Source organism: Macrotis lagotis, chromosome 1 (genome assembly GCF_037893015.1).
Source record: "Macrotis lagotis isolate mMagLag1 chromosome 1, bilby.v1.9.chrom.fasta, whole genome shotgun sequence".
In the NCBI taxonomy this organism is placed as follows: domain Eukaryota; kingdom Metazoa; phylum Chordata; class Mammalia; order Peramelemorphia; family Peramelidae; genus Macrotis; species Macrotis lagotis.
Genome location: NC_133658.1, coordinates 848,634,035 through 848,778,213, shown reverse-complemented (window position 1 = coordinate 848,778,213; position 144,179 = coordinate 848,634,035). Strand labels below are relative to the sequence as shown.

General features: G+C 40.1%; 4 protein-coding genes and 2 long non-coding RNA genes across 10 annotated transcripts; 4 read left to right on the top strand and 2 right to left on the bottom strand.

Moving 5' to 3' along the window:
- Positions 1–27,001: 27,001 nt before the first annotated feature.
- On the top strand, positions 27,002–47,845 carry CSF3R (colony stimulating factor 3 receptor). 2 transcript variants are annotated; one of them, XM_074217560.1, is made up of 18 exons: positions 27,002–27,348; positions 30,406–30,543; positions 31,079–31,374; positions 32,599–32,836; positions 37,142–37,444; positions 38,216–38,339; positions 38,811–39,004; positions 39,838–40,010; positions 40,391–40,568; positions 40,674–40,759; positions 42,942–43,155; positions 43,484–43,678; positions 44,326–44,427; positions 44,962–45,108; positions 45,626–45,766; positions 46,168–46,264; positions 46,859–46,940; positions 47,164–47,845. In XM_074217560.1, exons 4-18 carry the CDS (start codon positions 32,779–32,781, stop codon positions 47,662–47,664), a joined length of 2,595 nt encoding a protein of 864 aa, XP_074073661.1. In that variant the 5' UTR covers positions 27,002–27,348; positions 30,406–30,543; positions 31,079–31,374; positions 32,599–32,778; the 3' UTR covers positions 47,665–47,845. The 2 variants fall into 2 exon arrangements, with proteins under 2 accessions (XP_074073661.1, XP_074073660.1); XM_074217559.1 differs by lacking the exon at positions 31,079–31,374.
- Positions 47,846–60,759: 12,914 nt separating this feature from the next.
- On the top strand, positions 60,760–73,755 carry MRPS15 (mitochondrial ribosomal protein S15). Its single transcript, XM_074217555.1, has 8 exons — positions 60,760–60,923; positions 61,212–61,262; positions 61,965–62,040; positions 62,612–62,660; positions 64,446–64,530; positions 69,793–69,851; positions 72,668–72,859; positions 73,364–73,755. The coding sequence occupies exons 1-8, from the start codon at positions 60,806–60,808 to the stop codon at positions 73,463–73,465; spliced, it is 732 nt and encodes a 243-aa protein (XP_074073656.1). The 5' UTR covers positions 60,760–60,805; the 3' UTR covers positions 73,466–73,755.
- On the bottom strand, positions 61,856–77,368 carry LOC141508710 (uncharacterized). The gene is made up of 3 exons (XR_012474480.1): positions 76,266–77,368; positions 73,774–73,905; positions 61,856–62,064 (listed from the first exon to the last, which is right to left on the bottom strand). It is a non-coding gene; the product is annotated as an uncharacterized LOC141508710 (long non-coding RNA).
- A 142-nt stretch (positions 77,369–77,510) lies between these two features.
- On the top strand, positions 77,511–128,210 carry OSCP1 (organic solute carrier partner 1). The gene is made up of 10 exons (XM_074217554.1): positions 77,511–77,862; positions 96,930–97,084; positions 109,443–109,610; positions 110,406–110,486; positions 112,120–112,223; positions 113,135–113,263; positions 114,246–114,315; positions 115,183–115,322; positions 125,061–125,124; positions 125,995–128,210. The coding sequence occupies exons 1-10, from the start codon at positions 77,751–77,753 to the stop codon at positions 126,109–126,111; spliced, it is 1,140 nt and encodes a 379-aa protein (XP_074073655.1). The 5' UTR covers positions 77,511–77,750; the 3' UTR covers positions 126,112–128,210.
- A 930-nt stretch (positions 128,211–129,140) lies between these two features.
- Positions 129,141–141,773, bottom strand: LOC141508709 (uncharacterized). 2 transcript variants are annotated; one of them, XR_012474478.1, is made up of 3 exons: positions 141,429–141,773; positions 133,679–135,069; positions 129,141–131,738 (listed from the first exon to the last, which is right to left on the bottom strand). It is a non-coding gene; the product is annotated as an uncharacterized LOC141508709 (long non-coding RNA). The 2 variants fall into 2 exon arrangements; XR_012474479.1 differs by having other exon boundaries at positions 129,143–131,738; positions 134,799–135,069; positions 141,429–141,770.
- LSM10 (LSM10, U7 small nuclear RNA associated) lies at positions 134,851–139,065 on the top strand. 3 transcript variants are annotated; one of them, XM_074217557.1, is made up of 3 exons: positions 134,978–135,109; positions 135,316–135,667; positions 138,015–139,065. In XM_074217557.1, exon 3 carries the CDS (start codon positions 138,051–138,053, stop codon positions 138,420–138,422), a length of 372 nt encoding a protein of 123 aa, XP_074073658.1. In that variant the 5' UTR covers positions 134,978–135,109; positions 135,316–135,667; positions 138,015–138,050; the 3' UTR covers positions 138,423–139,065. The 3 variants fall into 3 exon arrangements, with proteins under 3 accessions (XP_074073659.1, XP_074073658.1, XP_074073657.1); XM_074217558.1 differs by lacking the exons at positions 134,978–135,109; positions 135,316–135,667 and adding an exon at positions 134,851–134,927; XM_074217556.1 differs by lacking the exon at positions 135,316–135,667.
- Positions 141,774–144,179: the final 2,406 nt, after the last annotated feature.

Genomic DNA, 144,179 nt, shown 5'->3' with positions numbered 1-144,179 from the left:
CTTCATGAGCATTCCCTGAAAAGGACTCAGCAAGCCCTCATATCAGAGATGCTAGTCCTCCCTTAACACCCTAAATATAAGCAAAAAGAAAGACAGTCCCTGCCTTTAAGAAGTTTATAGGACAAGAAGGGATCCAGTCTTAGGAGCTCTCTGATAAAACTCGTAAGCTAAGGACTCTAACTAAACTTTCGAGAGACAGAACCCACAAAGGGACCCAGTGAGGCAGTTCTCCTACTCAAGGTAACCTGGAAAAGAGAAGAAAGGCTCTGCTCCCTGGGGTCGGAGGGGTGGCCCACCAGAGTGAAAGAACTTCAGCCTCCCCGAGGCAGCCCCAGGGCCCTGGGAGCCGGGGCTCACAGCAGTGGGGGAGTCTCCTGAGCTGCACCCCAGGGAGCACCAGGCACAAAGTGGGGGAACAGTAGGGGACCTCTGCCAGAGCGAGCATGTGGAGCCCAGACCTCAGGGCACACAGGGAGCAGCTTGGTCTTTCCCCAGCCCAGATCCAGGAACAGAAGCAGGCAGAGACAGTAAGCAAGAGCCCCCAGGGCATGAGCCCATTGAGCTGAGGGAGGGGAGTGAAGAGAGAGAGACTGCTGAGCTCTGCCCCTGGAACAGGACTCTGGGGCTCTGACCACATTCAGATCCTGATCCCAGTCTAGGCCCCCCCATAGAACAACAGGCCCCCCCCACCTCCGCCCCGTGGCAGAGGGGGGTGCTTATGGTCATTCACAGCCCAGGAGGGAGGACAGAGCCTCACACACTGAAACCCTTGTGGGAGTGTCCAAAAAGCTCAGGAAGCACCCCAAAACCAGGCCCAGGCTGGGAAAATGAGCAAGCAAAGAAACAAGAGGAAGACCATTGAGAAATATTTTACAAATGAGCCCAAGAAGGATCAAAATACTCAGTCTGAAGATAAGGAAGCACAAGCTCCTGCATCTAAAGACTCCAAGAAAAACAGAAATTGGGCTCAGGCTATGACAGAGCTCAAAAAAGACTTTGAAAATCAAATGAGGGAGTTGGAAGAAAAACTAGGAAAAGAAAGGAGAGAGATGCAGGAAAAACATGAAAATGAAGTCAGCAGCTTAGTCAAGGAAATCCAAAAAATGCTGAAGAAAATAGCATGCTAAAAACCAGCTTAGGTCAAATGGATACAACAGTTCAAAAAGTTATTGAGGAAAAGAATGCTTTAAAAAGCAAAATTGGCCAGATGGAAAAAGAGATAAGAAAACTCTCTGAGGAGAACGAATACTTCAGACAAAGAATAGAATTCAGGGAGATTGATGAATTTATCAGAAATCAGGAATCAATACTTCAAAACCAAAAATAATGAAAAATTAGAAGAAAATGTGAAATATCTCATTGAAAAAACAACTGATATGGAAAACAGACTTAGGAAAAATAATTTAAAAATTATTGGAATACCTGAAAGTCATGATCAGGAAAAGAGCCTTGACATCATTTTCAAAGAATGACTATAGGAAAATTGCCCTAATATTCTAGAAGCAGAGGGCAAAATAGAAATGGAGAGAATCCACCAATCCCCCCGAGAAAGAGATCACCAAAAACCAACCCCTAGGAATATTATAGCTAAGTTCCAGAACTCCCAAGTCAAAGAGAAAATATTACAAGCAGCCAGAAGGACACAGTTCAAATATCATGGAGCTGCAGTCAGGATCACACAGGACTTAGCAGCAACTACATTGGAAGCTCGTAGGGCTTGGTATACAATATACTGGAAGGCAAAATAGCTTAGAATGCAGCCAAGAATGAACTACCCAGCAAGGCTGAATGTCCTCTTCCAGGGAAAAAGGTGGACTTTCAATGAACCAGGGGAATTTCAAATGTTCCTTTTGGAATGGCCAGAGCTGAACAGAAGGTTTGATCTTCAGATACAGGACTCAGGTGAAGCATGGAGATTGGAGGAGAGGGGGGAAATATGAGGGACTTAATGAGGATGAACTGCATGTATAGAAAAATGATACTGATAATATTCATATGAACCTTCTCAGTTAATAGAGCAGGTAGAGGGAGCTTTTATAGTTGAAGCACAGGAGAAAGCTGAATTCGAAGATAAAATATGGTGTAAAAATGGAGTCAATAGTAAAAAAGGGAAATGGAATGGGAGAAAGAAAAAGGAGAGGGGGAATACTCCAAGATATTTCACATAATAAGATTTTTTTATTACAATGAGCTATTGCAATGATATGGAAGGGAGGAGGCAAGGGGGAATGAGGGAACCTTTGCTCTCATCAGAGAAGGCTAGGAGAAGAAACAGCAAATATACTCAATGGGGTATAGACATCTGGAGTAAGAAGGGGGGGAGCAGGGGGAAGGGGTGGGGATGTGAATAAAGGAGGAGAGGATGGACCATGGGGTGGGGAGAGTGGTCAGATATAACACATTTTCTTTTTTACTTCTTGCAAGGGGCTGGGATTGGAAGGCCTGCCCAGGACCATAGGGCCAGGTGGAGTCTGGGCCTAGTCTGGGCCTAAGGGGTGGTATGGGGGCTCAAGGCTTCTTGGCCCCAGGACCAGGGATCTGTCTGCTGCACCACTCAGCGACCCTACAGCAGAGTCAGAGTGAAAGGAGAGAGAAAATAAAGTACATGATAGTGGAGAAATATGAAAGGAGGGAGTTGCGATCAGCAATGGCAAGGTTGGAAAAATATGGAAGTAACTTTTGTGATGGACTTATCATAAAGAATGTGATCCACCGGTGACAGAGTTGTTGGTGTTGGAACAAAAACTGAAAGCACATTTTTTGTTATTATTATTTGGGGGAGGGTGCAGGGCAAGTGGAGCTGGGTAGCCTGCCTGGGGCCACATAGCAGGGTGATCTTTGGGTGTCTGGGGCCGGATTTGGACCCAGGTGCTCCTGGCTCAAGGGCCAATGCTCTGTCTGCCACCCAGCCAACCCTACTATTATTACTATTTTATTTTACTTTGGGTCTTTTTTTTTCCTTTCTTTTTTTTGGTTTTTGCAGGGCAGTGGGGATCGGGTGGCTTGTAAGTCACACGGCTGGGTGATTGTTGGGTTTAAGAGGCTGGATATGGACTCGGGTGCTCGTGGCTCCAGGGCTGGTGCTTCGTCCATTGCGCCACCTGGCCATACCTACAATTATTACTATTATTTTTTTTAATTTTAATTTTTTTTCTCTCCCCTTTACTTTTTCACCCAAGCAAGTCTATCTATATTCATGGGGGGAGGGGCATTTTGTTTACTTGTAAACAAGAATATTTTATTAATGTAAAAAAACATTTGTACAAAATGAGAATAAAAAATAAATTTAAAAAATTAAAATTAAAATTAAATAAATAAATAAATTTTTAAAAAAGAAGTTTATAATCTCACAGGGAAAGACAACGCATGAAAGGGATCTGAAAAGCAGTGAGAAAAGGGAGAAAAGATAAAAAATATCTGATATAGGGGCATTGGAGAAAGTCCAGGGGAGTCAAGAATGCAATCTGGAGAGGAATAAAGACTTGGTTGGCTTGGTCTCCTCCTTAAAATAGAGGTTTGGAAGAATTGACCAATAAAAGGCAAAGACCTCTGGGAAAGAGAATTCTTCTAGTGTGTAAAGTTTGGGAAAGTGAGCTTCCAGGATGAAGAGTATTGCAGAGAAAATGCAGGAGAGTTGTGAATGCAATATGAAGATATTTAAACTAAATTGTACATGAATTATTTTGCATTTTAAACCCAACAAAAAATGAGAGGAACTTGAGACAAGATGAGAGGAGAATACTCTGCATCCAAATAGTTGGAAGAAAGCTTCCTACACTTGATGGCATCAGGTATGATCTCTATACCCAAAAGACAAGACCATCCCCTTGAAAAGTCATCCTCTAATGGTTAAATTAATCTAGAAATTTTGTTTTACTTTTCCTTAATCTCTTCTCATTTTTGAATAAGGCATACTCTTCCAGAGCCTTATTTCAGGCACAAGTCTCATTCCACTTAGTCTCTGAGATCCCAATCAAGACAAATTTGTCTTCCCCATTAGAATGCATGATCCTTGAGAGTAGGGACAATTTATTTTTGCCTTTCTATCTCCAATGCTTAGACTTGTGACTAGTAAATAGAAGGCACTTAATAATTACTTGATGAATGATTTATTCATTGATTAAATTTGCATGTAAGTCATTGGAGTATCAGTTTCCCTCAGTAAAAATGGAAAGGGACTCAAGTAGGAATCTGCCCTTAAACCAATGTTCTTGGGCAGAACACCAGTCTCGGGAGTTTGAATTCAATCTCAGATACTTGACACTTACTAGCTATATGACTTTGAACAAGTCACTTAACTCTGCCTTGCATTTAGGGCCACCTCCAGTTGTCCTGATTCATATCCAGCTACTGGATACCAGATGACTCTGGAGGAGAAGGTGAGGCTGGTGACTTAGCATAACTCCTCACTCAAATCCAATTCAGGTACTGGTCATGGCATCATTTCTCCAGATGCCATGGTCCTCTTCAAGAACAAAGTACAAATATCATCATCAATAAAATGAAATAGTACTCACCTTATCTACCTCTCAGGTAAATAATGAATAAAGTTCTTTTCAATTTTGGTTTTGGTTTTTACAAGACAATGCAGTTAAATGACTTGTCCAAGGTCACATAGCTAGGTAATTACTAAGTGTCTGAGGCCAGATTTGAACTCAGGTTCTCCTGACTCCAGAGCCACTGTGCCACCTAACTGCAATCTTTGTAATCTTAATATGCAATTATTGTTATGATGGATTATAGAATATTAAAGCTGGAAGAAACCTTAGAACTCATCTAGTTTAATACTTCCATTTTATAGAAGGGGAAATAGAGACTTAAAGAGGGGAAGTCTCTTGCTCAGGAATCATATAGCTCACCCTTAATTTGAACCCAGGACATTCAACACCAAATTCAGTATTCTTTCCATGCTGCTATACTGTTTTTCTCATTGGTGGTCAAGTCTCAGCTCTAGTGCCAATGCACTATGTGACCCTGGACAAGTTCTTTTCCTCTCTGTGCCTCAGTTGTCCCAGTTGTAAATCAAGAGTCTGAAATCCTGTCTTCCTCATAAGATTCCATTTTTGCCTTTATATCTATAACCCTTGTAATTGTGCTCTGTGAATTCTGAAAAAAAGATCTCACAAATTTTTCCTCCTTGGCTACTATTCTAACGTGGTTCTGGGCCTTAGAAGAAAAGGGAAGCATTGGCCTCTAAAGGGCCCAGAAGGAAGCTGAAGGGCCCTGAGTATGGGAACACACACACACACACACACACACACACACACACACACACACACAGACCTCTTTTTATCATGGCCCCAAACCTTGTCCTAGGGGAAGAAATCCACCAAGTCACCAAGAAACCACTGCCCTTCCGCTGGGCAAAAGATAAGCATCATATCCTAGACACTTATCTCTAACCCTCATGTTCTTGCTCTCCTCTCCCTGCCCCCTCCATGCCAGAGCAACAACCCCACCATCTACACATCTACTCCTTTCCAGACTACTCAAGTCAAGGGTGAGAAACAATCATCTCTGTGTTGCTGGCTCACCTTTTTGCCCAGCAAAGGCCAGATGTCGGTTCACCCTTCCTTGGTGAAACAATCACAAGTAGGGAAAGCGTTCAGAAAACAACCACCCATACTAGTCATTCACATTGCCCCATTGTGCCATTGAATCTAACAGACATTATAGAAACCAGTGTAGCTACAGTAGCCCATAGTTCAATCCTCTCCACAATGTTACTATACCCAACCTAGCCACAACTGGATAGATAAGCTTCCTGATGTGATGGAAAGAACATTGGGTTAAAGGTCAGATTCCTATTTGAGTCACCTTGGACAAGCTGCTTCCCTTCATCTTACTTCTCCATATTATAAGGATGAAAATTGTTTCTGTGCCCAGCCTCATGGGACAATGAAATAATGTCTGAAAAAGTTGATGGGTTTTTTAATTGAACTATTATCATAAAGGGTAACACATCTTAGTCAATAGAGAGCAAGAGACCTGGATTCAAGTCTTGTCTCTAATTACTTGACTCTAAGTAAGTCACTGAACCTCAGCAGTCTAGGCAACTCTCTGAGACTATAGGTTGCAAAAAAGATGTAGATATACATTGGTAATAGGAATTTACTAATACAGGAGTTCCCTATTCCAATGAAATCACAAGACTGGACCATATTCTTAAAGAAAAGGGAGTGAGAAAAGAAAGATCAGACTACTTTTCAGAACCTTATTCTTCCTGTCTTTGTTCACACTGATCTCTCCATCTGGAATTCCCTCCCTTTTCATCTCTACCTTTCTGATTCTTATTTATTCTACAATCAGTCAGTTTAAAAGCATGTATTAAAGACTTATTCAATGCTGAGCAGAAACATAATACTAATGGTGGATACAGCATGCAACTATGTACAAACAAACCATAGTGGGTATAAGTGGAAGTTTATCTATAAGGTCCAAATGAGATGCCACCATCTCTAGGAAGACTTCTTTGATTCTCCAAATTGGAAATTATTGCTATCTCCTCTGAATTTCTAAATCATTGTAGTCCTATTGTCAGGAAAATAAGGGGAGAAGGAATTCTTAAAGGACCCTTTAAGTTTTAATAGTTGCATAGTCTATGTTCTAAAAACCATTCCACCTCCTCCTTTTCAGTTCTGACATTTTGTGTTTTAGGTGCTAAGGTCCCTCCCAGCTCTCATATTTCTTGCTCTATATTCTAATTCTGACATTCTTTGTTTGTCTTAGGTTTTTTTTTTAGATTTTTGCAAGGCAATGGGGTTAAGTGGTTTGCCCAAAGCCACACAGCTAGATAATTATTAAGTGTCTGAGACCAGATTTGAACCCAGGTACTTCTAACTCCAAGGCCAGTGCTTTATCCACTACACCACTTGTCTTAGGTTTGAAAGGCTAATTCAGAGCCTCGAGAGGCAATTGGTTTCTCCTATTCATTCCCCAACAAATACCACCAATACTTTCTAAATGGATAGTTGTGCTATAAACATCAATATTATGTCACTAAAAGGGGAAAGTGTTGCCTAATGTACAATTTACATATTCAAGTGGGATTCCCTGAAGCATCTAATTGAGGATGGCTACCTAAGGCACCAAAGCTATGGAGAAGAATTTGAGAATGTGGCTACCTTTGCCATTCTTTAATAGGCATAATGCCTGTCATACATCCACCACAATGATGAGCTCCTATATCTAGTGAAGTCCAGGCACTGGAATCTGAAACTAGGTCATTCTCTATTCTTTTTTTCTTTTCTTTTTTGGAAGTAATTGGAGTTAATTGACTTGCCCAGAGTTCACACAGCTAGTAAATGTCTGAAGTCACATTTGAACTCAGATTCTACAAATTTCAAAACCAGTATTCTATCCATTGTTCCACCTGGCTGCCTCTGGTGATTCTTCATTCTACAGAGGAAAAAAACCTTGTTTCTAATGTCATTTGTCAGGAATATCTTCCTTTTCATCAAACCTTGAAGTTTTGGGGGTGTTGACTGACCACACTATGAGGAACTAAACTTAAGAACAGTCTTCATGGCAATCTTGAAGATAGCTAGTTGGCTCAGGGGCAGGTGAGGCAGGTGCTGTGGCTGAGCTCTGGGATACAAAGAAAGACCAAAAGAAAACCAGTCTCTGTTCTCAAGGAACCAAGTTTATGGTGGGGGAAACAAGAAAACAATTGTGTTTGCATAGATCTAGACAAGGATAAATTAAGGGTAGGTTCTGAGGGAAGGAACCAAGATTAACGAAGAGTGACAAATGTTTGAGACAGAAGGTGGAAGTTGGCTGAGACTTAGGAAGCCACAGACATCAGGATGTTGAAATGAGAAGGGAAAGAATTCTAGGCATGGAGGAGAGCTAAGGGAAATGGTCAGATTAGGGAAGTGGAGTGTCTGCAGTGGATTACAAGAGTACATGAAAGGAATAGACTATGAGTTTATACGAGATAGACAATAGTAGTGTACAAGGAGCTGGAGCCTAGGTCTGAAAAGGAGGAGAAGAGTATGGATTGTTTTTTCAGGAAATTGCAATATACTTTTACTGACCCCAAACTTCCCATAATAAATTAAACCCGTCTTTTCGAGACAAACATTCACTGGTGATACTGGAGGCAGCAAGACCCGAACCATGACTGTCTTTGAAAAACTAAAGATAAATATCTTTATTCAGAGGAAAATGGAGAAAGTCATGGTGAGTGTAAAGAGGTTGCAACATACAACCAACAAGGAACTGGGAAGAAGAACAGGAGTTAAGCCTGTTATCAGAAGATTTCATGATAGAAAAAGGATGGATGGCCATGTAGTGATAAGTTGGAGTGATAAATGGACAGCTAGTAGCTTCAAAATGTGAATAAAAAGCAAAGCAAACTTGTATTGAACTTGTTAGACAACAAAGATAGGTTGTGATCAGCATTAAAAGAGGGAAGAAAGGACTTATTAAGTACCTACTATATGTCAGACACCAAACAAAGTGCTTTTTTACAAATATTATCTCATTTAATTCTCACAGCCAGCCTTGGAGGTAGTTGCTTTTATTATCATCCCTATTTTACAGTGGAAAAAATTGAGGAACGCAGGGATTAAGTGATAGGATCACAAAACTTGCAAGTGACTGAGGCAAGATTTGAACTCAGATATTCCTGATTACAGGCCCAACATTCTAACTACTATATCAGCTAGTTATCTCAATGGGAAGGAACTTCCAAACTGATGCAATCACAGATCTGTTTGAGTATCTTAAAGATACCTTAAAGAAGTTTCCTAAAATGGAACAGGAAGCTCAAACACTCCCTGAAGAAAATAATCCATTAAACATTAGAAATGAACAAGAGGAAGCTAATGATTCTAAAACATCAATATACACTAAAACAAAATTGAGAAAAGTGAAAAAAAAATGTGAAATTTCTCATTGGAAAGACAACTGACCTAGAAAATAGATCCAGGAAACAATATAAGAATTGTTGGACTATCTAAAATCCATAATAAAAGAAAAAAGTCTGGACAAAAAATTTTTTGGCAAGGCAATGAGGTTAAATGACTTGCCTAAGGTCACACAGCTAGGTAATTAATTATTAAGTGTCTAAGGCCATATTGAACTCACGTACTCCTGACTCCAGTGCTGGTGCTCTATCCACTGGGCCACCTAATTGCCTCCTGGACAACATCTTTCAAGAAATTATCAAAGAAAACTGTCCTGATATATTAGAACCAGAGTGCAAAATAAAAATTGAAATAATTCACCAATCACTGACTGATAGAGATTTCAAAATAAAAACTCCCAGACACATGCTAGACAAATTCCAGAGCTCACAATAGCAAGTAGCTGAAAAGAAACAATTCAAATATCTTGAATATTTGATTACATAGTCATGGATTACATAGGATTTGGTAACTTCCACTTTAAAGAACCCGAGGACTTGTAATATGATAAACTGAAAAGCAAAGGAATTAGGATTACAACCAAGAATCCCTTACTCGGCATAATTGAATATGAACTTTTTGGAGGAAAATTGATATTTAATGAAACAGAGGACTTTCAAACATTTCCAATTAGAAGACCAGAACTGAATAAAAAATTTGTCCTCCAAATATAAGACTCAAGAGGACTATAAGTTTAAAAAGAAGCAATAAAGGGAGAACATAAGAAATTCAAACAGATTAGATGGTTCATATTTCAACATGGCAAAATAATATATATAACTCTTAAGAACTCTATTAGTATAAGAGCAATTAGGATAGAATATAGGCAGAATATAGTGTATATAAGGTATATAAGACAGAATATAGGCAGAAATTGTGTATATGAGGTGATTTTTGATGGGATTATATACCCCAAAATAAAATAAAAGGGTGAGAAAAAATTAACTGGAAGGAGAAAGTGGCGGGGGGGGGGGGGTAAGATATGATTCCGTACAAAAGAGACATGAAAGAGCCAGAGATAATGGAAAGAAAGATGGTGGGAGGTGGGGTGACAGGAAAATCTTAAAACTTAGTCTCATCAAAATTGGTTCAAAGAGGGAATAACAAACACACTTAGCTGGATACAAAAATATAAAAGTAAAAAGGGATAGGGATAATAGAAGGGGGAGAGAAGACTGATAAAAAGGGAGAGTAGACTGAGAAAGGTAGGAACTAGAAGTAAAGCATTTGTGAAGAGGGAAAGGGTTGAGTGGGTAAGAAAGAGGAAGAATAAGCAAGGGGGAAATAACATAGGGAGAAATGTACAGATAATTATTATAACTATAAATGTGAATGGGATGAATCATCATAACTATAAATGTGAATGGGATGAACTACTCATAAAATGGAAACATAGAAAAATGGATTAAAAAAACAAAATCCTACTATATGTTGTTTACAAAAAAAATTTTGAAGTGGAGAGATACACACAGGACAAAGTCAGGGATTGGAGCAGAATTTATTATGCTTTAGCTGAAGCAAAGGAAGCAAAGCAATCATGATCTCAGACAAAGCAAAAGCAAAAATAGATCTGATTAAAAGAGATAAGAAAGGACATTGCTGAAGGGAAATATAAATAATTAAATCATATCAATATTAAACATATATACACCAAATGATACAGCCTCTAAATTTTTGAAAGAGAATTTGAATGAGTTATAGAAGGAAATAGATAATAGAACAATACTGGTGGGGGACCCCACCTCTCAAAACTAGATAAATCTAAAAATAAAAACAACAAAGAAGTTAAGGAGGTGAATAAAATTCTGAAACAGATAGATATGATAGATCTCTGGAAAAAATTGAATGGGAATAGAAAAGAATATACCTTTTTTCTCAACAGTATATGACACCTACACAAAAACTGACCATATATTAGGAGATTAAATCTTCACAACCAAATGCAGAAAAGTAGAAATAGTAAATGCATCCTTTTCAGATCATAATGCAATAAAAATCACATGCAAAAAAGAAAATGAAAAGAAAGATTAAAAATTAATTGAAAGTTCAATAATCTAATCTTAAAAAATATGTGGGTCAAAGAACAAATCATATAAACATTGATAATTTCATTAAGGAAAGTAATAGCAATGAGACAATTTTCCAAAATTTGTGGGGTGTAGTCAAAACAGTACTTAGGGAAAAATTTGTATCTCTAATTATTCACTTCAGTAAAATAAAGAAAAAGCAGATCAATAAATTGGGCATAAAACTAAACTAAAAAACTAGGGGGGAAAAACAAATTAAAAATCCCCAATTAAACACCAAATTGGAAATCCTGACAAATGAAAGATTAATAAAACTGAAAGAAAACCATTGAACTAATAAATAAAAGTAGAAATTAGTTTTATAAAAAAATGATAAAATAGGCTAATGGTTAATTTGATTTGAAAAAAAGAAAACCAAATTACTAGTATCAAAAATGAAAAAGGTGAATTTATCACCTATAAAGGGGAAGTTAAGTCAATTGTTAGGAGCTATTTTGCTTGATAACATATCAATAACTTTGACAATCTAAATGAAATGGATGAATATCTACAAAAATATAAATTACCCAGATTAACAAAAGAAGAAATAATCTCATTTTAGGAAAAAGAAATCGACAAACCATCATGAAATTCCTAAGGAAAAAACCCCAGGGCCAGATGGATAAACATTTAAGGACCAATTAATCCCAGTACTATATAAACTATTTGGGAAAATAGGTGAAGAATGAGTCCTACCAAATTCCTTTTATGACAAATATTTGGTGCTGATACCTAAACCAGGAAGAACCAAAACAGAGAAAGAAAATTATAGACCAATTTCTCTATTGTATATTGATAAAAAAAAAAACTTAAATGAAATACTAGCAAAGAGATTATAGCAATTTATCCCAAATATCATGCACCATGGGAATGCAGGGTTTGTCCAATATCAGGAAAATTATCAGCAGAATTGACCACATCAATAATAAAACCAACAGAAATCATATGATTTTCTCAATAGATGCAGAAAAAAGCCTTTGACAAAGTACAGCATCTTACTATTATGGAAATGTTTTGCATGACTACACATGTATAATCTATATTAAACTGCTCGACTTCTCAATGAAAGGACTTGAAGATGAAAGAATAAAGAGAATCTGGAACTTAACATTTTAAAAATTAATGTTAAAAATTGTTTTTACATGTAACTGGGAGAAAATAAAATATTACATAAATAAATAAAAAGAGTAAAAACAATGCTAGAGAGCATAGAAATAATTGATAAGTAATATTAATTGATATCAATATCAAATTGATAAGTAATATTCATCTAAAACTATTGGCATGTACTATTTGTATTGAGGATAAGCTAGAAGCTTTCTCGATACGATCAGAGATAAAGTAAGGATGCCCATTATTACCTCCATTATTTAATCTTATACTGGAAATGTTAGTCATTACAATAAGAAGAAAAAAGTTAAAGGAATTAGTATAGATGAAACAAAGCTATCTTAGCAGACAATATGATAGAAAATCTAGAAGATCAACTAAAAATACTTTACAATTATTAATAACTCTAGCAAAGTCGCAGCATACAAAATAAACTCACATAAATCATATTACCATCAAAGTCCAATAGCAAGAGATAGAAAAAGAAATTTCATTTAAAAATAAATGTAAATGATATTAAATACTTGGGCATCTACTTGCCAAGAGAAATCCAGGAACTAGATGAATACAACTATAAAAACATTTTCCACACAAATAAAGTCAAATCTAAACAACTGGAAAAATATTAATTGTTCATGGGTAGGCTGAGGCAACATAATGAAAATGTTTATTCTACTTAAGTTAATTAATCTGTTTATTCAATACCTTAACAATCAAACTATCAAAAATTATTTTATAAGTTAGAAAAATAACAGCAAAATTCAACTGAAAGCACAGAAGCTCAAGGATATCAAAGGAATCAATGAAAAATATTGCAAAAAAAAAGTGATCTAACCATTCCAGATCTCAAACTTTTCTATAAAGTGCTAATTAGCAAAATAATCTAGTACTGGTTAAGAAATAGAGTGGTGAATCAATGGAATAGATTAGGTATAAGTTATAACATGTAGGTTCCCAACAGAAGTTTCTCTTTTTTTTGGCAAGACAATACAGTTACATGACTTGCCCAAGGTCACACAACTAGGAAATCAAATGTCTGAGGTCGGATTTGAACTCAGGTTCTCCTGACTCCAGGGTCAATACTCTATCCACTGCATTACCTAACCTCTTCAAAAGTTTTTGTCAGTTAAAGTCGTCATCATCATCATCATCATCAATGACTGTAGTAATCTGGCATTTGATAAACCCAAGTTTTTCAAAAAGAAATTCATTATTTGACAAAAACTGCTGGGAAAACTGGAAAATGATCTGACAGGCACTAGATAAAGACTAATATCCCACAGTGTGTACCAAGATAAAGTCAAAATAGGTTCATGATTTTTACACAAAGGGTGATACCATAAGTAAATTAAAAGATCATGGAATAGTTTAACTGTCAGATTTATGAATAAGGAGGAAATTTAAGATCAAAGAAAAATATAAAGAGTATTTCAAAAAGTAAAATAGGTAATTTTGATTGTATAAAATTAAAAAGGTTTTGCACAAACAAAACCAATGCAACCAAAATTATAAGGAAGGGGCAGCTAGGTGCCACAGTGAATAGATTACCAGCCCTGGAGACAGGAGGAACTGAGTTCAAATCTGACCACAGACATTTAATAATTACCTCACTGTGTGACCTTGAGCAAGTTACTCAACCTCATTGCCTTGCAAAAACCGAAAAAAATTATAAGGAAAACAAATTAGGGAAAAGATTTGCAACAAATATCTCTGATAAAGGCTTCATTTATCAAATACATAAATAATTTAGTCAAATTTATAAAATACAAGTTATTTCTCCAATTGCTAAAGAATCAAGGGATATGAACAGGCAGTTTTCAGACAAAGAAATCAAAGCTATCATTAGTCATGTGAAAAAAAAAAGTTCTAAATCACTATTGGTTAGGATTGTTCCCAGAAATTCCTCATGATAGAATAAGAAAGGTTTTATCATGTATAAAAATTCAGTTTAATAACCATACTTTGAAGAATTGAGCTAGGAGCTCCAGATGGACTATATAAGTAGTTTAATAATAAAAACCAGGATAGTCTAGGGCAGCTTCTAGATAACAATCATGAATGCCAGCAAAGACTAATCCAAAATTCCTTTGGTATTTATAGAAAACAGACAAAGAAAGGAGACACTGCAAAATGTCAGCAAGGATTGACTGATATTTTGGGGTTCCCACGACTTGGTGCTAGCCTCAGGTTCCAGACACTTAGGTGCCACATCAGGGTTGCTTTGGGTAAAATCTTGTGTTTACAAAGTCTTATGCTGGTCATGCTCTGGTCTTAATGCTTTCTTTTGACTTATGTTAATCTTGGTTTACATTATTCATTGATGATGATGATGATGATGATGATGATGATGATGATGATGATGATGTTAATGATGACTTTCACTGATAGAAACATTTGCTGGGAACCCACATCATGAACTTTACTGCTAGAGATGTTTGCTAGGAAATTCATATCATAATTTTCACTGCTTAAAAGGGCAGACACTATTCTGGCTTTTACAGCCTAATGAATTCACGTTCCAGACTTTCAACTTAATCAGGACCCTACAATGAGAGAAATGCAAATTAAAACAACTCTGAGGTACCACTTTACATCTATTAGATTAACTGATATGACAAAAAAATGTTGGATATTGGAGGGAATGTGGGAAAACTGAGACCCTACAGCACTGTTGTTGTTGTGAACTAATCCAACCAACCTGAAGAATAATTTGGAATTATGCCTAAAGAGTTTTAAAACTATGCTGATCCTTTGATCCAGAAATACCACTTCTTGATCTATATTCCAAAAACATCTTTAAAAAAGAGAATAGAACCTATTTGTTCCAAAATTCTTTATAGCTGTTCTTTTTTTGGTGACTAAAAAATTGGAAATCAAGGAAATACCCATCAAGTGGAGAATGGCAAAGCAAACTGTGATTTATGATTGTTAGAGAATATTATTGTGCTATAAGAAATGGCAAGCAGGATAATTTCAGAAAAACCTGGAAAGACTTACATAAACTGATGCATAGTGAAGTGAACAGAACCAGAAATTTGTATACAGTAACAGAAATATTGTTCAATGAACTACTATGAATGTTCTATCTATTCTAAATAGTACAATGATCCAAGACAATTCCAAAGAACTAGTAATTCTATTATCCACCTCCAAAGAAAGAACTTGTATTGTTTGAATATAGACTGAAGTATACTATTTTTCACTTTCTTTCATTTTTTTCTTTTATTCAAGGCTTCTGATACAAAATGACTAACATTGAAATGTTTTACATGATTACACAAGTATAACCTATAACCTTAATAAAAATGTTTTTTAAAAAAGTTATCTAGTCACTTTGGTAGGAGGAAAAGCAGGTCATCTATGATAAGACTTCTTCCCAAAAGTGACAAAACTAGTTGATCTTTAAAGAAACAAGCCAAATTAACCCCAAGGGACACCATTCATTCAATATACAAGAAAAAGGGTACTCTTGATAAGGTTATCTCTTCACATAGGAATTACATAGTGATTTTCATATACAGTAATACAATACCACAAATGGACCTGGTCTGTCACTTGTTCTTATTTCTTACATTCAAACATCAGTGACAACATTTATATGAGGCGACATGAGATACTAGTCAAGAGAAAGAGAAGATCATAAAAATACTTTGTATTCTAGGATCTGTTGCAGTTCTGACATTCCATGTTCTGTGTTATAAAGCCCCCTTCAGCTCTGGAACTCTGTGTTATGTCACAGAAATGTGGAGTTTTTCACCTGAAAGGGAACTCAGCGACATCTAGTCTCATCCATAAATGAAGAAAAATATTAACTATGACATTGCAAACAAGAGATCAATCCAACCTCCATTTGGAGGCCTCCAATAAGAATGACCAGCCCAAAGCAACCCATTTCATTTTGGAAAACTCAAATCATTTTTTAAAAAGTTTTCCAGTCAATAAAATCAAGGTATTTAATGAAAAAATGCAAAATAAGGCAACTTAGTCTTACCAGATCTAAAATTTTATTATAAAGCATCAGTCAGGGGCAGCTAGATGGCACTATGGATAGAGCACCAGCCCTGGAGTCAGGAGGACCTGAGTTCAAATCCAGCCTCAGACACTTAATTACCTAGCTGTGTGACCTTGGGCAAGTCACTTAACTCTATTGCCTTGCAAAAAAAAAGCAATAAAGCATCAGTCATCAAAACTGCATGGGGGCGGCTAGGTGACATAATGGATAAAGCACTGGCCTTGGAGTCAGGAGTACCTGGGTTCAAATCTGGTCTCAGACACTTAATAATTACCTAGCTGTGTGGCCTTGGGCAAGCCACTTAACCCCGTTTGCCTTGCAAAAACCTAAAAAACAAAAACAAAACAAAACAAAACAGCATGGTACTGCCTAAAAAATGGACCAGTGGAATAGATTAGGTGCAATATAGCAGGAAATTATTATAGTAATCTGCTGTTTGCTAAACCCAAAGGGTCCAGTTTCTGGGATAAGAACTCACTCTTTGGGAATCGGGAAAACTGCAAGAAAGTAAGGCAGAAACTTAGATTAGACCAACATCTCACACACTATACCAAGATAAAATCAAAATGGATGTGGTATTTAGACATAAAAGACAATATTATAAGTAAACTAGAAGAACGAAGAATAATTTACCTGTCAGATCTATGGAAAAGGGAGCAATTTATGGCCAAGGAAGAGATAGAGAATATCATCAAAACAAACTGAATAATTTTGATTATATTAAATTCAAAGTTTTTTGCACAAATAAAACCACTGTAGCCAAGATCAAAAGAAAAGTAGTAAATTGGGAAGCAATTTTTACAACTAGTGTTTCTGACAAAGGACTCATTTCTAAAATAAAGAACTGAGTCAAATTTATTTTTTTTAAAAAAAAACCATTCCAATTGACAAATGATCAAAGGATATGCAAAGGCAATTTGCAGATAAGTACATCAAAGCTCTCTATAATCATATGAAAAATTGCTCTAAATCATTACTGATTAGAGAAATGCAAATTAAAAAATCTCTGAGGTACAATCTCATACCTCTCAAATTGGTCGATCTGACCAGAAAGGACAATGATCAATGTTGGAAGGGATGTGGAAAATCTGGGACACTAATGAATTGTTGGTGGAGCTGTGAACTGATCCAACCTTTCTGGAGAGCAACTGGGAATTATGCCCAATGGGCAATAAAACTGTGTATACTTTTTGATCTAACAATACCACTCCTGGGTCTATATCCTGAAGAGATCATGAAAAAGGGTAAAAAAAAAATTACTTGTACAAAATTATTCATAGCAGCTGTGTTTGTAGTGGCAAAGAATTGGAAATTGAGGGGTTTGTCCATCAACTGGGGAATGTATAAACAAATTGTGGGGGGTGTGTGTGTGTGTGTGTGATGGAACACTATTGTTCTATTAGAAATCAGGAGGGAATGGTATTTCAGAGAAGCCTGGAAAAATTTGCATGACTGATGTTGAGCAAGATAAGTAGAACCCGAAGAACAATGAATACCCTAAAAACAAAAAAGGGGTGATGATCAACCTTAATGGACTTCCTCACTCCATCAGTGCAATAATCAGGGACAATTTTAGGATATCTGTGATGCAGAATACCTTCTGTATCCAGAGAAAGAACTGTGGAGTTTAACAAAGACCAAAGATTATCACCATCAATTTTTTTAAAAGTTGTCTTATGTACTACATAATTTTGCTATCTTTAATATTTAATTTCTTCCTCAAGGATATGAATTTTTTCTCTCGACATATTCAATTTTGATCAATGAATGTCATGGAAACAATATAAAGATTATCAGATTGTTTTTGGTGGGGGAGGATAGAGGAATGGGAGTGTAGGGAAAAAATTGTAAAATTCAGAACCTTACAAAAAATGATTGGTAGAAACTACTATTGTATATAATTGAAAAAATAAAATATTTATATAAAATTTTTTTAAATTAAAAAATTTTCCAGAGCAGCTAGGTGGCACAGTGGCTAGAACACTGGCCCTGGAGTCAGGAGGACCTGAGTTCAAATCCAGCCTCAGACACTTAATAATTACCCAGCTATGACCTTGGGGAAGTCACTTAACCCCATTGCCTTGCAAAATTCAAAAAGAAAAAGAAAAAAGTTTTCCTAATATTGCTTAAGCTTTCTGCTCTGAGACTGAATAGAACCAATATAATTTGCTATAACATCTGTTTCAAAAGTGTAGATTTGTTCCAATTCAATTGACATTCTACGTTCTAAGGTCTCTTCCCAGTTTTGATATTCTAGATTCTTTGGTCTAATATTTTGTATCCTAGGAACCCTCCCAGGTCTGACATTCTCTCTCCTAAGAGCTTTCTTAACTGACAAAGAATCTAAAGGCTCTCCCAGCCCTGACATTGTGTCTTCTAAGGACCCTCCCAGCCCTGACATTCTTTGTTCTAAAGGCCCTTCAAGCTATGACATTCTGTGTTCTAAGGGCCCTTCCAGAAGCTTTGACATTCTATAAATGCCTCTCAATATATGTATTATCCTTTGCTTTGCATTTTAGTTGATTGGTATCCCCAAACCACTCCCTAATTATGCGATTATGAGCTCTTGGAAGGCTAAAACTGTGACTTATTCTTCTTTTATATTCTACACTAGGGCTGTCCAACCTTACTTTTATAAGTGTTTATTGAAACAATAAACAAGGAGGCATTTAGGTGGTGCAGGGGATAGAGCACCAGCCCTGAAGTCAAAAGGACCTGAGTTCAAATCAAGCCTCAGACATTTAATAATTACCTTGCTATGTGACTTTGGGCAAGTCACTTAATCCTACTGCCTTGCAAAGATACAAACAAAAAATGTACAATATATTTTGACTTTCCATTTTAGTAAGAGCTCTTCCATAGCCCAGCTTCATTGGCGGTCACATAAAATTGCACCGCAAGCCCCATGTGGTCTACAGACTGCATTTTGGCCAGCCCTATTCTATAGGTATAGAATACCAGGTCTTATATATACAAGGAATTCAGTAAATGCAAAAAGAAGGAATGGATAGATAGATGGATGAATGAATGAATCATAGAAAGAAATAGCCTTTAAAGGTCACCTAATCTAACTTTTTAATTTTCCTAAGATACAGAAATATGTAGAGGCCTACCCAAGGTTTTGAGAGAGACTGGAATCCATGCTGAAAGAACTAAGGATGTTAAGATTCAAGACTCAAGAAGATACATGATAATGATTTACAAATAATCTGAAGAATTGTGGTAGAAAAGAGGAATTTGATTTACTCTGATTGACTCCAGAGGCCAGGATTAAACGTTATAGATATTGCTACCCTCATTTTACAGAATCAGAAATTGTGAGATTTAATGTCATGCCCAGGGTTAAACAGTAAATTTCTGAGGTGGGGTTTGAATCCTGATCTCCTGAACTCTTAAGACTTGCATCCTGTGCTACAGTTATCATCATGACCATTTGCTAGTGGGGGAAGAGAATTCAGACCTGTAATTTCATCACTCTAGGGAGCTCACTGCAAGGAAACTCCCTTTAAGGGGATCAGAAACTGTTCTGCAGGGTCCTAGGGACCCTCCCAGGTCTGATATTCTCTCTCCTAAGAGCTTTCTTAACTGACAAAGATTCTAAAGGCTCTCACAGCCCTCCCATTCTGTGTTCTAAGGACCCTCCCAACCCTGACATTCTTTGTTCTAAAGACAAAGGATGGGTAATTACAAAGAAGGCAAAAAGAAGAGGGACTGTTTCTAACCATTAGAGCAGTCCAACAATAAAATGTGTTGCCTTAGAAAATAATAATAATAATAATAACTCCTATGGCACCTAATGGTTTACAAAGGACTTCATTCACTATAGCCCTGAATAATAGTTGGCACATTTATTTTAGGTATATTTGCATATGAGAAAACTGAGGGTCAGAAAGGTAAAATCATTTGCCAATCACATAGTTGCTGTGTGTCTGTATGTGTCAGAGAGAGAGAGAGAAGACAGATAAGCAAAGAAGAGAAAGGGAAAGAAAGAAAGCACAGTGTAGCAAGCATAATTTATAGAGAGCAGATCTTGGAGCCAGGAAGAGAAGTTCAAATCTAATCTCTGGTGTGACCCTAACCTCTCTGTATGCTAGGCACCTTTTTTAAGTGAGGCAATCAGGGTTAAGAGACTTGCCCAGGGTCATACAGCTAGTAAATGTCAATTTTCTGGAGCACTTTCTAAGAGTATAAATTACAGTGAAGGTGCAATCTCTATTTCCTAGGGAAGGATCTCCTTACACCAGTACATTTCCAGGTCTGATCCTTGTCCCCAACCTAATGATAATGATATGAAGTGTTGTCGAGGCCTCTGAGTCAGGAAGCCCTGAGTTCTAGCCCTGTCTCAGACACATCCTGGTTGTGAGACCTTGGGCAAATCATTGAAATCTCTCAGAGCTCTGAGCAACCCTAAATTGCAGAACAGTTTCTGATCCACTTGAAGGGAGTTTCCTTGCGGTGAGCTCCCTAGAGTGATGAAATCACAGATCTGAATTCTCTTCCCCCACCAGCAAATTGTCATGATGATAACTGTAGCACAGGAGGCAAGTCTTAGAGTGCAAGAGATCAGGATTCAAATCCCACCTCAGAAATTTACTGTTTAACCTTGGGCATGATATTAAATCTCACAATTTCTGATTCTGTAAAATGAGGGTAGCAATATCTATAACAATCTACAGGGGTCTTTGTGAGGATGAAAAGAGATTATTTATACAACACACTGTGCTAATCATAAAGGAAAGTAATAATAATGGTAATAATAACTAGCATTTATGTACTCTAGGTGGTGCAGGGCATCAAGTCAGGAAGATCTCAAACTCTTCCTAGTTTTGTCAAGTCACTTAACTTCTAATTGCCTCAGCTTCCTCACCTATAAGATAGGGACAATAATGGCACCTACCTCCCCAGAGTTATTATGAGGCTCAAATGAGATAACATTTATAAAATGCTTGACACAGTCCCCATCACATAGTAAGTACTTTATAGAACTAGCTATTTTAGTTTTATTTGTGCCTACTATGGGTTTAGTACTCTTGAGTAGTTCAATGGTGCAGTGGCTCAAGTACCAGCCCTAGAGTCATGAGGATCTGAGTTCAAATCTGACCTCAGATACTTAGCACTTACTAGCTGTGTGACCTTGGCCAAGTCACTTAACCCTGTTTGCCTCCCATCCAAGGCTATCCCCAGTCATCCTGATTCATATCTGACTGCTAGACCCCAGTGACTCTGGAGGAGGAAATGAGATGGTGACTTAGCACAGCTCCTCTCACTCAAATCCAATTCATGTGTTTGTAATGGCATCACCTCCCTGAAGACAGGATCTCCTTCAAGAAGTCGCAGTGTTCTTCAAGACCACTATAGACTAGGCACTGATGATATCATGAATGAAACAATCCCAACACAAGAGGAGTACTAACATGTCCAGACACCAGGAGGAGAATGGACAAAGGACAATGTATTTTATCCCTATGTTGAACTTTGAAGTAATTAAGAGACTAGCCCAAAGTCTCCCAGCTACTAAGTATGGGAAATAGAATTAAAAGTCATGTCCAGGAACATCCAAAGTTTTCCCCAATATACCACAGATGTCTCTCTCATAGAGGCAAATATGAAGAAGAAAGACATAAAAAGGGAGAATGTATTATCTGTAGTTTACTGTTGGATGGATTGTTCAATCCATGCTTCGGACTGGCCTGTGTCCTGGCTCTGACTGCAGATGCATGAACAATCTCATGGTTAATCTTTGACTAGAACCTGTGAGACCTTGCCTCCATGGGCCTAGAAAAGCAACCTCTTCTAGCTAGGCTGGTTTGGGGATGAGGCCCATGGTGAGGAACGGGTCAGAAAAGGTCCTGAGACTAAGAGAGAGAGAGAGAGAGAAAGAGAGAGCAAGTCAGAGAGATCCAGACAGAGAGATAGGGAAATATAGAAAGAGACAGAGAAACAAAGAAGAGATACAAAGAGAAAGAGATGCACAGATAGAGACAAAGACAAAGTGATACATATAAAGATAGAGACAAAGACAAAGTGATACATATAAAGACAGAGACAGAAAGAGACCAAGAAACAGAGAAAAAATAATAGATGCAGAGAGAGACAGAGAAACAGAGAGACAAAGACAATCAGAGAGACAGATAGAAAGAGACCAAGACAGAGAGGTTGCTACCCGGAAGAAGCTGTTGCCTAGGCTGTGGGGTTGGAATACAGCTCTCTGTGCTGAGATTGTGCAAACAAGTCATTGCTCAAGGATCCGGGTGACCCCCATTGTGCAAAAAGGTGTTTACTGGAGGCTGTGAGTTGGGCCTGCTCAGAGAGTCTAATTACCAAAAGCCTGAGAGGCTGACTCAAAAAGAAACAGGAATTACTTGTCTTGTTTTTTTCATGTGATTTGTTTATCATTTCCATGGGTTTCTGACCGAGATATATGTGATGGGAAGATGGGTGATGAGTTTCACATCTGGTTCAGTTTCTGCTTTTGCAAGAATACAACATTTAATAAATGTATTAAGTACCTAATTCATGCAAGGTACCATAGTAGATCCTGGCAAAACAAAAAATTTTTTAAATGATAATAATTCTAACCTCAAAAGGTTTACTCTCTATTGTTGATGGGGAGGAGACAGCTTAGGTAGTCTAATAAGGGAAAAGAGAATTAACAAGTGAGTCAAAGAAGATTGCATTGAGGAACTGACATCAGAACTCACCCATGAAGAAAAAGATTACAAAGTCATATGCAGAAAAATAATTTGGGGCTATTTGTCTAGGCATAATATTAAGGGAGTTGAGATGAGAGGAGAGATGTGGTCAAAAGAGGAGTCCAAAATACTCCGGAACCTCTCAAGAGAAATTTTGATGACAGACCAAGTTCAAGCAATCCCATGGCTAGAAACAACCTTGAATTGTCAGGATTTTTTTTCCTCTTCACCTTATTTTAGGGCAAGAAAGTCAGTTCTTTACACTTCTCAGTCAGATTAAAATGCCTTCCTACTTTTAAAGACTCTAGAGTAATATCCATCATCTTCATAATAACAAATATTTATATTGGGCTTTAAGGTTTCACAAAGCACTGTATTAATATCCTTTGACTTTAAAATTAGTCCTCTTGTCAGATTAAGAAACTGAGATTCAGAAAAGTGAACTGATTTACTCGTGATTGCATGGCACCAATCAGTCAATCAAAAAGCATTTTTGATTTACATGGTTTATATTCTGGGTATAGTGCTACAGCTGGATATACAAAGACAAAAATGAAACCATCCCTGCCCGCCAGGAACTTTGAGTCTATCAGGAGATAATATGTACCTTACTAAGAATACACGGAATAAATGCAAGGTAAATTTAGGGGATGGGGGAAGGTGAAGAAATAGTTAGGAAAGGCTTTGCTTAGAAAACAGTTGATCAGAGTGTGAAAGAAAACTCTGGATTCTTAAGGGCAATAGGTGAGGAGAAAGAGTGTTTTCCAGACTTCAAGACATCCCAGGCTGGTGATAAAGAATCATATATAAAGAAGAACAAGAATATGGTTGTGTTCCACTATGGAGTCGAGGAAGAATAGGTGAATAATATATAATAATGTTGGAAAAGTAGGTTGGAGCAAAGGTATTTTAAATGTCATAAGAAACAGGATTTCATCCCAAGTTTCAGCTGACTCAAAGTATATTACTTGTTCTATTATATTATTAGTTGGTTCTTGTCCTTCATTACTGAAGAATACCAAAATGACATCATTGTATTAGAGACAAATTACATTGTGTCTGGCTGTGGCTAATCAGACCAATATGCTACCACAGATTGAGTATTTTATTATTCATGCTTCATGTTCTCCCACCTTCTTCCCCCTTTCCAGGCATACTTCATAGATATGGAAGATTTGATTCCAGATCAGTGCAATAAAGTGAGTAGCAAACTTTTTTTTAATTTCCTGATGCAAATAAAATAATGTTTACACTACTGTGATCTGTTAAGTGTACAATAGTATTATGTTTAAAAAACTAATGTATATTAAAAAGGGGAAAGACCCATGTGCACAAAAATATTCATAGCAGCTCTTTTTTGTGGAAGTGAAGAATTGGAAATAGAGGGCATGCCCTTCAATTGGGGAATAGCTGAGCAAGCTGTGGTATATGAATGTGATGGAGTACTATTGTTCTATGAGAAATGATGGACAGGCAGATTTCAGAAAAACTTGGAAGGACATATGAATTGATACTGAGTAAAGTGAACAGAATCAGGAAAATATTGTACACACTAACAACAATAGATTTAGATCTTCTCATCAATACAATGGTCAAAGACAATTCTAAAAGATTTGTGATGGAAAATGCCATCCACATCCATAGAAAGAACTATGGAGGCTAAATGCAGATCACAGCATACTATTTTCACTTTTTCTTAATTTTTTTATTTTTTCTTTCTCGTGGTTTTTCCCTTTTGTTCTGATTCTTCTTTCACAGCAGGACTAACATAGAAATATGCTAAACATGATATAGGTTGTATATCATATTATTTCCTATCCTAGGGCAGGAGGAGGTAAGTATGACTTAATTTCAACATCTTATATAGATATGGCTCATGACATCCCAAAATAATATGAGTAACATAAAAGATCACTGATCACAGATCTCCATAATAGATATAAAAATAATGAAAACATTTAAAATAATGCGAGAATTACCAAAATGTTTCAGAATCATGATGAGAGCACGTGGTATTGGAAAAATGGTACCAGTAGACTTTGCGTGGAGTAAAATTACCCTGAAAGAAGAAATTCTCAGAGGCTGGGTATGAATAAAAGAAAGTCTTTATTTATGAGAGAGAGAGAGAGAGAGAGAGAGAGAGAGAGAGAGAGAGAGCAAGCAAGTGCCATTGGTGAAAGTACAACAAACTTGGTTTATATAGATTATAACTGCAGTTTTCCCCCCTCTTGTCTTCTTACCCCCTTCAGTCCATTGGCTGGATTTTGGAGGGTGCAATCTATTCAAAGAAATCTCTCCCAGCAATAAATGCAAAGAAAGGAATTTAATATTTTTGAAATAGTCCTATTACTGGATCCTCTTAGTTTAGAGATTCTGATGACCTTCACAATTGTTTTGATTAGCAAAAGAAGGATTTTCATGATCAATGCTTCACTTATCAAAATAGTCTTATTGCAAAAGCAAGATGTCCTGGGTCCCTTGGAATGCAAGGTTTTTCTTGACATAAATACTTCTTTAACCCTGAGAGGACTTCAACAGAAATTATCCACTCAATTTGTTCAATGCAGAGTTGCCACAAACCTTCAAGTTGAAAAAATGCAATGTCTGTGAAGGGCAATAAAATGAAATATGCCTTTCCCATTAATATTAGGCACTTTATATTGATCATTTTCTTTAAATCTCACAGAGATAATCAATATAAGTATTTCATGCCCATTTAACATATGAAGAAACTGAGGCTCAGCTTCATCAGGAAAATATCTTACCAGACTAGCCTCATTTCCTTTATTGACAATATTACTAAACTAGCAGATGAGAGAAATGTTAGTTTTTCTAGATTTTAGCAAAACTATTTTTAAAGTATCTCATGCTATTCTTGCAAAGAAGATTGAAAGATATAGATTAGATCAAAACCCAATCAGATGGACTTACAAAGTAAAAGATAGACAGCCACACTCAGAGAGCAGTTGTTAATGTTCAATACCAACATAGTAAGAACACCCTCAGAATTTGGGGTGCCTCAATTCCTCATGTTTATCAATTATTTGGACAAAGGCATAGAAGACATACTCATCAAATCTGCAGATGACTCAAAAGTGGGAGAGATTGTTAACATGCTAGACAACAGGATCTCTCAAAGTTGGGAAAATGGATTGGAATCTAATAGAATGAAATTCAACAGAGATAAATGTGAAGTCTAACATTTGGGTACGAAAAAAGTCACTTCACAAGCATAAGATTGGAGGAGGCATGGACTCAGGGTTTTAATGGACTGCAAACTCAATGAGAGTCAGTTCTTCAAGAAGAGGTTAAAAGATCTATTATTGTGTCTATTATAGAGGGATTCCTTTCATGTGTGAACTGGACAAGAGTGCTAGCTGCTGATTGTGCCCTTTAACTCTCAAATTCTGTGAAGCTCAAAGGTTAGAACTGAAGGATGTTAGAAGGACATGGGACCATAGAGATGATATAGCCCAACTTTTTCATATCACAGATTAGGAATCTGAGGCTCAGATAAAACATCTAAAATCACATAACTACTTAATCAGAGCTTTAACCCAGGTCCTCTGCCTCCAAAATTAGTTCTCTTTCTATGATATAACCATCATGCTGCCTCAATATAATTGATACTCAAAGATACAAATTTGAAGTAGGTACAACCCCCATCTCTCTACAAAAACAATGACCAACACCGAAAATTCTCTTCCACTTTGTTCTACCCTCCTCCCCACCCCAAATCCTATTTCTTCATCTGTAGGATGGAGAGACCTACTTTAAACTGGTCACAGAAGCAACAGTAATCAATGATAGAGCAAAGGAAGAGTGGAAAACAGATAGTAAAATTTAGCTAAAGAATGGGAATTACTCAATGCCATTCAAGGTCAAGGACTTCAAAGAAAGGTAGACTTCAGGTTACCCAATTGAACAATATTTTGAGGAAAAGGAGGAAGGATTAAGATTGCATTTGACCTGGCCAATTGGCAAATTCCCAAAATACCTATTGGGGGTGGGGGGGAAGAGAGGTAAAAGGGCAGGTCCTGATCTGGAGAACTGGAGGCTGGAGAACCCCTGGACCCTGACCAGGCTAAAAACTTCTAGGTCAGGAAATCCGGGGCGGGGGGAGGGGTGAAGGGGGGAGCGGGCAGGGCGGGGGGGGGGGAGGAGGAGGTCTTCTGAGGTTGCCACATCCCCAAGCCCCTTTAAGGGTCCAGCACAGGAAGGCTGCCCCAGCGTGGCTGCCAAAGCTTCTCAGAGGCTCCTTCCTGGGGGGAAGGGGCTCCCTTCCCAGGGAGGGAGGCTGAAGCAGGTGTTGCAATCCCCCAGCTCAGTGAAGGCTTGTAAGAGAGTCAGAGAGACTAACGACAGCCCTGGGTTGGAAGGGAGGGGTACGGGGGAGGAAGGTGAAAGAACAGTCTGTGCTGAAGTATTTTTCAGGAACTGAGCAAGAAAGGGGACGATGTGAGGGCCCGGGTGAATGCCTAAGGCAGGCCAGCCATCCAGTCCAACAAGATCGATCTCAGAAGCAACTAAAGTGGAGGGAAAACCATTACAGGAAAGAGGTAAGTCCTGACTACGACAGCCCCAACCCTCTACACCTCTGAAAGACCAACCCCCATTCCATCTCAGCCCTGATATCATAACACCCCTTAGTTTAGACCTGGGCCAGGAAACTGAGTCCCTATAAATGTTGCTTAGACTCAGTTCCTTAAAAATAAAAGTGTTGGGATGGTGGGGATCCAGACAGCTAAACTCACCTAAAAATATATGTTATTGGCATCTCCATCTGAGCAGAGGGGAAGGATCTATCTATCTTCCTGTGCACATAGGAGATCCCCTCCCACCATTCTTTACAGGGCATTATGACCTGAAGTGGATGGATGGAGTATATGCCCTTTAAGATGAATCCACTTCTGCTCCTATTATTTATAACAAGACCCCAGCTGATTTAGTCTAAGGAGTATAGATGGAGTCAGAAAGATCTGTGTAGGCATCTTTCCTCAGATATTGTGTGACCCTGACCGAACAAGTCAGTTCACTTCTATCTTTTCAAAACAACCAGTGCAATGAAGATATTAACAGTACCTATCTCACAGGCTTATTGAAAGGATCAAATGAGATGATTAATATATATATATATATATATATATATATATATATATATATATATATATATAAACTGATTTGGGAACCTTAAATTACTATGTAAATATTACTTATTAGAGATCATCTTACCCAAATACTTTGTTGTATAGATGAGAAAACTGAGGTGCAAAGTAGCTGAGCATTCTAATGTACATCCTCTAACATTAAATTAACTGTTTCCTATTAATGCCTTGGCCAGAAGGCTAAGATGAACAGTAAAATGAGTAAGACAAGATGAAAATCGCAAAGGTTGATATGATTAGTGGTTTGGGAACCCTGAGAGGTAACGCAAATAGTTCTGAAACCAAAGTAAGGGAGCCTGGTTTGAACCTTTGGACTAGTATTACTAAAAATAAAAATTAGCATGTAAGATATACAAAGTGCTTTACATACATCAACACAATTTATCCTTACAAAAACCTTGGTAGGTAAATGTTATTCTTATCCTTATATGACAGATGAGAAAACTATAGCAGAGATTAGGTGACTTGCCCAAGGGTCACACAGATAGTATGGGTCTGAGCAGAATTTGAACTCAAATCTTACTAATTCTAGGTTCTATTCTAAAATCTATCCACTGTTATCACCTAGCTGTCTCTAAATCACTCCATTACCTTAAAAAAATCCCCTCTCTTTTTTGGTCCTCCCTTTGCCCATCCATAAAATGGTCAGCAGCAGCTAAAGGGAGAGGGGATGAAAACAAATCAATGGATTACAAACTCCCTGGTCATAAGTTTTTCTGAGCCCAGCTAGGTTGGTCCTTAAACAACAGATATTCAGGCTTTCACTGAATCTAAATTGCCTACACAGAATCACAAGAGAGTTGGGGAGGTGGGGAGTGGTGAGATGTGGGATTGGATGAGTTGGTTTCAGCCCAATTCACCATTGATTAAGCATAAGTCTCTGTCATCTGTGGTGTGAAGTAGGTGCTGGAGAAAGATTAAGGGACAGTTCTCTAAGGTCTTTCCGGTGCTAAAATGAGAGATAGAAAGATAAGAGACAAAGGGAGGGAATGTAAGGGGAAATCAAAGGAAGAATAATGAGCGGAGAAGAAGGAAAAAAATGAAAAAGAAGCAGAGAAATAAAATAGCCAATATTGACTGGAATGTAAATAGACCTACATTCAGAAAACTTGTTGATTATTAGTATTTATATAGCATCTTAAAATCTGCAAGTCACTTTGATCCCCACAATAACTTGGTGCTATTACCAATCTTATTTGACAAATAAGGAAACTGAGATTCCTAGAGGCTAGGATCACACACAGTAAATATTTGAGTCAGGATTTGGATCCAAGTCTACTATGCTACCCTATCTCTAAAGAAACTAAAGGGAGGGGCGGCTAGGTGGCGTAGTGGATAAAGCACCGGCCTTGGAGTCAGGAGTACCTGGGTTCAAATCCGGTCTCAGACACTTAATAATTACCTAGCTGTGTGGCCTTGGGCAAGCTACTTAACCCCATTTACCTTGCAAAAAAAGAAAAGAAAGAAAAGAAAGGGAAAGGATGATACAATACCATGAAGGTAAAAATGGTGCTGATCCATCCAAGTTTCCAGCTTCTTCTCTATATGGACAGAATCAGAGGACAGGAAAATAAGAGGCTTCTCTTCCTGTCCAGTGGTTTTCTGGAAAGAAAGTGATCTCCCATTCCAAAGAGCACAATGAGGGATGGTGAGGACTCCAAGTACATAATGATTGGATAAAAAGGACAGACAGCACTATGATCCTCTATTAAATGATACAATTTTAAAGTTCTTAAAGAACTTAAAAAAAATCATGGTCCAGTTAACCATGGACAAGTTACTTAACATCTCACTCCTTCAGACACCCCACTGAGCCTATAACAGAAGTGCAGTTTATAAGTATCAATAGAGGGAACTTCCCCCTAGGGAATCTTTGTGAAAAAAAATCACAAAATCAGACTAAAAAAAATAGGACCCTTAAAATTGGCAATACAATGTAGTAATTAGAGTGTCAACTTAACTCTTGAAGTCTTGGATTCAGACCTCCCTTCTGTCATTTCCTAACTGGGGGACCTTGAGTAAGTCACCTAATATCTCTGCAGGTCAGTTTCCTCATCTGCCAAAATGGGATTTGTCCTACCTAATTCACAGGATTGTGCTCATTATATTTCCCCAGTTGTCTCCTCCTCTGTCCTCTTCTGGAAGAGTTCAGTTTCTTACTGCCATTCAGTATTCACATATTGGTTGAGGGATATTGTCATTTGGGCTTTGCCTTTTTGGGAATGTGGCCACTCAAGAATCATCTGAAGGAAAGGAAAATGCTTAGTCTAGAGAAGAAAACATTTAGGAGTGACCATTAAGAGGTAGTTTCAAAGGGGAAAATGTAGATTCTTAACAAAGAAATGTGTCCTTAAAATCAGTTATCCAACAAATCCAGCAGCATGATAGAGGATCAGTAATGGGAGGAAAGATGATGAAATTGAAACTCAAAGAGATACTTTCTTTTCCAAGTGATAAAGAGGTGGAGAGAACATTCAAGCATAACAAACAGCCAGAGAAAATGCCCAGAGTTGGAGGATGAAGTGCCCTATTTGAAAATATCAAGATGGTCAATGTTCCTGGATTGAAGATTATATGGTGAAATATAAGGTATAAGAAGACTGAAACTGTGGTGGGGAGTTAGGCTATGAAGGGATTTGAACATCAGAGTATTTTAATTTAATCTTGGAGGTGATAGTAAACCACTAGAATTTATTGAGTAGGTAGGATGAAATAATTGGATCTAAACTTTAGGAAAATCATTTTAGTAACTGAGTGGAAGATGACCCAGAGGAGGGAGAAACTTGGAGCAGGGAAACCTACCAACAAACTATTAGAATAATATAGGCACAAGGAGAGACATAATTTACAAAGGTAATGACAGTATTAGGGGAGATTCAAGGGTATATTCCAAAGATATTTCAAAGTTGAAACTTGAAAATTCTTGGCAACAGATTGGATATGGGTGACTGTGTAGAGTCAAAACAATACTCAAGTTTCAAACCTAGGGGACTGGGAAGATGGTTGTACTCTTCACAGTTACAGAGAAGTTTAGAGAGGGGAACAAAGTAGAAAAGATAAATTCATCTTTGGAAATGTTGTGATTAAAATGTCTATAGGATGACCAATTCAAAATTTCCAACAGGCAGTTGAAAATGCTAGAATGAGAGCAGAGAAGTCAGATAAGAAGATTTGAGAATCATCAACAAAGAGATGATAATTGAATCCGTTATAGCTCAGGAGATCATCAAGCAAAATTGAATAGACGGAAAAGAGAAAAAGGGCTCAGGACATTTACAGTTTGCAGGTGTGACTTGGATGATGAGTCAGAAAAGGAGACTGAGAAGGAGCATTCTGGTGAGTGAGAGGAGAACCAGAGAGAGTAGTGTCCAGAAAACCCAGAAAGAAGAGAATATCAATGAGTATGTCAAGGAGAAAAGGGTGAGTGATTATGTCCAAGCTACAAAGGGGTCAAGATTGAGAAAAGGCTGATAGATTTGGCAAATAAAAGATCATTAGTATCTTTGCAGAGAGTAGTTTCAATTGAATGAAGTCCAAAACCCAATTGCAGAGAGTTAGGAGAAGAGAGAAGAAAAGTAGAAGCTTTCTCTAAGTCATTTGTTAAGCCACAAAAGACAGGTAGCATATAGAACAATATAGTCAGTGGTAATGGATAGGTCAAGTAAAGTATATTTGAGAGTGGGGGAGACAAATTTGTAGGCAGCAAAGAAGTAACCAATAGACAAGGAGAGATTGAAGATGAGTCGAAGAAGAGTGATAGAAAGGGCAATCTACTGGAGGAGACAGGATGGAACTGGATCACTTGTGCAAATAGAGAAATTGGCCTTAGCAAGAAGAAAGACCACCTCATCATGTGGGATGGGGTAGTCACCAAACAGCGGCTAATGACTGATATAGGGCAGCAATCATTGCACTTGTGTAGTGAGCAGGCTTGTCAGCTATTGGCACCTGCCCTAAGGGTGTGACTAAGTGAGAAAATGACCACCCACCAAGCCAATACAGAATAGGTCTTCTACAGGTCAGACACAAATTAGTCCATGTGTTTCATTGGGTTGGATTGTCTGAATTTGAACATCTCTTATTTCTTTTGAACTATTTCAATTCTGCTTTGTTCATAGAACACAGGACCTCCTTTGATGAGGGCACACCATGTTGAACAATCTTGTGCCAGTGTCTCCCAAACAATCAATTATAAAGTTCTTGAGAGACCTTAAGTGTCTTTGTATCATTTTTTTCTGATACCCCCTCTCCCCATGGGCACTTGCTCTGTGTGAATTCTCCACAAAATAGTCTTTTTGAGAAGGGTACATTTGGCATTCAAACAACATGGCCAACCCATCATAGTTACACTCTCTGCAGTAAAATTTGAATGTTTGGCAGTTTAGTTTGAGAAAGTGCCTCAGTGTACAGTACCTTATCCTGCCAGGTGATTTTAAGAATCTTCCTAAGATAATTCAAATGGAAGTGACTCATTTTCCTAGCATAGCAATGATACTCTGTCCAGGTTTCACAAACAAACTGAGGTCAACACAATGCTAGTCCTTCTAATACCTCTTCTCTCCCACACTTTCCTTTGAAGTCTCTCAAGCATTGAACTAGCTCTGGCAATATGTATGTCCACCTCATCCAGGATACTTTTTCCAGGAATGGTTCTATGACACCAGAGATAGAGTGGATCTGGCAAACTCTCTACTGCCAAAGCTCTGTCTCAAGTCACCTCTGAGATGTAGCTGTGGAAGGATCTGAAGACCTGTTTTTCATCCTGGGATCTGGGAACTTACTTCACCAATAATTCAACAATAATTGAACACCAATAATGCAGCCATGTGGCCTGGGGCCTGGAACCTGCTTGGAACTGTTCTGCTCTTCCAATTCTCTAAAGGCAAGTCATTTGGGGATTTAGTGGAGAGAGATCAGTGCCATGATGATCATCCATGAGCTCCTAGCTCTATTATATTATCTATTATATTATTTACTTATACAGAAAGTCAGCAGATTACTCAGATTTTCGAAAAACAGACAAGTCTGTACTGAAAAGAAACCTCCTTTTTCAGAGAATCAATCAATAAAAAGTATTTATTAAACAGTTATGATGTGCCAGGTATAAAGGAAGGTCTCTGATGTCAAGGAACTTACAGTCTAAAGAAGGGAGATAACATGCAAACAATTATAAGAGAAATATCTCTTCTCTGAGTTTGTGTGGTAGGTTACTGCAGCTAAAATGTATTTATTACAACATAGAAATTATAGAGGCAAAAACTTAGGTTTTATTATTATGCTTCAGCATAAGTTCAGACCTCAGAGAAAATCTGGATGATCATTAGTATTCAAGCCCTCAAATCACATCAGAGTGGAAGAGAAGTAGTTCTTTAATACATTGCAATCTTATATATTCCTCTTAGGTTTTATAAGTTAGAGAGAAGGGCAGCTAGATGGCACAGTGGATAGAATACCGGCCCTGGAGTCAGGAGTACCTGAGTTCAAATCCATCCTCAGACACTGAATCCTCACACACCTAGCTGTGTGGCCTTGGGCAAGCCACTTAACCCCATTGCCTTGCAAACCACCCTCCCCCCCAAAAAAAAAGAAGTTTAGAGAGAAGATAGATCCATAATCTCATACTCCTTTCAATGTCCTAAAAGCTGGTTCCCTAAGGAACCAACTTAATCAAACAAATTCTGTAGGTAAACTCACAAATAGGCTAATTGAGAAAGATTTACATATCACCAAGGAGCCAGGGAAAGTTGAGATTCTTCTTTCCTATCTAAGAAATGTTTAAGGCTTTAAGTAAATTTTCACTTACTATGTTTTTGATCAAGCAAGGTTAGTATTAATTGAAGACAGACTTCTAGTTAACTAAACATTGTAGGAGAAAAAAAGGAATTCAAAAACTCCCATTAAACAACTATGTAAAAAATAAGATATGTACAGGATAGATTGAATATTATCTGAAAAGGAAAGTACTAAGATTAAAGAGGATTGGGAAAGGCTTCTTGCAGAAGGTGAGATTTTTTTTTTCCTGAGACTTGAAGATACTTGGGAAAGTTAGGAGGCAGAGATGAGGAGATTCCTTAAAAACTATACTTAAAGTCAAAAGACCTAGGTGCAAATCTTCCTTTTGACACTTACCAGCCATATCACTATGTGCAAGACATTAGCCCCTCTGTGCCTTATTTTCTTTATCTATATAATAGGGACCATCAACCAACAAACATTTATTAAATACTTGTAGAATACTAGGCTCCTTAGTACTTTCCTTACACAGCTATTGTCTATTCTTATTATTAGGGTCTGGGATTTAGCACTGTGAAAGAAACTTTGGGGATCACCTCATCTATCCCTGTCATTTTACCAAAAGGGAGATTGAGATCCAGACTGGTAAACAATTTATCTATTGTCTCAAGAAGTCTTTGCCAATGAGCCAGCACAGAATCTAGATATAGGGAAAAACTGCAGTTTATTCAGAGTGTGGCATATTCTACCAGTAAAGGAAGGACATTTGTGCGTATGATAATTAATGGATGACACTATTACAAAGGAAAAAGCATGTCCTTGTTAGTATAGTCATTCCACTAGTTCACAGAAAATGGTATCTTCTTTATCAAATAGGATATAGGAGAAAACTTCTGGAACTCTGGGAATTCTGTGATTTCTTTTTTCAATTAAAAAAACAATTAGAAGCGGATGATGTTTCTCCTTCATTCTCAAAGATCATGACATCAAGGAGGTCATAACATAACAATTAAGTGAGGGAGTACTGTGCTGAGTCACCAGTTTCTTCTCCAGAGCCATGTGGGTCCAGTGGCCAGATATTAATCAGGATGACTTGAGATGGCACTGGATGTGAGGCAATCAATATAACTTGCCCAAGATCGCACACCTAGTTAAGTGTCAAATGTCTGAGGTCAGATTTGAATTCAGGTCCTCCTGATTCCAGGGTTGGTGCTCTATCCATTGCACAACTAGCTTCCCTATGGTAGATACTGAAGGAGACAACTTGTTTTTGGTTATCTCTGTAAAATGTACTGGAACAACATATAGCAAGAAGTGCCAGAATTAGTTATGGCAACTCAACATATGACTCTCAGCTCCCAAAATTCCTCTTTCAACAATTCCTTCTTTTTCCCCTAGATAAAATTATCCTTGATTCATCTAAATATTCACAGAGCAAATCAGTTATTTGTACAGACAACAATAAATGTGAATAGGAATAGAAAGAAAAAAAAAACACTTGAACAAAACCTCTTCACAAGATTGGAGACTCATGATCATTTCCAAGCCTCAATCCTACTCTATGTATCTTCTAAAGTTATTATTTTAAAAATAGTAGCTATTTGGCAAAATTACCTATACTCAGAAATGAGAAACTAGACCTCAAGATTCTCTGGGTCATAATTAACTGCAGACTGAGACATAATTAACAGCAATTTTAGGACACTTGTAAGAAATAACAGACGATATATATAATTCCATTATCAGGAAGATACATCTTAATGTCCTTTTAAATTACAGACTTCTTGTTTCTTTATCTTAGATTTAGCTGTCTACTTCAGGAAATTATTTGCTTTAGAAAACATTTTCCCTTGGAAATTCTGCATCAAAAGCATCTATCCTAGACCACTGTCCAAAAATTGTCTGACTGGTCCACCCAAACTCAGAGACGTGCTCCTGAATCAACAGTTTTGTGTCTTTAACAGGGTGTTGGGTGTTTACAGTACCTAGAATGGGCCTTCCAATTCTTTTCAATAGATTTGCATTTCCTTCTAGCAGATTGATTTTCCAAGTTCTAAACCACATATAGAGATTTCCTAGACTTCTTAAAACTGCTAGGGGGAAGACTTAGTATAATTTAGTAGGACCCTACAAAATTCTGATCACATTCTAGTAATTATTTCAAAAACCCATGTATTGTATAGCTAGATATCTGTGCATATTTAAATAAAATTGAAGGAGATTCAGAATTTCCCTATTGCCTCCACGATAAAATTTTAATTTATCATTTAGGACCATTATCTTTACTTGGACTTTTCCACTGTTTTTCACTGCTACCTAAGCAGATGTTCTAAGGCTACTAATAAAATTACAAGTTTCACAAGTCCTTATAATAAATTTTTTCATCAAATGGAAAATTGGAATGCCAATCATATATCATCTGGATCAAGAAGAAACAGATTAATCTTGTTGCTTTTCTCAGATAAGCTTTACTAATCCATTAAAATAAATTCTTCTGCATCTTTATCACATCACATCTTTATTATATTCTCCCTTTGAGGATATATGTTATCCTCAGATCATTCCAAAAACATGTGATATTTTATGAGAATAATCTTATACCTGAATATAGATCTATTCAACCATTGAACAAGAAGATTATAAGTCTAAGACCTCATTATAGTCACCAATGTCTCTATTTCCTTAGAGTTAGGAAGTTGAGACAACTCTTTATGGATGATATCATGGTCATAACACTGTTTGGAAGGACCAAAAAATAGTGTTAATTTTATGCTAGTAATGGTTAATATTTTAATAATACCAAAGCATTTTGCTCATAATAATCCTTCAAGATAGATTATTTTCCCTATTTGACAGATAAAGAAACTGAGACTTTGATTGGTTAAGTAACTTATATAGTTAGTAAAGATCTCAACTGGCATTCAGATTCAGGTCTCCAATCTTCTCAGGTCTCTTTCTATTCCATAATGATGCCTCCTTTTTTTTTTACTTTAATTTTTTTTAATATTTTTATTTAAAGGTTTAAGTTCCAAGTTCCGACCCTCCCTCCTTTTTCTCCCCCCTTCCATAGATAGTAAGCAATCAGATACAGGATATCACATGTGCAATTGTGTAAAAGTTTCCATATTAGTCATTTTGTAAAAGACTCAAATAAAAGAAAAATGAAAGAAAGTGGAAAATAGCATGATTCAATCTGTGTTCAAAAAATATTTTTTCTCTGGAGGTAGATAGAATACTTTATCATAAATCCTTTGGGATTATCTTAAATCATTTATTTCTGAGAAAATTTAAGTCTTTCACAGTTCGTCATCAAACAATATAAAGCTATTACTGTGTACAACATTCTCCTAATTCTGTACTTCACTATGCATCAGTTAATGTAACTCTTCACTGACAAAAAGATACAGCACCCTCATTACTCTGTCAATGACCTGTCCTTTTCCCCATCTTATAGTTTTTCAAGACTGTGGGGACATTCATCTATCAGCCTCTGTCATTCCCCTGGGGGCCTCCATCACAGCTTCTTGTACCATCAGCCCTAACTGCAGCAGTAGCTTGGCTGGGACACCTACGAGAATTGTGTGGAAGTTGGACTGGGAGAAGCTTCCTGAGGCTTGGCAACATCAGAGTGAGGATGGAACTCTGCGGTCCAACATTACCCTACCCCACTTCAATCATACTCATGCCATGCTCTCCTGTTGCCTGATTTTTTCAGGGTCACTCCAAATCATAGGACAGGCAAAGCTGCAGGCTGGCTGTAAGTCCCTCCCACTTCATTGAGAACCCTGCCCCTACCACCCCTAAGGGGACTAATGGGGAAGGGGCTAAACACAGGATCAGAGGCTCTCAATATGGAGAAGAGTTGATGGAGAAATGAACTCTCTTCTCCAGGGCTTAGGGAGAAAGTCTTTATTGTTGGATCTCTTTCCCCTTCTAGGTATATGTTCTTCCTATTAAGCATGGGAAAAGAATAAGGATAAATTCCTCATTTAGTAATCTAAATATCGGGCAGAGAGATCAGATTGATAAGACAGGTTTTCAAAAACACCTTGGGTCTAGATCCTGTGATCCTACCTCCAAAACTAATATAGTATCATGAGCAAGACAATGTCTTGAGATCATAAGACCTGAAAAACACCTTGGAAAGCAACTTTCCAACTCAATTTACAGAACAGGAAACTGGAGAAACCAACAAAGAGATTAAGTGAATTCCCAAGGTCACACACTAATAAGTAGTCAAAGTGGGATATAGAGGATGAAGGTCTCCTAACTCTCTACCCAGTCCTCTACATTGTAGGGCCTCAGTTTTCCCCAGCCCTCACCCTCTGATCTTCATGGATCAAGGACAATCCTGAATGGGAAGCAGGAGTCTGAATTGTGTGATATCAGAAAGCCTGAGTTTGAGAGATAAAAAAGAGGAGTCTTTATGAGAGTCAGGATTTGGTTCTCTATGTATTTGTCCTAAGTCCCTTCTCAACATTCCTGCCCTTCTCATACTCTTTTTTTTTTTACCATTGCCTTCTCCCAGTCCCTCCTCAGCCACCCAGGAACTTCTCCTGCATCATGAATCTCACAGCCCAGGTCCTCACCTGTCAATGGAAGCCTGGTCCCAGGACATACCTGCCCACCAACTTCACTCTGAAGAGCTACAAGTAAGTCAACTGTGGGAGGAATATCAGTCATGTGTTCCCAACCCTCAGACTCTGATTGAAGGGACAAGAGATATTGGTGGGTCATATGTTCACCATAGGGGTAAGAAAGACTAGCTTCCAAGGCTTTGTGAAGTCTATAGCAAATCTAGCCACAGTAAAGAACTAGGGAAATGAAAGCACTGTAGCTGGGATCTTGGAAGTACAGGTGAGGAATTTTTTTGCCTAAGACTTCCCTCAGTGGTTCCACTGAAAAGTGTTTCATGACATAAAATAACAGACAAGTTTAGTGGAAGTGGTAGGGATGAGTAAAATGTATGGGAACTCAATGAGGGTACTGGAGTCTCACAGAAGTAAGTAAAGGCTCATTGAGGGGGATGTGAAGGGATAGAGCTGTTTTGGTGTGGTTTGGTTCTTTTTGGAGGCGGGGAATGGTATGAGTAATTAGTTATGAAATAAACTGCTCTTATTAAGCTCTAGGAGCAAGGATAATTGCCAATCTAGGAAAGCATCCATCCAAGACTGTGTCTCCAAAGATGGTGAGAACCAGTGCTCCATCCCCCGAAGCCAATTTCTCCTATACCAGAAGATAGACATCTGGGTGAAGGCAGAAAATGTGCTGGGAGGGGCTGAGTCTCCACACTTATGCATCACCCCCATGGATGTTGGTGAGTAATATAGTCAAGAGTCTCAAGAGGAATGGGCTTCTAACTGGATTCAATAACAGAATCTTGAATATGAAAACATAGAAGCAAAAATAGAGGAACAGAGACACAGTCAGAAATAAAAAGATCACCACAGGTGGTGAAATTTTAAATACTTATTAAGCACCTATTCGTGCCCCACATATTGAGCTGATGCAATGTATTAGTGAGCTCTTGCCCTCAAAGCACTTACATTCTAGTAAAAGAGTAAGACATAAGCATAGATACCATCACATTCCATGCCATTAAAATTCCATAGTTCTCTGTGAAGTTTGAAGAAGAATTGCTTTTGGGATTTGGTGATCTAGAAAAGTTTCCTGGAGCAGGGAGCTCTTTGAAGGCTAAGTGGAAAGTGAACCTGAAAAGTGAGAGAGGGGAGACATTCCAGATGTAGGAAATGGTAATGAGCAAAGACATGGATTCAGGTACATATTGATTGGTTGTTTCTGAAAGAAAAAGAAAAATGAAAAAAAGCAAGCATTTTTCAAATGCCAGGCTCAGTACTTTATAATCATTCTTCCATTTTTCCCCCACAACAATCTTGAGAGGTAGGTGCTATTATTATTTCTACTTTAAAAATGAAGAAATTGAGGCAGAAAGAGATGAACTAACTTGTCCAGGGACTCACAGCTAGTAAGTTTCTGAGACTGAGATCTAAGCCCAGTATTTCCTAGAAGACTTCTGGCAAGAATATAGAAAAAAGTTAAAGAAGTAGGAGACAAAGATAGGGTCACAAGATAAGAGAAACATGGAGAGGTACCCACAGAGTAGGGAAATGACTGACTTCTCTATTACAGCAAAACTAGAACCCCCAATCCTTCAGGATGCTATGGCCAGGTTAGACCCAGGCTCCCCCTTTCCCCAGCCTGGGTGCCTCCAGCTAAAGTGGGAGAAAGACAGAATGAGTAAGCACGTGGAGCAGATGTGTGAACTTCGGTACCAGCGTCCTGGAGAGCTGACCTGGGTCCTGGTAAGGTTCTTGCTTTCACTTCATGGCAAGAGTTCACTGTGCTTGGGGAAGGGAGTCTACATCCCCTTCAATGAACTCTTATTGCTTTCATGAAAAGACAATATTCTTTGTCCTTGCCCCTGAGTTCCCTAACTAAGCCCTCCTCCTTCTAGAACACTCAGCTTCATCTAGAGTCTTCATTCCCCTCACTCAGTATTCATCCCCTCCCTGATCCTTTGACATTCTCCTCCTCCACTGAACCCTCTTCTTTACCATAATGCCTTCTTCTTTTATAACCATATCCATCCTGATTCTCTGAGCACCCAGGATTCTCCTCCTTTTGGGGTCTGGGTCCAGAGTTCAGGGTTTTCTTGACATGGTTTCTGACTATTTTCTGGCAGGTGTCACCATTCTTGAACTCAGGTCCCCAAGATGAGGGAGAGTATGACCTCTGTGGCCTCCTTTCAGCCACCCGTTACATTCTGCAAATGCGGTGTGTCCGTTGGTCCCTGGGTGGTCAACTGGGTGGTCACTGGAGTGAATGGAGCCCCAGCCTGGAACTCACTACCAGGGAAAGGCGTAAGTGACCAAATATACTGATAAAAATAGATAGTAGAATCTACCTCAGGCATTCTTCATTCCTCGCATTCCTCTTGTCAGTCATGACTCTTTACTATTTCTTAGGCCCCATGGTCAGATTGGATGTGTGGTGGAGACGACGAGTAGAGAAGCTGGACACTACCATGATGGACATCCAACTTCTCTGGAAGGTACCTGTCTTCCACTACCTTCAAGTTGCTCCTCTAGGAAATTTAACGCTTTTCCAATCCATAAGAAGGAGCAGCAAAAAGCTGGGAATCTGTGAGAAAGGGACGGGTTGATTCTAGGCTGAATATTTTTGTCCCTCCTCTTAGATAATGGCAGTCATTCAAATTTATTGTGTTGATTGTATGTACATAATATAAAGACTCCTGGAGCTGGAAGACATCTTGGAGATTATACAGTCTAACATTATCACTTTATACAGAAATAAATCCAGAGCCTGGAATAAAGAACCTTTCAAAGGTTACCTACCTGGTTAGGGGCAAAAATAGTACTACAGCCAAGGCTCCTGACTCTATTATTCTTTCTGCTTCTTGTTTTTCATCCCTCTCACCATCAATGTCTTCAATGTTATATCTCAGAAATAAAAGGCAAAGTGGTGGAATAGGAGAGATCCTGGTCTTGAGGACCTTGTCAACTCCCAGCTGGAGCCCTTAGTTTCTATGACTCAGAGAATTCATTCAACTTCCCACAAAGAGAATGCACTTCCTCTAGAGTAATGAACTATCCATTACTAAAAAGAAGGCTGGAAAGTGTCAAGGAAGTTGAGGAGAGGATATATGCTCTGGGGAGAGAGAGATATGTAATTTAAATAGTTGATATTTATAGCATTGTAACACTATAATAGCTAGCATTTTTATAATGTTTTCAGTTTGTAAACCATTTTGAAAATATGATTTAATTTCTGCCTTACAAGAAACCTGGGAAAGGGTTGATTATTATCATCATCATCATCATCATCATCCCCAATTTACAGATGAGGAAACTAAGAGTCAAGCTAGTAAATATCTGAGGCTAGATTTGAATTCATCCACTGTGCACTCCATCCTCACTGCCAAACTTGTTATCTCATATTTATATTTATATCAAAAATTTCCCTTCAAAAGTTCAAAAAGAGAACAACATGATTAGATAACATTTTGTCCAAAAAAGATCTGGGAGTTGTTAATAGACCACAAGCTAAAGATGAGTCAATAGGACAATATGACAGTCAAAAAAGCTAACCTCAACCTTAGGTGCATGAGGGGGAATCGAGACTAAGGCTAGGAGGTGATACTCTGCCCTTGTCAGACTACATCTGTATAACTGTGTTCATTTCTGGGCACCATCTTTTGAGAACAGAGAAAAACAACTGTGTTCAGAAGAAGGTTACCAAGATGATGACCAAAGTTGTGACCTATAAAGATCAGTTGAAGCAACTAAGTCTGCTGATTTTGGGGAAGAGAAGAATTAGGGAGGGTGCTAGCAATCTTCAAATATCTGAAGGGTTACTGTGTGGAAGAAGATACTCTACTTGGGTCCAGAGGCTAGAACCAGGAGCATGAGGTCTAAGTTCAAAGAAACAAGTTTTGGTTTGATATTGGGGGAATGCCCTAAACAAAAGGTGTGGAGCAGCTAGTGATGCAGAGGATGGAGCATCAGCCCTAGAGTCAGGAAGACCTGAGTTCAAGTCCAGCCTCAGACACTTAAATTTTACCTAGCTGTGTGACCTTGGGCAAGTCACTTAACTTCACTGCATGGCAAAAGGCAAAAAAAAAGGTGTTATACACTGTACAAAGCTCATTACAATTATCTCATTTGATTCCCCCCTCAATACCCCTGGCAGGTATGTGCTATTATTTTACAGATGAGAAAATGGAGTCAGACAGAGGTTAAGTGTCATAGTTATTAAATACTGAGGCTAGATTAGAACTTGGGTCTTCTTGACTCCAGGCTCAGGGCTCTATCTACTCCCCACCTAGATGCTTAGAAGTAGTGAGGTCCCCATCCTTGGAAATCCTACAGCCAAGACTAAATGACCACTTGCCTGCTATGTTGATGAGGAGAGTCCTGGTCAACTATAAGTTGGGATCCCTTATAATTCTGAAATGTTGAACTCTTCTGAGTCTCCCAATAACTATCTATGGAAAGTGATTTTTTTACAGGAATTATTCCCATTTTACAAATGAAGAAACTGGGGCTCAGAGATACTTGATGACTTGCTTAGGATCACATAGCTAATGTCTAAAGCAGAATATGAACCCAAGACTCCCCTGACTCCTAGTGACTCTGAGTTTGGACTAAATGCTCTCTGAGATTCCTTCCAATTGTCATAGTCCATGATTCTTTCTCCTGTGTGTATCTATACAGCCAGTGCCCATAGAGAAAAACAGCAATAGCATCCAAGGCTATCTGGTCTTCCCAAGTCCTCCAAGACAAGATGAGGAGCCCAAACCCCTCTGCAATACCACAGAGCTAAGTTGTGCCTTCCAGTTGCCAGAGAAGGCTCAAGAGGTCATCCTCACAGCCTATAACACAGCTGGAGAATCTCCCCCAACCACTGTCATCTTCTGGGAATGTCAAGGTTAGGATGAGACTTTTCCTATACTACCAGTATATACAATGTTTGAGCCTCAGGACCACAGCATCTCCCTCCTCTAGGTCCTCAAAGATGAGGAGGGAGATGAAGAGAATCTGCAAATCTCTCTAAGTAGAGTCTGGGTTTAGAATGGAGCATCACCTTGGGATGTGGTTAGAACCTTATCTGAGTAAGGCTGAAGGTCCAGAATTAAGTATTTGTTATTCCAGACCCCAGTACATTCATTGAGGGTGGAATTTAGGGGGTAAAAAGGAAGTTATATCCTTTCTTTCTCTCCATATAAGGTGGGTACTAAACCATATCCACTCTGCAGGTGCCTCTGTGTCCAACATCCACACCTCTGCACCAGATGCTCACAGCCTCTGGGTAAGATGGGAACATCCCCTAGCCCAGCCCCTCCCCAGGGCCTATGTGATAGAGTGGTGTCCAGCTCCAGCTCACCAAGATGACTGTGATGGCAACTGGAAGATTGAGTCCAATGGGAGCAGCACTGGGACCCTACTGGATGGTGAGGACTCAGAGTCTAAAGGGGAACTGGGGCTTTTTTCCCTGATAGTAGATTCTTCTGACTCTTGAGGTTGGCTGTCCTCCCATTTCATCATCCCTTCCATCTTCTTGCTTGCAGGAAAAACAGATTCTGCCTCAGCCTACATAGATGGGTCTCTTAGAGTAATGGGCATTGTGTTAGGAAGACCTGAGTTCAAATCCAACCCCAGACACTTACTAGTTGCATGACCCTGGGTAGGCCACTTAATCACTCTCAACCTCAGATTCCTCATCTGTAAAGTGGACACAATAATAGCACCTACCTCTCAGGGTTGTTATGAGTATAAAATAATACCTGTGAAGCACTTGTAATCCTTAAAGCACTATATAAATGCTAATTATTATTGTGGATATGTTCTTTTCCTCTGGGGAATAAAAATTGTAGATATTTTCATTCTATCTCTTTCTCTCCCATCCCCCATAGTCAAAGATAGTATGTGTTTCCTGATATGTCTCCTCTACCCCTCCTACTATAGCTATATCCCAACAGTCTTCAGTTACCATTGTTCATGTTATTCTTTTTTTTCAGTGTTAATGGCTAAAGAGAGAAAGTACAGAGGGTGGCTCTCCCCTTTCTAGGACTCAACCCTCATTCTTCTTCCTTTGCAGAGAACATCATACCCTACCAGCTGTACAGGATCACTGTGTCCCCCCTGTACCATGGTACCAGAGGGAGCCCCCAGCACATCTATGCCTACTCCCAAGAAAAGGGTTTGCTATCAACTTCCTCTCATTCCCAAACTCCCAGCCTTCAGCTTCCTCATGTCTTGGTCCCATTCATCATATCTATACCATCCTATCCTTAACCAGTAGCCCAGAGAATACTAGCATGAGTGCCTGAAAGGCAACTTCCCCTTTGATTTCACCATTAGGCTTGTAAAAGTCAGGCAGAGGACTTGGAAGAAATTAAGTAAATGGTCAAAGATCATCAGTTCCATTCTCTCTCTTTGGTGTTTCCTTGTGAAAGGGGAAGGGGAAGGGGAATGACAAGAAGGAAACAGAAAGTTGAAGCAAGGGATAGCAGTACTCAGAGATCACATTGATCTCTGAGATTTTCCCTCTGGATGAAGCTATACCCCACCTTCAACAGACTCCTTGGGAACCAGTTGCAAGGGCCTGGGAACTGAAATCCAGTCCTTGATCAATCCTTTCCCCAGCCCCATCCCAGGAACTAGACCTGCCTGGACCAAGGGAGGTTATCAAAATCCAACTGGTCTCCAAAGAGTCCTCCATCTCAATCCACAGCCCCATCCCAAGCCCCTAAACTAAAGCTGAAGCAGATTGGAAGGACCTGGGCAGAGCTGGAATGGGAGCCTGGGGCCCCAGAGCTGGGGAAGAGCCCCATTACTCAATACACTGTCTTCTGGACCAACATACAAGATAAGGAATTCTGTGAGTGCTACCCTCTGTCCCTCCCTGATCCCTATCCCCAAAGTACTTAGGGCCTATATGCCTAATATTCTTTCAGGGAGATCCCCAACATCTCCATGAGACAACCCCAGTCTCAAGACACTATCCTTTGAATCATTCCCAGAACAAGGTATTTTTGTAAGTGTCATTGCTTGTCCCCTTCTGACTCAATCTTTCAAAATAGCTACTGAACTAGTATGAACTAGGGCTTAGGCCACCATAGCTTCCTTCCCCCAGAATAATATACCTGGTATTCTCAGACTGTCCCCTTCTAGAGCTCTCCTATATCCCTTATCCATGTCCTCCTCAACCCCTTTTAGATCAAGGTCTAAAACCAGGAATTCTGTAAGTACTCTTCCCTATACCCAAGAGGATATAGTTTCTCAGAGACCAGGAGAGACTCAGAACTCAGAAATCAGAAGTGGAGAAACCGGAACCTCCATGGTTCTAACCCAAGCTGACTGCCTCTCTCTTATTCTCCTCCACTGCCATTTCACAGTCATCATCCTAAACGCCTCGCTTCGAAGCTATACACTCCATGACCTAGCACCCACCAGCATGTACCATGTCCATCTCATGGCTTCCAACCAAGCTGGAAGTGTTAACAGCACAGACCTCACCGTGGTGACCACAGCTGTTGGTAAAGGCAGCCCCTATGGGAATGGCCAGATCCCACCAGTCAAGCAATCCACAATTATTTGTCAACTTTCTGCTATGCAACAAGCACCAAGATGCAGGCAATACAAGTTCCAAAGAAGGGAATGATTCTTATGCACAATAGGTTCATATTCCCCTAGACTCCTGTGTCCTGCTAGGGAAAATTCCTTGTCCTAATTACCTGGGGAATATCCAGAGGAAAGATAGCTCCTACCCCAAGGGGAATTTCAATCTGAAAAAGGGAATTATGGTCCCACCTTCAGAAAGACCTAGTCCCAGAGGGGAAAGTCACAGCTCCACATTCAGGAAATAACCATTCTATGGATTTAGAAATGTTTCTGTGTTCATGGATCTTTCTTTCCCCCTTTGATGCCTCCCCCACAGAAGTGAAAGATATCAATGTGTTCTTGATCCTGATCAGCCTCTTCTCTGTGATGTTGTTCTGTGTTATGATGCTTGTCTGCCTCCATAAGAACCACAAGTGAGTGGAAGCCTGGAGCTGGTAGGATGGATATGGGAATGGGATGCTGAGAGGGGAGAACGTAGTTCAATAGCTCAAGGCTCAACTCATCAGCCTCAGGGTCTGTGAACCCAAGCTTTGCCACCTTCCAGATATCCAGGTTCTCCAACTGGCAGTTCCTCCTCACATCTAATTCCTCATAAACCCATCTCCTTCCCTAGGAATAGAATAGTATAGAGGAACCTTAGAGAGAAGACCATGGAGATCACTGATTCTCATCTCCTCATGTTACAGATAAGGCCCAGGGATTTGCCCTGGCTTCAGATCCAAGGCTTTTCTCACATGAGGAGAGACACTGAGGTCAAGTCCCATTTTACACAGTCCAAAAGGGACCTTCAGGGTTTTAGCAAACAAGATTCAACTGCCCTTAGTCTTCTCTTCCCCTAGACCAGGGATTCCCCCTTTACTCTATGTTGAAGCAAAGCTGAGGTTTCAGAGGACAAAAGGAATCTCTTGTCAAAGGGAACTCACAGGAACCCAGGGGAAGGGAATCCTTGTCATCAGTGCAGAGCATCTTCAGTGCCTGCCCCAATCAATTCACTTCAACTTTTCCAGGATGAAGAACCAATTCTGGCCAAATGTTCCAGACCCAGCCCACAGCAGCCTGGGCGAGTGGATCCCCACAATTCTTCCTGGGGTAAGACATAATATGGAGGGAGGGCTTAGGGTGGAACAAGGCCACTTGGAAGCCTAAGAAGGAACATAGGCTGGAGGGAGAGTTAGGCACACTGATGCCCAACTATAGCTTTCTATCCTTCCCAAGTCCCTTTCCCTCTCCTACCTAAGACTTGGCAACCAAAAGCCACCTTTGGTCCCATGGAGGAGCAATCCAATCACTTTGATGTTCCCATCCTTCCCAGGACATCATTCATCTGTCAAGCCTGAGGGACTCTGCCATGCCTCCTGTCTCTAACATCATAGTCTTGAAGGAGGAGGAGAAGAAGCCACAAACAACAGGGATAGAGGAAGAGGCTAAGAACCTCCCCCACGTGGTCCAGACTTACATTCTCCAAGGGGATCCCTTCCTGACTGACTCCCATCCCAAAGACCCCATCCAGTATGGGAAGGTGATGGGAAACCAAGGGTACCAGAGGCAGCACAGATCCCCTCCTGCACTCTATCTTCGCACAGATTCCACACAGCCCCTCCTAGCTGATCTCACCCCAAGTCCCAAACTTTATGAGAACATGTGGTTCCAGAGAAGTCCCTCTGGATCTAGGGTTTCAAGCTCTCAAGGATTCCCAGAAGAGGATAGTGATGACTCTGCCTTCCTTCCTCACTGCCCACAGGGACCACTCCTTGATTTTCCCCTTCTGCAAGGTCTGAGGATTGAAGGGGCTGAAGGATTGAGCAGCATTTAGAATCCTTACACTTCCATGTCAACCTCTTTCCATGCTTTGGGAGGCCCTCACACATCTGAACCTAGGTGCAGGGTCCCTGTTTCCCATATTCTCATTAATAAGCATAAAACAGTCCCATCCCCAAAAACTGCCCTCTCCTCCAACCACCTCCCCTTGTCCAGAGAGGTTCCCTGCCCCTAAATATCATGACTCTGCCTGCCCCACCTACCAATTTCCCCACCTGCATCATGTCTGTTCTATGGGCCCATATCCTGACAAGAAAGAACTGTGCATATTTTCTAAAATCAAAGAATCCTATCCTTGTCCCTTTTTGTATTTACCATATGACTTCCAAATGGACAACATTTTAAACTGATTCTTTCAGACTCTAAGATGTATCTGGGTGCTCTGTCCTTACTTTCAATCACATAACTAAAGGGGGAAGGGAGTTCAGGGGAGAGTAAGCATTATTAGCGAATAAGCCTCATCTGAGATGTTGTTTGACCTGGGCTATGGAAGGAATGGTGAAGACAGAAGATCCCAAATCCATCGTGGCTCTGCCACTGGCTCATCAGGTGACTTTGACCAAGTCATTTCTCTTTTTTTGAGCTTTACAGAAGCCCACATTAGAGCTGAAAGGGACATCAGACTCCCTTAATTAACAGAGAAGATACTGAATGATTTGCCCGCACAGATAGTCACATAGGTAATCAGGAACAATGAGAATTCTAATCCAAAATCCTCTTCCTCTAACTCCAAATCCTGCATTTTTGTCACTACACCATGCTTCCTCTTTGATCTTTTTCACAGGAAAATGAGGGGTGTGGACTAGATTGGGGTTCTTAACCCTTTGTTGTATCATGGACCCCTCTGGCTGTCTGGTAAATTTCTCAGAATAAATTTTAAATAATGAAAGAAACTCAGTTTCAGGTCGAGATTAATAAAAACAAATATGTCATTTTTTTGGCTCATTCAAGTTCTTGGATCCCCTGAAATCCATCCATGGCCACCTTGGGCATCCATGAACACCAGATTAAGAGCCTCTGGACCAATCAACCTTTAAGGTTCCTTCCATCTCAAATACCCCATGAGTGTGTCGGCACTCAACCTAGAGTCAGACAGCCTGGGTTAGAGTTCCAAGTCTTTTATTTACTTTCTGTGTAGCCTTGCGCAAGTCTTTCTCTCAGAGCTTTAGTTTACCCTTTTGTAAAACAGAATAAATGATACTCAAGGCTACTATAAGGTAAGTATTACAAAACTTACTATATTGCAGAAATAAGAATCACTTTTATAATGAAATCTCAGACCTAGAGCTGAAAGGGACCCCAGAGACTATCTAAGTGCAACCCCCCCCCCATTTCACAGATGAAAGACCTAAGGACCAGAAAAGGATTAGGATTAGGATTAGGATTAGGAATCTGTGCCCCAGGTTCCACAGCCAAGGATTCAAATCCCAGTGGTATGACTCCCAAACACTGGCTAATCCTTAGGTACATATAAATTCTGTGCAGAATGACCCCACCTTAGAAGAATATTCTTCAAGTTCTCCAGAACCTATTATTCTGGAGACACATACATGATATGTTCACATGTGAAACAGCAAACAGCCCAAGCCAAAAATGTGAGTGAATGTTACAGTCATTCCATAACACGGGGGACTCTAAGTGATGCAGGAGTTCACACAAGAAAAATTGGGGTGGGGGATACTTTCTGGAAGACATAATAGTCGAGTTATACCTAGAAGATTGAATAGGATTTGGAGAGATTCTGGAAGCAGTATTTTGTGCAAATACTAGCCTACCTTGGAATGCGGAAGGTTTAAAGGCTCATAAGGAATCACAAAAAGTATATGAGGGCCAAGAACAGATTATCCAGATAACAATTACCTCTGGCTTCTGTGTTCAGGAAAAGTATCTGAGGACACTCCTGCCAGAACACCAGAGCAGCCACAATGGACTCAATTATTAATTAATGTCAGAAGGATTAGATTTGGGAATATAGGGCCCAGAAAGTAATCATTTCCCATGGCTTCGGTGATCACCTCTGTCCATCACCAGTTCTAGTCCCAATATCCTCCCTGAATTCTAACCTCAGGATATAAAAGTAGAACAAAGAGCACTGGATTCAAATCCATCAATTAATTAATAAGTATTTATTAAATAAATGTCTTCTATGCACTCGGCATCTTGCTAAGTCCTGAGGACAACAGCACCACTACCACAAAAAGTAAAAGAAAGTCCTGACTCAAGGAGCCTACAATATAATGGAATCTAAGTAACCCAAGGTGAGTCACTCAACTTTACCAAGCTTCAGATTCTTCAACTGGAAAATGAGGCAGTTGTATTAGGGGATTTCTAAGGTCCTCCCAGCACTCAATTTATGATCCCATCATCTCTAGCTGTGAATACAATCAAAGTTGGATCTTTCCATTCATAGCTCCCCACTCCAATTCAACATATTCAGAACTGAAAGTATCCTCTTCCCCAAGTCATCTCTGTCTCTCCTCTAAACTGTTCTATTTCTACAGATGCTGCCAGATCCCCACCCTTAATGATTGAAACCCTGGGGTCTTCTTTGAGTCTTCCCTCTCTTCCACATCCAATTAGCTGCCATCTTTCCTACTAACATCTTTCCCATTTATCCATTCTCCAGATTCCCATTGTCACCATCCTAGCTCAGGCCTCCAGCCCCTCTTAACCTAAATTACAGTCAATGTTTGTCCTTCATTCTCTAAGAGGACCATGATATCAGGGAAATTATGCCATGACAAACAAATGATGATAATATTTGTCCTTCGTTCTCGAAGAAGACCATGATGTAAGAGAGCTGATGACATGAATTTGATATGAGTGATGGAGTGCTGTGGTAAGTCACCAGCCTCACTTTCTCCTCCAGAGCCATCTGAGTCCAGTGGTCAGATATGAATCAGGATGATTGGAGATGGCACTGAATTTGAGACAATCACGGTTAAGTGACAAAACCAGTGAATTGCATTTGAGTGAGGTGGAACTATGCTAAGTCACCAGCTTGACTTTCTCCTCCAGAACCAGCTGGGTTCCAGTGGCCAGATTTGAATCAGAACATCTAGAGATGACCCTGTCTCTCAACAGACCTCTCTACTCTAGTCTAGGGGCAGTGAGGTGGCATCATAGTGTACAGAGCACCAGACTTGGAGTCAGGAAGACTCATTTCCCTGAGTTCAAATCTGACTTCAGATACTTACTAGCTGTTTTACCCCAGGCAATCAAGTCAAAACTCTGTCTCAATTCCTCATCTATAAAATAAGTTGGAGAAAGAAATGGAAAACTTCCATCTTTGCAAGAAAATCCCAAATCAGGCTACAAAGAGTCAGACATGACTGAAATAACTGAATAATAACAACAATCTTCAGACTATACCTTCTGCAATCTATTCTGCTATTTAGTTGATTAAATCATCTTTCTCATGTAACTGATGTGTATCAGTACACTACCACAAAACCTCAATTAGGCTCCCTATTTCCTCTAAAATAAAATGCAAAACTCCTTAACCTGACATTCAAGGTCCTTCATAGTCTGCCATCAATTTGTCTTTCCAGAATTATTTTACTCCACCCTCCAGGTCAACTGGAATATTCTGAAAACATTATGGAGAATGTTTCTGGATCCCAGTCTATCCTCTCCTAATCTATGCATTCAGAGTCCACTCCCTATTCCCAGAACACATTCCTTTCTCATCTCTACCAATCAGTCTTTCTCTTTCTTCAAGACTCAGCTAAGATACCATCTCTTCCTTGAAGGTTTCTCAAATCTTCCCTTCCAGAGTTTCCTAGAGACCGGGGAAAAGCTAAGATGGCAAGGTGATAGAAAGCAAGATAGTGAGTTCTCCATAACTTTTCCACACATATCTAAAAATGCATCAGATTGAATGCTGATGTGAAAATACACTTTAAATCAGAGAGACCTTTGTCCAGTCCAATTTGTCATGGGGAGACAGACAGAGAGGTCTTTGGACACTGGAGATGGATAGAGTCAGGAGCACTCTACTTGGAGTATTCCATGAAAGTATCTGTACACAAGGGAAGGAGAAAGTCTCAGACTGATGCAGAGATCCACCCCCAGACCCATACCAGGGGTATGGGTACAAGAGTCCTGCAATGGGGACATGTGCCAATTTGTAACAATCCAGTCCCAGATCACATATCTAGGGTGACATGAGGAGACCCACAAAAGCAAGTCAATGACTTTCTCCAGCAAGGAGCCCCAGTTGATTTACTGAGAAAGTAACAAGTTCCAAAGCCAGCAGCAACAAACAAAATAGTTCATATGACAGGTGCAAAGCAGAGTCTCACTTCCAACATCTAGCCTAGCCTGCAGAGAAATAACCAGAACAAAACTTGACCAAAGGGGAGTGAACAGTTCTGTCATTCTGACTCAACAGAGCTTCTCTACTTGACTGATCAGGTAGAATTTTAGAGCATTTACTCTTCCTCAGAATCAAACTCATGTCAAGAACTCACAAAGCTCAGATCAATAGGGCAACAATCAGATTTTGTCCTGGATCAGACCCCCTGCCTTGGGAACTCTGATAGCTTTCAGGTCCTGAGCTTGTTCTTGAAATTCTGGAATAACACAATACTCAAAACCCCAAGAAAGCAGCAACAGAACCAGCCCAGACTTACCATTCTGAAGTGCCAGTTCTAAGATCAAGACTGAAAGTTACCTGGAAAAATGAACAAAAAAAAAAAAGAATTCCACCATAATGAAAATGGTGTCAGGGACACACAAGACACAAATATAAGAGAATGATTCCAAAACATTTAAAAGCATTTCCTTAGAGGAAAACACAAGTTGGACATAAACTCAACTAGAATTCCTGGAAGAGATGAAGCAAGAGTCTAAAAAAGTTTTTTTTAATATTTTTTACACATAGAATGAGTACTTGAGGAAAAAATGAGATATATAGAATAAAGAATGGGAAAGGGAATAAAGAGTTTGGCCCAACAGGTACAAAATCTTTCCCAGACAACAAACTCCCTAAAAATTAAACAGACCAAATAGAGACCAATAACCCCATGAGTCAATAGACTGGGAAAAAGAGAAGAAAATGTAAAATACCTTATAGCAAAAACAACTGACCTGTAAAACAGATCAAGGATAGGAAATTAAAAATTACTGGACTAAATGAATGTCATGACTGAAAAAAAAAAGAATCTTGACATCTTATTTCAAGAATCTTAAAAGAAAATTGCCTAGATCTCTTAAAACTAGAGGATGAAATGGAGGAAGAGGGAAAGAATCTACCAGACACTTCCTGAAAGAAACATCTCAGAAACATTATAACCAAAATCCAGAGTTTCTAGATAAAATATATATATATATATATAAATATAAATACATATATATATATATAGTCAAAAAGAATTTAATGCCCAAGAAGCCACAGTCACCATCACATGTGATTTAGCAGTCTTTACAAAAGAGCAAAGAATTTTCAATACAATATTTCATAAGGTAAAGTATTTGGATTTGTAACTAAAAAACTTGCCCAGAAAGTATAATGCTGGAAAGGGATGAAGAGAGAGGAGAAGGTGAAAGGAGAAATGGATATTTAATGAAATAGAGGACCTTAAGTATTCCTGATGAAAAGATCAAAGGGTATATAGAAATTTTGAAGAGTAAAAAAGATGGGCAAAGGAGAATAAATAGATAAAGGATAAACAAGGGTAAACTGATTACATTCTAATATGGGGAGATGATATCCCTCTCATCACAGAGTTCACAGAGGGAGCCCCATAAGTCAAAGCCTGGTAGTAATTTTATTATGTCTTGAGGATCTTAAGAAAAGAATGGAAAGAAAGAAGCAAAAATACACTGGGGTGGGAGAAAGATTAGGGGAAATTATTTCACATGACTAGGGTGCACAAACAGACATTTATACAAACAAGGCGGGGTTAGTGACTGACACTTGAACCTCAATCTCATCTGAATTGGTCAAAAAACCACACACAGAATAGGTACATAAATACATTTCATTCAAAAATGAAATAGGAAGGAAAGAGGAGGAAGAAGTGGGGCATTACAGAGAAGGTAAGTTAAGCAAGAGATTGGTCTTAAAACAAAATTCTAAGGTTGTAACTAATATTTGTAGCTATTTTTGATATGGCAAAGAATAAGAATCTGACAAGGAACCCTTAATTGGAAAATGAGTAAACAAGTTATAGTATATGTTTTGGAATACTATTGTGCTAAACTCATCAGCAATTTTTTTAAACCAGGATTCCAGAAGGCTAATGATAAAATATACTAAGCACCTCCTGAAGAAGTGAAGGAATCAGAAATGCATAATTAACAAATATGCTCTAGGATTCCAATATTTGTCTTGGCTGACCATAAAAAGTAATAGGTATTGTTTTTCTTATGCTCTCAGTGGGGCTAGAGTAAGAGAATGTTGTATTGGGAGGATAAGAAAAGTAAACCTTGAATGATTGAAAGGAAAACAAATCTTAAAAAAAAAATTGAGAATTCTCATCCCAATAACCAATCATAATAATTTCTGAGGACTCAAGATGAAACATGTTGCCCGCTCCAAAATGAGAGGTAACAGACCCCAAGTGTAGTTTGAGAATTTTTTTTTGTTATACTCAGAGAAAATTTTGTTTTCTTCACCTGTATATGCTTATATCAGGAAAAAAAAATTCATAGATTTCTTAGTATGCCTAAAGTACTACACCTTCTGAATGAGATTTATTTGTAGAAAGAAACAGAAAAATAGTATTATATATGAAAAAGAGAAAAGTGATTTGAAAAAACAGAAAAATACTAAAGACCTGAGAGAACATAACACCTCAGATGGATATACATGGAGGATTAAAGCAACTCAGAGTCAAAAATATTAACGGTAAAGATAGATTGCTGCACATTGTCTTTCAGAAGCTAATTTGAAAACCATTGTTTTCAGGATTTTGCCGTTTATTGTTGGGAAATTATATCAATGAACAGTTTGGGAACTATGGGACTATTGTGTAATAACTTTGTGTCAGCTAACATGAGCTAAAAATGGCTTACTTCACACTAGATAGAGCTGGTTTGAAGCAGAACAGTTGATGGAAATCAAGAGACAAGATAAGGCAGGGTATCACTGGACAGTACAGGGCAGGACAGGACAGGACAGGAAGAACAATCTGATGACAGAAGAAAGAAGCATAGAATCATGTTCTTTCCTGACTCATTCAAAGGGTGAAGATCTCAATTCACCCAGAGAATGAACTAAACTGGTGAGATGGGAAGGACTTTCCTTCTCCTGCCTACTCCTTTTTCCCCAGCTCTGAGAAATGAGACTGGGAGTAATCGTTTCTATTCTTTGTTTTTGTCCTTTGATTCAGTCAAGGCGGATGATCCCCACCTGTAGACCAGATGATGTAGTCAACCATCCAGGCCCAACATGGAAACCTTGAAGACCTGGAACCAGAACTGTGCTAGAACTGGTCCTATGAGAACACAGCTAAGCAGGGAACCTAATGCCCTTCACCTTCATAGAGACTGAGGTCAAGGGCAAGGTAGAAGAGGGATTATGCCTCCCGTATGTTAGAGGACTACGTTTCTATTTTAGAAATTATACCTTTAAGGGGTGGCTAGGTGGCATAGTGGATAAAGCACTGGCCCTGGAGTCAGGAGTACTTGGGTTCAAATCCTGTCTCAGACACTTAATAATTACCTAGCTGTGTGGCCTTGGGCAAGCCACTTAACCCAATTTGCCTTGCAAAAACCTTAAAAAAAAATAGAGAAGGAAATTATACCTTTTAAAGTAAATATTTCTGTGTATAAAAACTTAAACACACATACACACACACACACACACACACACAAAAGAACTTGTGGAGTAACTGAAATGAGTGGAAACAACTTAAAGCTTGAATTGATCCTCTCTCAAAGCTGAAAGAGGAAAAAGCTTTGCTTCTGGGAGTAGAAAACTGCTGCTGGGAGCCATTTAGAGAAAACAAAATCCTCTAATGTTTGGAGAACTGGCAGGCCTCAGATGCCTTAAACAGATATAATTTGAGAATTGACAAAGCAGATAGTCTCTGCAGCTGCTCTGGGAGCTGATTTGATTGAATGAGAGCTCTGGTATTGAGAGATGATTGGAGGAAAGCAGAATCCTCTGTGGTTTAAAAAAATTGGCTAGATTTGTCTACAAATGGAAAGAAGAGAAATTTCCTAAGAGTAGGAGAGAATTTAATTGATAACTGAAAGAAATGCTAGATTTCAGTGAGAAGTTACTGAAACCAAAGATGTCATCTTTTTGCCATATAAGTTTAAGATCCCTTTGAAATCTAACCATGAACCCCTCGGGAGTCCCTTAACCCAAGATTAAAAATCCCTGTCTTTTAGGCTTGCCTAAAATTACCCTCAATTACCCTCTCTAGGGCAGGTAGTTAGCTCAGAGAAATAGAGCACCAGGGTCAGGAGTCAGGATTATTTGAGTTCAAATCCAACTTCAGACTCTTCCTAGAAATGTGACTCTGAACAAGTCAATTAACCCTGTTTGCCTTAATTTTGTCATCTGTAAAATGATCTGAAGACCTGTCAGTGTCTTTACCACAAAAAAAAGAGTCCACAAAGAGTCAGACATGACTGAACAAAAACTACCTCTCTTGATGAAGAGAGAGAAATGTTTCATACTGCAAAAAAGCAGATTTGCAGAGCTCTACAGATTTAAAGTTTTAAAGGAACTTCTTGTCATTAAAAGAGTATTTCACTATTTTTTGTTATTTTTTAAGTTTAATACAGTTTTAGTGATAATGAAGAAACAAAGAAGTGCTTTGTCCAGAAAGGAAATGGAAAGCCTAGGGGAAAAAATGATACCACCCAGCCAGTGTCATAGAATATTCCCTAAGAAATATCAATTATGAGTTTCTCCAGACACATAGGTTTCCCTACTGTATGCCTCACTCTTGGGTTCCTGGAAGGTTATTCCTACTTTCATAAACATATAAACATTGTGAGGGAAGCTTGGTGGCATAGTGGAAAGAGCACTGACCTTGGAATGAGGAGGACTGGAGTTTGAATTCTGCCTCTGATGCTTGACACTTATTATCTGTGTGACCTTAGGCAAATCATTTAGCCCTGACTGCTCCACATCCAGGGCCATCTCCAGTTATCCTAATTCATATCTGGTCACTGAACTCAGATGTCTCTGGAGGAGAAAGTGAGGCTGGTGACTTAGCATAGCATCCCCTTACTCAAATCCAGTTTGTATGTCATAGTATCAACTTCCTATGTCATGGTCTTTTAGAAAATAACTCCAGTTATAGGTGTACTGTTATGTTTTGTTTTGATTTGTGATTTGGTTTTATTTATGATTTTATTATTCCTGCTTTTGCTTTCTCTTTAAAAAATTTTATGTTTTGGTTAGTCTCACTTTTTACCTTCTTGTTTATTGGATATCATCCACCTACAAAGTACATAAGGTTCTATCCACTGTCCCTATCACATTCAGCCTTGCATTTGACTTATTTGTGGACATGGCATATTATTCTCTTGGACTATAAACTCCTTAAGGACAAGACCTATATTATTTTTCATATTTGCATGCCTAGGGGCAATGAATAGCACTGAACATTGATCTTAGTAGGTGCTTGGTACATATTGGTTTAATTAACTATATCATGAACTTAGGATGAGTTCATGGAATCATAGACTTAAAGACAGTCCAACCCTCTGAATTTACTAAGAATCAGAAAGCTGAAGTGATTGGTCTAAGATTATCCTAGATTTGAAGACCTGAGTCATCAGATTCTAAGGTTAGAAATAGAGGAATCTTCAAAGATATACTAGTCATAGAATCATCAAGGGCCTACTTCATTTTATAGATAAGAAAACTGAGGACCAGGGACTTTAAATAACTGGCTCAAGGCCACATAGGAGTTAAGTTTCAGAGGTGAGATTTGAACCCTAGTCTTCTGATTCTAGCTCCAAGTCTCTCTGTATCATTATGTTGAATATGCAATTAGCATGACTGACCCACCTTCAAAAACAAAGGCTATGTTGCCTCAACTAACACATTTAGATCTTGCTTCAGGAGATATTCTCTCTCACAGCTTTTGAAACCACACTCCTAAGTATCCTTGTTTTCATGCATAGATACTCTAGTTCATTATAACATCAACAAAATAAGAGGTAATATGGGAATCTACTGTTTTTTAAGAGAGAAGGAGGTAACAGCACTGGAATATAGTTTTCTCAAAAGTTTAAAATATCAGTTAAGATAGGAATTGAGTGACTTTAATTCTAAACTATGATTTGGAAAAGAAAGTGATTTAAGATAGGAGCTGGGAACAGTGGCAAAACTGAAAACCAAAGAAGCAACATGGGAGAAAAGTAATTTAGGGTAGTTGAAAAAAGAAGTCATAAAAGGAAGGCCAGTTCCAAAGGTCAAATCCTTTTGTTTGATTTTGTTGGATTGTTGATTGTTTCAAATATGAGATAACACAGGTAATGCACTTGCAAACCTAAAAGCCCTATAAAAACCCTGCAGCCTAAAGTAGGATCAGGCATATTCCAAACATTTAAAACAGGTTTTTTTCTTCATTTTCTTCATTTCAATTTATAGTTAGGCTAAGAGGGCAACTAAAACAAGCATACCCTTTGATCCTGAGATTTTACTGCTAGACATGTCCATCTCTAAAATAAAGGACATCCATCCCTAAAATATTCTATTCCAAAATATCTATAGCAGCACTTTTGTGTAATAGCAAAGAAATGGAAACAAAGTATATGTCCATCCATTAGGGAAATGAATGGCTAAACAAGGTGTGGAACATGTATGTAGTGGAATATTACTGTGCTTTATGAAACAATGAATGTTGACTACAGAAGCATGAGAAAGATACACATAAACCAATCCACACAAGGTAAAGTCAGCGGAACCAAGTAAACAATATACGAAATATCTACAACCATGTAAATGGAAAGTACAAGAAGGAAACAATAGAAACTGATGCTGTAAAATTAAAATGACTAAATTTGGCTCCAAACTTGAGATATGATAATTCACTTCTATCCCCTTTTTGCAAAGATAGGGGACCTAGGGGAAATTAATAAACAGATTAGTTCATTTGTTGGTTAGTTTTTCTGATCCTTTGTCTTGTTTTATTTTTTGTTATAAGAGATGACTTTTCAGCAGGAAGAACATTCAGGATATATTTGGATGTTAAAAAAAGAAGAAGAAGCTATCCATCTAAAATGTTTTTAAATACTTGTTGAATGAATGGGTGGAGTTAGAAATGCCCCTGGGAATCACAGAATGCCTTTTTCCTTTTTTGCTTATCCCCAATTTATCCTACTCATAGCTTTTTGTACATTGTTGTTCAAAAATTGTCTCCACAGGGGGTGGCTAGGTGGTGCAGTGGATAGAGTACCGGCCCTGGAGTCAGTAGTACCTGAGTTCAAATCTGGCCTCAGACACTTAATAATTACCTAGCTGTGTGGCCTTGGGCAAGCCAATTAACCCCCATTGCCTTGCAAAAAATAAAAATAAAAAAATTGTCTCCCCACTATGCCCAAAGGGCAACAAAAATGTGTATAGTCTTTGATCCAGTCATACCACTACTGGGCCTACACTCTGAAGAGATGATGAAAAGGGTAAAAACATCACTTGTAATAAATAATCATAGCAGCCCTGTTTGTGGTGGCAAAGAATTGGAAATTAAGTGAATGTCCTTCAATTGAGGAATGGCTTAACAAACTGTGGCATATGTATGTCATGGAACACTATTGTTCTATTAGAAACCAGGAGGGATGGGAATTCAGGGAAGCTTGGAGGGATTTGCATGAACTGGGGCTGAGTGAGATGAGCAGAACCAGAAAAACACTGTATACCCTAACAGCAACATGGGGGTGATGATCAACCTTGATGGACTTGCTCTTCCATCAGTGCAACAATCAGGGACAATTTGGAGCTGTCTGCGATGGAGAATACTGTCTGTATACAGAGAAAGAACTGTGAAGGTTGAACAAAGACCAAGAACTATTACCTTTAATTTAGGGAAAAAAAACAGATATCTTATTGTCTGATCTTGCTATCTCTTATACTTTGTTTCTTCCTTAAGGATATGATTTCTCTGTCATCACATTCAATTTGGATCAATGTACAACATGGAAACAAAGTAAAGACTGACAAATTGCCTTCTGTGGGGGGTGGGGGGAGGGAAGTAAGATTAGGGGAAAAATTGTAAAACTCAAAATAAATAAAATCTTTTTTTTTAGGTTTTTGCAAGGCAAATGGGGTTAAGTGGCCTGTGTGACTCAGATCATTTATTCTTCCATTTGTACAGTACAGTACAGTACAAAGGCCACACAAGCTAGGTAATTATTAAGCGGATTTGAATCCAGGTACTCCTGACTCCAGGGCTGGTGCTCTATCCACCTAGCCAACCCTATAAAATAAAATCTTAAAAAAAAAAAAAAGTTGCCTCCCCTATTAGATGGTGAGCTCTTTGAAGGCAGGGGCTGTCTTTTGTCTTCCTTTGTACCCCGGGCGCTTATCACTGTGTCTCCCACAGAGTTAACTCTTAATTGTTCATTCACTGACTTTTACAGATGGGGAAACGGAGACCCAGATTGCGGAATAGAGCTGCCGACAGTCAAGGGGCCTTCCCCCGCACCAAGCATCCGGGATGATAAGGGTGGTGTTGATAATGATTGCTAGAAAAAAAAGAAAATTCAAAAAAAAAAATTTTTTTTAAATAAATAAATAAAGATAAAGGGGTGTCTAGGTGACGCTGATATCCACTGATAGAGCACCGGCCGTGGAGTCAGGAGGACCTGAGTTCAAATTCGATCTCAGACACTTACTAATGACCTAGCTGTGTGGCCTTGGGCAAGCCACGTAACCCATTGCCTTGCAAAAACCTAAAAATAAATTTTAAAAATGAATGAATGAATGAATGAATGAATGAAATAATGATTGCCAGCCCTTCGAGGTTTGCATTTAGTTCTAGAAAAAAGGGAGGGACGCCGGAAGTTCCACCGATGCGCTCGACCATCGACTGCTCCTGCCCCTCGGCCTCGCTGGACTGGCTGCGCCTGCGCCTGCGCCTAGGGCTGCGCCCACGTGACTCGGCGGCGGCGGCGGCGGCGGCGGCGGCGGCCCAGGCCGGGCGGGGGAGCCGGGCAGGACCGAGATGCTGAGGGCGGCGCGCAGGGCGCTCCTGTGGGGCCGGACTCCGGCCCCGGCCCCGGCCCCGGCCCCGGCCCCGGCCAGGGCGGCCCCGGGGGCCCCGTGCGTGCCGAGCCCCTCGGGTGAGGGGGAGGCCGAGGGTCGGGGAAGAGCGCGGGCGGCGGGGCCCGGGGGAGGGGCAGGGGCAGGACCGGGAGGAGACGCGGCCTGGCGGGGCCGGGGGGGCCCGGGGCCCGGGAGGAGACGCGGCCTGGCGGGGCCGGGGGGCCGGGGGGCCCGGGGCCCGGGAGGAGACGCGGCCTGGCGGGCCTGAGGGGCCCGGGGCCCGGGGCCCGGGAGGAGACGCGGCCTGCCGGGCCTGGGGGGCCCGGGGCTGGGGCCGCTTCCGACCACCCCCCTTCACTTTCTAGGGAATGGCCTCCTCCTCCAGGCAGCCCGAGCCTACGCAGACAAGAAAGCAGGTAGCGCCCCCCGCCCCGAGCTGAGGGGTGAACCCCCACCTGGGGGCAGCCTGGGAGGGGCGCGGGCTCCCCTTCTGAGAGATCTCTCTGGCCCCGTCAACTTTAACCTTCCTTCTCCATTCTGGAGCCTTTCCTCCGAGACTGCCCTGCCCGCAGTTGCTTTCCTGTTGCTTCCCCTCTTTGGACCGTGCGCCCCCAAAGGCAGGGGCTGTCTGGCCTTTCTTTGTGTCCCCAACATTCACCCCGAGGCCTGGCGCTGATCAGATATGGAATAATTGGTTTCTGACCGACTGATTTAAAAGGGACATATAGGGGCTGCTAGGTGGCGTAGTGAATAGAGCGCCAGCCCTGGCATCAGGAGTACCAGGGTTTAAATCCGGCCTCAGACACTTAATAATTACTAGCTGTGTGGCCTTGGGCAAGCCACTTAACCCCACGACCTTGCAAAACCCTTTTAAAAAAAGGGACACATAGATAGGATCCCTCAGACTTCAATACTAGGAAAGACCCTTACATCATCAGAGTCCTGCTAGCTCCCAGTTTTGCACCTAAAGAAGCTGAGACTCCAAAAATTTAAATGACTTAACCCAGTCTTTCCAAATACAATGATTTACTTAGCTTCCAGGTGTCCTTGGGGTATGTTGAGGTTTAGTGGGGCAAGGGTGGACGCTGATCTCCCTTGGTTTCCTTCTACCACAACAGCCCGGACCAGCCAGATGGATGATCTGCCTTCCTCCATGCTGCTGAAAGATTATCAAAATGTCCCTGGAATCGACAAGTATGTATGGGTGTACATCAGGACCTCAAGACAAAATGAGGGAGAAAAGAGAACTAAATCACCATTATCACAAACAGATTGTTTTTATTCTTTCTGATGTTCAAGCACAGGAACCTGGCTCCAATTAAGGGAAGTGGTTTAATAGGACTAAATGAGAAGGACCCAAGGTAACCAGAAAGCAAGAAAAGTGACCTGGAGAGTTAGAAGCATTAGAGGCATTGGCCATTCTCTTCAGTCACTCACTTACCATTGTGACAAATGGAAGAATAAATGATCTGAGATGTAAGGTGTGTTTGGATGACCTCACCTTTATTCTGGTTAATATTGAAGTCCTGCCTCCCCTGTGACAGGAAGACAACCTCAATTTCTTACTGTAATTCCATGAGATCATTGTACATGAGCCCCTAAAAGCACAATCTTCTACTTCTTGGGGAGAAGACCTCTCTTCTCCAGAGAGATTATTGATTTTCTTGGGGAAAAAGTTTTAGGTTTATCATGATTTTCTAGTCTGATATGAAAAATGGGACTCTTACTACCATCATATCCTTTCACCATTGTGTTCTCTCTACAGGGTAGATGATGTTGTGAAAAGACTCTTGTCTCTGGAAATGGCCAACCAGGTGAGTGTCTTCTCCCTTTCTCTGGGGACTTTTTTCCTCTACCATCTTCTTTATCATTACCAGTTTTCTCCCTGGCATTTATTTCCATTAGTCCTAAACTTAAGACATAAATATGTTGCACAGCAAGTGTAACATCAATACTACTGAGCAGAATTAATTAGATGAGTCCTCTTGATTCATTTGTTTTGTAAGAGGAGGTTACGGGGCAGCTAGGTGGCACAGTGGATAGAGCACCGGCCCTGGAGTCAGGAGTACCTGAGTTCAAATCTGACTTCAGACATTTAATAATTACCTAGCTGTGTGGCATTGGGCAAGCCACTTAACCCCATTGCCTTGCCAGAAAAAAAAAAAGATTACTGGAGGATCACCTGCCTCGGGAGCCCTGGGATCTAATCCTGGCCCTGCCTACTTACCATGTGAATTTGGACAACTCACAATTATCTGACCTCAGTTTATTGAGAATAGGCTCATGGATCATAGATTTAAAGCTGATAGGGTCTTCTGAGATCAGGTCATCCTACCCCCTACAAAGGAGGAAGTTGAAGTCTGAGAAGTACAATGACTTGTTTAAAGTCATATACTAAGTAAGTGGTTGAGTCAGGGTTCAAACCAAGGTCCTCTGAATCCAGAATCAGTGCTCTCAATACTGAATCATACTGCCTCTGCAGTCATAAACGACTATATTTGGCCCCAGAGTTTTAGAGAAGGTACCCTCAGAAGCTTCTGATCTCTTTCCATCTGTACTCTGGTTTCTTTTTATTAAACTCAGTTGGAGTAGATCCTCTTTAATACCTGGGGCTGTGAAAATAAATGAGACTGCAGTAATAGAATACTTCATATCCTGGCTAGCCTTCTAGAAAATGTCAGTTGATTTATGAGGAAATCACAGGTCCTTCTGTTGATAGAGATGGTACCCATCTCTCTTTGCTTTCTGTCCCCAATGTAATGTCAGACTCGTGTCCATCATCCTTCAATACATTTATTTATTAAGGATCAACTACAAACCCAGTTCTTCTTGGTTCCAAGGCCACCTATTTTACCAACTACACCATACTGCCTCTGACAGATACTGACTGGGTAACCCTCAGCAAGTCAATTTAACCTCCCAATGCCCTAGGTCAGAGGTGGCAGACTCCCAGCAGCCCACAGTAAACTTATGTGAAGCCAAAATTAGATCAAAATGTAATTTGAAAATATTTAACAGAATAAGTACAATATAATGTAAATGATAATGTATTTTAAAACTAATGCATTATGCATTCTACGAGGATCCTTATGTACATTTAGTGGCCCCTGTTTCTGTTGTAGTTTGACTGACTTAGAGATGGGGAAACTAGATGTGGTACATGTATGTAGTGGAATATTACTGTGCTTTATGAGACAATGAATGTTGACTACAGAAGCATGAGAAAGATACATAGAAACCAATTCACACATGGTAAAGTCAGCAGAACCAAGAAAACAATATACAAGATGTCTACAAGTATGTAAATAGAAAGTACATAAAGGAAACAATGGAAACTAAATGCTGTAAAATTAAAACAACTAAATTTGGCCCCAGTTTTAGAGAAGGTACCCTCAGAAGTTTCCAGTCTCTTTCCATCTGTACTCTGGTTTCTTTTTACTAAATTCACTTGGAGTACATCCTCTTTAATGCCTGGGAGCACTGGGACAAGACAGTGTCCCAAGGAGTTTGAGAACATGGGGGAAGAGGTTGGAGTGTGTTTTGAGGATGAAGGGGCTCAGACCATACAAAAGAACCTTTTTGGTTTGTTCCTCCATCAGAAGGAGAAAATGAAGATAAAGACAGAACAGTTGCTAAACAAGATCACAGTAAACCCAGAAGATATCACATCCCTGGAAGCTCGAGGTTGGTCTAAGGGTAAATGGAGAATGTGATCTAGGAGCGGCTAGGTGGTGCAGTGGATAGAGCACCGGCCCTGGAGTCAGGACTACCTGAGTTCAGATCTGGCCTCAGACACTTAATAATTACCTAGCTGTGTGGCCTTGAGCAAGCCACTTAACCCTGTTGCCTTGCAAAAACTAAAAACTAAACAGAGAATGTGATCTGGGAATGACCTGCCTCCTAATACATATTTTAAGGTCCTATTGAGTTCTGATGGTTATGGGGACTGAAATCTGGCTTAGGCAAGGAAGAAAGAGAATGACTAAGAAAAATGAAATTATTTGCTGTACCTAAAACTCTACCCGACCTTTATCAGCCTTGGGTGCTGAGGGTATCACCATTTCTTATCTGGTGAAAGGGTCACAAAGACTGAGGGTTCAACAATCTTTTAGGTTTTTTGCAAGGCAACGGGGTTAAGTAGCTTGCCCAAGGCCACACAGCTAGGTAATTATTAAGTGTCTGAGGTCAGATCTGAACTCAGGTACTCGTGGGACTCCAGGGCTGGTGCTCTATCCACTTCACCACCTAGCCACCCCATCAACAGTCTTTTTGTTCTTATTCCAGTACCCCTGGTAGAAGCTGTTACCTAGGTGGTTTAAAAACAATTAAAATAAATATCCCTTGGCAGAAAGTTAAAAGCATTCACCCAGGAATTTCCCAGGGGTCTCTGAACTCCTTGTCAAAATCTCATAATCTAATTTTTTTTGACTCTTCTTGTTCAGAGGATCCATTGCTAGATCCTAGATCTATCCTCCTAGGATAAGAGTAACCCAAACTGCCCAAGTCTACCTCTTTTTCCTTGGGAATCTCTTCAACTTATCTCAATGCTGATGATTCTTTTATCTGTTTACCCAGTCCTAACCTCTCTCCTGACTTCTGTCTCACTTCCCCCACTGCCTACTGGACATCTAGAAATGGATATCCCATAGAAATATAACATCCAAAACTCTTTATATTTTCCCAAAGCCTTCCCTCTTCAGAACTTCCTTATTATGAGAAGGTGCCACTATCTTCCCAGACACCGAGGCTCATGGCCTTGCTGTCTTCTTTGACTTTTCATTCTTTTCCCCCAACCCCACATCTGTTTTTCTGAGACTGATCAATTTTGCCTTTTTGATATTTCTCTGTTATTGTCACTATCCTAGTGAAGGCCCTCATCATTAACACTTAAGCTATTTCAGAGACCTGCTGGTAGGTCTCAAGTCTTTCCCCACTCTGCTGTAGCCCATCCTTTCCTCAGGTGCCAAAGTGATCTTCCTAAAGTACAGGACATCTCACTGGCCAGGGACTTGGTCAATTCCAGTCACTGTTATCCTCCAGATCCATTATAAAACCCTCATGTTAAACTCTAAATTTCTTCATAACCTGCTTCCCCCTCCCCTTTCTCTCTCTTCTGCTTCTCTCTTCTCTATATAGTGTCTAATCCAGGGACACTGATTTGCTTGGTGTTCCCTTACACCATCCTCCCATCTGCATTACACTAACTGTGCCCCATGTTTGCTCCTCTTCTTTTCAACATCTGGGTGCCTGGCTTCCTTCAGCTTCTGCAGGGAGCCTTTCCCCAGCCCTCTTCTCTGACACCTTCTAAGACCACCTACCATTTGCAGAAAACATAAAAGGGTGAATCATGCCACCATTAACTTTATTGGCATGGTCGTCTTGGAAATTAGCACATTTTTCTGAATTATAAAGTGAGTTTGTAGGTTTTCTTCCCCATTAGAATGTGAGCTCTTTGAACACAGGGATTTTTGTAGCCTTTCTTTGTCTCCCCAGTATCTGGCACACAGTTAATAATGCTTAAAAATTGATTGTTGGTTGATTGTGAGCTGAAGCGGTCTCTATTGCTGTTTTTTGAGTGGGAGAGAGGTAAGCATTAAATCTCGTCTCCCCCAATTACACCACTATCCTTGCCAACAAGAACTCAGTCCTGGACCAGTTATCCCCAAGAGGCATCCAAAGCCTTATCACGGAATTAGAGAATGGAGAGTTGGAAGAGAACCCAAAAGGAATCTGAGTTTTCATACTTGACCCCTACTGACCCAGCCCCTTCTCATGAAGAGAACCCCCACCCACCCACCACCAGCCCCTGATACAGACCAGTCCACTGTTTAGACTTCTCTAGTTGTTAGGAAACTTTGTCTCACATCAAACCTGAATGTAAACTTTACAGCAACTATGGGTAGTTCTGTGTTGTGTTCTCTGGGACCAAAAAGAGCAAAGTCAACCCTTCCTCTACCTGGCAGTTGTTCCTATGTTTAGCCCTCTCCTCCAGACTCCAGACTCCCCAGTCTTTCCTTCTGCAGGCTAAACTCCCTTAACTCCCTTCAACTATTAGTCATGATGCAGGCCCTCAAAATCCTTCCTATCCTAGCCCTCCTACTCCTTCCTACACCTTCCTCCCTAATAGAAACTCTTTCATCCTGGCTGCCAGCTCTCCACCCCCAAGCCCAGCATGTTCTGCCTCTGCTCGGACTTCTGACCACCCCGGCTTCCTCTGTGTCCAACTAAAATCTGACCCTTCAGTAAGCCTCCCCTACCACTTCTTGATTCTAATGCCTTTCTCTCTGTATAGCTTACTTTGTATGTTTGTCTGCCCTTTGACTCTCCCACTAGATTGTAAGGGCAGGGACTGTCTTTTGCCTCTTTTTATACCTCCAAACTTTAGCACCATGTCTGGCACATTCAGTAGGTTCTTATTAAATGTTAGTTGACTGGTTGCCCATTTTGGGGACTCTCTAGCTTATCAGCATTTTTCCTAAACTCTGATGGTGAAACCTTAACTGAACAGTACAACAAGTATGATCTGACTAAAGGACAGTGAAACTTCTCTCCTGTAGTCAGTGCTGCTGTTAGGTCAAGGTTTATAATATTATTGCTGGGAGGATCTGATCATTATGGAATCTAGTTAGTTTTTCAGTAAATGCCACCCAGCTCTCAATCCATTCTGCAATATTGAGGCTAGGAGAGAATTGGTGATGTCTTGTCTAAGTCAAATGAGCTAGGAGCCAAATAACTTTGAGAACGACTACCAATCTCAGCTCTGCTGTTTACTATGTATGTGACCTTAAACCACTTCATATGTAAAAGGAAGGTAATCTCCAAGACCCCTATAAGCTATTATTAGTCTCTGCTCTTTGTTACAGAGTTCTCTCCAGAACTCACATTCTAAGTTCTAAGATTCCTCCCCCTCTGCCTTCTATGTCCTAAGCCTCCTCCCAAGCTTTAACCCTTGTGTTCTAAGGGCTCTCTCAACTGTGTTTTAAAGTTCTTTGTAACTTATATTTCATTTCTGTGATATTTAGGTATCATCCCCTCCTTGGACAGATCCTCCTCTGTAAAATTAAGAGATTGTACTTGAGTGTCTAAGGTCTTTTCCAGCTCAGACATACCACCATTCAGGTTCTCATCCCTTCCCCATCCCTCACTCACCCCCACCTGGGCATCAGCCAATTATTTATTACAGTTTCCTTTTCACTCATGTAGCCCAAACTGTTACTTCCTCTCCCACCCTTTGCTAGTTTACTATATGGTGAGTTTCTAAGTGTCAAAGAGACCACATGAAAGGTTTGGAGGGCCTGCTTCCACCCTCCTACAGCTATTTGGGGAAGGTGGCCCCAGTTTTCCATCCCCACTAGCAATTCCACTTGTCCAGTCTGAGCACCACTCTAATGGCAGTGGAACTGTAGCACCAACTCTCCTGCCTTGGTTGATGAGACAGCAATAAGATAAATAATTCATTCCTGCCAAGAAACAAATACAAGTCTTAATTCAGTCAGGAACACTAACCCATGTACCACCTACAAGATGCTTCTTAACATCTTTTGAGAACCTTGCTTTAAGGGAGTTTGTCCTTTAGCCAGTCTACCCCTAGCCTCTTTTCATTCAAACAGAACTCAGTTCAGCTCTAGTTTTGAGAAAGCAATGTGGCATGAATCACTCTAGAGAGAGAGCCCCATCAGTCAAAGATTTCTGGGCAAGAACCATCACAACTCTCCCAGAACTGCTCTCTTCTGCCAGAGCTGGGTTTTTGTTGTTTTGAGGGTCTCTCCTCAGCACCATGTTCTGCTTTTTCTACCCTGCCTTAGAAATAGTAATATTTCCCAAACCCTCAGAAATGAAGCAAGAACTTGACGGAAGGATGTGCACAGGGTACCAAGGGTAGAGCTAGCAGGAGCCTTAGAGATTTTCAAAAGTCTTAACCCTCCTAGAGAAACAGGCAGAGAGGGTTGGAAGAGGAACCCATCAGTACCTCAAGCCTAGGCCACCCTAACTCAGAGGCCAGGCCTGTTTCTGCTGCACCCACCCCACCTTCCACCCAAAAGGCTTGAAAGGGGTCAAAAGCCACTAGGCTCCCATAGCCATTGGGACTATCAGGCCACTGGAAACTTGTAATATATTACTTACTAGCATTGCAGAGTGGCTAGAGTGACCTTGCTTCACCTCTGACCTCTTCTATATCCTGGCTGCATGACCATGGGCAGTGCCCCAGACAAACCCCTAGAATTCTAAGGGACTGCTAGTCTGAATCCTCCCAACCCAGAAGAAAGGGTAGAAAAGGATGGCAGAGTTCCCAGTCAGATGGCATTTGAGCTTTGGTCTTCAAGATCACTCTCAACCCTGTCAATCAATAAACATTTATTAAGTACCTACTGCATGCCAGCACATTACTGAATGCTGGGGCTACTAAAAGAGTCAAAGTCTGTCCCTGTCTTTAAAGAGTTTGGAGCCTAATGAGGAACATGATATGCAAACAAATGTGTACAAACAAGTTATAATGGATCAACTAGTTGGCATAGTGGATAGAGCATTGGTCCTGGAGTCAGGAGGACCCAAGTTCAAATCCAGCCTCAGACACTTGAGGCCTCACACTAGCTGTGTAACCTTGGGAAAGTCACTTAATCCCATTGCTCAATAAAAACCCAAAAAGTTATGAGTGGAATAATTAGGAAGTAATTGACAGAAGACCCTGGCATTAATAGGTTGGCAAGCCTTCCTGTAGAAAGTAGGCTTTGGTTGGATATTAAGGAAGCTGGGGAGGTTAGTAGTTGGTAGGGAGGAGGAGAGCATGCCAGGCCTGCAGAGAGATGAAGGGTCTCTTGTGGAATAGCCTAGAGACCAATGTCAACTGAATCAAAGAGAAAACATGGAGAGAAGTGTAAGAAGAAGAGCTGTAGCACTAGAATTCTGGCTACTTGCTGTCTTGACCTTGTGGTTTTGGTGTTATAGTTATAAAACTGACCGTCAAGATCCGGAACTATGAAGAACACATGCAGAAGCATCATAAGGTGAGCTGCCCCCCTCCTTCCCCTTCTCATCCTCCCTTCCCTCCCTCCATGGCAGCACCTTCAGTTAAGTAGGCCTGGGTTAAGATCCTATTTGCAAAGGTGAGGGGGAGGTTTTCATAAAACATTTACTGATGGGAGGAAAGTGTGTGCTAATTTACAGATAAAGTAAACAATATAGAAGTTTAGATAGCTTGGATTAATCATATTTCTTGTGCATTAAAATACACACTCTAGGGGGACTAGGTGGTGCAGTAGATAAAGCACCGGCCCTGGAGTCAGGAGTAGCTGGGTTCAATCCAGTCTCAGACACTTAATAATTACCTAGCTGTGTGGCCTTGGGCAAGCCACTTAACCCCATTTGCCTTGCAAAAACCTAAAAAAAAAAATGTACACTCTTGCTTGCAAATGGGGTTTCTCCTTGGCATCCAATAGAATTTTTCCTCAGACTTTAGCCTCTGTTAGATACCCAAAAATTGAGTTTTCCAATAAACCAAACCATGTAATTTCATGGAAAGTGAATGTATGACTAACAAATGTGGCTTATATTAAATGTTCTTGAAATGCCACCCCTCTTTTTCAGTTTGTGCTAATTAAGCTGACACTAGGTGGCACCAGTTGTCAGCACTCTGGTCATTTATTTAACCTCCCTGAGCCTCATTTTCTTACTCCATAATAAAATGGAAAGACTAGCACCTAAAATATGTCCTTTCTGAAGTTATGAGCACACTTTGCAAACCTTAAAGCCCTCTCTCAATACAGCTATTAGTGTTGGAACCTGCCCTAACAAGGGAAGGCTGAGCCCCAGACCTGTACTCCAGAAGCAGCAGGATGAAGTAGAAAGTGGCCTGGATTTGGAGTCTGGAGGTTGAGGAGATGGATTAGAATCTGGGCTCTGCTGCTTAACTAGATTACCTTGGACAAAATATTTAATATCTCTGGACCTCAGTTCCTCATATATAAAATTAGGAAATGATAAGATAACTCTGAGATCCTTTACATCTATGACCCTGAAAATCCCACTAACTACAACTCTTGAGTTTGTAGTATTAAGGCGATGGGTAGGTCCTTGGCTCTTTTTTTAGCTTATGTCTGAGCTTGCAGATGAAAAAACTAGAGTCTACTCATCAGGAATTCATTTGTTCAGCAACCATTTGGGGATAGAAAGACAAAACCATTAGAGTGGTGGATCGATGGAATAGATTAGGACTAAAACTGTAGTTATGACTAAAGTAATTACAGTTTGATAACTCCAAAGACACAAGCTTCAGGAATAAGAACTCACTATATGACAAAAATTGCTGGGAAAACTGGAAAATAGTATGGCAAGAAACATCTCGTATCCTATACCATGATAAGATCAAAATGGGTCCAGAATTTAGACATAAAAGATGAAAACACAAGCCAGTTAGGAAAATAAGGATCAGTTTATCTGTCATATCCATGGAGAGGGGAGGAGCTTATGAGATAGAGATGGGGAAAATTATGCAAAATGGATGATTTTGATTACATTAAAGTAAAAGGATTTTGTGCAAATAAAACCAAAAAAGGCAACCAAGATTAGAAGGAATGCAGAAAACTAGGAAACAATTTTTACAGCTCACCTTTGTTATAAAGGACTCATTATTAAACTATGTAGAGAATGAAATCAAATTTATAAGAATACATGTTATTCCCCAGTTGATAAATGGTCAAAGGAAATTTTCAGGTAAAGAAATTAAATCTATACTCATGAAAAAAATGCTCTTAAGTCATTATTGTTTAGAGAAATGCAAATTAAACCACCATTCACTTATAATACAAAGGAAAATGATAAATGTTGGAGGAATGTAGGAAAACTGGGACTCTTAATACACTGTTTATGGAGTTGTGAACTGATCCAACCATTTGGAACCATGTCCAAAAGGCAGTAAAACTGCATACATAACCCTTTGATCCAGCAATACAGGTCTGTATCCCAAAGAGATCATTTAAAAAAGGAGAAAAGGTCCACATGCATAAAAATTTTCATAGCAGTTCTTTTTGAGGTAACAAAGAATTGGAAATTAAGGTGATGCTCATCAATTGGGGAATGGCTAAACAAATTGTGATATATGAATGTGGTGGAGTACTGTTGTTCTGTAAGAAATCATGAGCAGGTGGATTTCAGAAAAACCTGGACTTACATGAACTGATACTGAGTGAAGTGAGCAGAAACAGCAAAATACTATACACATTAACAGCAACACTGTATAATGGTTAACCATGATGAACTTAGCTCTTAACAATTCAATGAGCAAAGACAATTCTAAAAGACTTGCTGGAGAATGCTGTCCACATTTAGAGAAGAAAAAAGTATGGAATCTGTCAATGCAGTCCAAACCATACTTTTTTTATACATTTGTTTTTTCTTTCTCATGCCTTTTCCTTTTTGTTCTTATTCTTTCACAACATGACTGATGTGGAAATAGATTAAACATGATTGTAAATATGTAACCTATATCAAAATACTATCATGAGGAGGGGAAAAGAAGGGAAGTAGAAAAAAATATGTTGTTGGCATGGTTTTTAAAAAAAAAGACAAAGTCAGAAATAGTCCCTACCCTTAAGAACTTTATAGTCTACTGGAATGAGTAAGCAAACTCATTCAAGAAACCAGTTCCCACCACTCATTTATAAGAAGTAGCACAAGGCTTGATTGTTAAGTTACATGGCAAGAGTCCTTTATAGAGTAATGGCAGCCTGCATCATGAGACCATCAGAAAAGTCCTGATGCTCCTGACCAGTCTGCCCCCATGGCCCTTGACAGTTGACAGTTCACTAATTTGCTGCTTCTTCAGGACAAGGCTCACAAGCGATCCCTGCTTATGACCATTGACCAGAGAAAGAAGCTACTCAAAAAACTTCGACAGACCAACTTTGAGGTGTTTGAGAAGACCTGCAAAGATCTGGGCATTGAGTACACATTTCCTCCTCTGTATTACCGGCCAGCACATCGACGATGGATGGCTAAGAAGGCTTTTTGTATTAGGGTAAGGGTGAGAATATTGGGCTGGTGTGGGATTGCTTGGAGGAATTGTCAGTCTAGTAGCACCATGAAGTAGCTTTCATGGACCTTTTTTTTTCATTTTGGTTATTAAAACAGTGCTTACTGGAGAAGTAGCAGGTAAAGAGGATGGGACTTCAGTTAGGAAAAGACGCCTTGTAGAGAAAAATTTGAATTAGGGGGAATTCAATTTTGAATTCGAATATGAGAAAGGCTGTCATGTCAAGCAGGAGGCAGAAAAGACTGTTAAAACCTCTGAAAAACCAGGGGTTGAGGAGAAAGGAGGTAGAGAGGCAGATTTTGACTTGATCTATCAATACAATGCACTTTCTCAAAAGTTCTCTCGTTGGAGGTGTTCAAGTAGAGACTGAATAATGACTTGGACCAGAAGGGATTTCCCTAATGACCAGGATTCATCTAGATTATGTTTAGACAGCTTTATGGATGAGATTTTATGAATCCAGAACTCAAGGAACATTTCTTCCAATAGGTTTTCCAGGAGGCACAGAAGCTGAAGAACTTGAAGAAGCAAGAAGAAGCACTAAAACGTGAAGCAACAAAGAGACTGGAGAGTCAGGAAACTCCCATTTAATAGCCCAGGCTCCACTAATCATGTGGCACTTTATTAAATACAAAAAAAATTAAGTTAAAATTCAGTCATCCTTATGTCCTGGCAGAATATGAAGAAGGACAGAGTTGAAGACTTGAGAAAAGAGAAAGAGACTTCGCCATGTATGTACCTGAAGACTCTTGTGAGGTCCATACACATGGACACAGGCATGCTGACTCCCAGGAGGCAAGAACACAGCCCAACTAGTTTTGTTTTTGTTTTTTGCAGTGTCCAGAATGGTTGAGTGTTTTAATAAATGATATAAGAAGTCATTTGATTAGAATACTTACTTTCTAAGGGCAGGGCCCCCCTTCAGCACAGAAGTCCCAGAGGTTTCAGAAAGGACTCCAGATTTAGAGTTGGCTCTTAGGTTTCTATCCCAGTTCTTTATCTGCAAGCTGTCTGAACTTCAGTTCCTTCATCTGTAAAATTAAGGAGTTAGAATAGGTGATTTCAGACCCCTTCTAGCATCCTATGAATGTAGTTTCAAGGACTGCAAGCTAGAAGTTCTATTTCAGTTCAACAAATGTAAGGGCTGTGTGTGCCCCAGCCCTGACTAACCATCAATTAACAAAAACATTCAATACCTACTGGTGAATGAGACCCAATGCCAGTAAGCACTGGGAGAACAAGGAGTGGGAGGGATGGAGAGAATCAGGATACAAAGAAAGCATGTCCTCTGTCCTTGAGGGCCCTACAGTCTACTCAGAGACAAGGATAATTAGTGATGGGGCCAGTAAATATAATTATTGTCCATAGCTGAAGAAAGCCACTGGGCTGACATAGTCAGAAAACAACCTTCCCTATGGGGAGAACTAGGCCTGGAAGATAGGGAAAGATGTGACAGCCAAGAAGGGATGACTAGCATGAGCAGCAGCAGAGGGTTCTGATGAAATCATAATGTGAAACAGGGCCAAGAACAAATCAATGGAGGAGTTTGAGTCTTACTCAGCACTCCATACTTGTGTGCATATTTGTGAGAGGGTTTGTACCTTAATGATGGATGGTGTTAGCAGTTGGAGGCCCAGGAACGACCTGGAATAGGTGATACTTGAGCTAAACCTTAAAATAAGCCTCTTCTAAGCCTAAGCTGCTAACTATGCATTCAAGGCATAGGAAAAGAGCCAATTCAAGAACATGAAATAAAACAAAGTAGCCTGAAGATAGAGTCCATAAGGAAGGAGGGAACCAGGTTGCAAGGAGTTTTAAATGACAAAGAATTTTCTTTATTCCTGGAGGTAATTGGGAGCCACTAGAATTTATGAAGCAGAAAGATTGACTTGTCAGCTATGCTTTAGGAAAATTGCTTTGGCAGTTGAGCAGAGAGAATTGGCTAGTGAAAATGTCAAGTTTGAGTGGCCAATCAATGGAACATCAAGTTTGAAATGTTCTCCAGAAATTAGACAATTTGAGATTGGAGCTCAGGAAAGAGACTTGAACCCAGTAAAGATATCTCAAAGTTGTCCACACAGATGCTCATTGAGCCATGGGAACCGATGAGACCACCAAGGGAGAGAATAGAGGAAAAAGAGAAGAGGACCCAGATTTAGTGGCATAGACATAGATGGAGATCTATTACGTGAGTCTGAGGAGTCAGATGAAGAACGGAGAGAGCAGTGAGTGAGGAGACTGCATACAGAAGGGGTTCAATGGCATCCAAGGCTGAGTAGAAGTTGAGGATAAAGCCATTGGATTTAGCAATTAAATCATTGGTAAATAGAAAGAGGTTTCAATTGAATGATGAGATCAGAAGCTAAGACTGCAGAGGAGTTAGAAGGATATGAAATGAGAAGGGGAAGAAAGGGGGGAGCTCTTGGCAAATGGCCATTTAGGCATTGAAGAGGAGTAACAGGACTGAGATTAGCTAACATGGATTTGTATTGGACCCAGTCAACACTTCAGTGTTTCCCTCTAATTCAACTTAACAGCATGTGAGTAGAAAGGAAAGAGGCAAATATGGTGATCCATGGTTGGGGTTTGATTTGGCGTGATCAGAAATAGGACGGGGAGAAATAAATTCAAGAGGAGTGGATTTTGGGAGGGTTGGATTGGTTTACCAAAAGGTCAAGATTGGCAGGAGAATGTACAGATGAGGAAACCAAGGCCCAGAGAGACTGGCCCATGGCCACACAGATAGAGGGGGATTAGCTGAACTGACCTGGAGCAAGGATGATGACTTGAGATTAAAGGACAGAGGGAAGGACTATAAGACGACACAGGGTCGAAGGCAGGTTTAGGAAGGGTGAGACATAGTAAAACTTGAAAAAAAATAAAAGATGAACAGATAAAGTGTGTACAGTTTCTGAATGTCCCTCAGAGAGAGGGACTCTGAAACATTACATTTACTCTCAGTCTCAGTTAATATATTTGTTCACTTATTTTTCCCTTTATTCTGTTATAAGAGATGGCTTGCTATTAAAGATGACATAAACCTGTATAAACACCTGCTTCATACCAGACACTGTGCTAGGTGCCATGAATATGAAGAGACAGAAGATCATTGTGAGCCTTGAAGGAGTCCAGAATCTAATGGATTGTGATGTAAAAACAAAAGTAGTCATAGAAGTTCAAAGGGGCTGTTCTTGATTGTGGAGCATCTCCATAAATGAACAGCATGTTTTCAAAATGGAGTATCACATTGGTAATAGAATTTAAAGATTGACAAAATGGTTTCTTAATGGTTAGGATGAGATGAGGAAATTGGAGGATCTTAGATCTAAAGCAAGGAGCAGCTACGTGGCACAGTGGGTAGAGGGCAAGGCCTAGAGTCCGGAAGACTCACCTTCCTGACTTCGGTCATTTACTAGCGGTGTGACCCTGGGCAAGTCTCTTCACCCTTTTTGTCTGTTTCCTCATCTGTAAAATGAACTGGAAGAGAAAACAGCAAACCGCTCTAGTAACTTTGTCAAGAAAACCCCAAATGGGGTCACAGAGAGTCAGGATCAACTAAACAAAATCTAGAGCTGGAAGGGACCCTGGAGTCAAGTCCAACCTCCACAGTTTTGCAGATCAAAAGACTGAGCCTCAGAAAGAATGAACTAAAGTGAAAGAATCCCAAGGAACACACTTTACTAAGTATATGAGGCAGGATTCAAACTTGGGTCTTCCAGCCAGAATGAGTCCAGGACTTTATCCACTGCCTCAAAAATGACTTGCTTATGGGGTGGCTAGGTGGCACAGTGGATAGAGCACCGGCCCTGGAGTCAGGAGGACCTGAGTTCAAATCCGACCTCAGACACTTAATAATTACCTAGCTGTGTGACCTTGGGCGAGCCACTTAACCCCGTTGCCTTGCAAAAAAAAACTAAATAAAAAAATGACACGCTTAGAGGTCACACACCCTATAAACTGTCCGGAGTGGAATTTGAACCCAGGACTCCAGAAGCTTAACAATCCTGTGAAACCAGATTGAAGCTGTGGTTGAAAAGTCTGGCTCCTTTAGCAGACTGAGGTCAAAGCCTGTACTAACACATCTCCCTTCTAGGGTCATCCCTCACCCCCCCACCTTGGGTCTGGCTCAAGAGCCCCCTCAGGGAGGCCCTGATCCCACAGAGGCGGGTGACGCAGCAGAGCTTGGGCCTCAGTTTCCCTCTCCTGGTCTTTCCAGCATCCCTCCCAGAGCATTCCTAAACAGTAGGTGCTAAATAAATGCTTGTGGAATGGAGTCAGAACCCTGGCGTCCACACCCCTCCTTGCACAGATGAGGGAGCCGAGGCCCAGAGCCGAGGCCCAGAGCCACTGGCCCACGGCCACACGGATAGAGGATTAGCGGGACTGGCCCAGGATCATCCATACGAGGAGGAGCAGGATTCGAACCCAGGTCCCCCGACTCCCGGCCCAGCCCTCTGAAATGAATGAAAGCCCAAAGCCCAGGCCTTGCCCTGGAGGAGCCGCCGGAGAACGGAGTCGGTAGCCCGGCTCGCCCCAGCCCGACCTTTCATGTCGACCAAAAGGGTTCGCCCCGGCGCCTTTAAGACGCGCACCTCCCAACAAGCGCCGCTCTGATTGGCCGCGCCTCCGATCCCGGCGCTGCCCTGGCAACCGAGCGCCTGGGACGCCGGCGGAGGGGCGGCCGCGGCACTGACCGCTCCGCCGCGGCACTGACCGCTCCGCCGCGGCACTGACCGCTCCGCCGCGGCACTGACCGCTCCGCCGCGGCACTGACCGCTCCGCCGCGGCACTGACCGCTCCGCCGCGGCACTGACCGCTCCGCCGCGGCACTGACCGCTCCGCCGCTGCCCGGCTGCCCGCGACTCGCCCCGGCGCCATGTCGGTGCGGACGCTGCCGCTGCTCTTCCTGAACCTGGGCGGGGAGATGCTCTACATCCTGGACCAGCGCCTGAGGGCGCAGAACATCCAGGCCGACAAGGCCCGCAAAGGTGAGGCCGGCGGGCGGGGCCGGGCCGGGGCCAAGGCGGCAGATCCGGGACCCCCCCAAACTCCGGAGGTCCCACGGCCCGGGAGCCCCCTCCCCCAAGGCAGGGGCCCGGCCTCGTGGCTCTCCGGGGGCCCATCCCACGGGCATTGCCCCAAAGGGGCGAGGACACCCCCCGGTGACCACCCCCCACAAGCCTGACGATGCTGCCCGAGCCGCCGCGGGCCCCTCTCAGCCGTTGTTTGGTTTTGTTTTTTTTTAAGGTTTTTGCAAGGTGGCTTGCCCAAGGCCACACAGCTAGGTCATTATTAAGGGTCTGAGGCCGAATTTGAACCCAGGTCCTCCGGACTCCTGAGCCGGTGCTCTCTCCACTAGCCCCCCTCAGCTGTTGTTTCTTAAAGATCCCTCAGTAGCAGAGGACCGTGGCCCCTGATACCCAGTGGATGCTGCTCCGCCGGACCCCTTCTCCCCAAAACGGGAAAGCAGCTCCCTATGACCGTCCTCTGAAAAAAAGGGAGACAGCACCGGCCCTGGAGTCATCGTACCTGAGTTCGAATCCGGCCCCAGACACTTAATAATGACCTAGCTGTGTGGCCTTGGGCAAGCCACTTAACCCCACACTGCCTTGCAAAAACATAAATTTTTTTTTAAAAAAGGGAGACTTGACTTTTGGACTCCTCCTTGAGATTCTGTACACCTTGAAACTCTCCCTCCAAAACCTTCTGTAGCTCCTGTTCCCCCTGAACATTCTCAAGAGTACTGAAAGAAATTGTCCTTAGACCCCTGTCACAGACCCTGATCCCTCCATAGAAACTTCAGGCCCAATCCTCTAATTTCCTTTCTTTGCACTCTACTCCCCTGATCTCATCTCTAAAAACTGGGGGACTTTGCTCCACCAATCTGCTATGCAATACCTTTCAAAGACACTTCTCTTTTTAGCATGTTAGTCATCCCATTCAAACTCTGTTTGTTAGATACTAGAAGGACTCAAAAGTGGAGGTCCCTACTCCCCACCACACAGACCTCCCTTCAAATTCTTCTCCCCATGATCCTATCCTCAGTCCTGGGGGACCCTAATCCTCTCATCAAAACTGAAAACTGTTTCTCTGACACCTCACCCTCACCTCCTCAACACCCTCCTCTCAGGCTGGGACATTATCCTCCATCACCCAACCCTTTAAAACTGGATGATTCTGTTTCCTCAAGATTCCTGATCTTACGCACATAGTCCCTGTGATATCTGAGGATCTCTGAGCTGGCTTGATTCTTCTACTCCAAATGAGAAAAACTCCCCAAACTAGGAAATTGCAATAAAAGTTATTATAATTACATAATAATAGCATAATAATTTCAATTGATTTAAGTTGTGCAAAGGACTTCACATATCTTATTTGCCACCTTGATATTCCCTTCCAATAATTACTATTCTCAGTAAGGGCCCTAGTTTCTTGCTCTTTTTTTTTTTTTTTTTGCAAGGCAAATGGGGTTAAGTGGCTTGCTCAAGGCCACACAGCTAGGTAATTATTAAGCATCTGAGGCCAGATTTGAATTTAGGTACTCCTGACTCCAGGACTGGTGTTCTATCCACTGCACCACCTAGCCACCCCAAGGGCCCTAGTTTCTATAGTTCCCTGGTCAAGGCCCCAGTATATGGCCTTCCTTTGCCCTAAACTCTCTTTACCTTGTTTTCTAGCATGAGACCTCCCAATACATCCACAACACAACTTTTGCAGCCTAGTCACCCTCCCAACAACCTCCCTTCCATGCTAGAACTGGTCCCACAAGTTATCTCTAATTATAGCAGTTATTGTGGAAGGTTGAAATGTTGTGACCAAATAAGACAATTTAAGGAAGTCTTGGATCTTACTAGGGAATTTCTTAACCTCTCTGAGAAGTATGGGATTTAAGGCATGGATTCCTGATATTGGAAAGATGACAGTCCAGTTCCAAGACACCAAATCTGATCCCCAAAAGAGTGACTGGTGGAGCAAAGGTATGGAAGATGTGGTAAAGAGCACCAAGGTGCAGTGGAAGGCCTACTAGATCATGAGTCAGTATATGGCTGCAAATCCTGCCTCTGGCTTTCTGTGAAACCTAAGGCATACTAATTAACTTCTTTGGGCTTCAGTTTCCTCATCTATAACATAAAAGGGTTAGCCTTCTGAGCTCTGTTCTAGATCTAGGATCCTAGAAGAGTCCCAGCTGTCTTTATGCTTGTTTCTCCTTGCCTACACCCCCCATCCCAACAAACCTTTTTCTATAGACACCCCCATTCATGGGACCTTGTATCCAAAATATTTGTACATATATACATAGACATATGGGGGTGGGAGGTCTGGCAAAAGCCTTGTAATATTTTTCTTTCTCAGTCTTGATATATCTCATGGAAGCCATCCCTGGTTCAGCCTAGTGAAGATTCCACAGGTCCCCCTTCTCAGAGTGATTTTTTTGTTTCAGAATTTAACAGAAAGCAAGTTCAGCATCAGTGGAGCATCCTTTGAGGGAATTGCTCACTGGTTGTGAGATGTTTAAAGCAAGAATAGGAATGTTGTACTTTCTTTACTGTCATCTTCTTAAAAATACTCGTTTGGGGTGGCTAGGTAGCACAGTGGATAAAGCACTGGTCTTGGAGTCAGGAGTACCTGGGTTCAAATCCAGTCTCAGACACTTAATAATTACCTAGTTGTGTGGCCTTGGGCAAGCCACTTAACCCCATTTGCCTTGCAAAAAAAACACTCATTAAAAATAAGTTCCTGCCACATTTTTGTGTTAATCATTTTACAAGTAGGAAAACTGATTTTATAGAGATTATATGATTTGACTGTGACTTTAAGAATGCAGATAGTGGAGAGCTGTATAAATTAGGTACTATCTAGGTTAGATTCTGGCTTTATATTATGATTCCAATCATCTCTGGACTCCTTAATTCAAAAAATACTCTTTAAAATGGAACAGTGAGTAAACTCACAGAGAAATAGAACCAGAAAGGATTTAGGAAAGGTATGTGTACCTTTTCCTTCTTTCCGAGGAAATATAAAACCTCCTAAGATCAATCAACTAACTAATATTTATTGAACACTTTTCATGATTACTATGTGTGCTAAGTTATTAAACATCCTACTGGGTGGCTAGGTGGCGTAGTGGATAAAGCACCAGCCCTGGAGTCAGGAGTACCTGGGTTCAAATCCGGTCTCAGACACTTAATAATTATCTAGCTGTGTGGCCTTGGGCAAGCCATTTAACCCGTTTGCCTTGCAAAAACCTAAAAAACACCCAAAAAACCAAAACATACTACTAAGGGATTCCCCAAGTGTGGAAGATATGTTGAAGCCTAAGATTGTATAGTGCAATGGGAAGATTATTGGATTGAAGTTTGTTTCAGTTCTTTTACTCATTTCCCTGATTATTTGGCCTCTCTGAGCCTCAAATTCTTCATCTGTAAAATGAAGGGGTGACTAAGATGACCTTGATGGTCTCTCCCAGTTTTAATTCTGTGATCTCATAAACTAGAGAAAGAGGACAGCTGGATAATTAATAGAGCTATAGTTAAACTCTATAGTTAGACTGGAGCCTGACACTGGCCATTAAAAACAGCACCACAGAGACATCTGCTGGACATGGGCTTTACTTTCAGAGGACTCTCCACCTCCTGCTCACTCACCAACCATTCAGCTACCGGTAAATAGAATGAAATCCTTCATACAGGATGAACTCCTTGCAGCAGCACCTTATTCCCAAGCACGCAATATAACAGGCACCAAGAGGAAATTCCACAGCTTTTCAATATTTTTCCAAGTTCCCAAAAGCCCACCATTCAAATCTGCCTCCTAAGCAAACATAAAAAAAAAAAGAAATAAACTTTGATTGAATGCCCAGGACATCACAATCAGTTTCAGAGAAACCTGGCTCATGTAGCTATTTCATAAATCTTTCACTTCCAGAATACCATATCTCACATGAAAGTGGTGAATTTTACAGTTGCTGATTCTCCAGCTGTAATCACTTTACTACAAAATAAATTATATTACTGGAGAGTATAGTTATAAACTATTTTCTTGCAACATTGTTGGCTAGTATTAGCCCCTTGAATTCCATGTAAATCAAAAAGTTACAAATAACCTTTTGTTGTAACATCAAAAACTCCTTCTGGCTATAATTGTCTCCAATAGATAATTACTGATTCTCAGATGTATTGCTGTGTGTTTACATTTAGTTAACTATATGAGCAAACTAGATTAGAGATAAAAATCGTTTCTCATTCATTTTGGTTAATAATGTCAAGGTGGACTTTAGTAAAAAAGAACAAAATCATTTTTAAAAATACTTCAAATGTAAAACAAGTAGTATTTTCAAGGACTTTTCGAACCCAGTGAATTTTGCCTGATTTGATTCTTCTTTGAATGAGTGAGTGATCTTGTATCTGACTGACCTCGGGAATATTCTATACAGAAATTCATTTGCTAATTTACATGCTTTACTTTGCAAATGAGAAATATCATAAACGTAGATATTGCCCTCTTATTTACTTTGCAAGTTGCCCAACCTGAGAGGTTTGAGCAGAAGGGAAACCTTAACCATAGAAGAAATCAGAATGCAGAGAGTGAGATCATACATTCTTCTGTCAGCCTCTTGTTCTGTTTTTCTCCCCCTACTTTCTATGGCATTCTTCATAATGGAGACAAAATTATTTTCCGTGTTGTATGCCTGTATAGAACTAGAAGAGACATCTTCTCCAGCATTAAAAAGAATTGAACTGTCTAGTAGCTGAAACTGCTGAATCTTTCTGTTCCTTCCCCCAGCTCCTTCTCTGTGGTGCTGTAGTTAAGTACTGACCCTGCCTAAGAGATGTCAATAATGCTTTTTCTTTAAAAGGTGCAAATAACAGACAAAGCTTTCTTGGCAGACATGAAATGCACTTTTTAAAATGGCATTCTATTGTTTGACTAGTTAGAGTTAGTGTCTTTTAAAATCTTCATCTGAAAAAAAATGTCCTTGCCTCATGAACTGGTATCTTTTTTTTTATATGCTTCGTGTAGATGAATGGACAGAGGTGGACAGGAAAAGAGGTATGGTATCTCTTAGCTGCATGTCTTAGATCTCCATCCACAAGTACCTAGTCCTCCAAATATAGCAGTAGTTACTAACCTGGCACCAAGATGGTTGTTTTCTACAAGTCTCAAAAGAAATAGAAACAGTAATACAAATGAGATCCCCAGAGCACTTTGCAGAGGGCTCCTTGTGCCTCCCTCTGCCCACCCCTGTACACAGGGGAAGTCTGTCCTCAGCACCATGGGACCTGGGAGGATAGTAGCAACCCCTTTGTTTTGTGGTCCTTGGAAACAGGCTCACTGTGGCATCCCATAACCCATGAGGGCCTGGTTTCCATAAGAAGTAATGTTCATTGCCAGAGCAGCTTTCCTAATCAAATCTCAATGTCTATTGAGCAGTCTACAGAAATGCAAGCATGTGGCTGCATGGATGCAGAAGGCACAACATTCATGCATGCTCTCTGGTTTTATGCCTAATTCACCCATCTCCAGCTAACCTGCAACTTGATCTGGCCCACGTCCTCTAGACCTGATGTCTTTCTGGTGAGGAATGTTTAAAAATCCTACTTTTCAAAACAAAAGAATCAATTTGTCTCCACAGTTCAATGACATGAGAACATTTCAATCACTTGCCACTCCAGTGTGTCCTAGGCGTCTGCTCTGGATGATGTTTGAGTTTAATCTTATATTTCCAATGCTCTGACATTTGCTAACAAGAATCTTGAGTAAATCATTCTAGGTGGAAGCAGTAGTTAAAGGGATCAGTCTCTTCATAGAGAAATAAACATTGAAGTGGAGCTTTGACCATAAGTTAGGGATTCTAATGGATGAGAGCAAGGAAGGAAGATGGAATATCATTGTGAGGAACAACAAAAAGGCCAGTTTGACAGGACTGTAGAGTATGTGAAAAGAAAGTAATGTTTAATAAACCTGGAAAGGCAGGTTGGAGCAAGGTTGTAAAAGGCTTTTAAATGTCAAGAGAGTTTGTAGTCTGGAAGACACTGGAGTTTATCAGAAAGGAAAATGAGATAGTCACATCTGTGCTTTAGAAATAATACTTCAGCAACTGTCTGAATAAGGGATTGGGGAGAGAGATTTGAGGCAGAGATACCAATTCAGAGCTGTTGCAGTGATCTAGGTGGGAGGTGACGAGGACTCTGCCTAGAGTGGTGGCCATGTGAATGCAGAGAAGGGGAGAGATTCAAGAGGTATTGTAGGGGTAGAATCAACAAGACTTGGCAACTGATTGGATTTGGGGGCTAAGAGAGAGTCAAGAGTTGAGAATAACTACAGTATTATGAAGCTGGATGATGGGAAAGATGTTGGTAACCTTGACAAAATTAAGAAAAGTTAGAAATAGAAATATGTTGGGGAATGGGGAGATAATGAATTGTTTGGGACACATTGAATTTGAGATAATGATGGCACATCCAGTTGGCAGTTGCCAATATAGACCTGGTATGCAAGAGTCCAGAGTAGATCTGGAAGTCATCTACCTAGAAATGATCACTGAATTCATGGGATGTGAGGAAGTTATCAAAAGCAATGTGTATAGAAAGCAGAAAAGAGTTTCTGACAGTCTGACCCATTTTTTTTTTTGGATCCAGTCACTCAAACAGTTCTGAACCCACCTAACTATACTATTATCTAACCCATTCACTCCTCCTTATCTGTAGGAATAGTTTAAGAAACCTCTTGTTAGAGGATCTAGAACTGCAAACCATCTAGTCCAACCCTGCACTTTATAGACAACAAACTTAGGCACAGGGAGATTAAGAGCCTTGCTCAGAGATATCTAGCCCAGAGGAAGTTGAAGAATGGGAATTTTAATCCAAGTCCTCTTACCCCAAAGTTAGCCTACTTTTCACCATGACACTGCTATCCACCTAGTGTCTTGCTTAAATCTAAGTATACAGTACTGCATGTCTAGCATTCCCTTGATTTTTTGAGTCTCTAATTAGGAGGCTATATTCCCTATTAAAAAAAGAGAAATTGATTGGTCAAAGATGACATGTTCTTTATGTTCCTCTGGATTTTTATTGGCCTTTTCTTTCTTTCTAAAGACTAAGAACCATACCTTTAATAAAATAATCCAGAATTATACTAGGAACTGGATTCAAGCTCACCAGCCTACAGTTTATAGAGTTCATTCCACTGTTTTGAAAATCACAATATTTGCACTTCCTCCAACCTTGTAAACCTTTTTACTAGTTCTTCAGGGTCCTTCAAAAATAGCTTGACAATGTCCCATCAGTCATATTTGCTAGGATTTGGGAGTCTGGGGTTTATGGGGAGGCAGGTTATTTTGCTGTTATTGGGGAACTTTTTTTCCTAAAATGTAGTTTCAATGGGACTAATACCTTGAACTCACTGAAGGCAGCTAATTTTTTTTGTCCTTCATTTTTGAAGAAGACCACAACATCAGGGAGGTGATATCATGACAAGCACATGAATTGGATTTGAGTGAAGGGGGGGGGGGGCTGTGCTAAGTCACCAGTCTCACTTTCTCCTCCAGAGCCATCTGGGTCCAGTGACCATCTCCAGGATGACTGGAGATGGCTCTGGATACAGAGCAGTTAGGGTTAAGTGACTTTCCCAAAATCACAAAGCTAGTAAATGGCAAGTGTCTGAGGCTGGATTTGAACTCCCATCCACCTGACTCCAATGCCCAATTGCTTTATCCACTGTATTACCTAGCTGCCTTCATCACCTTAAGGTAATATCATGCCAACTTTTTACTTTTCAACTCTCTGTTAGCTATAGTCTTTTTGGAAGAAACAGAAAAGCAAAATAATCACAGATTTTCAACCTTCTCATCATTATCTATTATCTTCAGACCATCAATCTTCAGCAGCTGATCTCCCCCTTCTTTGATCTGCTTTTTGCCCTAAATGTAACTGAGCCATCAAACTGCTCTTTTGTATCTATCCCCAGTTATTAATCATCTTCTACCATCTTAATATTTCTTTTTAAAAATTTGGGTTAGGGTGGCTAGGTGGTGCAGTGGATAAAGCACTGGCCCTGGAGTCAGGAGTACCTGAGTTCAAATCCAGTCTCAGACACTTAATAATTACCTAGCTGTGTGGCCTCTATTCTTTTTTTAAATTATAAAGATTTTATTTATTTCGAGTTTTACAATTTTTCCCCAATCTTACTTCCCTCCCCACCCCCCACCCCCACAGAAGGCAAGCCACTTAACCCCATTTACCTTGCAAAAACCTAAAAAAAATGGGTTGGTCAATCAGTACTCTATTCAAGCAAAGTATTCATTTTTAGGCAGTTTTCTTTTTTTCTCTAATCAGTTCTGGTTGGGTCCAGAATTGTCATTCTGGAGAGCTCTCTCTTCTTCTTGGGTCAATTTACCTACAGGATATTTTGAATCCTACCTAGCTTTTCTGAGCCATTCAAAGTATTTATCAAAATCTATGATGACTTCTATCATTAACTCTTTCATTGGATTGTCCCTTACCCCTAAGATTCCTTATTACTTTAACCAACACTTGGCTTATCAAAATCACATTCAGAATAGCAGGGTCCCTTATTTTACCTTTTAAAGGATGAAATTAACATTAATGAAGGTTAATAATACCTTAGTTGCTCATCTCTTGACAGATGAGAAGTCCAACAGATGTCCACATTGCTGAAGTCCCAAATCACGACAATGCCAAACCATCTTGCAGGTCTGTTATCTGGTTCCCAAACTCATCAAATTCCTTTTCATCCAGGTCTTTGGTAGTCTTTAACTACAGTATGACTCTTCTTTTTCTTTTGAACCTTACCTAAATGCATTCCCAAATTTCCTGTCATGAATATAGCTTCTTAGTAAACAACACAACACAGCCACCATTTTATTGTTTCTATAATTTCTAAGTAAAATATACTTCCCTGGCCAAATTCTGTTCAGAAATGCTATCTCACCAATTCTATTGATCTATCTGAGGTCAGATTTGTTTCCTTGTATTTGACTTCTACTTGGCTCTGTTTATTATCCATATTTTTGTACATTTCTATGTAGACATCAAAGGCCATGTGTTTTATTGTTTCCTGTCTTCTTGGATATTGTTTCCTATGAATAATTGTTCCTCTCTTTTGCTATTTTTTGCCCTTTAATCTCTAGTATCAAGCTTGTCACATATATATATATATATATATATATATATATATATATATAGAGAGAGAGAGAGAGAGAGAGAGAGAGAGAGAGAAAGAGCTCATTTTCTCCCCCTCTGTCCCCTTTCACTTTAAAATTCTCTTCATTAGAGTTGCAAGGCCCTAAGCAAACGTATTTTTACCAGCCCTTTTTAGGTACACAATATCCTTAACCATCAATACTATAAGCTATAGGACAAAATTCCAAATCCTATTCTCAAACAAAAACCTAACAGAATATTTTTTTACTAATTCAATCAACACTATACAGTACCTTCAATCAACAATAGTGGTTAAATATTCCCCAAAACTCTTAGGTCTTCAATTTCTTGCCCAAGTCTTCATAAACCTTAGTGTTGCCTTCTCAGAATTTCTATCATTTGACCTCACATGAATCAGCAGGAGAAAATAGTCATCACTTTTTAATAAGACTCAGAAGGTGCTCTGTCCTGTGTCTGCTATATGCTTTCTGAGGAGAGCATGCTTTCAGTGTTGCTCACTGCTCATGTATTCTTCCTCTTATCCTTACTTGATGATCTCTCATTTGATGGGATCTATGGATTCGTATCATTATTCCCTGGAACACAGGAAGTAGTTTCTTCCTAAAATCACCCAACTTCCCCTCTTCATGAAAAGAAGCTCCTCTATATTACTGAAGTCTAAATACTCAGTGGACCTTCCATTTCTGTGTCATGCTCTTCTAACTTCTAACTCCCCAACAGATTAGTATTTTTGGTATGTCTTTTTTTACATCTTTTTTCTTGTTTATTTCTTCTTTGAAGTTTTTCTTCCGCATTTTCAAGAAAGTATTTATTCAGTCTGCTAATCTGGAGAGTAGAGATATATCCCTCTATTCTTTTTTTAAATTATAAAGATTTTATTTATTTCGAGTTTTACAATTTTTCCCCAATCTTACTTCCCTCCCCACCATCCCCCACAAAAGGCAATTTGCCAGTCTTTACATTGTTTCCATGGTATACATTGATCCAAATTGAATGTGATGAGAGAGAAATCATATCCTTAAGGAAGAAACATAAAGTAGGGGTGGCTAGGTGGCACAGTGGATAAAGCACTGGCCCTGGAGTCAGGAGTACCTGAGTTCAAATCCAGTCTCAGACACTTAATAATTACCTAGCTGTGTGGCCTTGGGCAAGCCACGTAACCCCATTTGCCTTGCAAAAACCTAAAAAAAAAAAAAGTATAAGAGATAGCAAGATCAGACAATAAAATATCAGGTTTTTTTTCTAGATTAAAGGTAATAGTCCTTGGTCTTTGTTCAAACTCCACAGTTCTTTCTCTGGATACAGATGTTATTCTCCATTGCAGACACCCCAAAATTGTCCCTGATTGTTGCACTGATAGAATAAGAAAGTCCATCAAGGTTGATCATCACCCCCATGTTGCTGTTAGGGCATACAGTATTTTTCTGGTTCTGCTCATTTTACTCAGCATCAGTTCATGCAGATCCCTCCAGGCTTCCCTGAATTTCCATCCTTCTTGATTTCTAATAGAACAATAGTGTTCCATGACATACATATACCACAGTTTGCTAAACCATTCCCCATTTGAAGGACATTTACTTGATTTCCAATTCTTTGCCACCACAAACAGGGCTGCTATGAATATTTTTGTACAAAGGATGTGCTTACCCTTTCTCATCATCTCTTCAGGGTATAGACACAGTAGTGGTATTGCTGGATCAAAACACATTTTTGTTGCCTTTTGGGCATAGTTCCAAATTGCTCTCCAGAAAGGTTGGATGAGTTCACAGCTCCACCAACAATGTATCGGTGTCCCAGATTTCCCATAACTCTTCCAACAATGATCATTATCCTTTCTGGTCATATTGGCCAGTCTGAGAAGTGTGAGGTGGTACCTCAGAGGAGCTTTAATTTGCACTTCTCTAATAAGTAATGATTTAGAGCAGTTTTTCATATGACTATGGATCGCTCTGATCTCATCTGTAAATTGCCTTTGCATATCCTTTGACCATTTGTCAATTGGGGAATGGCTTTTTTTTTATTTTGACTCAGTTCTTTGTATATTTTAGAAATGAGTCCTTTGTCAGCCATCTATTCTTTTTAACCTTCTCTTTTAGCATGTAGACTGACTTGCACTTTGTACAGTAGAGGTTTTTCTTTGTCCTTGGAGACAGCCAGACATAGCAAAATGTACATTTTGCTTTGTCTTCCATATTGGTCTGAAAGTATACCCTTTGTCTTCTTTTGGGTGTCTCACACTTCTGACTGGCTCCTATGATGAAGTCTCTTGACTTCATTGAAAATTTCTGGAAAAGCAAGCAATTTATTTAGAGTAGGTTCCCAGGCTTTCCTCAAGATAGGACAAGGCTATCCTCGCAGCTGTCTTTAATTATTAGTTAGCATATGCCTGCCACATCTTAATATAGTCAGAAGCAAGCCACAAGCAGATATCCAATTATCTAATTCAATTTAATTACCCACCTTGTTTCTTCTTGTCACTGTACATCCTTGGCTTCTTGGCACTCTCAATAATCCAACTCACATTATTGGCAAAGCTTTATGGTTTTTTATCAAGATGGCTGTTCTACTATGCCAAGCAAAATAACAACAAAAACAGAAGTATCTAGCATATAATACAAGCAATTCTTAATAAACCAAGCTGTCTGATAATGTAGTGGGTTGCTTCATATGGTAATGAGTTTCTTATCCTTAGAGTTGTTCACACTTCAGGCAGTGCTTATATTTGATATCTTCCTAAGTCCCTTTTAAATACATCTATCTCTATACTTTTCTTTGCTCCCTTTAAGCAATAGTTAGGCCCCACTTAGCATTCTGATGATTTCATATCTTCCAGTCTTATAATTTGAATTTAAATAGCCTTTTGTATATGTATCTCCTTTGATGTCTCATTGTGGTGTGGAGGCAACCCTGTATTCTCAAAGGCAATAGTAGTAGATTATAGATTCTGGAAAGTCCTATAAAGGTAGTAAAGTTTTAAGTATGGGTCTGGTATTTATAGTATGTCTGTTGTCCAAGGATCAGTCTAGCTGAAAAAGAGAGATAAGTTCCTGAAAGAATTGGCAGATATGATTGCATATCAGTGATATTTGAAAGATTATGGAAAATGAAAAAAGGCCCCATAAGATTGGATAAGTGCAATGTCCTTGTTTGAAAAAAAAAAAGAAGAAGAAAGAGTACAGAGTCTGCTCTAGGTCAGTGATCTTGACTTCAGTTCCTAGAAGAATTCTAGAAAGACTCATTAGAGTTGATTAGTATCTAGGAAAAAAAAACAGTGATTCCAAAAAACTATTAAGACTGCCTCAAGAGAAAATCATCCCATATTAACCTCATTTCCTTTTTTTGACAGGATTTAAACTAGTAGGTATTCCAGATGGTCTACTCAAAGAGTAGCTGCTAATAGTTCTTTGGCATGAGGTCTTCAGTCAAATAAGTGCTTACTGTGTACTAGTCACTGTGCTGCCTGTCTTCTTGGATTTTGCTGGAGATAAAGCAAAAAAAAAAAAAAAAGGCAAGGACAGGAGCAGCTAGGTGGTGCAGTGGATAGAGCACTGGCCCTGGAGTCAGAAGGGCCTGAATTCAAATCCAGCCTCAGACACTTGATAATTACTAGCTACTTAAGTCATTTAACCCTTTGCCTTACAAAATCCAAAAAAAAAAAACCAAGACAGCCCCTGTCCTCAAGAAGCTTACATTCTAATAGGAAGTCACAAAAATCAGAACCTAAAAAATATACAAATTAGATGGAAAATAGGCTTAGAGGATGATTGCATCAACAACTGATCATGAGAGATGAGGAAAGGGTTCCTGAAAAAGGAAGATCCAAGTGTTCTAGTAGTTGGAGGTTGGCAAGGAGAGCATTATAGAACAGAAGACAGTGTTGTGTGCAAGGAAAAGTAAATAGGCCAGTATTGCCAGATCACAGAGTACATAAGATTGGAAAGACAGGAACAGGGATTGGTGTGAAGGACCAAATAGAAAGTCATGGTCATCGTCCAGGCAAGCAATGATGAGGGTCTGAAATAGGGTGGTGATTGGGTGGAAAGAAAGGAACATATTATATATTATAGAGAAAAGAAGTATAGGATTTGGCAACTGGTTGGATATGTAGAGTGAATTAGAAGAGTAAAAGATGATGCTAGAATGATGAACCTAGGTGACTGCAAGCATGATGGGACACTCAACTGAGAATTTCTAGAAGAAAGTAAATTCTGTTTTGGGCTTGTTGAGTTTGAGATTCCTATTTGTAGGACACTCAGTTTAAAATGTTCAGCAGTGGTTATGTGGGACCAGAGCTCAAGAGAGAGGTCTGGGTAAATAGATATGAATACCAACTGCCTAGAGATGATAGTTAAAACTTTGGGAGTTGATAAATCAGATAGTGTAGAGAGAAAAGAGGAGAGCGTTCAGTACAGAGCCTTGTAAGATACTCACACTTAGTGGAAATGACATGTACAAGGATCCAGCAAAAGACTAAGGAGTGGTCAGACAAGTAGGATAAGAGTGACAGAAAAATAATGAGAAAGTTTGCAAGAGCAGAAAATGTTCAACAGTATCCAATGCTATTGAGAGATCAAGAAGGATGCAGATTAAATAGAGGCTAATAGTTTTGAAGATTAAGAGATCATCAGTAACTTTGAAGAGAGCAGTTGTAGTAGAAAAACAAGATCAGGAGCCATATTGCAAAGGGTTTAGGAAAGAATGAGAAAAGAAGTAGAGGCACCAATTGTACATGACTTTTCCAAATTTAGGTGAGAAGGAAAGTTATATGATGATAACTGGTGGGTATGGTAGGGTCTAGTGAGGGCTTTTAAAAAAATGGGCATAGGGGTGGCTAGGTGGCATAGTGGATAAAGCACCTGCCCTGGAGTCAGGAGTACCTGGGTTCAAATCCAGTCTCAGACACTTAATAATTACCTAGCTGTGTGGCCTTAGGCAAGCCACTTAAACCCGTTTGCCTTGCAAAAACTTTAAAAAAAGGTGGGCATATTTGTGGACATCAGAGAAGGTACCAGTGAATAGGGAGAGATTAAAACCTGGCAATGCTGGAGGAGACAGTCTGCTAGAATGAGTAGGATCAAAGGTTAGTATGAAGAATTGGACTTGATAAAAGAAGGGCTACCTCATCATCTGAGACTGGAATGAAGGATGACATAGTGGGGGGACATGTCAGAGAGACATGAGATGAATAGAGAAAAGAAGAGAACTCTTGGAAAATTGCTTTAATTGTTTCTATAAAGTATGAGACAATATTTCAGAATCAAAAATAGGAGATATGGCTAGGTGGTACAGTTGATACAGTACCAGCCCTGAAGTCAGGAGGACCTGAGTTCATATTTGACCTCAGATACTTGATACTTAACTAGCCTATGTGACCATAACCCCATTGCCCTACAAAACTAAAAAGACCCCCCCCCAAAAAAAAAGGGGAGAGAGAATCATGGGAGACTAAAGGAGAGAAAAGGTTTGGAGCAATTGGTGTGGTGAATAGGAAAGGGCTTCAGGGAATATTAGTTGGCTTGCCTTGCTATCATGAGATTGGTTTAAGTTAACTGACTTAAATCAAAAATTAACCCAGTTTGAATTTTTATGATTTCATCTACTTTCATCAGGGAATTGTGATTAGGGGAAAAAGAGGTTGATGTGAGAATAGTCCATGGTTGAGGTTTGTTCTGGTTTAATTGTTTACAACCAGACACAGAAGCAAGAAAAAAAAAAATAAAGCATCAAAAATAGTGTAGAGTTGGCCTGGTTCATCAAGGGATCGGGATTGAGAAGAGTGGAAAGTGTGACCAAAGCCAGGATTAATGATAATGGGACAATGCTGAAGAACAGAGGAGTTAAAGGTACTTCTGTTGGACTTTTCCTTGGAAGAGGAGAGATTTTGGTCCAGTACTCTCACTCATCATCCTAGAAGCTACCCTAAGCAGGGCTGCAGTCAAAGCTACCCAAGACACAGAAAGGAGAGTCCTTGACACTGTAGAGTGGCTCAGCCTCAGAAACTAGTAAGATTTGGTCAGTAAAATGAAAATAAAGAAGCAGCATTCCTATCTGCTTTCCATTGTACACTAAGGTCTAAAGGACCTTTCCATTTGACTTGCAGATGAAACCTGCCATTGGTGGTATCTCCATCATTGGAACATGAGCTCCTTAAGAAAAGGACTGTCTTACCTCAGCTCTTTTCACAACACTTTACACATAGTAAATGTTTAACATGTGCTTCATTCATTTACACTGTATGAGTCTTGTATGTACATAGTGATTTGCATGTTGTCTCTACCATTAGAATTTAAGATACCTGAGGTGTGATCTTGTTTTTGTCAGTCTTTGTATTCCCTTTGAATTCCATAGACATGCTTTTTTGACTGAATGATGGAGGGCAGTATCAGGTACTCCCCTACCTTTGTAGATACCAGTAATGGGGTTTGATCACATGACCTCCTCTTTGAGTGCCAAAGACTACAAATAGATTTTTGAGATTGTGTATATGGTCTTTGCATGAAACAGACTATTTAAGACCAGGGTAATTTTGTGGCCCTAAAAGATATTCTTTATTGAATCAACTACTTATTGTTCCACTACAGTAAATAGTGCTTTGGAGGGCATTGTAGACAGGGAGAAGATAGAAAGATGATCTAAGACATGCTCCCCACCTTAATGAAAACTTCATTTTAATAATTATCATACCAAAAAAAACCTCAGTGAGTATATAAGAAAGTATTCTGAATAAAAGAAAGACCACTTCTCAATGAGAGGCCCAGTAGAGGTTTTATTAAGGATTTCAACAAGGAGAAAGACAGGGAGGATGCTAGGCAGAGGGAATGGCAGGGATAAAAGCACTGAGTTGTTTAGGGAAGGATGAGGAACATGATAAGTGAGTGCTATGAGATAACTCGAGAGGTCTAGACAGGAAGCAGATTCCATAAGACCTTACATGTCATGCTAAGAAATTTGGATTTTAGATGCCTTAGGTCACTGAAAAGTTTTAATCAGACATGCATAAGGAAGATTATTTTGTCAAAACAGTAACAAAATTTAGAATGGGAAGATATAGTAAGTAAATTATGAGACTATTGTATCATTGTCCTGTACAAGGAGGAAGCATTCAGTGAAGGACTAAGAAAGGGTGGTAACATTGGAAATCTCCTCAGCCTCCAAACCTAAAAACAGCCAGGGTCGTCTTTGTCCTCTGACATTTCAATTTCCTTGCATCCCATCCTCAGACATTTGACTCTATTTGTGCTCTTGGACTGCCCTCCTAAAAAGATCCATTATATCTGGAATAGACTATTCACATTTCAGAAGGAAGAAGTTGAACTTTTTTCCTTTGCCATCATGGTTAACTCATTACCTAAGGAATCTATCTCTTTTAAAGCTGCTTTCTTTCATCCTAATCCCTTTTTTCCCCCTGGATTCCTGCAGGGTGCTCAAAGGCCCCAGAGCAATGGAAATATCCCAGAGCTAATTGGTAGCTATTTCCAAGTTTTGCAAGACACACAGGGTTGATGGTACTACTATATTTTTTAGGGTGGATTCTTATTATTTTCTACTCTGCCTTAACCATTATTATCTCTGAGAAAAAGACTCTTATTCATTTTTAAGCTTATTCCTGGTGGGGCCTCATTTAAGTAATGATGGTTAAGTCACTTAACCTCTCTAAGCTTCCCTTGCCACATTTGTTAGAGCGAGATAATCACATTCGCACTATACACCCCCCAGGGCTGTTATGAGGAAAGTGTTTTTTAAACCTTACACTGTTAAATAAATTTGAGTTATTAGCCTCAAAACAACCACTTGCCTGTTTTTTTATTGTTTCAGAATAGTTAAATGTATGAAGGAAACAATAAATATGTGTTTAAAAGTAAAAAAAATGCTATGAGCTTAAAATTAATGAAGTTGATGTTGTTAGGTTTTTTAACCAGTTAAGACAAAATGTTAGTCTACGTTAAATAAAGCCAAAAAAGTAGTTTTTTTGAAAAATAAATACTTAGTGGGAAAAGAATTCAGTATATGACCAACATCTATCTTACTATGTGATTGGAGGCAAATCTTTCTGCCTGTATAATATCTATAAAATGAAGGGATTGCACCAAATTGTCTTTCTGTTAGAACCCTTACTATTCTAATAGTCTAAATCTAATTTATAAAATATGAGAAACAAATATACTATGTTGATTCGGTATTGGTTATTTTCAAGTGCATAGTATGATGCTAGAGTAAAATTCAAAATTCAGGAAGTATGAAGTGATGAGGATTACCACACCATTATTTGTGGATTGTAGAAAAATAAAAATTAAAACTTCATATTTTAGCCATAGGCCTTCCATCCAGAATTTGGATAGAATTGACCAAATAGAAAATATTTAAAGATGTCTTGTGCTTTTATTATTGCAGGGAGGGACTTATATATTCATTATTATAAATATTTCCTACCCAGTTTGAGATAACTATATAACTTAGCACCCCCTATGGGGAAGAAGAAAACTTCTGTGTCAGCTTTCTCGTATTTCTCATATTTCACTTTTCAAACTCCCATGATCTAGATTGAAAGTCTGACTCTTCCTCTTCTCATAATCCAATCGGTTACCAAAATTCTGTTGGTTCTGTTTTTATCACTTCTTTCAAGTACATCCCTGCTCTCCACTCACACTTTCACTGCTCTATTTCAGTCCTCTTCTCTGGGCTATTATCATAGACTTCTTCTGGTCTCCTTGCCTCCAGTTTCTCCCCTTCCACACCATTCTTTACACAAGCGCTAAAATGAGCTTCCTGACTCACAGGTCAAACTCCCATGCCTTCAGTGGCTCACTCTGGCCTGCTAAAAAATCCTCCTTGTGGTATTTAAGGACCTTCCCAATCCATCTTCCACCTTATTTCACTCCACTAAACTGACCTTTGAACATAGCCTGTGTCCCAACTCCACAACACCTTGGGTCGCTCTCCTCTGTCCCTGCTGCTTTTGGTAATTCTCATCTTCCTTTCAATTCAACTAAAATGTGTTCCATGGCTTCTGCAAGCAAGAGCCAATTGGGCTACTTCCCTGTATTTCTTCCTTTACCCTACCACATACTATTTTGTACTGTTGTTCTCTGTGAAAATATATTCCTCCTCATACCTCAGAAAACCTGCAACTCCTAGAGAGCTCAAACTGTCATTTTTTTTTTTAGGTTTTGGTTTTGGTTTTTTTGTTTGTTTGTTTTGTTTTTTGCAAGGCAATGGGGTTAAGTTGCTTGCAGCTAGGTAATTGTTAAGTGCCTCAGGACGGATTTGCACTCAGGTACTCCTGACTCCAGGGCCAGTGCTCTATCCACTGCGCCACCTAGCTGCCCATAAACTGTAATTTTTATCTTTACATTCCCCCCTTCATGCCTAACAAAGTGCCTTGCACATTAGAACCTCTTAATAAATGTTTGTTGTTAATGAAATAAGATCTTTTAGTGGAGATCTTATAAAGGAAGACAAATACCTCCTTCATATCATTGTTCAGTCATGTCCAATTCCGTGACTGTATTGATTTTTCTTCTCAAAGATTCTGGAGTGGTTTGCCATTTCCTTCTCCACTTCATTTTACAGATGAGGAAACTGAGGCAAACAGACTTAAGTTACTTGCCCAGATTCACACAACTAGTAAGTATCTAAGGCCAGATTTGAACTCAGGTTCTCCTGACTATGGAACTAGAACTCTATTGTGGCAAGGTTTTCCTTCCTCTGTTTTTGAACTGTGATTTATACTGCACCACTCCTCTCCTGTTAGCATTTCATAAAGCATGCAACCCAACCTAGACCTGTGGTACTCTCAGGTCCATCCTTCTGAGATGCTTCTGAAGAGTTTGCTCCTACATACTATTCAGCTATGTTCTCTTTTATCTTTACAGTTATGAGTGACATCATCTCAACCATGTTCAATAAAAAATTTTTGGAGGAGTTGTTCAAGCCCCAAGAGCTCTATTCCAAGAAGGCCCTGAGAACAGTCTATGATCGCCTGGCTCATGCCTCCATCATGAGACTAAATCAGGCCAGCATGGATAAGGTGAGCAGAGTCTCTTTCTTCTCTAACTTACATTTATTCTGCCTTTCCTGATTTTTTTTGCCCCCCCTGATTTTTTTTGCCCCAGACTGAAATGATAACCTAAACTAAATAATCTTCCCATCTTCCCCCAACTTAATTCATTTTCATTCTTACCTGACTTATTAGACCTCCAATTAAGTATATTGTTGTAGAAAATCAGAAATCTCAAATCCAACTTCAAAACACTTTCAAAATTGTACCAGTTTAATAATAAAATTGTCACTTTAGGAAAACAAATTGGAGCACTTCATTCTGAAGAACAGTAGTTCTGTTTAGAGGAACTGCTGCTTTATATTACTTTTAAAAATCAATGAAATAGCTGATGCCCCAACCCTTGAACTGTGGCACAGCTTTAGGACTTCATCCAACCCTGCAAGTCAACTGGGGCCCCAGTGTTATTTGATTTATCTCCATTAATTATCCTAGAGATTTGAAGACCTTCAGACCCCCAGTCATTTCCCCTCACCTCCCATGGCACTATAAGAGTTGGTGTTATATACTAGCAACATGGTTGGATCAAGACTCAAGAAGACTTGGTTCAGATTTGAACTGGATATTTGCTACTTGTGTGTCCATGGAGCCTTTACTTCATTTATCACAGGGAGCTGTTTTATCACATTTATTACACAGGAACTAATAATCACAGAACTATTACTCTCTCTATCTTACAAAGTCATCTTCAGAAAGAAAGTGCTTTGTAAGCATTAAAGTGCAATAGAAATGTCAAACATATTAGTGTGATCATCAAACATTACTCATGTAAATATTATATCATCAACACAGCCCATTAAGTGAACCAATAATAAGGTTAACCAATGTGAGTTGCTACATTGGAAGGAATTAGATAATATAGTAGGGAGAGCATTAAACTTGCAGTCTGGTAGACTTGAGTTCAGATCCAGTCCAACTCACCAACTCTATGACACTGGACAAGTCTTTCAACCACTTTCTGCCACAGAAGGTGGGATTTTCATTAGTACTTAAAGAAAGCCTGGGAGGTCAGTAATCAGAGTGGAGAAGGAAGAGCATTCTGGGTTTGGGGTATAGCCAGAGAAAATGTGTGGGTCTGACAAATGGAGGATCTTGTTTGTGGATCTGCCAGAAGGCCAAAGGAGTGGTTGGTCCTTGATTCTTGTCCTTCATTATTGAAGAAGACCAAAATGACATCACTGTATATGACAAATTGCAGTGTGTCTAACTGTGGCTGATCAGACCAATACAAACTCGGGATGCTCTACCACAGGTCTGGCACAAATAGTTCACGTGAACACCTGGGGTGGGTACTCCAAACTTAAGGATGTCATGTTTCCTTTGAGCTGCTTCAATTCTGCCTTCCTCATAGAGCACAACATCCTCACTGATGAGGGCATGCCATGCTGAGCCAGTGTCTCCCATGCTGTACAATCAATTCTAAAGTTCTTCAATGAGACCTTTAAGGTGTCCTGGTATCACTTCTTCTGACTCTTTTGAACAAAGCTTAGAGAGATGCAGGACTCTTGGCTCAGTAAGAAGGCAGATGAAAAATCAATTTCATGCAGACAGTATGGGTTAAGAGTACATTTTGGGGAGTAAGAAGTTGGTTGATTCTTGTCCTTCATTATCAAAGAAGACCAAAATGATATCACAGTATTTGAGACAAATTATAGTGTGTCCAACTATGGCTGATCAGATCAATATGAGCTCGGAATGCTCTATCACAGGTCAGGTACAAATATTCCATTGAACACCCGGGGTAGGTTCTCTAAACTTACAGTTGTCACATTTCTTTTGAGCTGCTTCAATTCTGCCTTCCTCACAGAGTGCAGCACCCTATCTGATGAGGTTATGCCAGGCTGGGTGGTCCTGTGCCAGTGCCTTCCATGCTGTACAATAAATTCTAAAATCTTTCAATGAGACCTTCAGGGTGCCTCAGTATTGTTTCTTCTGACACCCTTGTGAGCACTTGCCTTATGTGAATTCTCCAGAAAATGGGATTTTTTTTGGCAAGTGTTTGTCTGGTATTCTAACAAGGCCCAGCCCATTGTAGTTGCATTCTCTGTAGTAAAGTTGGAATGTTAGGCAGTTTAGCTCAAGAAAAGACCTCAGTCTCTAGTATCTTCTGCTGGGTGATCTTCAGAATCTTCCTAAGATAATTTTAAATGGGAGTGACTCAGTTTCCTGACATAGTGTTGGTAAACTGTCCAGGTTTCACAGCACAGCAGCTATATAGACCTTCAGTTTGGTAATCAGTCTAATATCTCTTCTTTCCCATACCATCTTTTGGAGCCTCCCAGATACTGAGCTAGGTCTGTCAATGTGTATATCAACCTCATTGTCAATATGTACCTCCTTGGAAAGGACATTGCCAAGGTAAATGAATTTATCCACAGTACTCAAAACTTCTCCATTTGCTGTAATTGATGGTTCCACATATGGATGGAATGAGGAGTAAAAAGACTGGAAAGGTAGGAGAGGGCAATGTTATGGAGAGCTATGAATATCAAACTGAACATTTTGTATTTAATCTTGGAGGCAATAGGGAACCACTGGATCTTATTGAGTGGGGAATTGAGGGTAGAGGAGAGTGGAAATATGACATGGTCAAACCTGTGCTTTAGGAAAAATCACTTTGGTGGTTGAAGGAAGGATGAATCAGAGTAGGGAGAGACTTGAGGGAGGCAGATTCACCAGCAGAGAGTGGCACTGTGAAAGGAGAGAAAAATATATGAGAGAAGTGTGGCAAAGGTGAGATTTACAAAGCTTAGCAGCAGCTTGAATATAAGAAATGATAGACGATGAGAAATCCAGGATTACTCCAAGGTGGGGAACTTGAGCAGTAGGGACAATGATGTTATCCTCTATAGTCATTGGAAAGGTAGAAGGATGAGAGAAGTTAGAGAGAAAAATAATTAGTTCTGTTGTGTCAATGATGGTCCCCAAGATCCCTTTTAGTTCTAATCTATGATCCTATATCTTTTTTTCTTTCACTGCTACACTTCTAAAAATAACTGATTTATACCTATTGTCTCCTAGTACCTCCCTTTTTTTCCCATCCTTAGCCCATAATAATTTGATTTTTACCTACAACTCTGCCAAGACTGCTTTCCCAAGGGTCATCAGTACCTTTTCTTTATCCAAATTTTCTTGACCTTACCAGTTTATTTGACACTAATGACCAGTTCCATCCACCTTGAATTTCTCTTCTTTTGGCTTCTATGATCTACCTCTCCTACTACACCTGTATTTCTTTCACTGACCCAGAATTACAGAATATCAGAACTGGAAGGGACCTCTAAAATTATCTTCCCATGGGCTCAGCCCACCAAAGGTAAGGGAGTGGAGAAAGACTTCCAAGGTCTGTCCTCTGTCCCTAGAACAGGACTGTGGGGCTCTGACCACATCCAGATCCTGATTGCAGTCTAGGCCCCCCATAGAACAGGGACTCCCCCACTCAGCCCTGTGGCAGAGGGGTGCACTTGTGATCATTCACAGACCAGGAGAGCAGTCAGAGCCTCACACACTGAGCATGCCCCAATAAAACTCAAAAGCTCAGGAAGCCCCCCAAAACCAGGCACAGGCTGGGGAATGAGTAAACAGAAAAAAAAGAGAAACTGGATCATTGACAATTTACTTTGTCTATGATCACATGGAGGATCAAAATACTCAATTTGAAGGTGAGAATGTCCAAGCTTCTGCATCTAAAGACTCCAAGAAATATAGAAGTTGGGTTCAAGCTATGACAGAGCTCAAAAAAGATTTTTGAAAATCAAGTAAGGGAGATTGAAAAAAATTGGGAAAAGAAATGAGAGAGTAGGGGTGGCTAGGTGATGCAGTGGATAGAGCACCAGCCCTGGAGTCAGGAGTACCTGAGTTCAAGTCCAGCCTCAGACACTTAATAATTACCTAGCTGTGTGTCCTTGGGCAAATCACTTAACCCCATTGCCTTGCAAAAACCTAAACAAAAAAAAAGAAAGAAAGAAATGAGAGAGATGCAGGAAAAACAAGAAAATGAAGTCAACAGCTTAGTCAAGGAGATCCAAAAAAATGCTGAAGAAAATAACATGTTAAAAAACAGCTTAGGTCAAATGGATAAAATAGTTCAAAAAGTTATTGAGGAGAAGAATGCTTTAAAAAGCAGAATTGACCAGATGGAAAAGGAGATAAGAAAGTTCTCTGAGGAAAACAAATCCTTCAGATGTAGAATGGAGCTAAAGGAAGCTGATGACTTTATAAGAAATCAAAACACAATACTCCAACACCAAAAGAATAAAAATTTAGAAGAAAATGTGAAATATCTCATTGAAAAAACAACTGATCTGGGAATTATTGGGATGCCTCAAAATCATGATCAGGAAAAGAGCCTTGACCTGATTTTTAAAGAATTCCTACAGGAAAATTGCCCTGACCTAGAAGCAGAGGGTAAAATAGAAATTGAGAGAATCCACTGATCTCCACCAGAAAGAGATACAAAAAAAAAAACAACTCAGAAATATTACAGCCAAGTTCAAGAGCTCCTGTCAAAGAGAAAATATTACAAGCAGCCAGAAGGACACAATTCAAATATCATGGAGCTGCAGTCAGGATCACACAGAACTTAGCAGCAACTATATTAAGGGCTCATAGGACTTAGGATATAATATAACGGAAGGCAAAAGAGCTTAGAATGCAACCAAGAATCAACTGCCCAGCAAAACTGAACATCCTCTTCCAGGGGAAAAGATGGATTTTCAATGAAATGGGAATTTCAAATGTTCCTGTTGAAATGACTAGAGCTAAACAGAAAGTTTAACCTTCAAGTACAAGACTCAGGTGAAGCATAAGAGAATGGAGGAGAAGGGTAAATTATGAGGGACTTAATGATGATGAGCTGAATGTATTCCTGCATATAAAAATGATACTGATAATACTCATGAACCTTCTCATTTAATAGAACAGGTAGAAGGAGCTTTTATAGATGAAGCACAGGAGAGAGCTGAATTTGAAGATATAATATATTGTAAAAATGGAGTCAATGACTAAAAGGGAAATATACTGGGAGTAAGAGAAAGGAGAGATAGAATAGGCTAAGATATTTCATATAAAAGATTTTTCTTGCAAAAAAAATTATCTTCCCATGATGGGATATAAATAGTTTAACCTTATTAAATATTTTATGCTTTTCTTGAGTCTTGTATTTAAAAATCATATTTTTCTGTTCAGGTTTGGTCTTTTTCATCAGGAATATTTGAAAGTTCTTTATTTCATTAAATAACTAGTTTTTTTCCTTTGAAGGACTATATATCAGTTTTGTTTGGTTGCTGTCTTTTGGTTGTAATCCTAGCTTCTTTGCCCTCCAGAATATCATATTCTAAGCCCTTTGATCCTTTAATGCAGAGACTAAGAAATCTTGTGTTATTTTAACTGCATTTCTTTCTGGCTACTTGCAATGCTTTCTTATTGATATGGGAGTTCTGGAATTTTGCTATACTCTTCCTGGAAGTTTTCATTTTGGGATCTCTTTCAGGAGGTAATCAGTAGATTTTCAATTTCAATTTTAATTTCCATGATATCAGGGTAGTTTTTCTTGATAATTTCCAAATATGATATTGAGATTATTCTTTCTTTGATCATGGCTTTGGGTAGAGATAATTGTCTCTCAATCTGTTTTCCAGATCAATCAGTTTTCCAGTGAGATATTTCACATATATTTCACATTTTCTTCTATTTTCTTTATTCTTTTGATTTTTTTTATTTTTGGATCATGGTTACAAGTGTAAAGACTATATCAAATTGCTTTCATGGGGGAGGAGGGAGAGAAGGGAGGGAGAGAGAAAAATTGCAAAACTCAAAACCTTGCAAAAAGAATGATTGATCCATGGGGGGGAGGGAAGCGGGATTGGGGGGAAAATTGTAAAACTCAAATAATATCTTTAATAAAAATAAATTTAGGGCGGCTAGGTGGCGCAGTGGATAGAGCACCGGCCCTGGAGTCAGGAGTACCTGAGTTCAAATCCAGTCTCAGACACTTTAATAATTACCTAGCCGTGTGGCCTTGGGCAAGCCACTTAACCCCATTGCCTTGCAAAAACTAAAAAAAAAAAAAAAAATTTAAAGAAATGATTGATAAAAACTACCATTGTATGTTGTTGGAAAAACAAATAAAATATTTATATATTGTTTCTTGTTGACACAAGTTATTAGCTTCCATTTGCCCAATTCTAATTTTAAAGGAATTATTATCTTCATGAAGTTTTGTGCATCCTTTTCCATTTGACCTATTCTGCTTTTTAAGGAGTTCTCTTCAATAAATTTTTGTGCCTCTTCTGTTTTGAAAGTACTGTTTTCTTCAGTATTTGTGTGCCACCTTTACTAACCTATTAACTCCTTTTTTCATGATTTTCCTTTTCCAAATTTTTCCTCTACCTCTCTATTTTGATTTTTAAAAAATTTTTTTGAGTTCTTCTGGGAATTCTTTTTGGATCTGAGATTAATTCACATTTGTCTCTGAGGTTTTGGATGTCTTCTTCTAAGTTTGTGTTTTGATCAACACTATAACCATAGTAATTGTCTTTGATCTGATTTCTTTTTTTTATTTTTTTCTCATTTTTTCCTTCCTATAATCTTGACTTTTAATTTGATTTAATTTGATATTAAATTAGGCTGTAGAAGGGGCACTGTCCCAAGCTTCAGGGTTTTTGTGATACTGTTTTCAGAACTAGTTCTGGAGATAATGTAAGTTTTCAGCTCTTCAAGATAGTATGAGCTGAGAAGAGGTGTGGTCACTGCTTTCCTGACTTGTGCTCTTGTCTGTGAGCAACAACAAGAACCATCCTTCTCTATACTGATACTGTGACCAAGGTCCCTGACTCCCTTGTTGCTGCATGCTCTAATTTCTTAGGGCTCCTCCTAGCCTTGGGACTGCAACTGGGAACTGTGTATAGGCATTGCAACAGAGTCCTACACCCAGTGCTAGCAAAAGTCTAGTGTAATCTTTTGACCAGGTGTCCAAGTTCCTTACCATCTGTAGGATGAGAGCTTAGAAGGCACTACTGCCCATTCACTTGCTCCCAAGGCCAAAGATGGCCTCCAATGGACTGTGCTCTACTCTCACTCCAGTGAGACAGACCCTTTCAGATAGCCTTTGGCTGGAAAATTGTTTCACTATGTCCTTTTGTTGGTTCTACCACTCCAGAATTTGTTTTGAGGCATTATTTTTAAATTATTGGAAAGAAATTTGGGAGGATTCAGTTGAATCTGTGTCTTTACTTTTCCATCTTGGTTTCACCACCATTTGTTACTTCTTATAATGCAATAATTTTCCATTAACTTCATTCATTTTGTAAAATTTTGAGTTCCAAATTTTTCACCCTCCCTTTTTTTCCCTTCCCTCTTCTAAGACAATTAACCAACTATATAGCTTATACATGTACAACCATGTCAAATATCTATATATAAGTCATGTTGAGAAAGAAGAATCAGGACAAAAGGGAAAAACTACAAGAAAGAAAAAGCCAAAAAAAAATCCATTAAGTTGACATACCACAGTTTTTTCATCCATTCTCCCAGTGATGAAATTTGTTTCCAGTTTTTTGATACAGCAAAAAGTGTTACTATAAATATATTTGTACACTTAGTTTACATAATCATGGATTTTGAGAGTTAGAAGGCTATGATGTAGTTTTCTTTGAGTTCTTTATAAAGCTGTGAATCATCATTTGACCTTAGCTTCTAATAAGATAGTGGGAAGTTGAGATGTCTCAAGTACAAAATCCTGCCCCCCCAAAAAAGACAAAGTTTCTATAGTCAGTGGTAGTGGAGGGAGGAGACAGACTTCAGCTAAGGGTGCCATCCTTCATTTTCAGGGAATTAGCTGGAATTGTTCTGGCCCAGGCTCCTGGATCTGAACTGGTTCATTATTTTATTGATGACCCACAGGACATATCTACATTTGTTTAGCCAGACCTTATTCATACCTCTGGATTTGATTGATTAAATCAAGATTCTTTCAGTTGATACAGTTTTCTGTCTTGCTTAAGCAGCTAGAATAGTGCCCTGGACTTGGAGTCATCAATAGCTGAGTTCTAATCCAGCTTCATACACTTAAAAGCTGTCAGCTCAACAAGTCACTTAGTTTCCTCAACTATAAATGGGGATAATAAAAGCACATATATCAAATTGTTGTTTTGAGGGTAAAAATGATGCAGTATTTTTCAAGTACACTAAAGTACTCTGTAATAGCTATCTATTGTTGTAGCTGCTATTATTGACAAATATATGAATGTGGTATTATAATTACAACACCACTCTCCCACTAGATAAGAAATCATAAAGGTAGAAACAAGGGTTGTGGCAGTTGAGTATAGAGAAGGAAACAGTATTATAAAAGCAGAATCTGAGGCAAAGTGAATATAGGGAGTAAGGAAAAGGAAAAAACCAATGTTGATTTGACTCATGAAACTAGGTGAGTGGCAGGATGGTGGTGCCCTCACTAGAAATAGAGAAGTTTGGATAAAAGACAGGTTTAGAGGAAAATTCAGTGCATTTCAGTTTGGACATGTTGAGTTTGAAATTCAGGAAACTGAAGAGATGAATAGGAATTGATAAACACAAGACTGAAGTTCAAGAGAGATTTCTACTTGACATAGATCTGGAAGTCACTTGTGAAGAGGTGATATTTAAACCAATGAAAACAAAGGAGATCAGAAAGAAAAGAAAGATTGTTTATTCTTTGTTCTTGAAGAAGACCATGACATCAGAAAGGTGATGCCATGACATGCAAATGAATTGGATTTAAGTGAGGGAGTGCTGTGCAAAGTCACCAGCTTTGCTTTCTTTTCCAGAACCATCTAGGTTCAATGGCAAGATATAGATCAGGATGATTAGAAATGTGCCCAAAAGGAACAGAGAAGAGAGCTAAGGATAGAATTCTGTGAGACACCCTTATTAAAAGTTTTGAAAATGGATAATCCAGAAAGACTTTAAAAGGGAAGTTGTACAGGTGGGAGGATAATTGGGAGAAAGCAGAGATATAAGAAAGTCAAGAAAGCTAATGACTCCAACAAGGAGAGACTGGTCATCATTACTAGAAACTATAGAGCAGCCAAGGATGAGGACTGAAAAAAGACCATCAAATTTAGCAGTAGTCACTTGATAACCTTAGAGAGAGCATATTTCTGGTCATTTGGTGGCACCAAAATCAATACAGCAAAGAGTAGAGAAGGAAATGGAGGCAGCAAATACAAATACAAATGTAAATGATTTGTTCTGATAGTTTGGCACTGAAAGGGAAGAGAGAGAGGGATAATTTTGTGGTACGGCAGGGTCAAGGGCAGGCTTTTTTAAGAATGAGGGAGACCTGAGCTTGTTTATAGGCAGCAAAGAGCTAATAGAAAGGAAATAATTGAATGTAATTGAGAGAGAGGGAATAATGCACAGATCAAGCCCCTGGAGAATAAATGAGAGGATGAGATGTAGAGCACAGGTAGAAGGATTGGCCTGGACTAGTTGAAGTGGCTTAGACTCCTACTCAGGCAAAAATAAGTAAGGAGAAGGGAGGGGGTACAAATAAGCAAAGAGATTCATTATTCTCAGACTTCTGGAGAAAGATGGGATAGAGACTATGGCAGTGAGTTGGTAACCACAGCAAGGCTCTGGCCCAGATGACAGGATCATGGATCAGAAATTGAAGGACTGGGAACTTTGGAGGGCATTTATTCCAACCCCTTAATTTTTCAAGTGATGAAATTGAGGTTCAACCCACTAGTGATTACTTAAGGTCTCACAAGGAGTAGCAGAGCTGGAGTTTGAACTCAAGTTCTGCCCTTCCCCAAGTTCAGCATTCACTATTGAATCACTGTCTCTATGTAGTTGACTCACAAATCTTCATACCTAAGCTAGGGTCTCCCCCTGAGCTTCAGACCCCTGTCATCATCTATCATACATTTCAGAACAAATGTTCCAAATGTATTACTTCTGAAACATCTTTCCCCAAAAATTTCTAGTCCTCCAGATTACCTATTTCTATAGAAGGCACCATCATCTTTGCCAGTTGCTTGGGTTCTCAATTGGCAGTTCTTGCTGTTTTTACTTCTATAACATCTCTCAAATCCCTTCTCTTCTCTTTTACTCATAATGCTAATCAGCCATCTTGGTTTGAGCCCTTATCAACTCTCATCCTTCTTATAACAGTCTCTCATATTTGTCTCATGATTTAGGGGAGGATATTTTTCAGGAATGGGCTGAACTTGTTTCCTTTTAATGCTGAAATTCTGTTTCATATCCCTAGACACACTATAATAGGATGGAACACCATATCCAGTATTACCCTTTGCCATTGCCACCATAATGCAGCAATCTTTCCTGCTTTGGGGGTTATTTCATCTCTTTAATGAGCAGTCCACATACATTGTCACCTGCCAGGCTTACCTTTAACCAGGCAGCTGGGTTTTTATTTGCCTTTTTAATTGCCTTTTAATAGCACACTATTAACTCATATTGAGCTCATAGTTCCCTAAGAAACAGCTTTCACTAAAAGGACGCTCAGGAATATAGTCTTCCAGAGGGGACAAGGTTTCAGTGAGCACAAGAATCTGGAAAGAGTGAAAAAAAAGAAGAGACCAGGAACAATAGAAAGTTTGCTAATAGAACAGAATACAATAGACTGTGGAAGAGATGACTTTGAACTGGATGGGCATGGGAAGCCAGAGAATGTCCCAAGAGACAGTGACACTGAATCACTCAGATAATAAAAACAAGAACTGAAAGTTTGCTGGCCATAATCTTGGGAAATAATCATTAGTTGGAGCTCCTGTAAGTCCATTGTCCTGTGATGATGGGATAGAGTAGTTCTCCAGATACCAGGGATCTGGGAATAGGTGAGTGGGAGGAAGTTTATTCTAAAGTCTGCTTCCTCAGAATAAATTTAAATGGTACCAGTTTAAGAAGGTGAAGAATGAGGCACTGATTTAGAGTTTGTATTTGATTCTCTGTCAATCCTAGTGTCTGTCTCAGGTCCAGTCCAAGGTCAAGAAAGGAAAAAATGAAGATTGGACATCAAGAAAGGGAAAACCCCCAAAGGGCAACAAAAATGTGCATACCCTTTGACCCAGCAATACCACTACTGGGTCTATATCCTGAAAAGATGATGAAAAAGGGTAAAAACATCACTTGTACAAAAATATTCATAGCATCCCTTTTTGTGATGGCAAAGAATTGGAAATCAAGTAAATGTACTTCAGTTGGGGAATGGATTAGCAAACTGTGGTATATGTATGTCATGGAACACTATCGTTCTATTAGAAACCAGGAGGGATGAGAATTCAGGGAAGCCTGGAGAGATTTGCATGAACTGATGCTGAGCAAGATGAGTAGAACCAGAAAAACATTGTACACCCTAACAGCACCATGGGAGTGATGATCAACTTTGATGGACTTGCTCATTCCATCAGTGCAACAGTCAGGGACAATTTGGGGCTGTCTGCAATGGAGAATACCATCTGTATCCAGAGAAAGAATTGTGGAGTTTGAACAAAGACCAAGGACTTTAATTTAGGAAAAAAACTGATACCTTATTGTCTGATCTTGCTATCTCTTATACTTTGTTTCTTCCTTAAGGATATGATTTCTCTCTCATCACATTCAATTTGGATTAATGTATACCATGGAAACAATGTAAAGACTGGCAAATTGCCTTCTGTGAGGAGGGGGAGGGAAGTAAGTTTATGGGGAAAATTGTAAAACTCAAAATAAATAAAACCTTTGAAAAAAAGAAAAGGAATGAACCCACTAAATATGTGATTTTGTCATTGTGGGCACTCTGTCCCATATTGCACTGCTCCATGCATTCAGAAATGGTTTTCATGAGTTGCAGAGAACAAGAATATTAATCACTAATCTTCTGGTGATGAGTCTTTCCATAATTAGCTGGGCTAATCCTGAGACTACTGATACACAATCATTCCTAAACCTGTCCTTGAAGTTTTTCTAGCTGGAAAAAATAGTTTCCATGTCACAATGAGACAACAGAGGATTTTAATGGAGGAATAATATTACATGGTCCAGTAGATAGACCACTGGGCTTGGAGTCAGGAGGACATCTTCCTGAGTTCAAGTCCAGTCTTAGATATTTCCTAGCTTTGTGACCCTAGGTAAGTCACTTAGTCCTCAGTTTGCCTCAGTTTCCTTATCCATAAAATAGTTGGAGAAGGAAATGGCAAACCACTCCAGTATCTTTGTCAAGGAAATCCCAAATGGGTCATGAAGAGTTGGGCACAATTGAAAAAAAATATTTAAAACATAATATCACATTGATTGATCAGTAACTCTAACTTCAGTAATTTTTTTTTATTGTTTGGGTTTTCAGCTTTATGACTTGATGACCATGGCTTTCAAATATCAAGTGTTACTGAGTCCCCGACCTAAGGATATATTGCTGGTCACTTTCAACCACTTAGATACCATCAGGGAATTTATCCGTGACTCCCCAACCATCGTGAACCAAGTGGATGAGACCTTTCGGCAAATAGTTGAAGTAAGGACTTTATCAGTCAATAAACCCTCAGTCCTGTTAGCATTCTTTTTCATTTCTGTTTTTAGGAAAGGTAAATTCCATGGCCAGCAAGCCTACAAATCTCCTAACAAAATTTGAACCATTTGAGAAGTTATTACCTTTCAGGAAACATTTCAGGCTTTAGCTACAATTATTTGCCCTTCTCCATGACCACAACAGGTAGCCAGTGTTTTCTGTCCTCTATGGAGAGGAGTTCCTAGAATAGAATACAATACAATAGATTACACTAGAATCTTCTAGTCTCTCAGCTATGGTATACAGGATCTCAAAACAAGATCTCCATTCCCACAACCAGGGATCTCTTCTACCATATCGCCAGCCCCTAGTCCTCCAGCCTCCCCAGAAGTTAGTGTCTCTGATGTCAGCCTAGATGCAAGTCTCTCCTCCTCTATGCTTTAATGTCCTCTTCTGTAAAACTAAGAAATGGGAAAAGAGGAGAGACTTAAGAAGACTGTCCTAGAAAACCTCTAAAATATCTTCCTTAGAGCTAGAATTCTGTGATTTTTATTAAATTATAGGCTATGTTCTCAGGAGTTTTTTGTAGGGGAATGAAAATACAATAATGATATTTTTAAAATATCTATTCTCTAATAATTTTCTTCATGCTTTTCATTTTATTTTTATTCTGTAACGATTCTCTTGGGTGGTCCAGTTGTCATGGCTGCTTTGCTTTTCTGGTCCATTCTGAATCCTTCATTTCACTGTGCACCCACTTCTTCCCAGAAAGCTTATGGACCTTGTTCTCTGTTTTTGCAGGTTTATGGTTGTCTTTCTGAAGGTGAGTTCCAGCACATCAGACAGACTCTGCTGATTTTCTTTCAGGACATGCACATCCGGGTAAGTGGATAAATGGTCTCTTAAAGGATCAGTAAGCCTTAAAATGGAGATGCTGTAAGAGCATAGAAGTGGGGGACCCACATTGAGAGGTAATAGGAGTTACTAGCCTATGGAGGGCAAATACAGGAGACAGAACTCTGTTTTTCAGGTAAAGAGGGTTTCAGATTCATCCTGCAATTTACTAGCAGAGGCAAGCTATATAAGTTCCCTGGACCTCAGTTTTCTCATCTGTAAAACAAAGATACTTGTACTGTCCACCTCACAGTGTTGTAGTAAGGAAAATACTTGTTAAATTATGAAGTTCTCTGTTATTAATAGCGACAACAATAATAATAGCATTAATATAAATTTCTATAGATCCTTTCATCTATAGGTATAATTTTGTCAGGGTCCTTGAATCCTGTTTTTAATCTCACTTATTTCAACTAAGCATAAAGAAAGATCTGTCGGGGACAGCTAGGTGGTGCAATGGATAGAGCACCGGCTTTGGAGTCAGGAGAACCTGAGTTCAAATTTGCCCTCAGACACTTAATAATTGCTCAGCTGTATGTCCTTGGGCAAGACCATACTTAACTCTTAACCCCATTGCCTTAAATAAATAAATAAATAAATAAATAAATAAATAAGCAAATAAATAAATAAATAAATTTTTTTTAGAGAATGACAGATCTGTCTCCATTGCAGGAAAATGTGAAATAAAATTCTCTTTGCAAAATATAGGTTCTTTGGTTAAATTAAGAAATACACGTGACTTTTAATATGGTTGATTTCTGTCAGGAACTAACACATGTAGCTTTTTTTTAATAATTACATCTTCAATAATTTTCCATAATTCCCCTTTACAAATTCATTCTTCCAGATCCCAACTCTTACCCCTGCTCACGCCATTCCTATGGATTCTCATCAATGCTCACAGTCCTACCCATCCTCCAAGCCCAGTTCTCAAGCCTAGCCCACAGGGATCATTCTTTTTCCTTGGACCTCCTCTTAACTCTTCTATGTCCCTTTGTAGTATTCATTATCTTCTATCTCATAAACTAGATTGTAAGTTCTTTGAGGGCAAAGACTATCTCTTTATATATTCAGTGGTGAACACAGGGTCTTGCATGAAGTAGGTGCTTAATAGATGATTTTATAATGAAAAATCAGCCCACCTTTTAAGACCATCTGATTTGAGAATGTCTTGTTTCATTTATAATGCCAATTTTAAAAGTCCTGAGGAAGCCACACTGTCAAACTTCCTTTTAGGCATACTATAAAAATTAGTAATGATAATAGCAATAGATTTTTTCCCAGTACATAAATAACTTTAAATAGCTAATGTGATTAGCTTGTTAAAAGTCTCTTAATAATTTTTAGCCCATGACGCATCTAACTCCCAATGAACAATGGGATAAAAAAATAAGGCTTTTCATTTGTGAAGAAGGCTGAAAAACACAAATTTGCATCTGACTCATTTGTACATGGATGCCTTGCTTCTTATTGTCTTACTCCTCCTTATAGTGATGACTGAAATAGCCCTGAGTTCTAGTATACTTACCATCTCAGAAATGATTTTGTATACTTTTGATTTTTAGACTGCACTTCAGTTGGCTTGATACTAAAAATGTTATGACTACTATGTCTTTCCTAGGTATCCATATTTCTAAAGGACAAAGTTCAGAATTCAAATGGTCGCTTCGTGTTACCAATATCTGGGCCTGTTCCATGGGGAACTGAAGTTCCTGGACTCATCAGGTGAATTCTCACAACAATGATTTGACAGAGGTTTTTAATACCTTTTCAACAATTAATTTCATGAGTACAGGACAAAGGAAATACAACCTGATATAATATGGTCATCTTAGTGACTAAAAAAGTTCAATATAAGTCAACAGTATGTTATAGCTATCCCTTCTCTGTCCCCCCCCAAAAAAAAGACTAATTTAATCTCATATTCCATTAATTCAGTGCCCAAAGCAAGGAAGAATACTTACCTCGCTTTGTGCTAGTCAGATTATAGAATAAAAGAGTTCTATAAGAGAAACAATGATTAACCATCCATGGAAAGGGTGACCAGCATGACAAGGGGACCAAATGACCTCTTATATGAAAATTAGTTCAACAAACTTTTCAAATCTAGGCTGGAAAAGAAAAATCTTAGTGTAAATATTGTATCTGTCTTCAGATAAAGGCCCTTCATGTAAAAGATTAAACTTGTCTTAAGGGAATTAAAAGAAAAGAATTTGCACTAGTAGGTAATAGGTTTTAGGAAGGCAGATTTTGAATCAATATAACTTTCTCTTAATTAGAGATATTTAAAAATGGAGTGGGCTAATGGTTCCCCATCATGCATAGATTTATACTGAGTCTTTATGATCATATGTTAGAGAAGATTTGAGATTTGGACCAGGTAACTTTTTTGTTTTTTCTTAGATTTGTTTTTATTATAAGCTAAGGTCTCAGTTACTGGCCTAATTAAAGAGAGTTCAATAAAGTTTCCCTCTACAGAACACACTTCTACCCTATTTTTCATTCTTACTCTTGTGGTTATAAAAAGTATTAGAACATATCCAGTAACGTTGGGAGCAATGTTTTATGGGCAAAGACAGCAAAAAGAATAAAGCATGTGCAGGTCTTTGACCTGTGGGATCATTCTTGTGTTACAGGATGTTTAATAACAAAGGAGAAGAAGTGAAGAGAGTGGAGTTTAAGCATGGTGGTCACTATGACAGTGCCCAGAAAGAAGGTTCCTTTGATCTTTATGGAGACAGACTCCTAACATTAGGGACAAATATGTAAGTAAACTCCATCTTCCTGAAAGAAGCTAAGGAGAATAGCTTTTCATTAAAAGCTTCTTTGAGCCTAGCTTCAGAAGTCACTGCTGGAGGCGGAGGGGCTCTTTTCCTCCTGCAGATCACACTCAGATCCTTGACTTGTCATAGAAAACTAAAGCTACAGCCCTGAAAGGAACTCTGTAGATAAAGAAAAAGGCCTCACTCATCCTGGAAGAAAGCAGTCAGAGCAAATGGCCAGAGGCTGCAGCCTCAAGATCTTTGGACCTCTCCTCTGGACTTGCATCTGGAGCCCCTAGGCTAGGTCTCTCCCTTTAGGAGAACCTGAGCTTCTTGAGAACATGAACCCATTTGCTTTCTTTTTGTATCCCCAGTGTTTGCGCAGTATTGCTAATCAGTCCTTTAGCTGTGTCCAACTCTATGATCTCGGGGGCCACAGCACCCCAACACTATCCATGGGGTTTTCTTGGCAAATATCCTGGAGTGGTGTTCTCCAATGAATTAAGGCCACAGGGATTAAGGATCTTACCCAGAATCACACAGCGAGTAAGTGTCTGAGTCTGGATTTGAACTCAGGTCCTCCTGACTCCAGATCCAGTGTTCTATTCACTGGGCCACCTGGCTACCTCTAATGTGCATTTGCGTATAGCAAACACTGAATAAATACATGCTTTTTTATTTTATTGATGAAACAGTATACATTTTTTTTCATTTGTACATGATGATCACATTTGACCTTATTTAGGGATGATCTTAAAGTATAAAGGGAGATGTTCCCAATTCTATTTTTATTTACTCCTGAAGGACTGAAAATTAGGAGTGTTTGATATCCAGCATCCCAACCCTTCCAAAATCCACACTCTTCACTCCAGATACTCAGATCCTCAAAGTAACTGATGTGTGAGTGGAAATAGGGAATCATTAGAAAGTCTGTGAAATGATACAGCAACCAGGAAAATATTGAGCTATTTGTTACTGTTGCCAGGTACAGCATTAGTCGGCCCGTGGAAACCCATGTGTCTGGAGCACCAAAGAACTCAGCTTTGAATACAAAGGTGAGCCTTTCCCTGCCCTCCAGGGTGGCCAGCTTGACATCTTACCCTGGTCTGAGCACATAGCCCGTTTAGAATGCTCTCTGTCCTTCATTGGAGGTGTACATTTTCAGTGAGTAGATAAAGGGAATTTGGGCCTTTGCCTGAAAACCCCAGCCACCACAAAATGCAGGTCATATGGATTGGTGCCCTTAAGCCATGGTTACCATTGCTTGATATCAGCACTTCTGTAGAAAGGGCTTCTCTGCTTATACTGTGGTGCATGAATTCTAATTTTAAGTTTCCTTATATATATAGTTATGGAGCAAATAATTTCCTACTGGCTCAGTCCTCTAGTGCCTCTCAGAAGTAGCTCTCACCACTAGAGGACAGTATGAAAGCCCATCCAAAATGAGACAGGAGCAGCCCTTGTTCCATGGAGTTATTTCATAGTACTGGAAGGAAAAAAAATGAACCCAAAAGTAAAAAAACGAAGTTCTTATCTTTACAGGGGAAAATATTTTGTAAAAAAAAAAAAAGAGTTGGCACTCCTGCAGCCCAGGCTTTATCTGTTCTCTCTGTCTCAGAGCATGTCACTGGAGCCATTCCAAAACCTGTCATAGAAGCCTAATTCACTTCAGTTGTGAAGCCCCTCTACTTAGGGTTCAGATCCCTGTGCTCTCTGTAACTAAGAGCTTGTTTCTGCCACTGTTAGAGAAGGATTATAGGCATTTCCAGGCTTTCTAGTTGTACAAATTCATCGTAGAAATCATGTTTTATTTTTATTTAAGCTAAATTTTCCTTTATTTGAAATGTTAACCCCAAATCTATGTAATCTGTTACAGTATCTAAGGCTTCACAGGGCTAAAACGTATAAAATTGTTTTAATAGGAGAGCACTGCCCCGAACCCTCTTGCTAAAGAAGAACTGAATTTCTTGGCCAGGTTGATGGGAAGAATGGAGATTAAGAAAACCAGTGGTCCTGAACCCGGATTCCGGTTGAATCTGTTTACCACTGATGAAGAAGAAGAGTATGTTTTACTATTATTGGTACTTTAATAGATCTGTCAGGAGAGAGAGAGAGAGAGAGAGAGAGAGAGAGAGAGAGAGAGAGAGAGAATGAGTTTGAATCATATTTATGAATGTAGTACTTGGATTATGCATTTATCCTTCATCTTGCTATATGACTGTCTAATCTCTTGGTCTTACATACCATATCATAAAGTGTTTTGTACATCTTCTCATAAATGATCCCCATGTCATTCCAAAGAAGAACACGACATCAGGGAAGTGATGCCATTATAAGTACATGAATTGTATTTGAGTGAGGGGGTGCTGTGCCAAGTCACCAGGGTCCATTGGCCAGAAATGAATTAGGATGACTAGAGATGTTCCTGAATGAGAGCCAATCCAGGTTAAGTGATGTGCCCAAGGTCACACAGATAGTAAGAGTCAAGTGTCTGAGGCTGGATTCAAACTCCCAACCTCCAGACTCCAAGGCCAGTGCTCTATCTACTGTGCCACCTTCTGCCTATATAGAAGTCAGCAAGACATAATAGAACATTTGGTTCATATCTTAAATCAGAAACTCAGTGGTTGTATAATCATAGACATATCACTTAACTGCCCAGAGCCCATCCCCTCGTCTCTAAATGGGGATGACCCCATTTTTCTACCAGAAACAAAAAAGCCCAGCTTTTTTTTAATTGATATTTTATTTTTCCAAATGTTATGAAAGTTTTTCAACATTCATCCATATGCATATATGTATTTAAGTTACAAGATTTCCTTCCACCCTCCCCATACCCCTCCCTTCATCAGCAAACAGTCAGATTAACATTGTACATACACATACATATTTTTGATAAACATATTTGCAGATTAATCATTTTCAGTATGAGGAATGAGGATTAAGGGAAAGAGATACATAAGAGATGATTTTCATAAAGTGTTCATCAGATTCTGAAGGTTTTTGGGGGGCGTTGTTTTGTTTTTCTTCCTCTGGATGAGGATAGCATTGTCCATAGCCCATCTAAATACAGTTGTTCTAGCTTTCTGAACTGCTGAGAGGAACTGCTTCCATCAAGGTTGATCATCTCACAATGTTAATGGGTTCATTGTTCTCTTGGTTCTGCTCCCTTTGCTTAGCATCAGATCCTGCTTCTCTAGAGTCTAGCCATTTATGATTTCTTATAGAACAATAATATTCTATAGTATTCATATACCATAACTTGTTTAGCCATTCCCTAGTTGATGGGCATCCCTTCAATTTCCAGTTCTTTGCCACTACAAAAAGAGCTGCTATGAGTATTTTGGAACATGTGGGACTTTTTCCATTTTTTCATGATTTCTTCTGGATATAGGCCTAGAAATTGGAATTGCTAGGTCAAAGGGAATGAACAGTTTCATTGCTCTTTGGGCATAGTTCCATATTGCTCTTCAGAAAAGTTGGATCTGTTCACAACTCCACCAGCAATGCATCAGTGTCCCAATCCTTCCACAACTTCTACAGCATTGATCATTTTCCCTTTTTCTCCTCTTAGCCAATCTGATAGGTGTAAGATGATACCTCATAGTTGTTTTAATTTACATTTCTCTAATCAGTAATGATTATTATAAATCATGTGTTTTATATATAGCTTTAATTTCTTCATTTGAAAACTGTCTATTTAAAACTGTCTCTTTTGACCATTTATCAATTGGGGAATGACTTATAACCTTATAAATTTGATGCCATTCTCCATATATTTTAGAGATGAGACCTTATCAGAACTCCTAGTTGTGAAGATTGTTTTCTAGCTTTCTGCTTTCCTTCTAATTTTGGCAGCATTGATTTTATTAATGCAAAAACTTTTTAATTTAATATAATCAAAGTAATTCATTTTGCAGTTTATAATGTACTCTAATTCTTGTTTTGGTCATAAATTTGTCCCCTTTCCATAGATCTGATAGAGTATTTCTTGGTCTATTAATTTATCTATAGTGTCACTCTTTATGTCTAAATCCTGTACCCATTTTGTTTTAGTATAAGGTGTGAGATGTGGGTCTATGACTAGGTTTTGCCATACTATTTTCCAGTTTTCCCAACAATTTTTGTGAAATAGTGAATTCTTATCCCAGAAGCTGATGTCTTTGGGTTTGTCAAACAGTAGATTACTATAGTTTTTTTAACTTATTCTAGTCCACTAATCCATTACTCTATTTCTTAACCAGTACCAGACAGTTTCAATGACTGTCACTTTATAGTACAGTTTTAGATCTGATAAAGCTAGGCCACCTTTCTTCATATTTTTTTTCATCAGTTCTCTTGCTATTCTTGACTTTTTGTTGCTCCAGAAGAATTTTGTTACTATTTTTTTCTAGCCCAGTAAAATAATTATTTGGTAGTTTGATTGGTATGGCATTGAATAAGTAATTAATTTAGGTAGAATCATCTTTTTTATTATATTAGCTCAACCTAACCATGAACAATTGACATTTTTCCAATTATTTAGATTTGACTTTATTTGGGTGAGAAGTGCTTTATAATTGTGTTCATACAGTTTCTGGGTTTGTCTTGGGAAGTAAATTCCCAAGTATTTAATGTTGTCTAGTTACTTTAAATGGAATTTCTCTTTCTTTTGGGTTTTGTTGTTCATATATATAGAAATTCTGATGATTTATATGGGTTTATTTTATATCCTGCTACTTTGCTGAATTTGTTAATTGTTCCAAGGAGTTTTTTAGATGATTTTCTCTGGTTCTCTAAGTATACCATCATATCATCTGCAAAAAGTGAAAGCTTTACTTTCTTATTGCCAATTCTGATTCCTTCAATTTCTTTTTCTTCCATTATTGCTAAAGCTAGCATTTCTAATACTATATTGAATGGTAATGGTCATAATAATGGGCATCCTTGTTTCACCCATGATTTTATTGGAAATGCTCCGAGTTTATTCCCATTATGTATATTTGTTGATGGTTTTAGATAGATACTATTTATTATTTTAAAGAAAATTCTAGGGGAGGCTAGGTGGCACAGTGGATAGAGCACTGACCCTGGAGTCAGGAGTACCTGAGTTCAAATCCAGCCTCAGACAATTAATAATTACCTAGCCATGTGGCCTTGGGCAAGCAAGCCACTTAACCCCATTGCCTTGAAAAATCTGAAAAAGAAAAAGAAAAAAGAAAGAAAAAAAATCCATTTATTCCTAAACTTTCTAGTGTTTTTAAAGGAATGGATATTGTATTTTATCACAGGCTTTTTCAAAATCTATTGAGATAATCATATGATTTCTATTGGTTTTGCTGTTGATATGTTCAATTATGTTTAACGGTTTTCTAATATTGAACCATCCCTATCTACCTGGTATAAATCTTGCCTGATCATAATAATAGTAATAACCTAGTAATAACCAGCTGTAGTCTCATTGCTAAAATTTTATTTAAGATTTTTGCATCAATATTCATTGGGGGGGTGTCTAGGTGGCTCAGTGGATAGAGCACCAGCCCTGGAGTCAGGAGTACCTGAGTTTAAATCCGGCCTCAGACACTTAATAATTACCTAGCTGTGTGGCCTTGGGCAAGCCGCTTAACCTCATTTACCTTGCAAAAAACTAAAACATATGTATATATTCATTAGGGAGATTGGTCTATAATTTCCTTTATCTATTTTGAGTCTTCCTGATTTAGGTATCAGCACCATGTTGATGTCATAAAAGGAATTTGGTAGAACTTCTATTTTTTTAAATAGTTTATATGGAATAGGAATTAATTGTTCTTTATGTTTGGTAGATTTCACTTGTAAATCTATGAGAACCTGGAGACTTCTTCTTAGGGAGTTTATTGATGGTTTCTTCAATTTCTTTTTCTGAAATGGGGTTATTGAAATATTTTATTTCCTCTTCTGTTAATCTGGGCAGTTGGTATGTTTGTAAATATTCATCCATTTCACTCAAGTTATCCAATTTGTTGGCATATAGTACAGCAAAATAGCTCCAAATTATCTCTTTAATTTCCTTCTCATTGGCGATTAGTTCATTCTTTTTGTTTTTGATACAAGTTGGTTACCTTCTTTCTTTTAATTTTAATCAGATTAACTAAAGGTTTGTCTATTTTATTGCTTTTTCATAAAATTAACTCCTAGTTTTATTTATGAGATCAATGGTTTTCTTGCTTTTAGTTCATTAATCCCCCCTTGATTTTCAGAATTTATAATTTGGTATTCAATTAGGGATCTTTAATTTGTTCTTTTTCTAGCTTTTTTTGATTGCATATCCAATTCATTGATCTTCTCTTTCTCCATTTTATTCATATAGGCATTTAGAGATATAAAGTTTCCCCTCAAAACTGCTTTGGCTGCATTCCATAAATTTTGGTATGGTGTCTTGGATATGATTATTGATTATTTCTATTATTTGCTGTTTGATCAGCCCATTATTTAAGATTAAGCTATTTTATTTAGTTTTCAATTAGTTTTTAGTTTAACTTTCCATGACCCTTTATTACATGTAATTTTTATTGCATCATGGTCTGAGAAGTATGTATTATTTCTGCCTTTCTGCATTTGATTATAAGGTTTTTGTGACCTAGTACATGGTCAGTTTTGGTACAGGTGCCATGTACTTCCAAGAAAAAGGTATATTCTTTTCTATCCCCATTATGTTTTCTCCAGAGGTCCATCATATATAAGTTTTTTAAGATTTCATTCCCAGGTGCGGCTAGGGGGCGCAGTGGATAAAGCACTGGCACTGGAGTCAGGAGTACCTGAGTTCAAATCCGTTCTCAGACACTTAATAATTACCTAGCTGTGTGGTCTTGGGCAAGCCACTTAACCCCACTGCCTAGAAAAAATCTTTAAAAAAAAAAAGAAAAGAAAAGAAAAAAGAAAGATTTCATTCCCTTTCTTAACTTCCTTCTTATTTGTTATGGTTTGATTTATCCAGTTCTGAAAGAGGTTAGGTTGGGGTCCCCCATTATTAAATTTTTTCTGTCTACATCTCCTTGTAATTCCCTCAGCTTTTCTTCTAGGAATTTGTATGCTATTCCACTAGGTTCATACATGTTTAGTAATGATATTGTTTCATTTTCAATGGTGCCTTTTAAGAAGATGTAGTTTCGGGGCAGCTAGGTGTGGAAGTGGATAAAGCACCAGCCCTGGAATCCAGGAATACCTGGGTTCAAATCTGATCTCAGACACTTAGTAATTGCCACTTAACCCCATTTGCCTTGCAAAAACCTAAAAAAAAAAAAAAGATGTAGTGTCCTTCCTTATCCCTTTTAATGAGATCAATTTTTGCTTTTACTTTTATCTGAAATCTGGATTGCTACCCCTAATTTTTTTCTTCAGTTGAGGCATAATATATGCATAATATATTTTGCTTCCTCCTTTTACCTTTATTTTATGTGTATCTCTCTCCTTCAAATGTGTTTCTTGTAAACAACATATTGTAGGATTCTGGTTTTTAATTCATTCTGCTATACACTTCTGTTTTATGGGACAGTTCATTCCATTCACATTTACAGTTAAGATTACTAATTCTGTATTTTCCTCCATGCTATCTTTCTTCATTTGTATTTTTCTCTTTTCTTTCCTCCTATTCCTTCTCACCAAAATTTTACTCTTTTCCCCTTTAACTTTTCTTTTAAAATTTAACTTTGTTTATATTCACTTAGACCTTTGCCTTCCCTTTTATCAGTCCTTTCTTTCCTTATCTTTCCATTCCCCACCCCCGCCTTCCCTGTAGATTAGAAGAGATTTTTAAACCCAAGTGGGAATGTATCTTATTCCCTCTCTGGGCCAAAATCTATTGAATAAAATTTACTCAGTGTTCACACTTTCCCTTCTTTCCCTCTAAAATTATAGATCTTTGTGCCTCTTCACCTGGTGTTATTTATCATTCAAGTACTATTAATCAGGTATTATCAATCACTGTTTGATTATTTGATTGCTTGATAAACTCAAATTGTTATCAAATTATCATTAGAGATTGATTGATTGATAAACAGTATTGTCTCAAATTACATCAAATTATAATTATAATAATTTTTCACCTTACCCCCTTTTCAAGAATCCTCTTCATGAGTCAAAGTATCATCCAAAACCAAATCATTTCTTGAACTATTTGTACCCCTCCCCCCAGGCCTATTTTCTCTCACACTTTACCTCCCCCCCAACCAAGGTACTTAACTCCTTGTTAATTAACTGCAAGAATCTTAAAGGTCTCTAAATCCTGGGAGGCTCCGGAGGTCTCAAATGAGAATTTTACACACGATTGTAAATTATAGAGGCACTGACTCAGGACACCTAGTTAATGATGCCCTCAACAGAGAAAGTGCTAAGCTTTGTCAGCATGACAGAGTTAAAGTGGGTCAAAGGATACTGAGACACTTAAATTCAGAGTTAGTGCCCCTGCTTTTCATCAGGGCTTTTTTGTCCCAGACATAGAGATGTCATCTTGGACCTTTTCAATGAAGAGACAAGACCCAACTATACCCATATCCTTTAAGTCCCTTTTCTTCAATTATATTCAATCCTTCCATTATCCTAAGAGATGTAAAGTTCTCAAAAATTAGAAGTGTCATATCTTCCCTTTTAGGGTTGTATACAATTTGATGGTCTTGACCAACATTGGTTTTGTTTTGGGGTTTTTTTCTTCCCCTTTTCATTTACTTTTTTATGCAATTCTTGAGTCGTATATTTAACGATTGAATTCTCTGTTCAGTTCTGGTTTTTGTGTCAGGAAATTCTGTAAGTCCTCTATTTGTGGAACATCCATCATTTCCCCTGATAGTATATGCTGAATTTTGCAGAGTGGTAAATTCTAGGTTGTAATCCCAAGTCTTTTGCCCTCTGATATATGGTATTCCCGGTCTTCTGGTCCTTCAGTATTGAGGCTAATAGGCCTTGTGTGAGTCTGATTCTGTTTTCCTTTATATTTAAATTGTTTTATTTTTGCTATTTGCAGTATTCTCTACTTTATTTGAGAATTCTGGTATTTGACTATAACAGCCCTTGGCATTTTTATCCTGAAGTCTCTTTCTGGAGGGGTTCTGTATATTCTTTCAATGGTTATATTGTCCTCTTGTTCTTTCAGATTTGGACAGTTTTCCCTAATAATTTCCTGCATGATGTTTTCCAGATTCTTTTTCTTTTTATCTAGGATTTCTGGTAGTCCAATGATTTGTAGATTATCTCTTCTGGATCTATTTTCCAGATCATGTGTTTTTCCTAAAGTACCTAAAAGGTACTTTACATTTTCTTCAATTTTTTCAGCTTTTTCATTTTGTTGGATGGAATCTTAGAGTCTCGTAGATTCATTGGTTTCTATTCATTCAATTCTAATTTTTCAGGTTTTATTTTCTTCAATTACCTTTTTAAAGGTGTTGAATTCTTTGGTCAGTTTTTCATAATTTTCCTGCATGACTCTCATTTTTTTTTTCAATTTTTCTTCTCTTATTTGGTTTTTAAATTTTTTTAAACTCTTCAATGAGCTTTTATGTTTCAGTGCAATTCATAGAGACTTTTGAGTCTTCCTCTGTGAGTGATTTTCCACTGATTTCTTCTTCAGACATGGCATCGTTATTGTCTTTGTGTCTTTGTCTATAGTTTTCTATGGTAAGCCCTCTTATAGCTTTTTGTTCATCTTTGTTGTTTTAGCTCTGCTCCTGGGGTATAAGGAGTATAGATCCAAGCTTTTTTGTTGGGGATGGAGTCTGATCCCTGGCCAAGATGTTGCTTATGCAGTCGAGTCTTTGCCTTTGCAGAGGTTTGTTTCCTCCTTTATGTCCAGGTTCTGGCTTAGCTGTGGTTTGTTCCCAACTTGTTAACTGTGGTTAAATGCCTCAACTGGTTTTCCTGCTCTCCTGACTCCTGGGATTTACTTCCCCTTTTCCTCCAAAGAGACAGATCTTCACTGAAAATTCTCCATGATGTCTACTGTTGAAAACTTCTTTGAATCTTCTCTTTTTCTTGGTGGGATCTGTACTTGAAAATCAGTACAGAGGCTTCATTTATCTTTGATAGGGAAAGTTCCCTGGAAGTACTAAGCCCAGCTTTTTGCTATCAATATTCTCATGATGCTAAGAGGCCACATTAGAAGAATATCTTTAGAATGACTTGGGTTTTTGGAGCCTGCAGCATATAAGCCATAAAGAACTGAGGGAAGGGGTGGCTAGGTGGCGCAGTGGATAAAGCACCAGCCCTGGAGTCAGGAATACCTGGGTTCAAATCCAGTCTCAGACACTTACTAATTACCTAGCTGCATGGCCTTGGGCAAGCCATTTAACCCCGTTTGCCTTGCAAATAACCAAAAAAAAAAAAAAAAAAAGAACTGAGGGAAGAAGCAGAGAAGCTACATAAAAGAAATCACCAAAGAAATACTACCCAGAAAGTAAGTGGCCTATATAGTATTGAAAGTGAGGGATGGGGGTGGCTAGGTAGTGCAGTGGATAGAGCACCAGGCCCTGAGTTCAAATCCAGCCTCAGGCACTTAATAATTATCTAGCTGAGTGGCCTTGGGCAAGCCACTTAACCCCATTTGACTTGCAAAAACCTAAAAAAAAAAGTGAGGGATGACTCAAGGCCTCCAGTGGTGCCCACACAGTCAAGAGATCATGGGGAATAGGACCCAGAGTGACATGTATGACCTGCAATGGTGAAGGAAGGGCCCCTGGAAGAGATATAGGGATGACACTTATCACAGTGAGGGAAGAGGCTTTCCCAAAATCCTATTTCAATATGATCTCTTCCTGGTGTTGGTAGTGGGCTGCAGCTACTTACCCCACTGCATGTTCTTCCTTTGACCTGTAGCTTACTTGAAATTTTGATTTTCTAAGATCTGCCCTTCTAGGATTTTTGGCCATGTGGTATTATTAACATTAAAGAGATAGATTTTTGTGAAACTGAGCAGTCTAGACTTGAAGTGCTACACAGGCTCTTAAATGTGACTCAGACTCACCCATCTCCTCCTATTCAAGGACATCAAGCACAGCACTCATAAATGGCATGAATTCAAACAAATCAAAAGCATAGGTGTATATACACATATACATATTTTTTTAGTTATATATTTGTAACTTACTCAGATTCAACATGGAGGTAAATTTCCCCAAATCTTTTTCCCCAAGCTCATGATGTCAGTAGCTAGTGACCCTTAAAAATAAGGCAAACAAATTAAATTAGCAGTCTGCTCATCACACTATATACACCAAAGTTTTAGAAATATGCAGTTTTCATCCACTTTATAAATCTAGTATTGATGGTTAAACTAATGCCTGTTTTATTTCTATTATTATTGTTCAATTGCATGGGACTTTATATTACTCCATTGACCACAGCATACTATTACTATCCATGGAGTTTTCTTGGAAAAGACACTGGAGCTGTTTGCCATTTCCTTTTCCAGTGGACTAAGTCAAACAGAGGTTAAGTGATTCGCTTGTCATTTTGGAATTTGAGACAGGATTTGAACTCAGATCTTCTTGACTCCAGGCTTGGAGTCCACTGGACTATCTGACTGCCTTGATGTTTTATTCCTACTTCATAAAGATAGTGATTGGGCTAAAATTAGGTGACAGTCCATCAGATACTGCTTTGAAGGCTCCCCTGTTTCACCCTCACATAAGCCAATATTGAGCAATGAGCAGTGTTGTTGGTAAGGAAGCACTGGTCATCATGAAAAAAACCTGAAGGAAATTAGGAAGTAGATATCTGTTCTTATGTTTCTCTTCAGAAAACTTATCCATGCACTAAAATGTGTTGGTGTTTTTCTTCTTACCTTTCTCCATAGACATGCAGCATTAACCAGGCCAGAAGAGTTATCATACCAAGTCATCAATATCCAGGCAGCCCAGGTAAGTGAACATAGGGCACAGTGAAGCAGTGAAATGACTTGGGAAAGGAATAACTTCTAACAGGACCTACTTTGTATAACTAATTAAACTTGGAAGGGAGAGAAGAGCTGGGTGCAAAGGCATCAGAAACAGCAGAATTTTAATAGCAAATTAGTGTAGGAAAGGAGAAGAGTGGGGGGCACATTCTTGGGACTTTGGCCTCAGTGAGCTGGACACCAATAAGGGCATTGACCTAGAACCTCACTCTGGAGTTGTTGCTTACTTGTACTTGCTATGTGACCTTGAGTAAGTTTCTCCTTCTCAGCTTCTTCCACTCCAGAGTCATCACTTAGCAATTTAAATTTTAAATATTATCAATAATCTTTAAAAGCCAATTCAGTTTAACAAATATCCATCCCAATCCAATTCATTAAACATGTATTAAATGCCTACTATGTGCTGGGCACTGTGCTAAGAAAAAGAAAAGTCTCCCTGCCCTCAAAGAGCAGGCAGGCAGGCAAAATGGAGGGTCCAGGTGCTGCCCTCTAAAGGAGAGCTTGCATGAGGCTGATGTCTCACCCTTCAGCCCTCCAATCAGAAGAGAGGAGACCTAGGGAGGCAGGATGCTGGGCTTGGCTTACCCTGGGAGAATCCTCTTATTCTGGGGAGTAGAAATCAAATTAGACAACACAGCCCCTGCCCTCAGAGAGCTTACAGTAGAGTAGGGAAGATAAGACCACAAGCTGGGACAGGATGGGGCCATTAAGGAGCCAGGAACAAAACCCCATTATGGGTTAGAAGAGAAAGAAGAGCAGCTGGGAACTCCACCACCTAGAAATGCTAGTAGCAGAAGAGGCACATCTGCAGCTACTTTGTCCCTATCATTGACAGGACCAGCAGAGAAATGAAGAGTTAACACGGATCATGGGGGAGTTTGAGATCGATGATCAACCCCAACAGAAGACCAGCAAGGGTGATGATCTGCTGGCCATGATGGATGAATTGTAGCAGTGGTCTGGCCAGCCAGGGACCCAGCTCCAGTGGAGACTACTGCACCAACTGCGGAGACTGGCCTGGAGCCTCCGAGATGTTGCTAGTCTTCCACCAAGTGGAGCCTTTTTTGTAGCGTGACCAGCTGCAAAAGCATCCTTGCCTCACTCAGACTTGCTCTCAAAGGCATGTATACATGCTTGCACGCACACACACACACACACACACACACAGACACACACACACACACACCATTCACTCCGCTAAATTCATTCTGATTTTTAAACTTGACCTTTTCGTGTTTCCTCTCCAAATGTTGCATTAGCCATCGAAGGCTGAACAGGCTCAGATTCCAGCCCCAGAGTAAGGGCAGGGTCATGTGCTGCCTCTCTGCTTGGCTCTCCCCACTCTTCTGTGGGAAGCCTGGATCTTTTCTGAGTCTTTGATCCTTAGTGGGGAAACCAAAGGTTTCTTTTGGGTTTGGAAAACTTCTCCATAGGTTAGTAGGGAACAGGAATCTCAGGGAGGCCTGGGGAACATAGAGGGATGTACAGTTATTTAACTATAGAAATGCATATATATATATATATATATATATATATATATATATATATATATACACATATATTTATACATATGAAAAAATATTTTGCTTTTCAGCATGACTTGTGCCTCTTACCCCTGGCTCTTTGTCCACTGCTTCCTACATTTTTGCCATCCCCAGGCTGGCCTACCAGACACCCAGGAGGTCATGAGATGTGTGTCTCTCTATGCTCTGGGGGAATGAGATAACACAAAGAGCTGTCACTTTGCCTTTCCATTACCAGTCATGCAATTTCCCTTCATGAGGAAAAGATTCCTGAATCTAATTAGGGCCCATTTAAAATATTCATAGGTTTTGCCCTCTTTATTTTCAGGAAATTGAAATCAAATTCAGCCTCTTGCTGTTGAACTGGCAGTGAATGAGAAGGGAAGGAAGGGGGAATCCCTCCCTCTTATCTGCACTACTGTAGCTTGTGGGAACTAGCCTATGGAGCATGCTTTGCAATCGGGAAGGCTGGGGAGGGGCATCCCTCAGAGCAACATGGGAATGGGCCTGCACCTCAGCCCCTTCTGGGGGACCAGATGTGCTCCCTCTAAGAGCTAAAAGATTTGCACTTTAGAATGATGCAGCAACCCTTTATTGGTCCTCATGAATCATGGATGGTTCACTTCCAAATAAAATAGAGAGCTTAAACTACAATTTTACATATATGTGTATATATATATATATATATATATATATATATATATATATATATATATAGAGAGAGAGAGAGAGAGAGAGAGAGAGAGAGAGCATCCAGCTTCACCAAGTAGGACCTCACGGGAGTTACTTTTTTTCCCCTCCCTCCACCCCCCTTTACCTGTCATATCCAAGCTAAAACAGGCCTCTTCTGCAGTGAGAACAAGAGGAAGGGGGTGTTCTCTTATTTTAAAAGCTATCCTCCAGCCTCAGACAATAATCACCTAGCTGTAAGACCTTGGGCAAGTCACTTAACCCCATTGCCTTGCAAAAACCTAAAAAAAAAAAATGCCAAAAGCTAACCTCAGATTTATTCCTAGAACTAGAGACTGTGCCCTGGCCCCAGAGGATAGTTCTGATATGAGTGAGTTAAGTCTAAATTTACAAACCAAACAAGTTTAAGTTGCTTTCTGTTCACCTATCTCACATAGTTTTTTGCAAACTGCCACCCCATCCCCAGTAAAGTATCTGATAGATGGAGGTAGCATGCATTAACACTTCTTCAAGGGTTTACAAAGTGCCTTCTGTTCAGTCCCTTTTATAAAATTTGGGCTCCCTTTGACAGGGGTTTTGGCCGGGTGCTAAGCAAGGGGGAAAATGCTCCAACCTATTTAAAGACTAATGCCTGTCCCTTTAAATCTGCCTAAGCATACTCTCCATAGCCAGGCTTTTCCAGCTGTCAGGAGCATGCCCTCTGGGTCTTTGGAGTTGAAGGATGAATTGCCAACAAGAGGTGGCCACCTCCAAAAAACATATTCCTGACCTATGCCAGTGATTTCATTCAAACATATCTTCTTGGTAAATAAACAAGATAAAAATCTCTAACCCTAAAGTGGCTCTTTGATGAGGCAATCTTTTGGTGTGTTCCATTCCCCTGAACATTAATATTGAGAAAGTGAGTATAATTCCTTTGTGTGGGGCAGTAGGAGTGTCCAGAGACCACAAGGGAACAAAGGATAAATCAGAAATAAGGGGGGGATGGGAATAAAACTCCCTGAAGTCTCTTAACAACCCAAACCAAATGTAGCCCTCAAATGCTCTTTTCATGGTTTGACTTGTCCTAAACACCTCCCTACCCCTGCCTCAGACACTGGAGGCAGGGCTAAGGAGGTATAAAAAGACTCATGAGAATAATCCACTCAAGCACAGCCTTTGCTTCAGTCTATAGCCAGGTGTACCAGCATAATTCAATGGAAGTGCTTCATTTGGCATTAAACTCTCTTTGTGACCTCGGGCAAGTAATTCACTTTTCTAGATCAGTTTCCTCACCTGTAAAAGGGTCTGAACTGATGACCTCTAAGGTCTCAAATCTAAATCAATGATCCCATCTTGTGACTCACAAGCATACTCAGAACTTTCATGTCTAAGCTTAATTTCAAGCCATAGAACCTCAAGGAAGCTTCAAGAAGTGAGTGGGGGGGGGGGGCAGCTAGGTGGCATAGTGGATAAAGCACCGGCCTTGGAGTCAGGGGTACCTGGGTTCAAATCTAGTCTCAGACACTTAATAATTACCTAGCTGTGTGGCCTTGGGCAAGCCACTTAACCCCATTTGCCTTGCAAAAACCTAAAAAAAAAAAAAAAAAAGAAGAAGTGAGTGGGGTCTGCCCTACCAAACAAATCCCAAAATAAGCTTTCGACTTTGTGACCCAGCCCCAAAGCAGCCCACGTGCTTCTGCACACTCTAGTAGTACTATGCTCTACCATGGATTGCAATCCATGAAGCCTGGGTCATTTTTGGTAGGTGACTGCAGCCCAAACCACATAATCTAGGGACCAACCTTCTGGATGAGGCTATCACTTTTTTTTTTAAAGTGATAACTAGGGGCAGCTAGGAGGCACAGTAGACAGACACTGGCCCTGGAGTTGGGAAAACCTGAATTCAAATTTGACTTGTGTGACCTTAGGCACTTTTTGCCTTGCAAAAAAGTAATAACTAAAATTTACTTGACTCCAGTCAACTGTGGAATGCACAGTGTTTTAGGCATTTCATGCATTGTATCCAAAAAGCTTCACTTGGTGGCCCATTTTCTAAGATGAACCTCTCTGTATAACTACACTTATCTATAATACATGCTTTGTTACCAGGTGTGAATTCAAAGCCTTTCTAGCTTGGTTAGACCTGAAGGAGCTCATACTCAGATGGCAAAATTTTATCAAGTCAATACACCATACCACAATGGGGCAGTGGAAGGAATAGCTGACTTTCATGCATCTCATGTTGTCAGTGTTTTCATAGACATTTTCTCATGGGATTCTCCTAAAATAATATAAAGAGCCCCCAGTTAGCTATTCCCAAATCAACTCCAACTCCTTTTAAATGTATGACCTGAAATCATTTAAGCTTCTTGACCTCAGTTGTTACACTGCAATGAGAATGATTAAGACCTACCAACCTCAGTGACAAAAATGGGCTTTGTAAACCTTGGAATCCAGCCTATGTAGAAACCAACAACCCAGTGAGGTAGGTATGTAGCCGGTGGCTTATTTCTTGGGTTCAATTCTGCCTTGGATGAATTGCAACTCAGACTCGGGAATGCAGGTTTTGGGAAGATTTATTAAAAGTTAGAACACAGTAAGAAAGTGATAGAAAAGAGAAGACCACATATATTGCTGATTGAACTTGTCAGGGCAACGGACCAGGCTTCAACAGGAGGCTGGAAGGTAAAAGAGAGGCAGCCCCTTCCTCAGTCTCCTTGAATTCTCCCTTGGGAGAGTCCATGGGAAAAGTGGTGACCTGGGAGTGACCTAAGTCCCACATTGGAGATTTTTGCTTTTTGGGGAGGGGTCTCTCTTGGGTGGTCCCTGGCCGATCCACCAGAAGACTATGTAATCCAAATCAGGTTGAAGGTAAGGCCCTGAGATGTGGCCTAAATTAGATAAAGGAAGAAGGAAGATTCCCTTAGCAATGCAAACAAAAGATTTAGTTTGTCTCCAGCTAATCTCATCACCCCCATGCCTATGTTTCTCTGCATCAGGTAGGCTCTGTGGGTGTTATCTGGAATTTTACAGATGAGGGAAATGAGGATCAAGGAGCTTTGACTTAAGTGGTACAGGGAAAACTTGAGTTTTTCTGATTCTAACTCTAGGATAATAACCACTCTACTATATTTCCTCTAAGGATTCCTGTCTGTGGGAGGTTTTAGCAGTAGAAAGAATGTTAATGCCCAATGGAAAAGTACAAAGCCAAAAACCCTCACCTGTCCACTTTCCCAAAACAGACTGAAATATCCATGCTGAAAAAAAAATTGGGAAAAAGACCATTTTCATCCTGGAGAGAGCATTGATCTATAGTGGATGGAGTTTCTGAAGTCTGAAAGAACTTATTAGCTATCACCATATCTATCCTCTACCTCAGTTTTCTGTAAAATGGGGAGAATAGGGTCTACCTCACAGGGTGGTTGTGAATCTCAAATGAAATGCTATCTGTATAGCACTTTGCAAACTTTCACTAAAGATGCAAATTTCAAAATATACACCACCTCCCTAGTTCCACCCTCTCTTTTCCCTGTGTATGTGTGTCCCCAGAGCTTCACCCAGTGCCTGCCACAGAGATGTCTCCTCATAGAAGTACTTGTTGACAGACTGACCATCCGTCCTCAGCTGTTGCATGGCCTCTTTATCTCACAATGTGTCCAGCAAGGAATGGGTTGCAGGAATGTGTTGAGGACTGGTTGGAGAAATGCCAACTTTTCCTGAGTCATGTGGCTTGGTGATTTGATTTGAAGTCAGTTCCCAGAATATCAGGCGCACCCATTTGCAAATGTAAATATGACACGATCAGATCAGGCCAAATCAAAGCAGTTTGAGTTGTGGGATGAACCCAGTCTCTCACCCCCACCTTTTGGGTTCTCTCCAATTTCTGGGTACTTAGCATCTATCCTCTCAGTCAGAGTCAAGGCTACTCTGCAATGACTACCAAGAGGAGCTGTTAAGGAAGGCCTGTGATTTCCTAGTGAGAAGGTCAAGAACATGGTTGAAAAAAGGTTCAAGCTAATGACTAGGACTAGATTAGAATCCATAAATCCTAACTTCTACTTCATTTTCCTTGAGTCTACCCTGTTTTTAATCAAAAACCACAAAACTTCCTTTAGAAACTCTGGTAGGCATGTTTGTGAGCTCACTGGGCTGTCCAGAGTTGTCCCAATTTTTTCTGCCCATGTCAGTCTGTCAGCAAGCATTAAGCACTTACTGTATACAAGACACCATCCTAACTGCTGGAAAAACAAAGTATAGTAATTCCACTTTAGTACTTTAAGGTTGTCAAAGCGTTTATACATGCTGTCAAAAAACATTTGTGCCCAGCCTCAAATAATTCATTTGATCTTCACACAATCCTGGGAGCAGGTATGTCTCCATTTTACTGAAAAAGAAACAAAGGTCAAGTAAGATTTAAGTGGTTTATTCAGGGTCACACAACTTGTAAATGTCTGAGGATATAAATTAAGGTCTTCCAGATTCCTCTGTCCACTTGGATACTTGGCATCAAAGAGGTCTCATTCAAATAGATGGGACACCCTGCAAACAGCTACATACATAGGAATCCTCATTTGCTTAAAGACTATGCCTATGGAAAAGTTCCAGAGAGAATAATCACTTAGAGTGATCATAAGTGGGATGACTTTTTTTTATTCAACCCTCACATGAAATCAACTATGAGGAATGTAGAGTGATCATTACCTATGCCCACACTAGTGAAGTTTTTTTTTCCTGCTTGTGCCAAGAATGTCTCTGTCTCAGGGATTATAATAGGTAATAAGAATAAAGACATTAGCATTATCTGTCATTCCTAAGTTAATGCCCTCATATAAGCCTAAATTTCATTCCTACCTCCAGAGAACTAAATTTCATACATTCCCTCTTTTCTCTCCAGGGAAAGATTACTGTTCAGGTATGTAGATTGGACTAAATGGATGGTGAATTCTCCCCAGCTCCAAAATTCCATATAATTATTTGATTTTTCTAAGTTTCCCTCCCCACTACTGGCTCCTTCCCTTCTGTCCTAAAATCCACACAAACCTCTCTCATCTTGGTGGGGGGGAGGTAGAGAGAAGGGGGAACTCCTATGACACTACTACTAGCCATTGTCTACTCTGGTGTTTGGCATTTACAGTGTATTTTAGCCCCCTCCTACCTTTCCAGTCTTTCTACATCTTCGTCCCTGACAGGTACTTTTAATTCAGTGATATTGGCCTCCTGAATAAATGGATAAGACTCTCCATCTCCATATTTAGGACATTTTCTCTGGCTGTCCCCCATTCCCAGAACCCTCTCCCTCTGCTCTACTGCTGATTCCCCAGCTTCCTTTAAGGTTTTCCCAAGCCCTTTTAATTCTAGTGTTCTTTTATTTTCTATTTATCCTATATATCCAATTCATTTGCATGTTCATGGCATTACATCACTGACATCATGGTCCTCAGAGAATAAAGGATAAACAACTTCTGTGAGTAGTAGGATGTTGGGCCAGTTGGGCAACCTGGCTTTTTTCTTCCCCTTCTCCTCCCTTGAGTCTCCTCCCCTCACTGTTCCTTTCCCCTTTCTGTCCTCTTTAGGGTATTCTTTGAGTCCTGATTGGCTCAGAGTGAATGTAAATAGTAATTGTTTCTGTTTGGCCTGGAAACCTCAGGGTCTTGTCTCCCATATTGATTTTTTAAACTAGATTAAAGAGGTCATTTTTTTTGTTTTTGTAAGGCAATAGGGTCAAGTGACTTGCCCAAGGTCACACAGGTAGGTAATTACTGTCTAAGGTGAGATAGCTGCCCCTAAAGAGGTCATTCTTTGTATGAAACAAAGCCTAGCTTTAATCAATAAAAATGCAAAGCCTCTGTCAAACTTTTAGAGACCCCTGGCTTAAAAAGGCCAAGATCTCCCAGTTTCCAGAGCCAGGGCAATCCTGATGATCCATATCTGGCTCCTGGACCCAGATGGCTCTGGAGGAGAAAGTGAGGCTGGTGACTTTGCTCTGCCCACCCTTGCTTAAATCCTATTCACCCGCATGTTGTGGCTGATGTCATGGTTGCCTTTGAGAAGGAAGAACAAAAAGCAATCCTGTATATAGCTTGCTTTGTATATGTTTGCATGTGGTTCTCCCCTATTATGTTGTAAACTTCACTAGGGCAGGAACTGTCTTTTGCCTCTACAGTTTCCCGAACCATAACAGTTGTTGAATAATGTTTGATTGATTTAGCTTTTACAACATAATTTGTGAAGGTCATGGTCTACTCTAATTACTTCCATCACCACCCCACCTCCCACCACCACCCTAATAGTCAATGATTCTCAGTTTGCCACTGAAAAACACACCTGAAAGTCTAAATCCAGTTCGGTTCTCCTCAGCCAACCTTTGACCACACCCTCCATGAAACTCAACTTTCCCACACCTGTCACGCCTCAACACCTTCTCACAGCCTTCATTGGCCTAATAAATAGTAGCTTCGCACCTACAGGTACAAAAATAAATATAGACCTGCCCTGAGGAAGTTTGCAAGTCCCAGCTGGGGAGATAAGACAGACTCCAGTAAAGCAGTAAAACTGGAGGGCGGTAATGGGATTATTAATAACTCCTTGTTTATAAATCCTCAATTTGGGGCAATGTTGGGGTAGGTTTCCACGTTGCAGAAGACAAAGGGGCAAGCTAGGTGGCATAATGAATAGAGCAACCGATCTGGAGTCAGGAAGACTTATCAAGTCACTGAACCCTGTCTGTCTCAGTCTAATGAGCTGGAAAAGGAAACGACAAACCAAGAAAACCCCAAATGGGGTCACTGAAAGTGGGACAAACAAGAACAACAGGAGAAAATGGAGGCCAAATTGACCTGGTCCTATACAGGGATTAAAAATAAAGACAAGGAGGGACAGCTAGTGGAGTGAGCAGCGGCCTTGGAGTCAGGAGGACCTGAGTTCAAATTCAGCCTCAGACACTTTGAAATTACCTAGCTCTGTGACCTCGGGCAAGTCACTTAACCCCATTGTCTTTAATTTAGATTTTTTAAAAAAGACAAAAATGGAGTGGCTAGGTGGTGGAATGGATAGGCCCTGGATTCAGAAGTACCTGAGTTCAAATCCAACCTCAGACACTTAATAATGACCTAGCTGTGTGTCCTTGGGCAAGCCGATTAATCCTATTTGCCTTGCAAAAACTAAAAAAGGGAAAAAAGGCAAAAGCGAGTGCCTGCCCTCGGGGAGCTTAAGGGGTGACGTCATGCTAAGGCCTAGTAAACCGGGTCAGGTAGAGCTCCACAGGGAAGGCTTCCCGGGCCTGGGAAGGAGGCCAGGGCACGTGACCAGGGGCGGGGCACCTCCAGCCAATGGGAAACGCCTGGAGCGGGGAGAGGGGAGCAAGGAGGCAAAATCCGATTTAGAAGAAAGCCCGTTCCACGTCACTGGGCCGCGTTGCGGACAAAGGAAGGGTTGAGATACTAACGGAAGCGATCAGGGAGGGCTTCGTGGAGGAGGCGGGGTGGGAGCTGGGCTTCCTCAGCGGTCCCAACAGGCATGCGCAAGAGTGCGCCGGAAGAAGCGCCGGAAGAGCCGACCGCCGCCACGCCTTCTGGTACTTGTAGTTTTCCCTGCTCCCGCGGCGTTGGCGCGACCGAGTCACGTGGCCACGTCCCCAGCCTCTCTCTGGTCCTGGAGGACAAGGGTGGTGAGGCCGCGCGCTCGCCTCCTCCATGGCTCCTGGAGGCCTCCCAGGCCTGGGAGAGAGAGAAAAAGAGGAGTGAAGGGCCCTGCGTGGTGGGTCCGAAGACGGGAGGGAGTGCGGGAGGAGGGGGCGTGGAGGGCAAGGTGATCCCAGGTGGGGGCGGGGGAGAGGCGCCAGCTCGGGCGGGAGTGGGCCCCGGGGAGGCAGGGAAGGAGGGGGAGGAGATTCCGTAGCGCCCCCCCCCACTGCCAGCCTGGACCCTATTAGCAATAATGAGAGCTTCCCAAATTATCCACAGCTCCGTCTAGTGTTATTGATGGATGCACTGTGCCCGTCAGTATCGCGCTTGATGGTCCCGGTGACCCCGGGAGGATGGTGCTTGCTATTGTCCCCGTTTTATAGAGAGGGAAACTGAGGCAGGCGGATGAAGCGACTTTCTGCATTTGAACTGGAGGTTTCCAGGCCCCTCCCCCCAATGGATAGGAAATTGCTATCCCTTTCTCAGGCTGGATCCTTCCACAAGAAGCTGGAGACTATCCCTTCTTCATCTCACCCCACTCTTCCCCCTCTTCAAAAGTCAGAAGGCTTCGAGCCTCCAGGGCACTTGAACCTCAACCTCACCATAGTCTGAGAAGGTGACGGTGTACCAGGTATAAAGCCTTAATTCACCATCCTCAGGGCCCCCCCCCCAAAAAAAATTGCTTGGTGGAAACTTGAGTTCTATCTCTGCTACTTTGATCAAGCTTCCTCTTTCCCAGGGCGGCTAGGTGGCACAGTGGATGGAGCACTGGCCTTGGAGTCAGGAGTACCTGAGTTCAAATCCAGCCTCAGACACTTAATAATATTTAGCTGTGTGGCCTTGGGCAAGTCACTTAACCCCACTGCCTTGCCAAAAAAAAAAAAAGATTCCTCCTTCTCTGGAGAGGTGATCTCACATGATGAAGGCTTAGCTCAGCTTGATATCTAGAGCTAGAAGAGTGGAAATAGCATCAACAGTGCAGCTGGAGTCCTTCCTGCAACAAATACTCCTTGTGGGTTGGACAAGTTACTATGCCTGCTGGACCTCAGTTTCCACATCTCTAAAATGAAGTGTTGGACAGGGTGACCTGTGAAATCCCCTTCCAGGCTAGCTCTAGCATCTGTGGCCTTACTACACATAATTGATATTTAGTAATAAATATTGAATTAATGATTGCCAAGGGCTTTTTGAATTTGAAGCACTAGTAGAAGTTGAAAGATGTAAATTTTACTTTGTAATTTGAAAATTTTTTCTAAGAACTAGATTATTTCAAAAATGGAATGGTTGACCTCTGAGAGTAGTGGTTTATCCCTTACTGGAAATGAAACAAAGATTGAATTACTGCTATTTCTCAGGTCTAAGTGGCCACCAAAGGCCTTTCCGGCTCTGAAAAAAACCTGTGATTATTTTAAGAATTTGCTAATCCTTCATCTGATTAAATCCTACTGAAATTAACAGTGGTTCTTAACCTTTTTTTTTTCCCCTCTTAACATGGAATCCCCTGTTAGTTTGGTGGGACCAATGTATCCCTTCTACTGAGAATGTTTTTTTTATTTTGGGGGGTTTTTTTAGATTTTTTTCAAGGCAATGGGGTTAAGTGACTTGCCCAAGGCCACAAAGCTAGGTAATTATTAAGTGTCTGAGACCGGATTTGAACTTAGGTACTCCTGACTCCAAGGCCGGTGCTCTATCCACTGCGCCACCTAGCCACCCTGAGAATGTTTTTTAAGTGCTAAAATAAAATACATAGGATTATAAAGGAAATCAGGTACCTTGAAATAGTGAAACACACTTTTAAAAAACAAGTTCAAATTGGGGCGGCTAGGTGGTGCAGTGGATAGAGCACCGGCCCTGGAGTCAGGAGTACCTGGGTTCAAATCCGGTCTCAGACACTTAATAATTACCTAGCTGTGTGGCCTTGGGCAAGCCACTTAACCCCATTTGCCTTGCAAAAACCTAAAAATAAAAAAAAAAGTACACTAGTCCCAAGTGAACCACTTGATTAATCCACTAAAGAATTTATAGGGATCTTAGAGAATATCATCTATTCCAGCTCCCTCATTTCACCATCATATAGATGAGAGAAACAGACTCCAAAGGGAAAGAACCTTGCCCAGCTAACAATTGGGAGGATGAGGATCTGTGCTGCCAAGTCTTAGCATTCCTTAAACAAGTCTTTGTCACGTGTCTTCTTGGAGAATACCTAGTCCAACTTTCTCATTTTGCCAATCAGACTGAGTTCCAGGAAGATGGGAAGTGACTCACTGAAGGTCACCCAGGTAGAAACAGCGTAAAACAGACATCCTGTCCTGGCACCCATATCTGACTCTTATCTTCCAGCTTGCCCAGCACAGGTTTGAGGCTGGGATAAAGGAAGGAGACATAATCCTTACCCTTACCCACAAAGCCACACTGGCCATAGAAGACTACAACAAATCAACATATACCAATGGGTATTGTCTGTTAAATCCCAGACTGCTGTGAGAAATGGAGCTAGGTAGAAATAGGCAGGTTGTTCTCAGAGCGAAGTGGTTTGAAGTAATATTTGGAGAAACTCTGAGAATCAGTGCAGTACAGAAAAAATAAATGGATTTAAAACTAAAATAACCGAGTTCAAATCCCAGTTTTGCTATTTATTATCTGTGTGACTGAGTGAGGCAGGGAACCTCTGTCCCTAGATTTCAATGTCCTTATGGCCAAAATGAGGTGGTTGGACTAAGTCAAAGGTTCTTAACCTGGGACCTCTGATGTGTTTTTAAAAGCATTTTGGTAATTGTATTTCATTATAACTGATTTCCTTAGTATTCCATGTATTTTATACATTTAAAAAACATTTTAAGAAGAGGTCTTCTAAGTTTCACCAGATGCTATAGAGGTCCACATCATCAAAAAATCTTGATGACCTAACTAAAGATTCTATAAGATTGAGTTAGGCTTTTCACCTGCCCCTACTTATATCTGTTTTCTTTTGTCTTCAGTGAAGTATTGAAATTTCCTCACCTCTTCACTGCCAGATGGAGGTCAGCCACTCAGTAAAGGAGCGCACTATTGCTGAGAATAGTCTGGTCATCCTGCTACAGGGACTCCGAGGCCTAGTGACTACAGTGGATCTGCGGGATGAGACTGTGGCCCGTGGCCGAGTGGACAATGTAGATGCCTTCATGAACATTCGCCTGGCTGAGGTCACTTACACAGACCGGCAGGGCCAGCAGGTGCAGCTTGATGACCTCTTTGTGACTGGTCGCAATGTCCGCTATGTCCACATTCCCGATGATGTAGATATCACTGCCACCATCGAGCAGCAACTTCAGGCCATCCATCGAGTTCGGAACTTTGGCAGTGAGGGTAAAGGCCGGAGGGAATTTCCTACCAGGAAGTACAAGTGAAAGACATTCCCTTTTCACTCGGATTCCTTTGGAGTCCTTGGCATTATAGCCAAAGATGGAGACTGCACTGCTTCTGACAGCCAGTTCTTCCCAATGAGGATGCAGACCACAAGGAGAAAGACTAGTTCGTTCTGAAGCCACATTTGCCTTTAATAAACCCAGGATTTGATCTGGGTACCCAAATCTGATATGTCCTTGATCTTGGGTTAATTGAAGACCATTCCCCATGCTTCCTGGCCACTGGGGCTTGGCTAACTGATCATTCAGCCTCAGAGAGCTCCCAATTCTATACTAAAGAGTTCATTTCAGCCATATTTGATACTTCCTAAAATGCATTGATGATCTTTGCTACTAAATGTGCCTGCCTAAGAGTATTTTGTGAACTCTTTCCACTCAGTTGTTTACTTCTAAAACCAAACTCGGATGCAAACACATGAGTCTTAGGCCTTCTAGACCCCCACTTGTCTATCTATGTTATGCAGAATTAAAGCACTTCAGTCCAGCCGGGAAAGGAATTGTTTGTTTTTTTCCTCTGAATCATAGACTCCTAGAATTAGAAGGGACCTCAGAGGTCATCTGTTCAGAGCTCCTCCCAACACAGGACTCTGTTCATCTTTCCAGGCCTCATTGAATTACTTCACAAGCAGCCTGAAATCACTACGTACGCGTGAGTTTTTATTCTGAGTTGCTAGTCCATTGATGAATGTCTCCTTATTAGGAAGTGGTTTTGCTAAAACCAATGTCCCCATAACTTGCCACCCCTCTTAGTTTTTCTCTGAGTCCTAGAAACATAAGTTTGATATCTCGTCCACATGATAGTCCTTTAAAGAGTAGAAGACTGTGGTTCAGTTGCCCCTAAACCTCTGTTCCAACCTCAGCATCTATTTTCTCAGTTGATGTGGTTTATTTGCTTGACCTTTGTTTTCTGAGAATGAGGGCAAGCTATGGGTTCCTAATTCCTGGGAGTTTAGCCATGGGGGACTCTGAGGCAAGCAGAAGGCACATCTTGGGGTTTGAAATGATGAGATGAAACAGAAGGGAGGAAGGTGAGTCAAAAGTCCCTGTTTACTTGGGCTCAAAATTACCTCCATTTCCTATGGTGACTGACAGTAATGTCAACAGTGCCATTGGTGAGTGTTTATTAATACTAAAGTGGTTTTTTATCAGTCTCAGCCCAGGAGGTTGTGGTCAGAAAAGCATTTTTCAGGATGAGAATTTTCCAGTAGTGTTGTCTTATCTCTGCCCTGCTGCTTACATAAAGTGGAGTCCCTCTCCTATTTGACTTTGTGGGTTCTGTAACAGAAATCCCAGTGACTCAAGAGTACAAAAACCATCCCAAAAAGTCCGCTGCTTTCAAGGGATCGAACACCAGGAGTCCAAGGCTAATGAGCTTTTTAGAAATATATTTTCCTATAGTGAGTAGAGATAAGAAAGAGCTACCTCATGAAAATGTGGCTTCCTGAATATAGAAAGAAGGCCTGAGAAGGTGATGATCACTGCCGTCTGTCATGCACTTTCCCCCTTGAAGGGCTGAAAATTAATGTCAGGAAGGAGCAAAGGGTAGGGATATTGTGATTTAGATAGACATAGACTGCTGGCTTTTAAAATGTTCTGTATCTGTAGTGGCACCAATATAAAAGCAAACTTAGGAGCTAAGGACCCCTCATGGGGGCCAGATACTGGGGTAATGAGGGACTTGGGATTTGGAAAGTATTCAGGAAGAATCATTAGACTCACCTTGGACTTGAGAGCTGGAGGAGAAAGAGCACTGACCACCAGGGACAACATTTATTTCTTTCTGTATAAAGCTTAGATGAGAAGCAACATGGTATAATGGAAGGATGACCAGCCTTGGATTTAAGCTCTGAAACCAAGTCCTGTTTCTGAGGCATACTAGCTATGCAACCAAGGCCAAGTCACTTAGTCTATCAGTAGTCCACACAACTCCAAGACTGTCAGTTACCCTTCAGTTGTCTCTGGAAGCAGCTTCCATATCTGGGATTTCTAGTAAATGATTTAATAAAAGGTTTGGGACTACCCTTTCCCCACTGAGTGATAATACCTTCATTGCCAACTTTGCACCTTAAATGACTATGGAAATGTGAGAATATTTAACAACATATACTTAAATCACTTGGATTATCCTAAAAGACAAGATGGTAAGAAATTTATATAGAAATGAGTTAAGTGGCAGCCCAAACAGGGTGACTAACCCATGTAGGTTACAAATTGAATGTACTCCACCCCCCCCCCATTCTGGTACAACAAACAGTATGATAACAATAAACACCATCATTTATATAGTGTCTTGAGGCTTGCATATGTTAGCTCATTTCATATTATATGCCAAGCTTCTAAGCATTAAGGAATAGGCTGCCAGAACACAAAATAAGGGGTTTGGAGTTTCATTCTGTTTCTTTTTTTGTAGAGGAAAGAGAAATCGGAACTGGAAAAGACAGCTAGAGTGACCTTTTTTTTCTCTTGGTATGCCCAGATGGATCTGGAAGTCCCCTGATTATATCCCAACTGTTTTTCACTAAGCCCCAGCGCAGGCGTCAAAGAGAGACCTACTCTCTCCCTTCTATTTCATCATGAAAATAGATATAACCCCTGATTATGAGCACCTAACAAATGGAAACCACCAAACGTGCCTATTGCTCACCTTATCCTAGATTAACTAAAATTTAGAGAACATTTCCCCTTAGGGAAGAGCAGGAATGAAGGTGTCAGCTAGATCTCAATTTGACCTACATCCAGGCTGAAATCATCTGCCTCTGGCTTTTTCTTTCTTCCTAATGGAATGAACAAGTGACCAAACAGTTCTGAAAGATGGGAAGGGGCCTTGAGAACAACCCTTGGGATGGGTCATGTCCAAAGTTGCAAAGCTAATGGAGTTAGGCCCACCTGAGAGATTTATAGGATCAGTGATCCAAATCCAGGATGAGCCTCAGCAGCCATCTGGTCTAGCTCCCTTATTGCACAGATGAGGAAAGATAAGTGACTCACCCAAAATCATACTGGTAATGTCAGGTAGAATTTGAGTCCAGATCTGAATCCAGGTCTAGGTCCCAAGCCAGTGATCTCTTCATTATATTCATGGCAAGGACTAAGAAAGGTCAGATAAATAAACTAGCATTGGAAATTTATCTGGTCTTACAGCTGCCTCTTTCCATGATCCATGGCAAAGAAATGACTCTCAGCATAGGACATGTTTGTCCTGGGATTGCCCTCCAGCCCACCAACTGCCTGCCAGGGGAAGCCCCCAGCCAGCCTGGTGCCGGAAGAGGGGTGGAGTTGAGAGTCTGAAGGGACAGGATGTGAGTGAGTGTGCCTGTTCCCTCATCCCCCTCCCTTCTGTGACAGTCACCAGCTGCTCAGAGAGCCTGTGCATCGTCAGCCAGCCATCTCAAGCTGTTGTGACAGGCGTCATTTTGTTATGGCAGTGCTGTCTGCATCCCCAGAGCAGGAGATGGCATGTAGAGTGTTATGTGTCTGTGTGTCTGTGTGTGTGTGTGTGTTGTCACACACCAATCTCCTTGCATCTATGTCCTGCTGACAGCTCCCCGGCTGGCGCCTTTAGGTTGGGGTGGTTTTTTCTCATAGATTTGTAATCATGTGTCCTTCCTTTTTTCCTGTCTTTCTCTGCCTCCATAAAGTCCTATATTTTCAATCAGCTAAGTGAGGTATGCGGAGCAGAGTGTAAAAGGGGAAGGGAGGGATCATATCAGTGTCAAAGGAAAGAAGATAATGAGTTCCCTGGAAAATCCAAAAACGAACTATGCCAAGAGCCATTCCAGGGACTTTCCAGGATCCCAGCCACATCCTGTCTGGTCCCAAGAAGGGAAAGTAGCATCTTGAGGCTGAGGCCCATATAGGCTTCCATTATTTAACCTTGCTCTCCTAACCACTACTCAAATTCCTTGGTTAAATCAGGACAGATCTAGGAACAGAAAAGCAGATTAACACTCAATCTGCTAGACAATTCCAACTGCCTCAAAGTGAAATTGGGCTGCCTTCAGAAAGAGTGAATTTGTCATCCCTGGATGATTAATGGTCATTTATTGGAGGTGTTGTAGTAGGTGTTCCTGCCCAGGTGCAGGTTGGCCTAGACCAGGACCTTAGAGTCCCATTTTTTGTTAGAAAGATTTTATTTTGAGTTTTATAATTTTTCCCCCATTCTTGCTTCCCTACCCCCACCCTTCACAGAAGACATTCTGTTAGTCTTTATATTGTTTCCATGGTATACATTGATCTCATTTGAATGTGATGAGAGAGAAGTCATATCCTTAAGGAAGAAAAATGAAGTATGAGATAGTAAAGTTACATAATGAGATAATACATTTTTTTTTCTAATTTGAAGGAATTAGTCTTTGGTCTTTGTTCAAAGTCCATAATTCTTTCTCTGGATACAAATGGTATTCTCCATTGCAGATAACCCAAAATTGTCCCTTGTTGTTGTACTGATGGGATGAGCGAGTCCTTCAAGGTTGAACATCACCCCCATGTTGCTGTTAGGTTGTACAGTGTTTTTCTGGTTCTGCTCATCTCAGCATCAGTTCATGCAAATCCCTTCAGGCTTCCCTGAATTCCCAGGGGGAATCAAATCATATGCATACACAAACACCCATGGACCTCTGCTCCCCAGACTCCCAAATCTTGGGCACACAGGGTCTACTTTTCTTCTGGCTGGGAAATATAGGAACAAAGGAAAAGATAAGGGGTGAAGCCATTGAGGAGGAAGCCCTATTTTGTCACTGGGGAGCTAGGATGCTATAGTGGAGGGCAATCTCGGAAGGGGCCTTAGAGACCATGAGCCCAGGACCCAATCACGTTATATAGCGCACCTAGGCCCTAGACCTTGCTTAGCCACCCTGGTCTCAGCCAGGCCCCTTCCTTAGCCTTCTCTTGGGTTTAATCTTCGCATTTGTAAAATGGATTAGCCCATCTTTTAAGTTTCAAACCCTCAAACCCACCAAAGCGTTCAGAGGCAAGACCTAGTGAGGTCCACCAGCCTGGATTGCACAAAAGGTCCAGCCAGACAAATATCCATGCCCAAAGGCATCCAGAAGCTGGAGCAGCCCCCTAGCCCACTTGGGGAAGAGACAAGGAAGTATCCTCCCTCCTTCCCAAGAGCTAGGAAGGGACAGCCTAGCACTCCGGGCCTGGGCCTTGTCCCGGGGGGCCAGGGCCTTGTCCCCTGGGAGCCAGGGCTCTCTGGGCTTTTCCCGGGAGGAGGGAGGAGGTGGGGAAGGGAGGTCGGAGGTGGCCCGGCTCTGTTTGGCAGCTCCGGAGCCCCGGGAGGCACAACAGAGCCGGGGAGCAGGCTGAGTCACCTCGCATGATGCAACCTCTTTAAAGCCCAATCTGCCGCCACTGTGAGAGGCTGAATCACGGCGGGTGTGGTTGCTGACATAAGGGGGGTGGGCTGCCGAAACTGCAGCGGTGCCCCAGAGGATCGAGCCTGCAGGGCCGGGAGGAACAGGTGAAGGGGGCTGGGGGGGCCCCGCCTCCTCCCCGAAGCCCCGGGGGGCCTCATCTAAGAGTGACCCAAAGAGCAGGGCCCCCCTGAACTTTTAAAAATAGTTATGTTGATAACTTTAAATGTCATTGGTGTCCTTTATGACCCTACTTTATATAAAAACATTCTGAGGAGGTATCCATAGGCTTCCCCATGGGTCAGATCAAAAACCACAAGCATTTATTAGATGCCTACTGTATACCAGTCACTGTGGCCAAGGAGTGCCCTCAAGGAGCTCC

Excerpts from the sequence above, each read along its gene's own strand:
- LSM10 (XM_074217558.1), top strand. The coding sequence starts at position 138,051 with ATGGAGGTCAGCCACTCAGTAAAGGAGCGCACTATTGCTGAGAATAGT.
- CSF3R (XM_074217559.1), top strand. The coding sequence starts at position 32,779 with ATGTGGCCTGGGGCCTGGAACCTGCTTGGAACTGTTCTGCTCTTCCAA. Across the intron at positions 44,428-44,961 it reads TGCCTACTCCCAAGAAAAGG|CCCCATCCCAAGCCCCTAAA; the intron begins GTTTGCTATCAA and ends CTCAATCCACAG. Across the intron at positions 46,265-46,858 it reads TGCCTCCATAAGAACCACAA|GATGAAGAACCAATTCTGGC; the intron begins GTGAGTGGAAGC and ends CAACTTTTCCAG.
- MRPS15 (XM_074217555.1), top strand. The coding sequence starts at position 60,806 with ATGCTGAGGGCGGCGCGCAGGGCGCTCCTGTGGGGCCGGACTCCGGCC. Across the intron at positions 64,531-69,792 it reads CACATCCCTGGAAGCTCGAG|TTATAAAACTGACCGTCAAG; the intron begins GTTGGTCTAAGG and ends TTGGTGTTATAG. Across the intron at positions 69,852-72,667 it reads ACATGCAGAAGCATCATAAG|GACAAGGCTCACAAGCGATC; the intron begins GTGAGCTGCCCC and ends CTGCTTCTTCAG.
- OSCP1 (XM_074217554.1), top strand. The coding sequence starts at position 77,751 with ATGTCGGTGCGGACGCTGCCGCTGCTCTTCCTGAACCTGGGCGGGGAG. Across the intron at positions 115,323-125,060 it reads ACCACTGATGAAGAAGAAGA|ACATGCAGCATTAACCAGGC; the intron begins GTATGTTTTACT and ends CTTTCTCCATAG. Across the intron at positions 125,125-125,994 it reads TCAATATCCAGGCAGCCCAG|GACCAGCAGAGAAATGAAGA; the intron begins GTAAGTGAACAT and ends TATCATTGACAG.